Source organism: Diceros bicornis, chromosome 38 (genome assembly GCF_020826845.1).
Source record: "Diceros bicornis minor isolate mBicDic1 chromosome 38, mDicBic1.mat.cur, whole genome shotgun sequence".
NCBI lineage: Eukaryota > Metazoa > Chordata > Mammalia > Perissodactyla > Rhinocerotidae > Diceros > Diceros bicornis.
In genome coordinates this window covers 7,315,138-7,445,416 of record NC_080777.1, presented here as the reverse complement: position 1 = coordinate 7,445,416, position 130,279 = coordinate 7,315,138, and the positions used below count along the sequence as shown (strand labels likewise).

The 130,279-nt window shown below is 52.0% G+C and overlaps 1 protein-coding gene across 1 annotated transcript; it reads right to left on the bottom strand.

Annotated features, from left to right (window-relative positions):
• Window positions 1-22,006: 22,006 nt before the first annotated feature.
• Window positions 22,007-122,333, bottom strand: ITPKB (inositol-trisphosphate 3-kinase B). Its single transcript, XM_058533594.1, has 8 exons — window positions 122,020-122,333; window positions 118,572-120,686; window positions 36,740-36,839; window positions 35,220-35,433; window positions 30,801-31,005; window positions 28,578-28,679; window positions 26,865-26,936; window positions 22,007-24,684 (listed from the first exon to the last, which is right to left on the bottom strand). The coding sequence occupies exons 2-8, from the start codon at window positions 120,477-120,479 to the stop codon at window positions 24,469-24,471; spliced, it is 2,817 nt and encodes a 938-aa protein (XP_058389577.1). The 5' UTR covers window positions 120,480-120,686; window positions 122,020-122,333; the 3' UTR covers window positions 22,007-24,468.
• Window positions 122,334-130,279: the final 7,946 nt, after the last annotated feature.

Sequence of the window (130,279 nt, the reverse complement as noted above, 5' to 3'; positions counted from 1 at the left end):
AGGCCAAGAAGAGAGCAGGCTGACTGCCGGCCGCTCTCGAGGAAGCAGTGTCGAAGCACGGAGCCTCCCCTAGAATCAGATAAAACAGCTTCAGCTGAGGGAGATCACGGCCCAGCACCCCCGTCCCACAGCCCTTCACCCCAACAGCTCCCCGAGTTTGCCTGCCTCCCCAGAGTGATGACAGGCCTCAGGTGGGGGCTGCCCCAACCATCAAGAGCGGAGGATCTTCTTTTCCTGGCTTGGGCTGGGGGTGGCTGCTGAGGGGGTAGACGAGAGATGGCAATTTGTGTCGCATGTTTAGTGACACAATCCAGACACAGGTGGGATCCTCTTGAGTGGCAGGTGTCACCACGAGTCCTAGTGTGGGATGGCTTAATACAGGGGTTTGTGTGTGTGGAAGGACATCTCCCCTCCACCCACCCCCTGCCCCAGATCCCCCCACACCTGGGGGCTCCTCCTCCAAACTTGAGAAGACCTCAGCCTCGGGAGGAAACCTCTTTCCAGGTAACTGATATGTGGAAGAAACCGAGAGGACCCCTGCCTGTCTCCTGAACAATGAGTCTGTGAGGATTGCCACATGGGTGGAATCAGCTCAAAATAGCCTCCCTCTAAATTAGACGGTGGTCTCAGCATTATCATCTTCCTTAGATAAGGGCTGGGATACTACAAGTCGTCCGAGCTGGCCACTCAGGCTGTTAGATGGCCAGAGGTAATTTATTAAACACCAATCAGCTGAAAATCAGGATTCTCCTGCCAGCAAGTGCTTGATTGACACACGGCCCATTGGTGGCAGAGCTGGGCGTGCCTCGATGGGGCCACACAAGGTGATGGTCTGGAAGTCACAGGGCACGTGGCAGGTTCGGCCTGTCATCAGTCAGAATTCCCCAGGACCTTTCCTGGCCCGGGTGCTTGGGGCAGGGGTCACAGGCTCGCAGAGCACTCCGTGGTGAATGAGATACCCCGGGACCTAGTTATGACAGAGCGGGAGCCTGGAGAAAGAATGAGCCACCTGGCAGCCCGGGAGTGTCCTGTGGACAGTGGAGACTGTTGACCTGGATCTTAAGCTCTGAGGCTGATTTAGAGCCACAGATTTCAAGCCAGGAAGGCCAGGTTGGTGTGGGAGCGACAGAGGCATATGGCTCCTGGCTCTGATCGGGCCCCCCTCCTGCTGGCGGTGGTGCTGGGGGCTGGAGGCAGGATCGACCCTGCTGTGGCCCTCCCGTGGCCCCAGCCTGACAAGCAGCAGGCCTGGCCTTGGAGCCAGTCTCCAGCTGCACCTGAGGGGAGGGAAGGAAGGAGCACGGAGCCAGATGCCCTCCAGATGTTGGTCCCTTGCCCAGGCACGGTGTGGAGCATTTTATCTCCTACAATCCTTACCAACAACCTGGCGGGAGGGTATCAGTATGCTAGTTTTCAGAGGTCAGAACTGAGGCGCCAAGAGAGGAAGCCACGTGTCCCCTCATACGTGGCTCATAAGGGGTGGAGGTGACTCCACAGCCTGTCTCAAAGCCCTGCCCCCGAAGGGAAGGGGATGGCAAGGGGCCAAGAGAGGGTCCTCTGGGGGGCTTGGGCAGCTCAGAAGTAATAGGGTGACACAAAAAATCTCCTCAGAAAGAACCAGAAGGCCTCCCCCACCCCACAAGGCACCCTGTTGTCACCATCCCGGGCAACCCTCAAACCCACACTCCTCCAGGCAGGCCCAAAGCGGGGCCCTTACTGCAGTGTAGGAGAACAGTGGCTGGGGCTGGTATTAGGAGGTGCCCGGTCCTAATACGCAGGGCCAAGTCCTCACTGTCCCCCCCAGGGGCTCTGGTCACTCTGACCCCCCATGTCTCATAGGCGTGGCTGTGACTTCAGGCTCACCCAACACTGCGGGGCTGAGGAGCAGCTGGGGGATGCGTGCAGCTGGAAGTACAGAAAGGAGAGAAAGCCACATGGTCAGCGTGTGCCCTGGAGGGAAAACCAAACCAGACCCCAAACACTGAGCCCTGAGGCCAGCGCAAGGGGTGCCGACTCCCCAGGACCCCGAGAATGCTTTCCGAAAGCCTGGGGCTCCCCAGGAGGCAAGCGAGGGCAGAATCCACAGTGGTCCTTCTGGACCAACTCGGCTTTTTTAAATCCCCCCAAAACCCTAAAATGTTTTCTTTAGCGAACCCCCATCCCTACCCAGACGGGTGTTTGGGGAGTCGCTTCAGTTTGGCCTGGATCCAGCTCCGACCGTGGGAGAAAAGCTGGGGCCCCATCCTGCTCCCAGGACCCCCTCAGGCTTTAGTGACACTGGCTGTTTTTATCGTGTTAGTGATGCTGGCAAGGAAAGTGCATCTCGTAAACTGCTTGGGGCTGTATCATTTAAATGTAAATTCTCCGTTTGGTGGTTTCAGGCATTGTTTACTGTTATTATTACTCCCTCTTGCCTGTTTGGAGGGCTTTCAACAGAGGGATTGGAGGTGGATGTGCACTTTTAAAGCAGCTGTCCCTGCCCCCAGCTGCACTGACCCTCCCTAGAGACCTTGTATGAGAGGGAGCAAGTTTGAAGCCCTCACAGACCATCTGCTGACACACACTCCGTCACGGAACCCCGCATGAGGCTGAACAGAGACGATTTCCTTCCTCTCTCTGGTCCCGCGTGCTGGCCCCGCGCAGTCCTCACTAGAGGGGGCTCCCTGTTTTGCGTTTGTGCATTTAGCAAGCCCGCGGTGGGCACTGGTGGGGCCCAGCGGGTCCTGGGCGTGGCCCCGGAGAAACAGATCAGGGATGCTGCTCTCCTGGAGGGCAGCGGCCTCTCGCCACCCACCCTGCCCGTCCTCCCCATCCCTCCTCCGGTGAAATAGCAAGGTCAGCAGAGGTTGGAGAGCGGAGACCCGTTCTCCAAGGACCAGGGCCGGACCCTCTCCCTCTAGAGAGCTCTGTGTGTCTCGTAGGAGACTGAGGAGGGCGGGCTGTCCAGGGAAGGGAGGCTGAGAGCAGCCTGAGCAGGTGGGCGATGCTCGGGGTCCTGTATTTTTCACCAGTTGTCCTCCCGCTGGATTCTCGGAGCTTCAGAAAGTTCGCGGGCTCCCGGAGGCATGGAAACTCATGCCCAGACTCTCATGGAGCCTCCCTAAATCCCGCAAGGACATGAGAAGAACATGTCTGGTGACGGGTGGGGGAAGCCCTAACCAGAGTGACCCCAAATGCCCCCCAGGGCCTGGGGTGAGTTCCAGCCTCGGTGCTGCTTGTCTCTCCTGCTGCCTGCAGCCTCTGTGTAACCAGCTATAGGTTGGGAACAAGGAGGGGCCTGGGCAACCGTCATTTTCCCATTTCTGTCAGAGCAAAGGGCTGAGGACAGGCCCCATCCAGGCGAGGAAGAGGGGAGAGGCTGTTCTGCGCAGGCCCCGTGGACTCAGAGGCTGGGACTCTTTCTAGTGAAACAGAAACACTGGCCCCCCAATTCTACTCTCCCTCCTGAGCCTGTCACAGAGGGGGAGGCTGACCACACGGTCCCACTTGTGTGTGTCCTGAGTTTCCGGTACAACTTGCCTCTCGCTCTGGATTTAGCTATGAAGTCTCCATTCCAACCCCTCTCCCTCCCTGCCTGGACCTGCCAAAATGCCAACCACCTAGGCTGGTCCGGACTCCACGGTCCACTCTCGCTGTACTTCCCCCTCTGGTGGGCAGAAGCACAGACACACTCACACACACATGCGTGTGTACACAATTGCACACGTGCCTGTGCACACGCACTCTCTCACACATGCACACTCACACACATGCACACTCACAGCCCCTGTGACTGCTGGGTGAAGGCGGGACAGGGTCTGTCTGGGACTCAGATTGGGGATTGAACATCTCCAAAGGAGCCCGCACCCCCGTCTAGGAGTGTCTCATTCCAGCATGGGCTCTGGCTGGTGGCACTGTTAGCCCTCGTCACCCCCACCCTGGGCCTGGATGTGCCCACTGTCTGCTCTCTCTCCACACCCCTGGTCTCCCAGGCCTGTGGGCTCAGCTCCCCCACCCCACAAACCTGGTTGTGATCATCCCCCATGCCCTGGCTTGGCCTTCCGTGAGAGGGCGAGGTGGGTCTGCCCAGAGAAGGGAGGACAATGGCTCTTTCTGGGCTCTTGTAGGGCTGTCTTCTAAGGTCCTTTTCTGTCCGCACAACCCTCCCACCTGCCCCAGTACAGGAACCAGGGAGGAGAGAAGGGGGGCAGAGGTCATGTCCATCCCACTTTCTGGGTTAGTGCTTGACTGGGTGGCCTGAGCAGGGAGAGGGCCGTGGTGGATGGAACCAGCCTGGGCTCCCCTTGGGAACACTTGGCTGGCCCTGTTCACAGGCTAAGTTCCACGCTGTTGTACACGGTGCCAGTTTTTTTTCAAACAGCATACATAAAAACAAGACTGGTTCTGTGTGTGTCAGCTGACTTTATATATGGATGAGTGTTGTGTTGTGATTTGTGGTTTTTTGATTCCGTGATTGGCTTTCTTTGGGTCTCTCTTCTTTCCGTTAAATCAATCGCTGTACATTTCTTTGTTCTCCGACAAGACCCACTCTCTGATCTTCCAGGACTTTCTGGTCTCACTTCTATCCAGACCCATTGGGAGCCCACCCACCCCCAGGATCCAATCCAGCCAAGGGGGCTTTCCATAAAGGACTGGACCCTTCCTTGGTTCCAAGAGAGAAAGAAACTTTAATGTCTGGGACCTAGGGAAGCTTCCAGACTTGCCCTGGCCCAAAACTTGCAGCCTGGGGCCCAGGCCGGCCTGCAGCTTACTTTCCCGGAGCCCTAAGGACCAAGCCCCAAGACCTGCGGGCGTCTGCCGGGGTCTCCGCAGCGCCCTCTAGGCGCCGGGCAGGGTTCCAACTTCTGCGGAGTTCCGCCAGCTTTAAAATGCACAACTAAGCACCATTACTGTACATACAATGAAAAATACCATGGATGACAGTAAAAACCTGTGTACATATCTCCATGTACATATTTATATATATACACGTGCATTCCTACTATAAATATATAAAGCATGGCATTCTCTTTGGCATTCCATGGTTGTGTTTTTTTTAAATCCTGGGAATATGGCTTTGGAAACCTTTTCTTTTCCCTCTTTTTCTATGTAATAAACATTCATGTGACCTTTCTGGTGGCTTCTTGAATCTCTGTGTCCTCTCGTTTTCATAACTGGACAGATCTCTGACTGCTTCTTAAATGCCTTCCTCCCTCTCTCTCTGCAGCATCTGGGGTGAGTGTCCTTTCCATTATGAAGGCTGCCCTTCCCCAAGGGGGGCCTTGCCTTCTTTCAGACCTTCTTTTCCCGCATTCCCTTCTCCTGGGAGGCTTGTACAAGTTACTCCTCAAAGGCCCACATCTGTGGTCATCTGATCCCTTTGCACACTCAGTCGAGCATGGGGACCCAGACTGGGTTACCAAGAAGAAGAGTGCAGATGAAACTCATTTCCTTTTCTTGATTGCTAGACCGGTTGATGAGGGAGATGTGTGTGCTGAACATATTTGTCGCAGTCTCCTGTGTAAATGAGGAGCTGGGGAAGACTGGTTAGGAGAACTTATAACTAGCTGTTCAGCTATCACAAGGGACAGGTTGAACTGATGTTACCTGGGAGGGAATGGCGGGGCACAGTCCATGGCCCAGCCAACATTTTTTTTAGTAATTGGATGAAGACCTGGAGAGCTTATCAAATTTGTGGATGCAGGGAACTACATGTGTTCAGCAAACAAATCAGAATTCAAAAAGTTCTTGACAGGCAGAGGCAGTCTAACAAGGTGAAATCTAATAGTGTTAAACGAAAGGGCCATGCTGGGAATGAAGAAGGCTCCTTGCTTCCCCTCAGGCCCGGGGAGGGTTTGACAGGCAGCTCCGTGTTCCTCAGCGCTGTGATGTGGTTGACAGAACAGATGGTCTGATTCCAGATGCGTGAGGAGCAGCAGACTGGGCTCTGGAAGGAGGCCGCATCTCAGCACCGTGTTCAGTGTGGGGTGCTGCGGGAGGCGAGTCTCCAGGGGTCGCCCTGCTGCTCGCACCCCGAGGGAAAGGCCCCACCTCTTACCATTTCCTCTCGTCAGCCCGGGACCCTTGGGGACCGCCATCTTGGTCCTCGCATGGGGGTGTCCTGGCCTGTTAACTGAGAAATGCCGCCGTCTCAAGGGCCTCAATGCTGTCGTTGCCCAAAAGAGTGAATCCGCTTCAGAGCACCTTTTGGTGAGACTTCAGGCTCCACCGCAGTGACCCCTTCAAGGCCCCAGAAATGGCATCTGTGCCAAGGGTTGATTTTAGTGGCTGCTAAACCAAGACTCAAAGCTCAAGGCAGCATAATGACCCGAGGCACGTCAGGGTCGCCCAGACACCCCAGGGAGCATTTCTTGGTCATGCGCATCTTCCAAATATTTACTGTGCTCAGATTATGCCGGGAATGCTCTTGGCCAGAGGGTTCTTCCTGCAGAGTTGTTGCCTTCAAGGAAGCTGGTGGGAAGACACGTGGGAGACGACCTTAACACCACCCTTCAGCCCTGCCATCTGGAGGGAAGGAAGTCTCGGGGCACCGAGATCTCCTCTCCTCTCCCAGTCCCCATCCACTCATCCGCAGGAAGGGTGACGTGATTGAACCAGCCAGTGCCTCTCGTGGAGGGTAACAGTGTCCCCCACTGAGAAAATTCTCCTCAGATCCGGAGGGAAGGGGCTGTGACAAACACATAGGCATCTGCTCCCCAGAAATCCCTGCACCCGCAGACCCCAGGCTCTGAGAAAGGTCTATGCTTGCCTCTGGCAGGTCATAGGAAGGGGTGCGTGAGGCTGCACTGCGGGACAGGAGGTAGGTGGGGGCGGAAGGGTGTGGTTGGGTTTGTGGACGGGGTCCTGGATCCATTCTGCAGGTGCATGGCCTTCAGAGCAGGAGTGGGGCACAAACCTGGGGCACAGAGGGTCCTGGGAGCAAGAACGTAGCTAGGATTTGCAGTTGTTGCTAGTGAGAGATACTCAACTCGAATCAGTTTATGGAAAGGAGGAATGGAATGAAGGGAGGGAAGGACACAGGGAGGGAGGGAGGGAGAGAGGACTGCCAAGGAAGCAGTGGGCCTGGGCAGCTCCTCACGCAGGATGGTGCGTCCTGCCCATGTGGCTCCTCTCCCCCAGCCCCATGACCTGTCCCCCAACCCCCAGCTGGCCTGTGGCCTGTGAGGTGCTGGAATGGAAGACTGCCAAACTGGAAGATGGCCACCAGCTAGGTCACTGAGACCTTCTCACACAGTGACATAAACCAGGAGTTACTGAGACAGTCACTTGGCCGGTAGCAGGAGGAACGCCCCAAAAAAGAGGAGACAGAGCAATGGCTGGCCACGTGGATGGGGTATCCTTTCAGGGCTCAGGGGCAGCAGCACATCCTGGGCCCGGGGTGCCCTGGATACTTCCCATGCCCACCCACTGCCTGGCTTCTGTGAGACACACTGGTGCAGCTGCTCCTGTGGCCTGTGGCCCCGAGTGTCCTTGTGACAAACCTGGAGAGCTGAATGGCCCCTGGGTCAGTGGCTCCCCTTCCCACCGAGGTTGAGTTCAGGCCCCCAGAAGGGATCTGGCTCTGTGGAGTGTAATCAGAGGAGGAGGGGCCTGTGCTCGGAGCAGGAGCCTGCAGCTGTCTCTCCAGTCAGAGCTGTGGATATTTATATTTTCATCAAAAATAGCTATGTTTAAAAAAAAAACAACAAACTCTAGAAAGCAAAGGAACTTTTAAGACTAGGAATGTCATCGGTGGAGGAAATAAGCACTTCCAAACACTTGGAAGCTGTCCCCATCTCCTAAGGTTCCAGGCCAGGAGGAAAGCCTCTCAGAAATCAAGGGACAGAGGATTCACCTCCACTGTTGGCTTCTGGGGAAACTTGAAACATGTCCAAGGTCTTGTGAAGAAGCTGTGGTGGTAATGTACGGATTTTATTATGAAGAAATCAGTGTTGTTGCTCTGAGCATCCTGTCCCCCAGCATGGCGGTGTCCCCAGAGGCTGCACCTGCTCTCTCTCCCTGACTGGAATGCAGCCCTCCTCCCCACCCCCATTCAAGTCCTCCCTGGCTCCCCAGGCCCAGCTCAAGAATTGCGTCCACCAGGGTGAGACAAGACTGTGGTCTAGTGTGCTGTGACCGCGTGATTCTGGGGGAAGCTGTCAATCACAGAACCCACCTCCTCTCAGCCAGGCCCATAGCACGTCCCTCTTGCTGAGCTGAACTGCAACGATCAGGGTCTTTCCTGAGATCTTTATAACTGGAGTTATGGGAAAGCTATTTTTCCTCCTTTGTCCTGAGTCTACAGTTTGTAAGTCTGAAGCTACCTATGGCCAAGGTTTCCATCTCATGGAGACGTGAGGATCGAGCAAGGCACCAGCACATGGAGAAGAGCAGAGATGAGAGATGGGGGAGAATGTCTTATTCCCATCGCCCCCAAGGCCAGTACTAGCCTTGCCCATCCCACAGTTTACATGCACAAGCCACCTGCTCCTCTGTTTCTTTCTTCCTTCCATAAACTGGTTCAAGTCGAGCTTCTCCACTAATAACAAGAAAAAATCCCAACTAAATATTTGCTCCCCGAAGCCTCCTCTGACTCATTCTGTCTTCACTGTTCTCCCACCTAAGAACAATCTATTAAGCTGCCATCTATGGAGCTTCTACAACATGCCAGACACAGACTAGATCTTTGTGTACATCACACGTGCACACACACACACACGCACACGCCAGGCCTGGGCACACGTGTAATTTTTTGTTCCCAGGTGATGAGTGATGGATTGACACTTACATGTTACAAGTTTTCATCCCTTCCAGCCCTATCCTCCCAACTTCCGCTCTACCTGGCCCCTCCTGTCTCTAAGGACTGTAATGGAGAACAGTATTTAGAAGAAAAAATTGTAGGTAGGTACATGCACAGTGCTTTCAATTAAAACTTTTTTTCAATATAAAAAGTTCCAGGAAAGGTTAACATACATGCACAAACCCTTTCGTTTCCCATCAACCTGGTTATAAATGCGGACGCCCCAGGTGGATGCAGGGCCTTCTGGGCGCTTGGCAAGGCACCTGAGACACGCTGGGAGTTGCTAACTGGTTTGTGAGGGGCCAGTTAAAGAATAAGAAAGGGAGGCTGAAGTCTCAGTACCTAGGTCTAAGTCTCTCCTTTCTGAGTCCTCGTGAAAACTGAACCCAGAGGTTAGCGTTCCGTAGTCCTTGGGAATTTCCTCTTTGATTCTGGACCCTCAGCCCATGTCCTGCCATCCTGTGCCGCTAAATTCTCCACAAAGCAAGGCCTGTGGCCCATCGCTTCACAGAGGGAACCAGGTTTCTCAGACATGGAACCCTCCCCCAGATAGCACCAGCTCCTATAATATTTTTCTCTCCCTCGTGCCAACCCTGGCCCTGTTCCAGCCTCACTTTGTTGCATGGGAACGGTGGGATTAGAAGCAGTAAGTCGCTGACTGATATGAAGCACACCTGCATATGGGCCCCCTCTTCCCACCTCCCACCTTCTACCTAAAATGGAAAATATTTTATGCAAAGCGTCCTCTGTACCTAGTATAGAAGCAGGATTGGTTTCATTGGCTCCCTGCCCATCTGAGGTGTTGGTTGCTTAGCCATGCAAATAAGTACAAGCCAGCAGGCCTAGGGGCTCCAAGAATTTCATTTGGACCTGAAGGAAGAGAGCAAACATTTGGAAGACGATGAACAGCCAAACCTCAGGAAGGGGTGGTGACACTTTGGTGACCTGATGAGGATTTCCGAAATGTCTCGAAATTCCAGTGAGAGCATTTAACTTACAGGCTTTGTTCTCGCTTTGCTGTGAGACCCCAGAGGCGTTGTGAGACCCCCGTGGCCATATGGCAGCCCAGAGTTCTGGGGCCCCAGGTCATTTGGGGGTGGGTCTGGAAACGTATACGTGAGCCACACTTTGCAGAGCGGGGGAACGCTGTGTGTGTCGGGGACCACGGTGTAAGGAGAGAAGTCACTGTAGGTGGCTGGCTCAGCTTCTGCCTTGGCCTTAAGGTCTCAGCCCGCAGAAGGGCCTGGAGCCGGGAGAATTGGTCCGCCCTGCCCCAGGGAGGTGGCCTGCTCTGAGCGTGCAGTCAAGATCAAATCCTCTCTCCAGCTGACAGGAGCCTGGTTTTACGCGGTAGAGAAAGTCGAGACCATCCAGCTCAACGCTCGCCTCCTCAGACTGCTTTCCAGATCCACTTCCTGCCGATCATGCAGTTACTCCCTCCTCCTCAGGACCCAGGCAGCCTCTTCAGTTTTACAGGATTTGGTGCAATAAACTTGAGCTTTTCAATGTATCTTTTTTACTATAATAGCAATACATACTCCTTAAAACATTTTGGAAAATATTTAAAAATAATCAAAATAAAATCATATTTGTTGATTGCAAATTGCTTTCTAAATGTCAAGGAGCTCTTCGGTGGAATCATAAAATCTCAGAGTTGGGAGGGAGCTGGGAGGTCATGGTGCCCAACCTTCTATGTTTTCTATGAATCTCCTCCACAGTCTCCCAGTTAAGTGGTCATGAAGCTTCCACGTAAATTCCTCCAATGACCAGGGACTCACTATCTTATTCCTCTGTGGGACGGAAAGAATTGTTAGAGACATATTGATTGAGTTATAACCTACTTCCCTGTAACTTCCACCCTTCGGTCCCAGTGGCTCTCTCTGGAACTAAAGAATAAGATGAGAGTGCTATTATGAAGATTTGTTCACTTCTCTTGGGTATATACCTAGAGTGGAATTGCTGGGTCATATGGTAACTCTATGTTTAACCTGTTGAGGACCTGTCAGACTGATTTCCAAAGTGCACCATTTTACATTCCCACCAGCAGTGTATGAGGGTTCTAATTTCTCTGCATCCTAGCCAACACATTGAATTGTCTTGGCACTCTTGTCAAAAATCAATTGGCCAGGGCCAGCCCGGTGGCATAGCGGTTAAGTGCGCGCACTCTGCTTTGGTGGCCCAGGGTTCGAAGGTTTGGATCCCAGGCAGGCACCGATGCACCGCTTGTCAAGCCGTGCTGTGGCAGCGTCCCATATAAAGTAGAGGAAGATGGGTATGGATGTTAGCCCAGGGCCAATCTTCCTCAGCAAAAAGAGGAGGATTGGCATCGGATGTTAGCTCAGGGCTAATCTTCCTCACAAAAAAAAAAAAAAAATCACTTGGCCGTAAATGTGTGTGTTTATTTCTGGACTCTCAATTCTATTTCTTGGTCTATATGTATATCACTATGGCAGTACCACACTGTCTGGATTACTGTAGCTTTGTAGAAAGTTTTGAAATCAGGAAGTGTGAGTCCTCCAACTTTGTTCTTCTTTTTTCAAGATTGTCTTGGCTAGTCTGGGTCCCTTCATTTCCATATAAATCTTACAATAAGCTTGTCAATTTCTGCAAAGAATCCAGCTGGGATTTTGATAGGGATTGTGTTGGATTTGTAGATCAGTTTGGGATGTATTGACGTCTTAACAATATTAAGTTTTCCAATCAATGAACATGGGATGTCTCTCCATTTATTTAGGTCTTCTTTAATTTTTTCAATAATGTTATGTAGTTTTCAGAGGATAAGTTTTGCACTTCTTTTGTTAAATTTATTCCTATTTAATTCTTTTCGATGCTATTGTAAATTGAATTGTTTTCTTAAGTTTATTTTCAGATTGTTCTTTGCAAGTGTGTAGAAATACAATTGAATTTTGTATATTGATCTTGAATCCTTCAATCTTGCTGAACTCATTTATTAGTTCAAATAGATTGTTTAGTGGATTCCTTAGTGTCTTCTATTTACAAGATCATGCCATCTGTGAATAGAGATATTTCTCCTTTTTCCTTTCCAATATGGAAGGTATTTCTTTGTGAGGGAGGTCTGCTAGCAACAGATTTTCTTTTCTTTGTAACTGAGGATGTCTTTATTTCACCTTGATTTCTCAAAAATAGTTTTGCTGGATATAGGATTCTGGGTTGACAGTTTTTTTCTTCCTTTCATCTCTTTGAATATCTCATATCACTGCCTCTGGCCTCCATTGCTTCTGATGAGAAGTCAGCTCTGGTTTTATGAAGTTCCCTCATACGTGACAAGTCATTTTTCTCTAGCTGCTTTCAAAATTTTCTCTTTGTCTTTGTCTGTCTTCCAGCGTTTTTACTACGAGATATCTGGGTGTGAGTCTCTTTGTGTTTCTACTACTTAGAGTTTGTTGAGCTTTTTGGATATGTAGTTTAGTGTTTTTCATCAAGCTTTGGAAGTTGCAGCCATATATCTTCAAATGTTTTTTGTCTGCTTCTTTCTCTCTCCTCTCCTTCTGGTACTCTCATCACTATATGTTGGTGCACTTAACGGTGTCCCAAATTTCCCAGTCTGACCCAGCCCTGAGCCCCTGGCCCCCTACAGAAGCACAGGTCTTGGAAACTAAAGCCTGAACAGATCCCCAAATCACAAATCTCTAATGCATTTCTCCAAAGATGCTGGGTGTTTTGTGGCACAAGACATGGGTGAATCACAGTGCCCACCTCCAGCAGCCAGAGGTGCTGCACACCCCCTGGGCCTCAGCAGGGTGGGAGGAGGGCCTGGCAGAAGACTCCAGGTGGCTTCTAGGAGAATGTTGAGGAGCATCTCTCATTCTGTTTTATGGGGTCCAATAAAATTCCCACTTGTGAGCCTGGCCCTTCACCTTTAAGGGGCAGTCTGCCCAGCCCTCAGCCAGCATTCAGCAAAACCAGGCCCCCAGCACCTTGCCCTGGACCCCTCCTCTGCTTCTTGAGCCCACACTGTTGAAAATGTTACTTACTCTTTGGTCAGTTCCCTGGATACTGACCTCCCACTTCCCTGGAGACCTAGGTCACACTTGTTCGCTCCTATCACACCTGGGGCCACCAGCTGGCTGGTCTCCAGCACAGGCTCTCAGGGGTGGTTCCTGGGGTTCTCCAGTCTGGAACAGGATTCATAGGCCTGGGCTGTGGGCTTCAGAGGGCACCATCCACAGGAAATCCGATGGAATCATACCCTTGGGGCTGTGTGAGGGGGGCCCTGCTGGATTCCAGGGCTTCTGTCCTGCTTGGAAGGTGCAGGGGGTTCCCTCCTTTGTGGTCCTATGAGCCTGAGGATATCCCCATACCATAGAGAGGGAAACTGAAGCTCAAGACCACACAGCTCAGACTGGAGGTCCACCCTCTACACCACATCACTATACAGTTCTTCTTGTGCTGGCCAGGGAAGTGAGACGGCTCATGAACTTGGGTGGATGACAGTCAGGCGGCTTCCCCGTGACCCCCCAGTCTTCCCTCACCTTCCCATTAGCCCAGCCAGTGTCCTCAGGGGCCACCTGCAGCACCATCTGCTCCACACAGAAACACTGAGTGGTCCTCAGCTCCTCGAGTGACCCCTTCATACGACTGGCAGTGAGAAAAAGGCAGAAACGTTCGGATACGGTTACGTTCAATCTCATTAAAAAAAAAAAAAGCTAGACAAAAAAACCCAGGTTATTCATCTAACCTTCTTCAAGAGAATCTGTTGATCTACCAAGGACAGCTGTGCTGCTGTTGAGGATGAGAGAGGCTACTGCTTCTGAGTGGAACTTTATTTGAAAAGAGGAAAACAAAATAAGATTGCCGTACAGTGGTTAAAACACATTTGGCTATATAGCCTGTGACAAATTGTGCCGCACTAAAGATTTATTTAATTTATTAACTTTTTCATAAAGGGAGTACCTAAGCAGGGTATAAAACTCAAAGTAACAAAAGGACACACTGGGGCGGGAAGTACGCCCCCCTCCCACCCAACGCCACCCACAGCTCCCTTCCCCAGAAGCAAGTAATAATAACAAATACATACGGTTATCAACCTAGCTGTTTTCCAATTAACAATATATTCGGGAGCGTGTTTCTTCTCATCACTGGCAGAGCTGGTCCATTCTTTGTAACAGCTGCATTAGAATGGACGTTTTTATCTGGTCCCCATCGTGACATGTAGGGCGTTTGCAATCTTGCTGTCCTGGAAGGAATATCCTTGTACCAACGTCATTTGACATATGGGCTCTGGTAACTGTAAACACACACCTAGATAGTTTTGCTGGGTCAGCAGGTATGTGCTTTAAAAAGTTGGCATGTTTATCGCCAAGTTGTCCCCTATAAAAGTAGCATTGCTTTTTAATGAGCTGCTTTATTTATGAGTTGATATATTATTCATTACCGATCCTTATTTCATATAGTTTTAGCATTGACAAATAGTTCAATTTTCCTTTATAAACAGATTTTTCCAAGGATTGGGCGTTCCACAAGCAGCAAGTCGCTGCCCCTGCCCAAACCCAGACAGCTGTTGTGATGCTGACAAGGGCTGTGTTGGGGCTCCTGGGGGTCCTGAGGTCTCGCCTGTCCACTGAGGAACACGAGTCTAGGTGGGCCTTCTAAGTTTTATTCTTCCATTCATATAGCTAATATTTATCAGGCCACCTTTATCAGGGCCTGGGCTGGAGCCAAGGACACCGGGATGACCACAAATATGACCCTCCCACAGTTAAACGAACATTCACAGCAGTGTGCGATGAATACCCAAAGGGCAGGGCTTAGGGGTCCCGAAGGGGGCACCCACCTCTGCTGGGAGGGCTACGGACGATTTGGTCCCAAAGGTAGTGACAAAAACAAAACACACACACACGTACATATTTCTGATGATCAAAGCAAATTATGCTTGTTGGGAAAATTTCGAATAAACAGAAAACTGCAAGGAAAGAAAGAAAAACCACTGGTGGTTCCATCACTCAAAAAACCACTGTTAATAATTTGATGTTTTTCTTTTAACTCTATAAATATCAGGACTAAATTGCAATATAGTCTGAACTCTGTTTTTGTCATGTGGCGTGATCTCGTGAGTGTTCTCCCTCTCTGGCCTCCCTGGGCAAGCCTGCACTTCTACCCCGACGACTCTAGAAGTGTAGTTTCCCGCCCAGGCCTTGCTCTGGAACTCCAGGCCCGCGCGTCCCGCTGCCCCTGGACGTCTCCTTGTGGACGTCCCACAGGTGCCCCTAACTCAACGTGTCTGAACTAAACTTACTGCCTTCCCCCCCTTGCCCACCCCCAATCCTGCTTCCCCTCCTATCTGTCCCCCTCGGGAGTGCAGCCACCCTGCCCCTGTCATCCAGCCGGTCACTCTCCAGCATCCCAGGCCCAGCCCTCCCATAGCCACACGTCGAGGGGCACCTGCACCCCTTCTCTCTCATCTCTGCAGCCCACGGCCTCCATATCATTTCACAACCCCAGCACTTCTCCAGCTTATCCTTACCTCCTAACAAGTCTCCCCACGTCATCGCCCCCTCTGAGCCACAGGCAGCCAGAGCTCTCCCACCACGTGCTAATGTGACCTCGTCACGCCCTGGCATCAGAGGCTCCAAGGGCAGCCGCTTGTCATCGGGAGAAAGTCCACGCGCCTCACCGTGGCACACCAGGCCTGTGATGGGGCCCTGCCCGCTCCACCAGCCCCACCCTGGCCTGCCCCACACAGCCCCTCTGCTCCGGCCACCTGGAGCGACTGCAGGCCCAGCATCCTTGCGTCTGCCTCTGCGGCTTTGCAATTCTGTTCCCTCCACCCTCCAACCTTTCTGGATAATTCATACTCAGCCTCTAAACTGACCTTAGCTGGCACTTCCTCTGCAAAGCCTCTCTCAAGTGGCCGTCCTGTCCCTCTCCTAGGTGAGGCGCCCCCCTCTGTGCCCCCTTGGAGCCCCATGTTTACCCCAACATGGCACTCCTCACAGCGCATTGCACATGCCTGCTTACCTGTCCACCGCTAGGCCATGCCTTACACCTGGGTTTAAATCTTCGTTCTGGTATTTATCAGCGGTGCAACCTTGGTCAAATTACTTAACCTCTCTGAGCACTAGTTTCCTAATTTATACAACACGGGTAACAACACTAGCAGAACCTACCTCAGCTGGTTGTCGGAAGGATGAAAGGAGGTAATGTGTGTACAGTGCTCACCACCATCCCCCCGCACACAGTGAGCCCCCCATAACGTCGGTCGTTGGTGATTCGTCCATCATTGCCATGGCCACTGTGTGCTTGTCAAGCCAAATGTGTAGGTAGGCTGGGAGACGCCATGAAAGAAAGGGAAATTTCTTTTCCCCAGGGCATTCCTGGTGGGGGGCAAGAGAGGAGGCTGAGCATTGCCGAGCATCGCTGAGCATCTGGGCTTCGGAACCTGTGAAGTTAAACCAACTCTAGGACCCATCATCCTTTCCTCCAGGTACTTTGTAATGCACATGGCCGTCCAGAAGGGGGCAGCGTCCTCTGGCGAGGACCTCACGACTGTAGCAGCCTCTGCAAGCAGCTGTGTGGATTTCACGCCAGCACAGGTTCTCAGAAAGCATGACTAAAATTGGGCATTTTTTCCTATTCAAATGAAACAGGGCTGCTGTCGACAGCAAAAAGATGCTGTTTGTCCGTAATTTGCAGAAACTATTTTTAAAATAACCCAAATACGCGTTGTCACATTGAAAACCGTAGACATTGGCCTTGCACTTTTTCTGCCCCAAAACTGCTTTACTCATTCAGGGGTTTGGAAGGCTCAGGCTGGAAAGCAGAGTTGGAGACAGTCCGTGATGTTAGTTAGCAACAGGGGGCACTGTTAGGACTGAATTCTGTGTCCCCCCAAAATTCATATGTGGATGCCCTAACCGCCCCCCGAAAGCCACTGTATTTAGAGATGGGGCCTGTGACTTTTTTTTTTTTTTAACCAAAAGAAATCTTTATTCTCCAGCAGGTACACACACATGCCCCATCCCTGGTCCTCAGCGCCACACTCATCAGCATTCACTCCTCAGCAGCATATCTCCCTTTTTCTGACATACACATGGGAGAGCCCCAAGACCAAGATCTTTCTTCAAATACAAGTGGTCTCACACTCAGTTACTTCATAGATCCTTTAGAAATCAGGATTTCTGTGTTTCTTGTACGGCCATTAGACAGAGGCCCAGCACTGAGCTGTGTCTGTGGGAAGGCAGTCAGAGGCCGGTGGCCTCCCCGCCTTGGGTGAGATGGCTCGATAAAGGTTAAGTGGGGTTATGGGGGGGGCCCTAATCCCAGAGGGCTGGTGCTCTTATCAGAAGAGGAAGAGACTCCAGAGCTCTCTCTCTCTCTCTCGGCCATGTGAGGATGCAGTGAGATGACGGCCATCTGCAAGCCAAGAAGAGAGCCCTCACCAGAAACCAACCCCGCCAGACCTTGATCTGGGACTTCCAGCCTCCAGAACTGTGAGAAGATAACTTTCTGCCGTGGAAGCCACCCAGTCTGTGGCGTCTTGTTATGGCGGCCGGAATAGACTGAAACAGGCACCTTTCAAGGAAAGCACTTCCCTTCTTATGTTATTACCGTGGTTAGCGTTAGAGCGAACTAGTTATTTTCTTGTTAAAAAAAAAATAACTCAAGCCCTCACGTCTTGCTCAAGTGTGAAATCTCGTTCCTCGCTCTGCATTTTCCATTCCCTTCCTCTCTTCTCTGTTGAATCTGCCAGCTCAGGCCAGCGCACAGAGCACTAAATGCCAGCAGCGGGCCACAAGCCGTCACAGCAAAGAGAGAAGAACGACTTGCACGCTGTCTTTTGGTGCTTTCAAGAACTAGGATGCGTTTTCTGCTTCTCAGTGGAAGGGCATGTGAGCCAGCTGTGAGCTGGCAAGTAGACTTGGCTCTGCACAGTCTACTGGGGGGCGGGGGTGGGATGGGGGAGCAATCCGTGAACCGAATGTCTGTGTGTCACAGTGCTCTGGGGGAAGAGAGGGCTGCGTGGGCTGCACTTCCCCACAGGGTCACACAGAGCAAAGAACAAACAGTACCTCTGAGAGAACAGGGTCCCCATGCCACCCCAACTCCCCCAGGCTGTCTGGAGACCGGGGCGGCACTGTCGGTCGTGGAGGCTGGAGCCAAGGCCTGGGCTCTGCAGCTCAGCTCCCACCCCCAGGAGAGGGCCATGCTTGGGATCAGCATTCCCAGGGCCTGGTCAGGTTTATAGTCACCAAAACCAGGACTCGAGGCTTGACACAGGCTGTCCCAGCAATCGTGTGATGCAGCCTGGTGCTGGGACAAACCCTGCTGCTCGGGAGACTCAGTCATGCGGGGTCATGGAAAGATCTTGAGCTTTAGTTCAAAGCCTGGGTCTGTTGCTTACTAGCTGTGTGATCTTTGATAAGTTACTCAACCTCTTTGTGCCTCTGCTTTCTTACATACAAAATGAGGTTAACCAAGCTCATCTCATGGAATTTTTATAAGGATGAAACTACTTAGCCTTAGGTCAGCTGGCGTGGCGCCTGACAGGTAGTAATTCTTCACCAGTGGTCGCCGTTACTCACCGAGGCAGCGTCGGAGGACTTCTCTGTAAAGGGCCAGATACTGACTATTTTAGGCTTTGTGGCCGTTCAGTCTCTGGCAACTCCTCAACTCTGCTGCTTTAGTACGAAAGCAGCCACAGACAGCGCGTAAAGGAATGGGCGTGGTCGTTTCCAACAAAGCTCTGTCTACAAACAGGTGGATCAGAGACGACAATGCCTGCTTAGAAGGCTGGATGGCTAAGGGAGGGGAAAAAGCGGGGCAGAGGCCAGGCAGGTCTCTGATGCGCAGAGACGTCCCTGCAGTGAGAGGAGAGGAGGGGAACCGTGTCCATAAGGTATTATTGGAAGAGCTATTACAGGCCAAGAGTTCTTAAGCTGAGGCCCCTATACCATCTGGAGATTTATCAAGAGGCTTTGAGGGCTGTCTAGGGTCCCTGAATTTGTATATAAAATTGTTTGTGTACGTACATATGGGTATTTTCCTGGGAAGAGGGTTCATAACTTCCTCTAAATTATCTAGGGCATCTGTGATTCCCCAAAAGGTGAAACACCACTGTGTTAAGCCGAGTGATTCCCCAGACTTCAGTGAAGACCCCCCGGAGACCTTGGGGCCCTAACAGATGTGGGAGCCGAGGGCCCAGGGCTGATGGGCCACAGCTGCTGAGAGGCAGGCATGGGTCTCCCCGTCCCTCTCCCAGAGGACTTCCCCCTACATGCTGGTTCTCAAGCTGATTCAAGGAGATTGTCCTGAGGGCCCCTGGTCTAGGGACAGCCTCCTTGTTACCAAGACAGCCGAGCTCTCCCCACCGACCCACTGTGGACCCCCAGGGAGCTCCATTATTTTCAGTTCTTTCCCCTCCTGAGACCTGGCAGGATTGGGGGGCAGTTTGATATGACCCCAGCTTTCTGCCCCATTGAGTAACGGGGTGAGGCCCTCAGTCAGGGAGATGCAAGGGGCAGACTGGAGGACTGGCCAGAGGGTGGGGCCTGGATGGGTGCTGCCCCTACTGGTATTTGCTGGAAAAAGTCCTGATCAAGCTTAGTTCACGCAGCACCAGAGCAACTCAGCGATGGTTTGTGCTCCCCCATGGTCACGGAGCCACATCGCCCCACTGCCGCCACCACACTGACCCGCTAGGAGACGGGCACCTGTGCACAGGTAGCCTTTGCGTAGCCTTTATCCCTGCCTCGCTTCCCCCCACCCCCACCCGGTGGGACCGCTCTCCCCAGTGAAGTGTTAGCTCACAAGCTTTCACTGTAGGTTCTGCTGTCTGCAGACCCCAGGCTAAGGCACTTGGTGCCAGAAGTGGTCCTGGAAATCAACGGGGCGGCTGCCCTGCAGGTTTCCCAGGACGCAGGACTGCCCTGCAACAGTTGGTCACCCTAGAAAGCTGAACCTCGGGGTGGGACTTCTTAGAAGTTGGAGGGTCCACCCGTCTGAAGGCCGCAGGGGGCTCTGCTGCTGTGGGCCATCTGTTATCACACTTCCACCTGTGCTTACGTGGCACGAGGTGCAGGTGGAAGGTGAGGCATGGGGACACCTCAGCCAGTGGCCTCGGGTCTGTGAGCTGACTTAGCTCTGGAAGGACCTGCAGTTTCCCATTACAGCAGCCAATGTCGGTCTTCTGGGGTCTGCGCTGACAACGCTGCCTGAGCCCTGAAATGCCACCGTGGTCCTCTGCTAGGGAGGGGCTACAGAGTCCATGAGATAAAAGAGTTTGGGCCCAAATCCATCTCACAGTGAGTGCAGGGGGGACCAGAGCATCCTGTGGTCATTTTCCTGGTACCCAGATGTGTGACTGGGCAGGTAACCTGCAGCTGACAGAAAAGCCAAGGAGCAGAGACCTGAGCGCCGGGGTCTCCGCTCGCGCTCTTAGTGAGCGCAGCCTGAGGGGGAGGCTGAGTCGCTGCTTTGTTAGACTTCAACCCAGCGGGCGGGAGTGAGGGACAAGGCCAGGGAGCGCCAGGACAGGACAGCGACCGAGATGGCCCCTGGATCTCAGGCCCACCCGAGGAGCCAGTCAGCCTGCACCCACCAGTTGGGGCCGGTGATGAAGGAGGCAGCATCGACGGACCCGTTCTTGCCTCCCATTGCTGGAAGGTTTGTACTGTGGGGGTTAAATCCCCCCCGACTTCAAGGTTACACAGGCACAGGCCTGAGCGGATCCCAGGGCTCAGGCCGACAGGGAAGACCCGGGGCAAGAAGAGGCTCGGGCGCACCTGAGTGGACGCTGGTTGGAGCCCATAGAGTCAGTTGCTGCTGCACCAACAGGACTAAGACACAGATGGGAGACTCTGAAGTGAGCATGGTTTCCATGTGACAACCTGGGGCCGGCACCCCAGGCAGCAGGGATAGAAGGTGCAAAGGCCCTGTGGCTTTTCTGCACTTTTGTCCTGTAACTTTTCAAAATGATAAAGAAAGGATGCACCAATGCCCCCCACCCCCACCCCCACTACAGAATTCCGAGTTCTGCAAATGAAGCCCCCAGCTGTCCAGAGCTGGGAGAGGCCTGAAGAGAAAGGCATGGCAGGGGCTCCTGCTCTCTGCCCTCTTCCTCAGCCGACCCAGCCACGCAGCTGCTCATTAGTCCAACCCCTTGCTGGACAGCGACTAGGTGCCAGGCCTGGGGCTTAGCGCCTGGGACCCGCAGCAAAGACCAGACAAGCTCTCTGCCCTCCAGACGCTCCTCGGGAAAGAGGAAGACAGAATCAGTTTTGCAACCAGGCAAACTCTGTATCCGAATCCCTGCTCCCTACTTATTACCCAGGTCAAGGTGTTTGATCTCTCTCAGCCTCAGTTTCCCCATCTGTAAAATGGAGACTATACAGCCTTATTCATGGAGTTGATACGGGGATCAAAGGGGAGTAGGCTCCATAGGCAACAGCTGCACGGGGCTCCCCCAGCCCGGGATGCAGGGGGGCACTTTTTTGTTGCTGTTCTATGTCTTAGGCATCTACGTAAAGGCTTTGTGGAGAGGGTAGAAAAGACCAGTTTTGAAGAGCATTTTAAATCCTTTGCAGATTAAAATGTTATCCAATCTGACTGCCATTCCTTGGGGTTGCCACAGCCCCTAGGCAATCCTCCAGCTTCCCAAGAGCCCCCACCTCCATCCCTCAGACCCTCCTCGAGGGCGGGGGTTGGTCAGAAGGAGCACACTTCAGACAACACTGTGGTTTCCAGGGCCTTTATTCAGGAAGGTACAGAGCGTCTGCAGTCGGCGTGACAGGCACTGTGCGGGGTTTGTAACAGTTCGGTTTCCCCAAGGTGTCGCGGGAGAGGGGCGCAGAGGGAAGGAGGACCCTCTGGGGAGTCCTCTCCTCCAGAAAAAGGCACTGGCAGGGGCTAGCACCCTGCTTCTTCCCAAGCAAGGGGCCTGGGTTCTGTACACACGGGGGGACCGGATGCAGAGGACCTCAAAGCTAAATACAGCTGAGGGCGGAGAGAGTCCATGGGGGGGGGGGCGGTGACCAGGGCTGCGTCCAGGCTCTCTCCACCAAGCGGGACAGGCGGCTCAGAAAGAAAGCAAAGCTTGAAAGGAGAAACAGCATCCAGCCTCTCAGTCGTAGTGTTTTGTGCAATTTAAAAAACCAACAAAATAAATATAACTTAAAAACTTCTTACATGACACTAAAAAGGCAAGTCACGGACAAGCAGTTGAGAAACCTTCCTTGAGTGCTAAGCAGTGCTGAAGCACCAAGAACCCCACCCCAGGGCCTGCAAGAACAGGAGGGGCGCAAAGGTGTCCCACCCTCCTGCCACCTGCACGGCCAGGACCCAGGAGTCCCTGCCTGGACCGGGGCTGGGTGGGGAAGGTCTTTCAGACCACCTGGGCAGGGGTTCTGGAAAATTCCATTCCAGGATCCATTTATGCCACTAGGACAAGGGGGTGGAAGGACAAAGGGGAGAATGGGTTGAGAGACAGAGCAGGTGCGGACGAGGAGAACCAGCATGTAAATTCCAAAACCCCCAAACCCCTACAAAATAGAATAACCCTAAGAACATGCCACTTTATACCACTTTCACTTATATAATGTAACCCAAAGCAAAGTATTGCCAATCAGAGGCCCCATGGGCCTCCTTTAATAAACAAATCACTTGCATATTAGCACATTATCTGCAAACAGCTAGTGTCTGCCTAAAGTGCTCAGAAAGTTTGTTCTCTTGAGTAGGTGACGCTGGTCCCTGTAATTTTTGTTCATAGCATTCATTTGCTTTCACAAACATTTTTCATAGATAGAATGAGGGTAATTTTTGGCCAGCCCACAGTTGTAGAATCTTTACGTCCAAATTAATGATGTCCCTTCCCCGCAGTGGCTGAAGCACGGACCACTGGGGTCCCTTCTAACCCACAAGCGACTACAGACCCCTCACCGGAGCTGGCTTTGAGGCTCTTGCCTCCCAGGATCACGTGCTGTCACAAGGTCTCTCGTGCTCAGCCGGGGTGGGGTGTGACCTTTAGCAAGTCAGCCCACACAGGAGCTCACCACTGTTTTGAACAAGAGCCAGGAAGTTTGAAAGTGATTTCCTTTTTTAAAATCTGTACTTATACATCCTCATGTGTCCCACCCTCCACCCCCACCAACCGTCACTCACCCAGCATGAAAGGGGAAACGTACATGTCACATGGGAGAGTTGACAGTTCCCCCAGAGACCCTGGGGTGATGGGGGCGTGTGGCCCAGGAAGCCCTCTCTCTGGACCTGTCCCTCCTGGCACACCCATGGGTACACACTACCTCCACTGTGTCCCTGAAGCAGCTCCCTGCAGAGCAACTGGCCTGGGGCCAGCCAGAGCCCCTCAACTCTCAGCGCTCCTGTACCTCCAACAGCAGAGGAGGGCACCTGGGGCGACAGCTCCAAATGCCCACAGAGCCAGAGTCTTGTTCTTAAAAAGTCTGAAAAACAAATTTTACATTCTTCTCAATAATTGAGACTTACTTGCTTTACAACTAAAATAAGGCTTACAACTGGTTCCCCACGAATCTTCAAGCCACCTAGAGACTCCTGGAGAAATGCCTGGAACACCCCCTGGCATCCAGCACATACCCTGGAAGCTGTCCACACCACTTTTGGGAAACATGGGTCTAAGCCCTTCAGGTCATAAGACTAATTTCAGAGGGGAAAAAAAACGATGCCAGTAAGCCAGCCTCCTGCCTCCTCCATGCCCAGTGCTGGCCTAAAGCCCTGCCCCGTAAGTACTAGGGACACTGGACCTCATAAAAGACCGCAGGCAGGGCCATAGATGGGCAGCAGGGAGGCGGGGAGGGGAGGGGACACGAGAGGCGCGTCCTCTGCAGGGTCGTCTTCCTTCCCCTAGGGGCTGCCTATGCCCTGATCAGCTCCCACCCAGCACTCTGGACCCTGCCAGAGCAAGGCGGGCAGTGGGAGACACAAGTGGCTCTGGGGGTTGGCTGGCACCCGGGGAGCCCAGGTTTGCAGCATGGCCCCCAGAATTCATGGGCCATAATCACAGACGGAAGAACACAGCTCCCGGCCGCCCCCTCTGGGGAAGGCCTGCGTCAGAGCGCACAGCCAAGTAGGATTGGCCTGCTCCTGGCTCCCGGTCTGCCCCAAAGCTGGAGGGTTTCAATACCAGATGGGTGGGGCGCCTCCCTCAGCAGGCCTACAAAGGCCGCCACGGTGTCTCTGGGAGTCCCTGCGCTGCTAAGCGAGGGTACTTTATTCATGGCTGACAGGCGGCTCCCAGTGGTTTTCTGCCCCAACTACCAGGCACCTGTTGAAACATGGGGCTCTTACAGCCCCCACCACCGGGAGGATGGTGCAGAAACCAGCAGGGCTTGGCAGCGGCGCTAACGGCACCGGCCACCAGGGGGCAGCAGGCCCCCACGGCCACCGGGGCTTCCCTCCAGGTCTGAACCCAACTGACCTCCACTGTGGGCAGCCGGGCCTGCGGTCTGGGGTCTGGGCATTTCTCTCCTAGCAGGAGATCCTGTCTACAGAGAGAAGTGGGAGCCCAGCCCCAAGCCCTCCAATCAGGAGAACAACCAGAAATCTCATTGCATCTCCTCGTCTACAAAGTGTCTCGTAGTGCAGTTCCGAGGGTCAGTTCTGGGGCACCCGGGGGAAGGGAAGGGAACATTCAGGAGGAGAGGGAAGCAAAGGGAGGGAGAAAGGCCGGGAGCGGCGGCGAGGTGGGGCGCGGGGCGGCCTCAGGGCGGTGGGGTGCCCGAGCACATTTCCGTCAGGATGTCGATGAGGTTGTTCAGGCCGGAGAGGTAGCCGTCCTCCCGGTTCCCTTCCTGCCAGGGGACGTCGTGCTGCAGGGTCTGGCCCTCGGGCAGAGGTGTGGTTTTCCCAAAGTCGATCATCCACACCTTGGCCTGTTCCTTCTTGTCGTGGATGAAGAGGAGCGAGCTGCCGATGACCTGGAGGGGGACAGGGAGGTGAGGAGGGGCCGCCGGAGCACACGCTCTGCCCTCCACACTGCAACCCGGCCCCTGAGGGGACTTGGAAAAGCTTGAGGCCTGAATGAAACGGGAAGAGGTGGCTAGGCCGGGGGCAGAGGACATGGGATTCCAGAACAATGACCGCCCTCTGCGTGGGTGGTGGCAGCAAGGAAGTCCAGGATGGCAGAGCCCCCCCAGCTCCGACCTGCACACTTCCCACTATTTCAGACCACAGCCAAACCTGGGGGCCTCACCCCTCCCCTCCCCAACCTGGACTCCTCCCCAACACCTTGAGTAACTGCTCTTATGAAAGCGGGGTGCCACGTAGACCCCACACTGTGCCCGAGGGGCAGAGGAAAGGACTCTGTGCAAATGCACACGCAGCACCCCCACAAAGGCAGGCCGTGAGGCCCAGATCTCCCCCCATCCCAGCAGCACAACCCCCTGCAAATCCTGAGCAGACAGGCCTCTGAGGCTGGTCCCTGCCTACGGCTTCCTCAGGGACAGTGCACACCAGAGCCCTCCTGCTCTGGGCCAGGTCAGAGCAATGGCATGGGGTAAGGGGCTTTCCCAAATATGAACACATCCCCCAAACCCTCCCCCAGGTCACCCGTGTGGGGCCAACAGGAGACAATGGGGTGTGGGGAGAGGCTGACGGGTCACTATAGCTCCCAAGGCCCAGGGCAGGGCAGGGAAGACCACCCCAGGAAACCCTGAGCCCAGAGAAGGGGCTGCCTACTCCCGGTAGGAAATAACAGAACCCCCGGCTGACTTAGTCTCCTTCTAGACCTGAAGTTTCCTGGTGAGACTCCAGAAAGAGGGTAGCAAAACAATTTTTCCAGAATTAATAATACAGGTGCTGAAGAAGGGAGGCCAGAGCTGTGAGATGAAGCCTGGGTCGGCCAGGTGGGCCGCAGAGGGGCCCTCTGCCCAGCACAGGAAGTCATAGGTGGCTCTGTGGCCTGAAGTCCTTCCAGGCTCGGCCTCCAGGGTCAGGCAGCCCTGTGTCCTCTGGAGGACGCAGGATGCACAAAGACCTGCATCAAGCTGGGGACACAGAGGCCCCAGGAGGAGCCCACGACCTGGGGACGCTGGGCTTCAGCGAGGCCAGGGGGACACCAGGCATTCTGAGAAGGGCTGGGCCAGCACAGCCGCTCAGGGCACAGCCAGGCCGAGTGGGTCTGCCCTCTGGATACCCCAACCCTCCCCACAGGCACCCCATTAGAGCCACCACATACAGTGGGGCAGGGGCACCCTGGCCAAGGGGCAAGTTGGAGATCAAGTCCAAGAGCAAGGACAACTATCCACCTGCAGAAAGGGCCGGCCGTGTAACCTGCGCAACGGTGCCAGCCCGCCGCCCTCTGGGGATGCCCCCCTGCCCAGAGCCCAGGACCACTGTCTCCAGTTCCTCCGGCGGGAGCCCCGGCCCTCTCTGTGGGCAGGGCTCAGGCTCCCTCCACACAAGACCTCTCGAGGGGCTGGGGGAGGGGTGTGAATGCCGAGAGGGCTGCTGCATGTGTCTGTGTGTGTGTGTACGTGCATATGCACACGGGAATGGAGGCCCTGGACTCCCCTGATGTCAGGATCCTTAAACCCCTCCAAAGAACCTGCTGACAATTCCCAAATCCTCCCTCAGCTGTCTTGGTTCCCCGTCTGCCTACTGTCTGCAGATAAAGGCAGAGCACGTGGAAAGTTCCAGCCCTGCTCTGAGACTGGTACCTAAAGACCTGCTTGCCCTACTGAAGGTCTTGGGTGGTGATGGGGGGTACCTGGCTACTCCAGCAGCTCAAGGAGCTTCCCTAAGACCCTTGGGTGTGTGGGACAGAAGTCCTGCCACAGCCCCTGGGAATGGAAGAGCCTCAGTGGCTGGGAGGGAGAGGGAGAAGAGGGGGCAATGACCACAGATCTCAGGCAGGATGGCCCCGCGTGGTCACCCCAGGGGCCTAGCATGGGTGGGTTACATCCTGGTTCCTGCATGTAGTGAGGGGGCTGATCCTGGACGGCCTGCCCCTGGCTGCGGTCATCCTGAAAACGCCCCTCGGCCTCTGGAGCAAGCAGGTCTGTTAGCGTGGGGGCCGTGTGGGCATGCCCGAAGGTCGTGGCCAACCACCCGGGGCACGCTCTCTGCCCAGAAGGACAAAAGCCCAGTCAGTATCTACCTCGTGGCACTTGAAGAAGGGAGAAACTTCTAGAGTGGCCCGGATGTCCTTCAGCCGGTCCCGGTAGGCGACCTGAAAATAGAGAGATGACCAATTTTAAATGCTTGGGGGTGAAGGGTGGATTTTAAGCCCTATTTGGCCCATTAGAATCACTGAATGTCAGAGTGGGAGGGACCTTACACCCTGATCATTTATTCCAACCTCCTCATCTAGAAATGCAGGAACTGAGGCCCAGAGGAGGTGGGGCAGCCAGGCCCCTGGTCCCACACTTTCTCCACCCCACACGGCTTCGTGAGCAGGAGGTGTCGGGAGTGACCATTCCCAAACAGCCATGCAGCCTCCAGGAGCTCCTCACACGAGGGTACAGTTTATTCTGGAATGCCAGCAGTGTAGAGGCAGCATCCACAGAGCCCAGTTGCCATGGTGTCTTCCTGAACACAAACTTCAGTCCCTGACTTTTGAAAGGACAGAGTAGGTGGGAGAGCCACAGATATCTCTGCCAGTGGCCTCTCCACAGAGCCCTTCAAACTCAGGTTGAGCTGTGCCAGCCCTGGGGGTGCCCGCCCTCCCCTGGGGCTCGCTGGGGACGTCCCACACAGGCAGACACGGCCCCTCAATGTCTGTCTGCACAGTGCCAGCCTGGAGCTCGGCACGGGAATACCCCCCTCGTCTTGGCTTTGCTGAGGAGCTCAAATCCTCGCCAGAAGTGACCCAGGAACCAGAGGCTCAGGCTACAGAAGAATCGGGGGGCATACCCCATGACTGAAGTCGCCCCAGCTGGGAAAGGAGGGGAGGGAGATCCCCTGTTCCAGCCGGTGCTGAGCCTCCTTGGAGAAAAGGCTGTCTGGATCCCCGCTCTGCAGTCCCAGGAGACTGCTTGGGAGAAGGTGCCTCTCACGGGGGCTTCAGGGCCCATGTCCCTGGTGTGCCTGGGGCTCTGACTGTCACAGGGTCCCTGTCTTGGGGTACAGTGGCTCAACACACTCTGCGTCGGCTGGGAGGGTCGGGGCCCTGATCCCAGCAGTCAGAGCATCTGTCCAGCCCTCCTGCTCCTGCAGCCACGAACATGAAATCGTTTTGTCATGAACTTGTGGCGCCCGCACCCCCAGGCTCAGAGAGCCATCAGTTCTTGCTGGGGAGAGCAATGGGCCCCCCAACGCACACTGCCCTCACTCAGATTCACAGCCTGGTAGAGGCCCGGCCAGGCCCAGGAGGTGCTGGGAGTGCACGGACCAGCGGGCTGCCGGCCCATCTGGGTGTGGATTCCAGGCCCGCCCTTTCCTAGCTGTGTGTCCTTGACTTCTCAGTGTCCTCTTCAGTAAAATTGGGACAAGAAGGTCTGCCCACCCCAGAGGGCTGCGTGAGGATTTGATGAGCACTTAGCACAATCCTCGGCAGGCAGTGGTGCCACAGAAATGCAGTGATGGAAAGAATTGCTTTTAAAGGGATGGAAGATGGTTCCGGAAGCTGCGAGGCTGATGGTGGAGGGGAAGAGGGATGAGTGTCCACCAGGCTTCCCTGTTTACCCACCGAGCGGGGCTGACAACCACGTCACCTTCCTCTTCACCTTCCAAGCAGAAGCTGGGGGCCAGGGTTTTCAGTGTGGGCGCCGTGCCGGGCTCACTGTAGGGCTGGGCAGGAGTCCCCAGAGAGGACACAGTGACCCCCGCCGGGGCGGCCGCTCGCGGGCTCCTCCGGGGGGCCCTGACTCACCAGGACATTATGGTTGCCTTTAGTGAATTCTCTGAAGGCCTCGGTGACCTGCTCCCGCGTTTTGGTCTTCTTGAAGTCCCGGTTCACGGAGCCGTCTTCCTTCTGAGAGGGAGAAGGACAGACCCGCCCGGGACGGGGTCAGCAGAAGGCCAGGGGCAGGTACCGCGCGCATCCACCCAGCGGTCTGAGATAGCTGCTCTGAGCCCAGGCCTGACCCCCAGGCAGCAGGGGCCCACGTGCTGCACGAGGAGGCCAGCGCCTGCACAGCCGGGCACAGGGCGGTTAATTGGGTGCAGCAGAGGGCAGCCTGTCCTGGGCCCTGACTGGGAGAACAGGAGAGGGGGCATCGGTGCCCCAGGCAGAGTGAAGACGGTAGGAAAGGCCTGGAGGCATGAGGGGCACTCAGGCCAAGAACAGAGGAGCGAGGCTGTGGGGCAGGCCCCCCTGAGTGTGAGCAGCAGAGGACGAAGGAGATGGACGGGCCTCAGCTGCCACTCCAGGGCCTGGCCCCAGAACCACAGTGCCCAAAGGTCCCTGCCATCCAGAGGTGCGGCCCCTGGCCAGTCTGGAGAGAGGCGCTCCCCACCCCAGGTCCGCCTCGATTCCCTCCGTACTTTAAGGTCTCTTAGCAAAAGTTCCCTAAAAGCCGAGACAGACCACTGGTCCACCCTGTGCGAGACGGCTCCGTTTTCTTAGCCCAGCACTAGGTCTGTTCCAGGCTGTTCTGGGGCAGCACATAGGGCTCGGCTCCTCTAGGAGGACTCTGTTCTTTAAGGACAAAGGTTGAGCAGGGATGGTTCCACAAGGAGCCCCCAGACGTGGTCTGTGCACCACCAGGTGGGAGGTTAGTTAAAGTGCCGTGGCAGCCTCTGAAAGAGCAAGTGCACTCTGGAGCGGAGGGAGAGGGCCGAGGGGCGGCAGGTGACACATCTCGGGCTGAGCCTTTCCCAAGGGCCTCTTGAGGGGGCGTTTCCTGGATAGGGGAGGGGAGAGGCAGGAGGAGACAGCTGGCTTCTCTCAGAGCTGCTGGCCCTCAGCCCGAGAAGATGGGCTGTTGGCTGTTCCTGCAGCTGGACTGTGGACGGGGCCAGGACACCCAGCTTAAGAGGAGAGGTAAAGGGACAGGTGGATTGTTTCAAACAGATAAAGGGGACCAATGAGCATTCAGGGGAGCAGGACAAGAGTATACCTTGCATTCAGTTTGAGGGCTGGATGCAAAAAGAGAAAAGTTCGTTTCAGAAGACAGGAAGGGGCAAATGGCTTTCTTGGCCCAGAGCTCCCGGTAGCTGTCCTGGGGGAAGGGGAAAACACTCCCCCGTGCCACCGTCGGCAGCGAGGCACTGCCAACTGCAGAAATCTACAGCGAAATGCCGCCTGCCCCAGCTTCAGCCTGCCCGTGAGTCAGGGCTCCCAGCCGCCCATCCCCGACTCTAGGGCTCCAGGGTGTGGGCAGAGAATGCACGGAGAGCGAAGACTCAAGAAGGCTGCAGGGACTGCCATGTGCCCTGGAGGGACGGCCACCTGAGACCCTGAGGGCCGGAGCCTCACAGCCCTGCTCCCTGGGGGAAGCCCTGTCTGAGCCGGCTCTTCAAATCTAACAGCAGGGACGTGTAGGAGCCTGGATATGGGAAAGCGTTCTTAGGCCCTTCTCGGGAGACCAAAGAGGACAGAAAAGAGAATGAGTGTTCCGGAAGCTGGGGGTGGCCTTGGTGCATCCTCACCAGAGATATCTGGTGACACAGGAGCGGCGCTTAGTCCTGCCTGCCTGGGCAGAGCCAGGGTCCCAGCACAGACACAAAAGGCAGCCAGCGTGCCCCCTCCCTTGCCTGCATCTCACAGCCAGGCCCCGGTTTTCCGGCCATGGGCAGAACGGGCCAGCTCCCCACACTGGCTCCTGGATGGGTTCTCAGTGTGGGCATGGTCTGGGCTAAGTGTAGAGTCCTTGGCAGAGGGCTGACCGCTGGGCAGGGCTAGAAGCCACCCCTGCTCCGAGGCCCCAGCCCCTGCATGGCCATCCCACCTGTACCCAGGCTGAGGAGTAGGCCTGTTTCCCTGCATGTCTGTCCCTGGGACTGTGAGGGGAGGGAGCTCTCAGCCTTGGAAGGGGCCTGAGAGCAGCCAGGACCCCTGGGGTGAATGCTGGCAGAGCCCGAGCCCCCACTCCTTCCCCACCCGGGAGCTGGGCGGCCCAGGCAGCCTCAGGCCACACCCGGCTGGGCTCACCTTGATGCCCTCGATCCTGAACCCGAGGGTGGCCGTGGAGCTGATGGTCTCCCTCCACTGCATGTACCGCGGCTTGGTCACGGCCCGCTGGGCTTTCTCCTCCTCGGTCGGGGCCTCGGGGTCCACCTCAATCATCTTCTGGTACATGTCCTTCCGGAGGCTGGGCTTCTTCCGGGCCTTGGTGAGCTCTTCCTCCAGGTAGGTCCTGCGTTGGAGGGAGGCAACATGAGGGCCGTTGGCTGGACCGCGGCTCCCTGGTGCCTTGCCTGCGGGCCAGAGTTGGCTTAGCCAGGGCAGGCTCATCCAGGATGGGCACACGCTCGGCTCGGGCTGGGGCTGGCTCCTGATTGAGGAGAACAGGGCGGCCTTGCTGGATGGGACCCACTTCACTCCAAGACCACCGAGGGGGTCTGACACAGCCTGAGGAGCCCCTCCTTCCGGGAGAACCTCACGGGGCCCGCAGGGGAGGGACGAAGGAGGCAGGGCAGCTCAGCGGCTTGTCCTGCTGGGGTGAGGGTGGGAGACGGGGCTGAGGGCAGGCTCTACTCAGGGCTCAGCTGTCCCCGCGTGGCAGCCTGGGACCCTTCCACAAAGTGAGGGCTTCCGAAGCCGGCACCTGTGTGGGTCGGAGAGCTCATTCTGTCCTCCCGCCCCACCCATCTCCCCAGTTCTCAGGCAGCCGGAAGGGCCAAGCCAGCCCTTAGATGTCTCTGGCTCTCTCCAAAGAGGGGAAATCTCGAGTACAACAGTCAGGCCAGAGGCGGCCTCTGAAAGAGGCACAGTGCTGGAGGGAGAGTCTGGGGGCTCCTCGGCCTCTGCTCTAAGCAGAGATGTGCCCGGCTTATCCTGCCCCGTGGACACCGGGCCTCGGACCTGACCCCCAGCCCGAAGAGCCTGAGAAAACACCACCGACTACATTGCTCCCTGCCCTGCCCTCCGCACGAGCAGGCTGGGCCTGCTGGCCCAACTGGCCGGGGTCCCCTGGAAACTGGCAAAGATAACTGGAGCAGGGACAGTGCGGGACCCGCCTGAGTAGCCCGAGGCTGAATCCCCGGCCCTGGGCTGCAGGGCTTCAGGTCCCACCCGGGGCTGCCTCCCTCACCCCCATCGCCGAGCTAGGCTGGGTGAGCGCCCCCTGCTGCACACACGCGTGTACTGCACAGCGCCAATGCCCCTCTCTTCCCTGCTCCCATTTTAAACCCCGTCCTCCCCCACACCTGCTCAGCTGCAGCCCGTGACCCTTCATGAAACAGAAATCGCAGTGTCACTTGCAGGAGAGGGAAGTCTTCGCCCTGGCGCCGCGTGTGTGGCAGCCGCCCACGAGGGCCCCACTCGCCCTGGGCCTCCCCCCACCACTTCCCACCACCCCTTCTCCAAGTGGCTGGTTTGGGACCCAGAACAGACTAACGTCAAATCCATGATGTCGTTCAAAGGCTCGCGTGTGTGCACGTGTGTGTGTGCTGTGTGGCTGGGAGAGGAGCTGGCCATCCCAAATGCTCCCAGTGCACTGCAGGAGCCTGCAGGGTGGGTGCGCGGCTGCACTTCTGCAAAGAGCTCTCAGTAGCTCCTTCAACAGGAAGCAGGCCTCGACGTCAAACCCCTTCTCACATGGGCCTTACTCCACACAGGACCCCACAGCTCCATCTGGGCAGAGTCATTCACCCCTGGGAGAGGAAAGGGGCTGGGCAGAGATGCCCACAAGGGTCACTAGCCAGATGGTGGGGCTGGGGTCCACCAGGACGTGAGCCACAGAGCCTCCCCACTGCCCTGACCAGCCGGCCCCAAGGGAAGGTCAAACCTCCATCTTACATGGTGAGGGGGCAGAGGCCTGCTGGGGGGGAAGGCAACTCAGCACTAGTAAAGGGCGTGCTCCTCTCAGGAAGGCAGCAAGCCCGTGGGGGGCCAGCGCATGACACACCAAAGCCACCCACAGCTTCCAAAAGGGCAGAGAGGCTGGAAACCAGCTCTGGTGTCCACTCGCCAGCCCCTGGTCCAGATGTCAGGAAGATGCTTCTGACTCTCAATGGCAGTTCGCATAACACACAGATTTACAGGGTCAGATCTAAGAAACTCCCCGGAGCAATGTGAGCGTATGTCCACGTGGAACCAGGGTCCCAAGACACTCCTCGGTTAGGATGCTACGGGCGCCTGCGTCCCCTTTTCCTTAGGCCCCCACGGTGGCTGAGGCTGGGTTTGCTGATCAGCCCTTTCACCACTGTGACAAGTGTGTGACAAGTCTCAACCCCTGATGCCTGGGACTTGATGTCTGTGGTGGCCCTGGGCTCCGGCCTCCTCCCTCTGGCAGGCAGGGGCCACACTCTGGGGACAGCCAAGGACTGCTGGTCTCAGGAGAGGCTCTGAGGCCAAAGGTTCCAGAACAATGCAGTTGGGAAAATGCCGGAGTCTTGGGAAGTGCAGCCAGGCTGGATTTGCAGTCAGAGGCCTGGTGCAGATGTGGGCTGTGCTGCTACCTGGCTGCACGGCCCTGATGAGTCTCTTAACCTCTGGTGTCAGAGTCCTCCTCCTCAGACTGGACCAGAGTGGCCTCTGAGCCACCCTGGAGGAGCAGCTAGCACAGCACTCGGAGCCCAGAAGGGCCCATCCTTGGGATCTGTGAGGCAGGGAAGGTGGGGCTGGGGTAGGACTGGTCCTGGGGAGACCGACCTCTTCCCCTGCACACCAGCTCCTCCCTCACCCCACTCCCTCGGCCTCCAGGCCCTGCCCAGGACCTGGGTAAGTGTGTCCCAGCCTTGCCGGTCACTCTAGGTCTCTCCTGAGAGCCCTGGGTGCAGTGAGACAGAAGCTGCAGGAATCAGGGGACAGGAGTCAGGGGGACAGGGGCAGCCTTGGGCGGGGTGGGGGGGCTCCTGTCCCCAGCAGCGCCCAGGGAACAACACGGGGTGGTTCTTCAGGAGTGACTGGCCGGCGTTCTTCCCACAGGGAGTACTTTTTTTGGCCACGGTCTGAATGAACACCAACTGGAATATTTATGCGTCTCCCCTGGAGAGGGCGCATCTTGGTGCACAGGGGAGGGCCTTCTGGGGACAGAAATGAGACTCTGGGGAAGAGCAGCGGCCAAGAGGTGGCTGGAGGGACGTTCTGTCTCCTCCCTGTGGGCTGGAGAGGGTGGGCCCTGGAGGGAGGCCAGTGGCAGCGCAAAGAGCAAGAGGGGACCTGTACTTCCCATCCCCCACGTCTCTGCCCTGGGGCAACGCCAAGGGTCACAGCTCCCGGAGGAGTGAGGGGAGAGAGCGGGAAAGGAGAACGGGCTGGCTCGGCCCACTTCTCTCCTGGCCTCTGTCTCTCTTCGGCACACATGCGTACATGTACACCCCTCTTTCTCAACCTCCTCTCTTAAGAAATACAACTGCTTAAACCAGCCAAAGCAAACACAGGCTCCAGCTCTGAGCTCTGCTTCTGGGAGCCTGTCTCCCCGGCGAGAGTCCAGCCACCTCGTCGAGGCACCTGCCGCCGGGCGGCTCTCCAGGGTGAGCACAGAACCCTGGACACCACGTGGCCCGCAGCCTCAGAGGACCTCACCCCCCCTGCCCCGCAGGGAAGGAGCCATGCGATGATTCCTGGGATTGAACGGTCAGAGTTTGAGAGGCGATGAGAAAACCGTGCAGCCCAGACAGGGCCCAGAGCTCAGGGTGGCAGGGTCTCAGGCCCTCCCGGCTCTGCTCGCAGCCCCATCTCCTCTGCCCACTCTTCTCGTCTCCTTCCCTCCTGGTCCTCTCCCGGCTTATCCCTCTGGGCAGACGTCAGCCAATTCCACACACAGGCCCCAAGTACCACCCCCCCCGGGCCCTGGAGCACCTGCCATTGGGCTGGGGCCACCCTCAGCCCCAGTCCACCACGTGGGCAAGCTGGTGCGTGTTGTCAGGGCCCCTCGAGCTCCTGGGCTCCTCCCACATTGCACTCTCACGGCAGGCACACGTCTTTTTCGGCAAACCACATGATCTACTAACCAGCTCTCTTCCCACTCACAGGCATGGGGTGGGGGGGAGAAGAGCCTCTACTGCAGCCTCCTTCTAGTATCTCATGCAACAGGAAGCCACCATCTTGCTACCCCCACAGCAAACCCACCAGACCAGATGGGTGGTTCTCCCTGCCCTCTCCCTGGGGAGGTTCAGCACCAAGCCAGGCCCCTTTCTGGCCCCACCAGCTATTGGCTCCTGCCCTACCCCAGCTCAGCAGAGAAGGGAAAAGGCCATCAGGGACAAGGCCACGGTCCCTGTCCCCCCCTCTGCACATAATGTGAGACGACTGGGGCGGGGATGGGGTTCCAGGAGTCCAACCAGACCCTAGGCCTGCCCTTGCACACGGGAGGCCTTGGGGACAGCCCAGAACGCCCTGGTCCCCCAGAAGCCCTGGACGGTGTTCTCGGCGAGCGAGCGCGCTCCCAGGAGGCTGGCTCACCTGATGCCCATCTTGCAGTCCATGACGCAAGGCGAGTCGAAGTCGGCCAGCAGGTCGTCCATCTGGTTGTAGCGCTCGCCGTCCTTCACCACGTCCCCGTGGTAGGCGGGGACAAAGGGCTTCAGCACGTCGGCCATCAGCCGGTCCAGGCAGCGCTGCTCTGATTCACAGTGCTTCTTCAGGATCCTGCCGTTGGCAGCCGCCTTGAAACTCCCTGCAGAGCAAGGTGGGAGGAGGCCCTGGGTCCCCAGCCATGGCCGGCAGAGGTGCCCTCCCTGCTCTGACTCACCCACCCGACAGCCCCCTCCATCACAGTGCCTGGGCCTCTGCAGGACGCTGCAGCGCTTGCTGAGCCTAGGGCTGAAGGTGTGCCCAGGTCCCCCGAGCGCTGTAAGGGGAGTGGGCGCAAGTTCCAGTCTGCCCCCACTCACGGACTGCAACCCTGGCTGGTTCCCTAACTTCCCTGACCCCGGGCTCTTCCTCTGAAGATGGAGGGACACCAGTGTTCCCTGCTGGAGGGTTAGCAGGGCTAAGTGAGAGGTCTGTGCCAAGACCGGTCCCCTCCTCCTTGTACTACTATTACCGTCCCCACCCCGTCCTCAATTCTGCTTCTCCAGCCGGGCAATGAAGGTGTTTTCCGGTCTCAGTGGAGGGGAGGCCCCGGCAGGACAGGATTCAGTGCCGGGAAGGGAGACTGGCTGAGACATGGGGTCCTTCCCAGCGATACCCTCAGGTAAGTCTTTAGGAAGGGTGTCCATCCAGATGCCTTGGGCTAGGCCAGTGGGTTGGGGATATAAAAGAAATGGCAGACGACGTGCTGGCCTAGAGTCATTTGGGCCAAGTGCCCGGGTAGCCACTGAAATGCATGCCCAAGGGCCCCTACCCCAGGCGTGGGCTGGACGGCTCTGGGGCTTTGGCTTTGGATGTCCCTCTTCCTCTGCGGCTGATGGGCCACCTAGAGACCATACAGCTGGCCCAGCGCCCTGGCCACCGCACCCAACCCTCCACACTGTCTGCTGCTCCTGGAATGACCTGCCTGAATCTTCTACCAGCTACAAGCTCCTCAGGGGCAGACAGTCTGTTTCCACCAACATGGTCAGGGCAATGCTGGCATACAGTAGGCGCTCAACGAAGTGCTTAGCACTGCCTTTTTGTCCAAGATGACAAATGGCAGGCAAGCTATAAGACTGATGATTTCATCTGTTTTATTGAGTTAAATTGCAAGAGAGACTGAGAGAGAGAAAGAGACTGAAAGAGACAGAGACTGAGGAAGGGGGACGTGTGTGTTTTGGGGAGGGGTGGCACAGACTGTGGAGAGGGCGGTTGTCCGTGGGCATTTTCAAGGCCACATCTCGCAAGTGTAGCTGCAGCTGCAGACAACAAAGCCTCTCGGGGAGAACCTGTGTGGGACGCTGTCATCCCGGGAGCATCCAGGGCCAGGCCCCCCCCACCCACACGTGCTGGATGCCCCCCCAGAGAGCCGATCGTCCTGTTGGGAAATCCGGGAGTGCTGCGGCTACCTGCGTGTCCCGCCAGCTGGATCCAGGGGTACTTCTTCTTGAAGGACATGACGAAGGGAGACCAGTGCACCATGTTTTTTATTTTTCTCCATGACTTGCTCTAGAAACAAGCAAAGGAAAAGCTCTACATTAGAAAGAGGCTGGCTACTTTCTGGTTAGGATGAATTCACAGTGAGGCAACTCGCTGCCTGTGGCCACAGGATGAGAAGAGCCACGCCCACACAAAGGTGCCCTTGGTGGCTCCTAGGACCTCACCTCTGTCATCCACGTCCAATCCGAGGCTGACCCCATCCCACGCCACCTCCCCGTCACGGAACAACTAAACCCACATGGCCCTTCCCTTCTTCATGCCCCTCTTGGGGCCTCAGTTTCCCCATCTGCCTAGCGAGGGATGGAAGGCTCCTTGGACCGATGGACGCTCTAGGACTCTGGAAAATGACCTCCTGCATCCCAACAGCAGTGGCCTCTCAGAGGAGAACTAGAGAGGGCCACCACCATTGCCCAGCTGCAACGTGTCACCTCACATTTTCTGTAGATGTGGTGGCAACAGACATCCCTCTTGCCTGTGAGCTGTTTGAGGAGAGACTCTGATGGGAATTCCCCGGGGACAGCACCCCCCCACAACCCCCATGGCTTCGGTGCACAGAGGGGTAAGCCAGCCTGCAAAAACTGTGTGTGTGTGTGTGTGTGTGTGTGTGCGTGTGTGTGTGTGTGTGTGTAGGAGGGGCTCCCTGGGCAGAAAGGAAAACTAACATTTATTGAGTGCTTTCTTATTTTATTTTCACAAGCCTGCAAGGCAATTATTGTTATTTCCATCTGTAGAGCCTGGGCCTCAGAGAAGTAAGTGACAAAGCTGGCATCTAAACCCTCATCTATAGGACTACTTGAAAAAGAATCCTTTTTATCCCCAGCAATAAACATTTCTCTAGCAACAAATATCCCCAAGTTAACTTGAAAAAGATTGGGATGTCGAGGTGAAGATCAAGGGTCCCCAAACACGTGAGGCCCCCGAAGGGGGTGATGAGAACCTGAACTGAGAAGCATTTCAAGTTCCTGAGAAGGTGGCTCCCTGCCCAGCAAAACCACAGACAGTGAAAACCACACAGCTCTGCGCCGGGAGGGAGAAGCTGGGAATTCTGCAGAAGAGGGAGATGAGGAGGGTTCCTGCTCTGCAGGGGCCCCCCTGAAGATGCAGCTCCTCGTTCCCCATCCCGCAGCACCCAGCGGCCACCCTGAAGAGCGTGGACGGACTCAGACTGCTGGAGCCCAGGGTCAAACCAAAGTTAAATTAGCTTCCTTTGTTTTATTCTCTCTTTGCTGAGACTCAGCTGCTTCTGCCATCAAGTTTTCAAGTCAAAATGTGTTTAAGGAGAAGAATCCTTCCCTACTGAACCCGGTGATGTTTATCCCCATCCCAGAACCCCTCACTCTCCCGCCAAGACCTAGTCTGTTCTTAAGTGAGGGTAGTGTTCTGGCAGCGCTCTGCCAGGCCATGTGACAAAAGGGCCGGGCCTTTACTGACGAGGGTGTTGTTCCTAGATCCTTCTGATGGAGATCTACAAAGAAGGCTAAGGAAGGCCGAGGCATTTCTTATCTAAGCACCCAGAAGGCTGCATAAACAATCAGAGCGTACAATGCACGAGGGCAACAATGGGAAAATCTCATTATGCGAGATGAGCCAGGCTCGTCCGCCTCCTGGGGAAGACATTAGGGTTGCTCCAGAGGAAAGTGCATGGCCGGTCACCACCTGCTGGTCACGTCCCTGCAACAGGGCTCAGAGGGGATGAGGGTCTGACAGGTTCAGGGTAGAGGGGTCAGAGTGTCCCCAATCCGGGGCTGACCCCATCCCACGCCTCTTCCCCGTCAGGGAACAACTAAACCCACACGGCCTTTCTTCATGCCCCTCTCAGGGCCTCAGTTTCCCCATCTGTCTAGTGAGGCATGGACAGCTGGTCCACCAGGCTCCTTGGACTGACGGACACTCCAGCATCCCAGCAGCAGTGGCTCCTCAGAGGAGGACTAGAGAGGGCCACCATCGCCCAGCTGCAACGTGTCACTTTACATTTTCTTGTAGATGCGGTGGGGACCCTGGACCCAGGGAGGACGTGTCCCATGGCCAGGGAGGGGTCACCAAAGACTGGTGACTGCTGGGAAGGAAGGACCTCATGGAGGCTGCACCCAACAGAGGCAGGCTGGGGACTGAGGGCAGGAAAGGAGACTACTGCAGGCAGGGGGGCCCATGGGAGCAGAGGTCGGGGACTGAGATTTGGAGCAGCTGGGCCCAGACTTGCTGGGAATGGAGCTGGAAGCAGAGGGAGATGAGGGTGAGAAGGGAGGCCGGCTCTGGACGCCGGGCGGGAAGCCTGGGCTCAGGGGCGTGCCGTGCGGGGGAGGCAGGCCGGCCTCCATCCACTCCTCACTAACTGAACCTCAAACAAGTTCCTGACCCTCTGTGGGACCCTATTATCTTATCTGTAAAATGGGAATAACACGCAAATTCTCTTGATCTCAGGAGGTAAAGCTGTGAGATTGTGGGCACAGGGGCATCTGTGGAAGCGACAGTTCTCTGGGTTCAAAGAGGGGGTACCCCGAAGTTACCCCGGGAGTGGTCAGTCCAAGCTAAGCAGGGGTGTTGCCGTGGTTACTAAAGAATAAAGACCACAGAGTCTTGGCAGGATGCAGCTCTCTGGAGACCCGCGGGGACACACTGGGCAGTGGGCCTGTGACCCTGGAAGGCAGAGGGAACAGGTGCTAAAGAAGAAGAGCAAGGCTCGGGCCCAGCAGGGCATTTGAAGCTGGGAAAACTCTAGTTCTTGGACCTCTCTTCAGAGTTTGAAGACCAGGGGTCCAGAAAGGAGCAGGGGGCTCCAGGGTGGGGGTCTTCAGACAGCGCACGGGATCCAAGAGTCTCCCACCATTGCCAAGCTCTGAGTACACGGGGCATTTTTCCGTCGAGCTTCCCCGTCCTCACACCTCCTCCAGGAGGAAGCATTTCTTCCACATGAGAACGGGCCACACAAGACAAAGGCCACGAGAGTCCTCTATCCCAAGGCTCCCTGCGTGGTCAAGGCAGTGGAATATTCCACTCGTGTCCGTTTGCACACCAGGGACTTCTCACCTCTCTGCTGGCAGCAGCACACCGGGGATTCTCCGTGGTTTTTAAATAGCAGTGCCTGGGCGGTGCCTAACGTCCCTGCCAAACATTAAACAGAAAAAGCACGTCCAGGTCCAGGCCCCGGCCTGGGAAAGGAGGCTGCAGGGCGACCCCCTCCCCATCACTCTCTCCAGCCCACAGGAGCAGAGAAAACGAAAGGGCGGGAGGAGATGACAGATGATCATTGCCTTCCGATGGCCCGGAGACCACAGCACCCATTCAGGAACCACCTGCTCTGGGCAGAAGCTGCTTTCCAGGCGGGGGGACAGGTCAGACTGACAGTCTCCCTCCAGGCCCCTCGCGGGAGACCCATGGTCCTCAGAAATGGATGCTGTGCCTCTTCCCCCAGCTAAGACAGGTGAGAAGGCAAGGAAGGAGGGCAGCCGGACAACCCGGAAGAATGCCATCCAGAGGAATTTATCACTCTCAGCCCTGGCTCTCTACCTTTCCTCTCCCGGGAGATTCTCAATGGCCTCAGTCACTTCTTTGAAATCAGACCCCAGACCCACGTCTCCAACTTCTCCAGCCAACCTCTGTGAAATCCAAAAGCAGCCCTCAAATACTTTGAAGGTGGGTGGCAAAGAGCACTGGTCCCCTCCCCCGGGGCAGCGCTGGCTGTCTACTGACTTCACTGGCCCTGTTCCTTCCTCACCTCCCAATCATCGGGGCATCTGGACACCCTCAGCTGACCCTTCCTGGAATGCCCCCAAAGCTCCACAGGCCTGACAGGTCCCCGCTGGCCTCTCGGAACTGCCAGGTCCGCATATGTGAATCTGAGGAGTCAGCTAGCTGACTTCGGCGAGCTTGACTCTGACACATCGCTTACTCACACACGGCTCTGGGGACCAGCGATCCAATGGATAAGCTGGGGTGTCCTTCCTAGTCTGCCGGGCTTTACAGGGCACAGGGAACGGCTCTCGGAAACTCACTGCCAGCTGGCATCGCTTTTGCCATCCCCCGGGAGCTGGGAGGGCTCGCTTCCCCAGATGTGCCCCGCGTGCCAGCCCGCCCGCCAGCACGGGGCCCGGCACGTGCACTCACGACTCTCCTCATCTGTGGAGCTCTTACTAGTGACGGGCGGTGGCCTGGGCACTCTACGGCCTCATTTCTGGCCTTCACAACCACCTGAGGACAGACGAGAGCATCTTCTCTGGAAGATGAAGACCCCGAGGCTCAGCAGGTTAAGTTGCTTCCCCAAAGTCATTCCTACCTCCATCCAGGCCGGTCAGTGCCAGCTCACACTGGGACCCTCAAACCAATTCAACAATTCACCAATATCAACAAGCGAGGGTCCCCACCTAGGAATGCTCCTTCCGGCCCTGAGAACGCTGGGCAAGGGGACGGGAGACAGAAGATTGGGCAGGAAGGACAACAGGATTTCTTCAAGGCGGTTCCCCTAGGCAGCCAGGCTGCTCTGCTCCGGGGGGTCTTCTGGCTGCTCCTTTAGCAGAGGAGCCCAGAGCGTTTGGGAGCCTGCCATCAAAACCCCAGATCTGACCCATTCTGGGGCTGGGCAGGTACCATTTCCAGTATAGCTCCCAGGTAACACAAGGCTCTCCCACGAGTCACATCAGACCAGCCAAACGCTTCCAGACTGTGGCTGGAATTCTGCACGTGGCATGTTCTTGGGAGCACTTCGAGGGAAAGGAAAGCACCGCAAAGCTGATTACCTGCTGGGCAGGTGAGGGCCCACGAGGTGGGCTGGAGACACCCGGCTCTCATTTTGATTCTGTGCTAGGAGGTTAAGCTAATTGAAGACCAGACGTGAGGTTTTTCAGGCAACATGTCGGGTCGATGGGCTTGGAGGAGAGCCACTACACAAATCCCTAGGGACTGCACTCCTGGGTTAAATAAGCCCATTCTGGCTTTGCTCTGTGTTCTTTTTGTGTGTGTGTGTGTGTGTGTGTGTGTGTGTGAGGAAGATCAGCCCTGAGCTAACATCCACGCTAATCCCCCTCTTTTTGCTGAGGAAGACGGGCTCTGAACTAACATCCACTGCCAATCCTCCTCCTTTTTTTCCCCAAAGCCCCAGTAGATAGTTATACGTCATAGTTGCACATCCTTCTAGTTGCTGTATGTGGGACGCGGCCTCACCATGGCCGGAGAAGCGGTGCGTCGGTGCGCGCCCAGGGTTCCAACCCCGGCCGCCAGTAGCAGAGTGCATGCACTTAACCACGAAGCCACGGGGCCGGCCCCTGCCCTGTGTTCTATCTGAACGCAAGGCACTGCCTTTTGCTGACTTCTGTTACAGCCCTGACCTCGCTCTGTAAGAGGTGGGGTCTCGTGGCTGCACGGGGAAAGGTGGGACCCCCATTCACTCAGAGCAGTTTAGAAAGAAAGGATCAGAAGACAGACAGACAGGGCTGTGGTCCTTTAAGACTCAGAGAGGCCTGGAGGTGCCTGGTGTTCCGGAGTGCAGTCCCCTCCCCTTGTACCTGACTTGACAGGAGCGAAAATATTCAGAGAATGTGGATAGAGAGTTGTAGTGGGGGAAAAAAATCTGATAATAAAACCCCAGCCCTCTTCATGCTTGAGGTGACAGAAGTCACAGCGAAAGGGAGTTTCAGAACTGGGCAAACACCAGCTGAGCCTTCTCCAGCTCCAACCAGCCAACCCATCCCAGAAGCTGTGAGTCCACCCGCGTAGGAAGGTGGACGTAGAAAGCCACACGTAGGAAGCTGCATCTGTGGGAGGCGCAGGGCATAACACATTCTGTCTCATCTTCTCCTCCTCCTCTTTGCCCAAAGACTTCTGGTCTCACAGTGGAGGTGATCTACTCCCTAGAGGCCAGCGTCTACCGGGGGTGAACCCCTTCGTGCGACACATGGATCCTCAGAGCACACAGGCCTCCTTGGCAGAGAAGCCCTCCCAGGCCCCTGGCTCTTCACCCCACCCATGGCCCTAGACTCGGAGTGGCCCAGAGCCCTCGAGAGCCCAGGGCAGAAGCGACCCACTGGCCAGCCCAGGCTGAGCCGGAGGGAGGAAGGCTGGGCAGCTTCTCTGATTCTGTTTATCCAGAACAGGCTTTATCCAAGCCTCTCTGTGATGCTAATGGCTCCTGGGTAAATGCCATCCTCAGCCGGTTCTCCCAGTTGGTCATCCCCACTCATGCTACGGGGAGATGCTGCCTTAAACAAATAAAGGGCTAACTGGGATGACCTCCAAGTCTGGCCTTTGTCTTCCACACGACAGGCAACTAGGCCTGGGGGAGAGGAGCAGGAGCGGGAGGAGGAGGAAGGAGGGAAGCAGGGATCAGAGCCGAGGCTGGGGATGCTTTAACTACGGCCAGGATCAGCTACAGGCCCCAGCGCAAAATGAAAATGCGGGCCCCTTGTCCAAAACACGGTAAGAATGTCAAGATGGAGACGGCACCCCATGAACCAAGCGAGGGGCCCCTTCAAGGGCCCTCTATGACTGCACAGCTCTCAGGCTCAGGAACCCAGCCCTGCCTCCCGGGCTGGAAAACGGCCCCGCTGTTAGGTGGTGGCAGGTGGCTCTGGGCCTACAGGGCCTTCTGGGTCCTGACCCGCTCGGTCTCTGCCGATGACCACAGGCTGCTCCACTGCTCTTCAATGCTGGGGGAGGGGAGGGCTCAAGGCCACAGGCGCTTGAGGCTGTCCTGGGGGGGCTCACATCAGCCCCCCAAAAAGGCCTGGCAGGAGGGAGGAGGACGGTCTCCAGTCTCAGCCCTTCCCTCATTCATCATCCACACGCTCTTCAGGGTCTGGCCTTGCTCTCTCCTCCCTCGTGGCCTCCTTCTCAGCTGCTGAGAGCTGAGTTCCCCCCACAGTGGTGCCGGAGCCCAGTGCCAGCCCGGCCTCCCCGAGGCGGGTGAGCCGCCCAGGGCCAGCGCTGTGTCTCCTCAGCTCGGCACACAGCGCCCCTCGGGGCCCGCTTCCTGTCTGCTTTCTAGCCATCGCCTGCCCCTCCAAACCCATGTTGTGCCTCTCCATGTAATTTGGGGTGGGGAGGGAGAAAGGGTAGTGACACCGGGGGCAGACGCTCCTCTGCCTCACAGGTTGCAGGCTGTTTAGCGGGCCTAGTGCCCGCCCCCCACCCCAACCACACATGGAAATATCTGCAGCTCCCTAAACACATCCTCTCTCGGGTCTGTGGGCAACTCTGGCTCCACGTTCCTCTCCCCACCCGCCTGCAGACACCTGCAAGGCTGTCAGCTTCTGCCATCGGGGATTTTTCACAAGAATGGCTACAGACGCCCCAGACTCAGCTGACCCCTACGCAGCTCTGAGGCCCCCTTTTCAGGAAGCCCTTCCTCTGCTTTAGCTGCACCCCCTGGGCATTCCCAAAGTGCCCTGGGCAGACCCAAACCCCAGCTCTTATCTGGGTGACTGTAAGCCTCCCAAGGCACCTGGCCCCACCATGCACTCAGCAAATGGTGGGGGGATCCCTGAGTGGCCACCCCGGCCAGCCAGGCCTGCAGGCAGAGCCAAGCCTCACACGGGTCAGAAGGAGGGAGAACACATCCGACAGGCGAGCGAGGGGCTGCGTTTGCCCCTCGGGAACCTGAGCCTCTCGAAGCAAGGTGAAGTTTCCAGGCAGGTGCGGGCTCTGCCCCCTTTCTTATCAGGGCCCCTGCGCTCCTCTCCCGTCAGACACAGCAGTGCCTGGACCGGCTCAGAGAAGCAGGCGTCCTTAAGACAGCTACCTACAGTCCCAGTGTTCACCCCAAGACAGCGGCCTTCCTCCAGCTTCCCTTCCCTTCCTGCTGACTTGGTCAGGCCGGCCGCTGATACACAGCCCCGCAAATTAAGGCTGAAGTGACGTGCCCTCCCCTTCCATCTGGGTTCTAACAACCTCTGTCTCTGAGCTGGAAAGGCAGGGCGCAGCCTTTGGATGTTGTTTCCAGAAGGCAGCACAACGAAACACAGCACAGTCCAGGTTTTGGAGGCAGAATGATCCCTTGCTCTGCTACCTCCCAGCTGCAGCTTCGAGCAAGCCTTCGAACCTCTCCCAACCTCAGTGTTCTCATCTGTGAACTGGGCACGATACCACGGCACAAGCCCTGCCCACCCCACAGGTTACGGTGAGAACCGACGAGGCGATACATACACACAGGTGCTCCGTGTACTGTCACGGAACAGGCGAACATTGGATGCTCGCTTTGTTTTTATTTCTGTGCCTCTTTTTTTTAAGTTGAAATCGTTTTCTCCTCCAAGGCTTGGTAGGCTGGCAAGAATCCAACTGGGCACGTCCAGAGGGTCCAATCCTTGCCAGGCAGCAATAAGATGAGCTAACTGTGTGATTAATTGCTCACAAAGCTTCCCCTCCGATGCTCGTGGCAGCTCCCGGGGCCTACAAGCTCCGTGACTCAGGGAGAGTCAGAGCCCAGGGGCCTCGACACCAGTTTCTGGTTCAGGAGGTCAGAAAAGCTGTCAAGACGAAGAAGAAGAGTTTCCCCAGTTTCCCCAGTTCACAGATGTGGCACTCTGCCAGGCACCCCTGAAGAACAGTATTTTGGGGTAAATAGTGTGATTGCTGAACAAACTTAATAAACACTTTTTTTTTCATAAATACTCTTTCTTCATCCCTTTCTCACCTGAGTTGTTCCTCAATTTTCTACTTTTTCCTCCAGGACTTCCCTTTTTATTCAAACTGTTTGGTCACTTCGCTAACTTCTATTTTTAGATAGAGAGTATCCTTTTTTTTTTTTTGAGTAAAAGAAATCAGGGGAAATCTCTAAAATATCAGAAAAGTGAAATTATCTCTGGACCCTGTGACTCTCCGAAACAATATTGCCAGAATTCTTTGCTCTGTTGCACGTGTGTGCATGCGTGTATGTGTGTGTGTGTGTGTGTGTGTGTGTGTGTGTGTTGGTTAGTGGTGATAACCTGATTTGTCGGGCCAAAGAGGCAAAGAAATCACGTTATTAAATGTCTAACGTATTGTTAGGCACTATGCTAATATCTCACGTAATCTTCACTCACAACAGTGATACATTATCTCCATTCTGCAAATGATGAAACATGTTCAGAGAGGTTAAGTAACTTGCCCAAGGTCACCCAGCTGCCTGGTTTGCGCCATTTAATTCCGAGGATTTTGTTTCGTTCCAGGCAACAGGGTAACTGGACCCTCATCGCCTCTCCCTGTCCGGGGGCTATCTGCCTCTCTCCCAATTAAAAAACAGTCCCAGATAAACAGCGAGTGTTTTGTCAGAAGAGTGACCTTTCAGATGGGATGGCCTGAATAAACACCAGCCCTCCTTCCAAGTCCGTTCCCAGGACAGCCTCACAGACACCAGCCTGGGGAAGGCACATTTAACAAAGTGCTGAGAGTGGAGGAAAGACACCCCTGCCCAGAAAAGGTTCGAAGGTTCGTTGTGTCGGTGCTTTTGTTTTGTTCTTGCAGAAGTCTGAGCAAAAGTCATTGCGTTGTCCATGTTTGGAAAAAATGCTTTTTTCTTCCTTCTCTTTCTTTCCGTCTTTATAAAAAAGCAGCGAGGGCTTCCCTGGTGAGCAGCATTCTTTCCTTCGCTGGGGAAAAGCCTGTGCTGCTCCCGGGCGGCAGAGCCAGGCCGGGCCAACTTTGTTCATTGTACTCGCCCTGGCAGAGCCTCCCGTGAGGGCAGCCGCGTGCGCGCCCGGGCAGGTAGGGGCCCTGGCTCAACCCTCCCGGAGCCCTGGGTAGAAACCTGGCCGGGCACGAGAGCGAAACCCACCCCTGCCAAAAGTAAGCCGTGAGCTCGAGGGAGGAGGGAAGGCCTTTCAAAACCAACACACCGAGGATCGGAAAAATCAGGCCCAAGGACTTGGCAGGGCAGGTAGCTTGGCTAAAAATAAGTCTGGATTTTAAGACCAACCACCTTCCCCCAAACAAGAAAACTCCCCTAAAAAGCAAATGCAAAAACACTTTTTGACAAAGACCAGAGTAATGTTATATTTAATTCCCAGCCCGCCCCACTCCATCACGTGATGTTCCCACATGCTCAGTGGTTGAGAACTCCCGTCCCCGAGTTTATGGCTGGGCACGGGCTTCGGCTCACCTGTCCTTCAGAGAGCCCACTAGCGGAGGGTGGGAATTAGCGAGAGTGGGAGCGGGGGAGCACCTCCCTCAGAATCAACGGCTGCTCGGCCCTCCCCAGCCCTGCAGGCTGGGACCCCGAGAGGCAGGAACTGGCTCTTGTTCCCAGGGTGAGCGCATCCTCTCCCCTCCTAAGACGGCCAAGAAGGCTGCTATGCTCTGGGTTCGGAGTGTAGGAGTCGGTCAGGACCTACAGCTCCTGTTTTAAGACGGGAGCTCCTGCTGCAAGTGTTCGGCCTGGGCTGACCCCTTCCGAGGGACACCACGCTGGCCAGTCTACTCCCAGCAGCACATTCTGGCCAACGCCAGGAAAACTCTGCGCGGCTGCCCAGCATCCTCTCCCGATGAGCTGCCTTCTGCCTGTTGCAACTCGAGGACCGGGTTCTAGCCCAAAGGCAGCACCCAGACGGGCACACAGGGTCCTCCATCATGGCCACCCTCCCTCCACCACTATCATCCAGAATCCCTGCCAGAGGAGGCTGCCCCAGGCCCAGCAAGCGAGGGCAGCCTCTCGCCACCCTCAGTGCTCCCTGGCCACCCACAGGAGGGAGCAAGGTCCCCCAGGGACACAGGGCCGCCCCGGACACCCTTCCACCCCCACTCCCCACACTCACTCTCTCAGGCGCTGTCTCCGGTCCAGTGGGGCCAGCCATCTGTTTGTCCCACGCCTGCCCCACCTCTAGGTCTCTGCTCACGCAGGTGCTCAGCCTGCCCTGTTCTCCCTTCTCCCTTCTGTTGATCCACATCCTTCCTCTCCCCCAAACTGACCCCACTGGAATTCGTGAGCGGGCCCTACCTTCTCCATAAAGCTTCTCAGACCACTCCAGCCACATGCCATTCCTGGAATCCTCCCCAGAGCAGGAGAGGGTTTGAGTGCCTCGTGACTCCTACACACTGTATTGTGTCTCCCCACAGAGGCGAAGCTCCTGGAGAACGGGGAACTGGTCCTAACCCTGCTGTATGCCTCCCAGGCTGGACACACAGTGGGAGCACAATGCTACCAGCCGTCTGAGTGAGAAGAAAACTTGACAGGCCCAGCACACAGCAAAGGCTCAGGTCCTGCCACAGCCCATCTCCTAGAGGATGAAATGCACCAGCTCACACTGCTTGATGCCCATCTGCTCAAGCCTGGATCTTTCCAGAGACATCTCCAAGGAGCAGGAGGACATACTTACGGGGGCTCCCTGGTTCCATCTGCCTGAGGTCCTCTCCACGCCCCATGGCTCCAGGACAGCTGGCAGCCTGGCTGGCCGCGGCTGTCTTTTCACATGCACACACGAGGGTTCTGAGGACCCTTTCACTCAGGTTAGTCAACCCAGCAAATAAAGCACTTCCACCAGAGACTCTCTGCTCCAGAGCCACCCTCCTTCCCTCTTCCTAACATTACAGGAACAGGCATCACAGGGGCCCACAATCTCTCCAAATCCACCTTTTCTTGGGTACTCAAGAATGGAGGCATCCTTCACCCCAAATGGAAATGCTCGTAACACTCCGGACCAGACAGGGCCCTCAAACGCTCCCTCTCTGGTCTAGAAGGTCATTAACTTGGCTCCTCCTTCCTCCTCCCTCCTGGAGCCCATCCTCTTAAGAACTAAAAATAATGGAAGGCTAGAGGAAAGAGGCAAGGGAGAGGAAGCAGTGGCAGGCCTAGGAAATGCTTTGATGCACACAGGGGCCCCATGTACCTCACACCAGGAGCCTGTCAGGCCTCAAAGGCTGCTGGGATCAGAGGCTGGGGGGAACCAACAATAGGAGGAAACAGGGAGGGCCCGGGGGCCAGGGAAGAGCCTGGGGGTGGGGGCTGCCTCCAGCAGCTCACTTCCTAATGGACAAAGCTCACAGGACAGCCAGGCTCGGTCTTTCCTCTGGGAAAGGGCGTCCGGGGCTCTGCCAGCTGGTCAGGGCCACCCCTGCAACACACACCCAGTCCCTTCCCTCCCTCCGCCTCGTCCACCCCTCCCCGGAGATTTTATTTTTACTTTGGTCAAATGCAAAAAACAAGGCCAAGTTACAGAGGGTGGAAATTTACTGACGGTCCTCACTGGGTGGCAGACAATCAGCAGTGACCTTCCGGGACCACTCAGTACCCTGCTGTGCCCCGCCTGGGCCAGTTCCTCCAAGGGCCCCCCCCACACACACACCTCCTCCCGCTTCCCTGGCCTGGGGGGCTGGAGGCGCTCGATTCCTCCTCCTCAGCTCTCGGAGATGGAAGAAGGCCAGGCAGGCAGTGGAGCCAACACCATGTGGGATGTTCCAGTAACAATAATAAATAGCTCATATGCATTGGGTGCTTACTTGAGCCTGACACAGTGCTAAGTGCTTGATAAGATCATGCATGTATACTATGAGCATCTCACCCTGTCACATAGGGACTCTCATTATCCCATGTTACAGACGGGGACACTGAGGCACGGAGAGATTAAACAACTTGCCCTACAGAAGGTTCTATAGATGGGAAGCCAAGATTTGAACACAGGCAGTCTGGCTCCGGGGTCCAAGCTCTTCATTACTTAGCTAGGGGGTCCCCGGGGTCCCTCTGGGGGTTGCCTCATTTCTTATCATTTCAGTAGACTGCCTCATTTCTTATCATTTGTAACATGTACCCTTATAGCCAGAGAAACTCAGGTTTAGATCCTGTTATTCCTGGTGGGTGGCATTAGACAGTTACCAAGTCTCTCTGAGCTTCAGTTTCCTCCTTGTCTGTAAACTGGGAACACCACCAATCCTGCGGGCTTGTTTTCAGGGTTAGATTCTCTCTGTGCCATGCCTGCTACACAGACAGAAGCACTCAGAAAGGTGAGCGAGTCTTGCATATCTCTCCTGCGGCCTGTCTGCTCTGTGAGCCCCTGAGGGCAAGAGCCTGGATGTGAGTGGGAACACGTGGTCGGGGGCTCTGTGTTGGCTCAGCAGATGGCAGCAGCAGGGTCTCATGCCTCCTCCTCCATCCCCAGCCCCGGGCTGCGAGGCCCACCTTTCCAGGAGGACAGTGCAGAGGATGGAAGCGGGTCTCCAACAACCATGCTATTCCTCGCCATGAAATGAACCGTGGAGGAGCTCGGGGTTTAACCCGAGTCTCTCTGGCAGTCTGAAATGCCCTGGAGCCACGTTCAGGCCCGGCGTCAGAGGCAGTGCGTGAGGAGGCAGCCGTGCACAGAAGCCACCAGCCGCTCTTCTGTTTCCTGCGGACTCCGCCCTCCCACCCAATCCTCCCCCAGGGACCCACGGTCTGAAAGAAGTCACTGCTTGTTCCCAGGGAGGCTGGCCCAGGCCACAGGACGCAGGCTGCTCTGCTCGGTGGCCCACGTGCAGACTTCTTTATCCCATGCTGGAAGATGACATTTAAGAAAGCCAGGAATCTCCAAGGAAGTTTCCTGCAAAATGTGGAAGACTCTAAAATGTCATCTTCTCTCCCCCAGCTCTCACAAGCACAGCCCTGCTTACAGAGACAAACTTGTGTTCGCAGCCTTTGAATACTTGTTTACATTTTCTCTGAGACTCCCTGAGACTGAGAACCGTCCAGTTATAAATTTAAAAACCTAAAGATCCCACTGGACATAAAAGAGACAAGATGTCCTCAACCTCCAGCTTGCTAAAAGTTTGTTTCTCCAGGCCAAGAATACTATCAGACAAAATACTGCCTTTTAAGTAGCTTCCGAGCACCCAGAAAATAAGAGATTTGGGAAGAGGGTTACTCGGGGCTAACTCCAAAGCCAGATTTTTGGGAACTCCCACGTAAGGAATTTCTAACAAGGAAACTTTTCAGGAAGAGCTTGACTACCACATGAGAACTTAAAAGCAGGATCAAGTATCTAGCTATATTTAGAAACTATTTCCAAGCAAGATACGTTGGTGCCATTCGTATTTCTGACAGATCACAGCGATTGGCCTGTGGCTAAATGGCGGCTCAGCAAACGAGGATGTAGACGCGGAGAGAGAATCAAACACTCCGAGTGGCTTTTACCGAAGAAGCTTAGAATCAAACACTCCGAGTGGCTTTTACCGAAGAAGCTTCTGCAGCCCTGCCTGCCAGAGGCTGATGCACAGCTCCGAATTCTGCTATGAGTCACCCAGCCTCCCTCTCCTGACCAGAGCTGCTCAGGGCAGGGGCCTGTCTCAGTTAAGCAGCCAAGCATCTGTTCACGTGTAGACCGCTGGAGGCACAGGAAACAGGTTGCCAGAAAGACACACCAGTGAATCCCCAAGTACGAGCAAGACTCGTCTGCTCTCAGAACGCGGCTGTCCTCCGGGTCATATTGATGTCGGTGTCAGTATGTGTAATTTTCATAAACACATTGACTCATCGCCCTTCCCCGGGCATCGCTGTCAGCCAGGGCCCTGAGTGCTTACTTAGCACTTTCCCATGTAGCATGAGCCTCCAGGGGCCCCTGAGAGAAGGCCGCAGACTCACCTCCCATCCCCAGAGAAGCAGACAGCGGGGAAGGGACTCACCCGAGCTTGTGTCCCAAGCAGGGGACACACCTGTGGGTCCTGCCCCAGCTTCTACCCCTGGAGCCTGCATGCCCAGCTGCAGTGGGGAGCAGGGGCGTCCCACTTCTGGAAGCAGAGACACCCCATGACTGTTTCCTTCACTTTTTGCTTAAGGCTACAATGAATCAACATTTATTTTATATTGAGATATTTTACAGCAGCTCTTGGGATAATTACAGACAGGATGGGCTTTTAGAAAACTGCGGTGGGGATCTCCTGTGTTAGAGACAGGTGTGAAGAAGAGTTTCACCCCAGTCCCTCCTGTCTTCTCCCTGAGATTGACAGAGAAGCTAACCAACAACACAGCATCAGCATCTGTACGTGGCAGCCAGGTTTTCTATCGAAGGTACATCACCCTCTACCTCAAAGCTTGACCTCCACAAAAGACCCCCCTGCCTGCACTGCCAACAGAATGGTTCTGGTCCTCTTAGACTCATTTCCATGTCCTTCCTTCTGAGTTAGGGCAAATGAAACGTTATTGAGAGATGCCAGTGGGTTATCTGAAAAATGTAGTCTGGAATGGTAGAGGCTCAAGAATGGGCTTAATGACCTCAGAGAGTCACTCCAGCCAGTGGTCCTGAAACAAAGGAACTAGAGAGACACCTGCAGGACTGGGCTGCTCAAGGCACACAGGGTTTAGGTCTCACCAAGCTCTGGGCCTCTGGGCACAAGGAAAAAGCAGGAGTTGAGTGGGTGCCTCTGCGTGCCAACCTATGAAGAGAGCAAACCTCCTTTGCGATGCCCACCTGCCTCGTGCTGGGCAATATGCATATCCTGGTGGCAGTCAGAGAGTGGCTGCTAAGCTGGGAGTCTGGATGAGGTCTGACAGCTGCCCTCCCAGGTGACCCAAGAGCCTTGGGGACTCCGGAGTCTCACGGTGACCACAGCCTTCTCACAGGCTCAGCCCCTGGAGGTCTCTGGGGACAGCCCACATGTAGGAACTGTAACATCACTTCTAGGGAAAGGAACCAGCTGGCCGATTTATTCCCCTTAACTTTCGCTGCTATTCTTAGTGCACATCTGTCTCTCAGTGAAGTCACCAAGGAAAAACCCAGCTGAAGAACATATTTTCAAGCGGTCGTCATTTCAATCTTTGGAAAAGGAAGCAAGGCAACAAACTGCCAAAGAACCCCAGAATTCGGGGCGACCCGGGAGGAAAATGGAAAGTATTTGCCCTGGGAACGCAGGCGGCTGAGCTATTTCCATGGTGCTCCGCCAGCAGGATGCGAACGGACCAGCAGCTCCTTGAACTGTTTCCTCTTCCTTTCCCCAAACTCAGTCCCCTCCACAGGAGAGTCAGTCGGGGAAGCCTCCCCCCAAGCCTGAATCACAGACCCCGCGTACAGCCACTTAGTGACAAGTGGCCAGGTGACGTGGGGCAGATTCCAGCCAGTGCGGGGCAGACTTATTTTGTTTGGCTACAATTTTTTTTTCTGAATTAGTTGCCAACATGTAAAAATCCAGACAGTTCACACCAAAAAATCCAGATTTCCAACTTTCTTTGAAATACTGGGCCCGCATTCTCGGGTGGCATCCACCTGTGGGGTGGAGCTGAGCAGCACACCTGAGATGGGCCTTCCCCTCCCCTGTCACTGGGCCCTGTTCACACGGATCACCTGCCTGGCCCCAGAGAGCATCTATCTTGAACGGGGACAAGTCACACCTACTTCACTGACTTCTGCTTGTCCACCTGCAGAGAGGGGAACGCACAGCCAGGCCCGGGCCTCTAAGGCCAGAAGGAGGATTCCACAGGAAGGCAAGAAGGGGCTCTGCACACCTGCCCACACCATATGCAAGGGAAGACATGGCCATTCACATCTAAAGGATAAAACAAAATGCCCAAAGAAAGTTGGCTTCTCTGATTAGATTAGTAGCCAGATGGGGGGAACGGAAGCACAAGAAATGGCCCAGTGGTCACCTACCTGCAAAGGCTGAAATAGAAGCCAGGATTTCTGAACCACCCACCGTGCCACCCCGGCCCTGTCTGCTCCATCGTCTGCCCCCCGGAGAAGAGGAACGTCACCCGGTCATGGCTGAGCAGAGCGGGCTCTCACTGGTCTCGCCCTCTAATGAGCTAGAGCAGAATTTAGAACTGGGGGCACCCAATGGGACTGCCAGCTGTGGCCCAGCCTGGGCGAGGAAACACTCACGATGGCGTCTAAGGTGGGACAGGAGGAAGCCTAACACATTTTGGCCATAAACTCAACCCTCAAACTGCAAGAGGAAACACCAGAGGGTACCGTGGCCTCTGAGTATTTCACAGTGCAGCCCCCAGCTGTACTCGGAGTGTTGACACACCAGACCCAAAGGCCCCTGGACATCCTCTCTCTTCCCCCAGAGCCTGCCGAAAACAAGAAAGAAATGACAGAAGTGACAGCGGAGGGCTGGCTACCAACGGGCTTCTCACAGACAAGGAGAAGTTAAAGCATCAATGTCTCCGTCCCACGTCGCCCTAACGTCCCCTCGAAGGTGAGGTATCAGGGCACAGGCTTTCTGCAGGGAAGGCCGGGTAGAGGGCAGCTGTAACAGAAGAGAAGGGAGCGTGGGATCTGGTACCTGTGGCCCGGGGCTGGGGAGGCAGCGAGGACTCGGCCACCCAATCAGGGCGCCTCCCACAGGGCCAGAGGAGCTCAGAGGGTGGACTGTAAGTGGGCACTGCTCTCAGGAGCAGGCGGTGGTCTGTCTCCTTATCAGCGCCTTAGCAGAGCATCACGGATGGCCGGAGCTCCACTAATCGTCATCACACCCAACTGTGGTTTCCTGGTGGCCAGGAGCTCCAGGGGCTCTGGGCAGAGAAAGCGTGTGCAGAGTCCAGACCCGTGGTCCCCGCCCGGCAGGTCTGACAGGACCGTGCTGCACCAATGAGGGTCACAAACTATGTGGGAGACCCTGACATCTGCTCTAGGAGAGCTAAGGGGACCCTGGCACAGTGTCTCCAGGACATCCAGTAGATCACCAAAGGCTCCAACGTTACCACCCTGACAACCCTCTCGGCCCTATCAGCACCACATCTTGCTCTTCTGTCTCTCCTGGATTACAACAGCCTTCCCTGTCTCCAGGCGTGCCCTCCTGCCGCCCCATCTCTACACCTCAGCCTTGGAGATCTTTCTAAGATGTAAATCTCAGCTGGCTCAGTGGCGTAGTGGTTAAGTTTGCCCGCTCGGCTTCAGCAGCCCGGGGTTTGCAGGTCCAGATCCCAGGCGCGGACCCATGCACTGCTCATCAAGCCATGCTGTGGCGGCGTCCCATATAAAGTAGAGGAAGATGGGCACAGATGTTAGCCCAGGGCCAGTCTTCCTCAGCAAAAAGAGGAGGATTGGCAGCGCATGTTAGCTCAGGACTGATCTTCCTCACCAAAAAAGTAAAAAAAATGTAAACCTCATCATGTCAATTCCAGCAGGTCCCTCCCTGCCTGAAACCTTCAGCAGCTTCCCCAAAGCCTTCGGCACAAAGAGCAGATGGACCCTCATGGGCTCTTGCCCGGCCACACCCCTTCACTCCTATGCTCAAGACACATCATGCAGCCTCACTCCGCTGGGCCTTTTGTGCCGGTCCCTCTGGCTGGATCCCCTCCCCTAACCTCCAGGGGGACTCTTCTTCATTCTTTAAAACCACGCTCACTTATCACCTCCTCTATCACCTCCTCGCTGCACTTGCCCCAGACCCCGGTTCTCCTTGCCCAATGCACGAAGAAAGCTCGTTGCTTCCTCCTCTGCAGTCCTGCTCCTCCATCCTTGCACACTCATCCGCTGCCTGCTTACAGCCTATTCAAACGAGCCAGCTGCACCACAAGCGTCACTCCCACTACAGGGAGCGTTCCTTAAGGGCAGCAAATGGCTACTGCCTTGCTGAATCCCTAGGCCCAGCACTACTTTCCCAGGGTCAGGAATCAATAAATTCCTGTTAAATGAAAAGGCTGGGAGCCCCCCAAGACTCAGAGGCTGGTTGAGAAGGCAGAAGAAGAGACTCACCCAGAATCCCCAGCCCCACCTGTGGGGTCTAGCTGATGGGTGGGGCTCCTGAACCAGGAAGGGAAGCCTCACACATGCCCAGAGGTCAAGAACCAGAGGCAGCGGCCACCGAGGCTCTGTGTGAGGCCCCACCCCCAGGGCCAGCCCCGCAGGGAGAGCCCCAGAGCCAGGACCCAGGCAGGCAACCCTGGGCCTCCTCCCCCAGTCAGGCCGCCCATTCTTTCTGACATCAATGCTGGCCCTGGCTGCACACACCACACTCTGGGTCTGCTTTCTCCTGCAGACCTGCAGTAGGGCTGGCTGGGGCTTGGGCACAGGACGAAGTCAGAGTCCCCAAAGGTAACTTGGGTGATACTCTGAGCAAGAAGCAGCTGGAGTTCAGATTCCCCTGCCCAGGTCCATTGTTGTAGACAATGCCCAGAGAAGGACGGGACTGACCCAGATCTCAGCTCAGCAGAGAAGAATCCAGATTTCCTCACACCAGGCCAATGCTGGTTCCACACACACACCACCTCCCCCTGGACGGCCCTGCCCTCCAGAAGGGTCTATCTTTATGGAAAGCAAACCAGTCCTGTTGTGCTCTCTCCAGGCCCCAGGCCTTTTTCTGACTGAAACAGCCTCCACTCATCCCCCCTGCCCATGGAATCCGAAATCCGGTGGCCCTTGCTGCCCATCTCTCCCTCCTTTTCTACTTTACCATCTATGATAATTTGTACCCATTCAAACCCAGCAGCACGTACCGGATACCTATCCTAGGTACTAGGTTCAGGGCTGGGCCTGGGGAGCCCACAGGCCATTAGGGGGATAAGCAGGGGCCTGAACAACTGTAATGAAGGGCAGCAAATGTCAGTGACTTTATAGGGGCAGGTACTGGGCCACAGGAAGTTAGTTTCTTTAGGAGACGGGGATAAATTAAGGAAGCTTCATGGAAAAGGTGATATTTAAGCTAAATCTTGAAAAATGAGGAAGATGTTTAGAGTGTGTGCGTGTGTGTCTGTGTGTGTGTGTGTCTGTGTGTGTTTGAGAGTTGGGGTAGGATTTCAGGCCTGGGAGAAACACGAGCAAAAGCAGAGAAACACAAAAAAAAGCACACACGGAACCCCACGGGCCAGGCGATGGCAGCAGTCTATCTCAGAGGCGAGCAATTAAGAGGGTAAACCGTCTGCAGGGAATTTAAAACAATAATAAAACGGATCTGCTTTTTACGATCACCACATGCTGGCAATTCTGATTGAACATATTCCTACCACCCTTGCCCCAAACCTTCTGTCTAATTCTAGACAATCGCTGCGTTACTGTTTAATAATATATGAAAGCTTCAAGTTCACAGACTTATTACTTATTTATCCTACAATAAATATTGCATTCTACATGGCAGTGAACTCAGAAAGCTCTCAGTTATTAACTCAGCCCCACACACACAGAGACTCAGCTGCACGTGTCTCAAGAGCAAGTTCACAGGATCCAGAATCATTCGAGCCCAATTCGGGGTACCATTTGTGCTCCCACATCCCGTGCTTCTACATGTTCCTGAACTCAAGGAGCAGAGCAGAAATAAAATGATGGCAGTACAATAAAAAGGCAAAAAAATAGAACCTGGGCTACTTCCATCCTGTCATTCTATGACAGTTTTGATTTATGTTTAAAAGTTTTCAACAGCAGAGACATTGAATCAATCCCAAAGAAATAAAGACAGTATTGCCATTTGTGGGATTTACTGTGAAATGAGAAATTTGTGAATTTCTGCCAAATTTCTCTTTATATTTAAGATTTTTTCCAATTTGCATATGTGTTGCTTCAGGTGAAAGAAACTTTTCAAAATTAAAACTAATAAAAAGTGCTCTGCAACCAACTATAAGGGAAGATGGATGGACCAACTTGGTTCTCTCTACTGAACATGAATATACAAAGGAGATCGGTTCTTATGAAGTCTGACAAATTTATAGAAGACTCAAGAAACCATAGGGGCCGGCGTAGTGGTGTAGTGCTTGAGTTCACGTGCTCCACTTCAGCAGCTCAGGGTTCGTGGGTTCAGATCCTGGGTGTGGACTTACACATGGCTCGTCAAGCCATGTTGTGGTGGCGTCCCACATACAAAATAGAGGAAGACTGGCACAGATGTTAGCTCAGGGCCGATCTTCCTCACCAAAAAAAATAAATAAATAACAATAGGAACTATAATGCTATTATTCATCACGGCTACAGTATATAATTTTCCCTTTTTCCAAAACATGCATCAATGTACTTAACAAGTATTAAATCCACGACTTACTCCCCTCCCCTCTTTTTAACTGGCATGATCATATACACAAAATTCAATAGCAGAGAAGTTTCACTGTCTGCAATTCTTTTCTGGCCATTTTCATTAGTTAGTTCTTATTTCTTAATTATTACTGAAAATAATTTTGTCATACAGAAGGGAGGACTGTTAAAAAAATTATCCACACCAAGAGCCAAATATGCTGGATACGCCACTGGTTCAGCTTCCTGACAAGATGGTTTCAAGAGGAGAACAGAGGTGAGGCTTCTGGAAAGGAGACCAAACCAAAAGCACCAAAGGCCTTGACGGTCCGGCTAACGAACTTGAACTACAGTCTCTAGGTTAATGGGTAGAAAGGACAGAGGAAATTACCAAGAACTTTGACTATCCAAAATGTAAAATTTCTAAGTATCAAAGGCAAAGAAACCCCCAAAACAAAGTACAAGTTCAATTAACTGGAGAACATATTTTACAAAATATATCATGGTCAAAGGGTTAATATATTTTGTACATAAAGAACTCAAGTGGGTAAAAAAACCTCTAAGACGGCAATAGAGAACTTAGCAACATACATAGAATTCAACATACACATAAGGAAAATAACAGTCTATTATTTCCCTATTAAATTAGCAAAAAAACAGAAAAATAATCAATGCAAGTGCTCGTGAGGAGGACCTGGTGGAACACAGGCCCGTACGCTGCTGGAGGCATCCTGAATGCACACGACCCTCTGGGGAGCAGCCCAGGAATCCGTTTCAAGGGCCGTGAAATGTCTGAACCTTTCACTAGTTATCTTACCTCTGGAAATCTACTTCAGGAAACACTCTAAAACATGGAAAAAGTTACAAGCACAAAGATGTTAATTATGCCATTGTTTATTTAACAATAACATTGAAAATAACCCAACATCTCACCATAGAGGGATGATTAAATACATGAGGGGTACATCCTTGGGGTTGAGCATTCAGTCCTGAACAATAGTTAGAAAGAAACATGGAAAATTTCGCATAATATTAAGTGGGAGGTGGGGGTAGGGGAGGCGATAAAGAATGTACATACTAAAAGGCTGGGAGGAAATATAGCAATTTATTTAAGAATAGTTGTATTAGTACGTAGTTCTGCATACTAAGTTTATACTGACTTCGATAAAACTGTTTGACCCTTTGCTCTGATTTCTTAGCTATTTATTATATTCTATTGTACCACGCATGAGCTTCTAAGCACCCCCAAAACCTTTCTGAATTAAGATGATGGTAGGGTTATTATGATATACTTCCTTTTTCTTTATTTTCAAAATGTCTGTCGTATGGTTAGTTTGCTTTCACAATTTAAATAACATACAGGTCACCAAATAAACCAGTAACATGAAGAAATTGGTGCCGTATCTCACCGAGCACCTGCGCTGCTTCCCTCTGCATTTGATCTGAGAACGCAACCCCCTCCAAAATGTCCCTCCATCTGAGGGAGAAATAGGGCTGCCTTACCCTCTGGGCAGGTCGCGTGAGGGCAAGACTGAACACCACTCCTTGAATGGAACTCCGGGGGACTCCGGGAGCCCGGGAACATGAGCAGAGGGCCATTTTGATAACAAACATCTGGAATTGCACGGTGAGGGGCCTTCCCAATATTCAGACAGCAATGGCAAGAACAGGCGTGGTGAGGAGAATTACGTGGCCGACTCTTCCACAGAGAGGAGAGCAGAACTGTGAGGTCCTCGGGAGCAGGGCCCCTTAGATGCATCTTTGCACCCCTGACTACAATAAAGAGCTGAGGAGCTGCTGCTGCTAATGGATTCATTCGTTCGTTCCCTGTTGGACTAGTATTTATGGAGTGCCTACATGTGCCACCGTCCTGGGCGCAGAGGATGCAGCTACGAACCCAGCAAAGGACTCGCCCTTAAAGGAGCTTGCGTGCTAAGTGGAAGGAGGCAGACGGTAAACAAATAAATATACAGAACCTCAGACGGCAGTAAGTGTCTTAAAGAAAAAGCAAACCAGGTGGAGAAAAGAGAGTGGCTGAGGGCAGGGCGAAGGGCGTGCTACCCCAGCTGGGCTGCTCAGGGAAGGCCTTTCTGCAGGAGGTGAGGGGCTGAGCCATACTCACGTCAAGCGGACAGCCAAGTCAGAGGCCTGAGACCAGGCGTGCTGGTAGGATAGAAGGCCAGCGAAAACAACAAAGTGGCTGGAATGGAGGGAGCAAAGGGGAGCGTGGACTGAAACAACGATCTCACACAGAGCTTTTTAGGCCTTGGTAGTTAGGACTGTGGATTTTATGGGAGTGAGACGGGAAGGCACTGGAGGGTTTTGAGGGAGGAGTGTCATGATCTGGCTTATGTTTTAAAAGGATCACTCCGCCTGTGTAGGAAGCAGCCCTGGGGAATAGAAAGCAGACCAGAAAAGGTAACTACAAGACAGATCAGTTTTGAGGCCGCTGTAATTGTCCAGATAAGAGAGCAGGATGGATTTAAAAATACCTCTCTGCTTTGGACCATGACTGTCTTTGGGTGTGAGAGCGTGGCTCCTTCACATTCCCACCCTAACCTGGAGGCTTGATACCTGTTGGAAGAAGGGGCCTTCCAAAGGCCTCAGGATCCTCACAACAGGGAGGTGGGAAGGAATCCGGCGCCGGAGACAAAGGGCCTGTCCGGACCCGGGTGGGGTGCTGCCTTAGGTGTGTCTCCATGGGAAGTGGTGTCATGGAATGAATTCCAGGCTGATCAGGTGGTGTAGCCAACTCACTCATTTCAGACTGCAGCTCCTGAAAGCGGTGTGAACTCCGGCAGACAAAGAGGAAGAAGGGGCCAGGTACAGAGCCTGCACGTGGTGTCTGTACCCCAATTCCAGTGATTACAAAAGCCTACCACACCCAGAACAATGCCCCTTCCTCACCAGAATCCTGATTCTGACAAGTGGAGAACACGCTTTAAACTGTGCCAAGTGTATGACAAGGACATTCTTCTAGATGTTCCCATTTAAAACAGGGAGGCACTGGAGACACTGTGGAAACGTAGGTTCTGTCTTGCTTAGGAGCGGGGATGATTTGAGGAAGATCGACACAAAGGCCTTGGTCGGTCTAAAGAGAATCACGGCAACCATGGTGGAACCAGCAAGCAGTTCGGCCAAGTCCCAGCTTGCAGCCAGAGTCTCAGCCCTCACCCATCAAGGGATCCTCCTAAATTCTCCGGGTGTATGGAAATCTTGGCTAGGTCTTGTGAGCCTACAGATATAGATAAGGATGTAGCGTAGATATAGGTTGATACATAACACGCATCATATACATTAGGTGTATGTTATATATTGATATTTCTTGGCCTGTCAGCTTTACTAGCCATTTGCACAAATTAGGAAACGCGACAAGCCCATTTGCAATTTAAGTTTCATTTCTGGACTGTCTGGCAAATCTGCCAGAGTTGCAGGAAGCTCCTGTGTATTCTGCTGAGAGATCTCTGCCGGATAGGCTGAGAGACCTGCTCTTTTATTGTTCTATTTAATAACGCATAAAGGTTAAGGCACAAACACAAAGAGTGGCTGTACTTTTTCCCTTTTTTGGCTCAGGCACAGCACGGCTGGAGGACGGAGCCCAGCGGTTTTACAGCCCATACACACCTCAGCCTCCTCCACTTCCCACTCGGTCCCAGGTACCACCCTACAAAGTCAGGGGTGATCAGCTCGACATCGCAGTCATTTTCTGGCGACGGAATTCCATGGTCTCCAAGGCTCTAAGAAAAACTGAGGCGGACTCAGAAGTTCTTGTAACCCAAACCCAGCAATTACAAATATTGGGAAAAAAAAGTATTAAAGTATTTTTAAAATATCTAAAATTAACACCTCTCTTGAAACTTTTTACTCACCCTTACTGACCCTTTCCTTATATTCCTGCAACCTTTCAATTTCATTAGGCTCCCTGTTTGCTTCCTTTTCCTCATTAGTACCTAACCACCAAGTCCTGCTCTGTCCCCTTGCCACTTGCAGAGTAACTACTGCAGTGTCCATTCCGTATCATCCTAATGGCCCACTGGGTCTGTGACCATGAGGTCACCCACATGCCTCAGGCTGATCCAGTGGGCCCCCCCAGATAATTAAGGACTCTGCATTCACTCCTACTAAGTTGACTCTAACCCAGTTCCCTCCAAAATGAACCAAGACAACAAAGGACCTCGGTGAGAACTGCATCTGACCCGTGTTTGGGTCTCTGTTTCCAAGGCCACTGCAGGGTGCTCTGAAAACTCTAAACCCCAGGGCAAGGAGACCCATCCTTCAGACCCTGCTTGTGTGCATCTAAAGACCAGAGAAAAAAAGGAAGCCACTGCAGCTCTCAGAAGGGAATACTCTGCTGTAACCGGTGTTTACCACGTTCCACTGGGTGCTGAGGAGGAAGTGGTTACCATGACCCCAAGGGGGAAATGCTCGCTTGAAACAGGAAAATGGAACTCTTACGACTTTCCACTAGCAGCGTGCAAGAAGCCAGCCACACTTGGAAACGCTCACACAAGCACCCTCCAGAGCTGGGCGTCTAAGACTCAGTCCTATTACCACAAACCCTAAAGCACAGATTAGGACGGAGATACAGGTCCATTTTTTTCCAGAAACATCTCAGCACTGGAAAAATTCTTCTCACTTCCCTGACCTCTAGGCTTACTGACCACCAGGAGGCCCTGGGGAGCAGAGGGGAGGAGGACAGAAGGGGAAGAAGCCTGGATGGCGAAGTGGAGAGAACACCAAAGCAAGAAAGGGTCAGAAGACTTGGGCTCGAGTCCCAGCTCCGCCATTTACTCTCTGTGGAACTTTGGGCAAATTACTCAACCTTCCTGCTTCTCAGTGTCTACTTCCTCCCTAACATGGGGATATTATTAACTGCTCTGCTTGCGTCCTTGGTGGTTGTTAGATTCATATGGAATAAGCACAAAGATGAAGGTTCTCTGGAAACTCAGAGGAGCTGTACAAACACAGGCTGTCAGCAACAACAAGACTCAAGTCTTCATGAAGCTTTCTTGAGTGCTGACCTCTGCCTCCTCAAACTCATCACCCTCTGCTGCATTTCCACTGGAGTACCCCAACTCACCCTCTGAGGCTTATTTATGATTCTGCCCCCATTTCTGCAGGATATCCTACAGGCTTGGGGGGAGGAGTACTAGCAAGACCAAATAGAAGTGGGGAGAAATAAAGGAAACCGCCTGCACCCAGCCCCCTGCTCCCACACGCTCTACAATCCAAAGACAAAGACTTCATCCTCAATGGCTCATTTGCCTGCCTGGAGGATCAGATTGGCCCCATTTCTGAGTCATATTTTCCATTTATTAAAATGAACATCTGGCTGCTCCCTGACACCTTTTGTGTACAGTCTTTTAACTCCTGATTACCTGCGAGGTAATTCTGATGTTTAAAGCAATGCAGAGAGAATACATAATCATGGACACCCCCATGCTAATCCACGCCACAACGGCCTGGCGCAAACATGGGCCAGGTCTGGGACACGCAAGTCGCCATCTTGGTTTCAATCTTACATGCAAATTCTAACGAAGAGAAGACCTTCAGTTCAGAAAAGCCACAACCAGCAGGTCCACACACACTCATAAAGAACAGGGGAATTAATTTAATCCAAGAGTTCAAAGGGATCTTGGGTCCCAGGAACCATCTTGCTGTTTCATCTTAGTGGGAGGCAAGACAGTTAAGGAAATTCTGAGCTTCAGCGCCCTTTCCACCCCCCAGTGACCTTGAGCAGGACACTCAACCTTCCAAAACCTTGGCTTCTTCATCTGTAAAATAGGGATAATAATACGACATGCCCTGCCCAGCTCCCAAGGTCATTGTGACAACCAAGTGAGAAAACAGATGTGAAAGTCCTTTGCAAACCACAAAACATCGTCCAAGTGCAAAGTATTAACTAGCAATAGTGCCTTGAGGATAACCCCCAAATCTGGAAGTGTTTTGTTTTAGTCCATCAATGGACGCGTATCCTACCTTGATTTGAAAAGAATTTAAGGTAGCGGCCGGAGGTATTCTTAAACCATTTCTAAATAAGTTTATCCACGGAAGTTATAAAAACAACCCACTGAATGGGGTAGGAGGCTTTTGGATTTTTTTCTTTTTGTCAAGAGGAAAACTGAAGATCTTTCACTTTCCTTCTTTCACTCTTATTTCTGCGTTAGAGTCTCAAAAAGGCCTGATATAAGCGTAGTGTGCTGCCTTTCAGGTAGAACTAAAGGCAGTCTCCTCACGCTTACCACCCTCCTTCCTCTCCACTCCCACTTCTTCCCCAGAGCATCTCGGCAGCTCCTTTGCCAAACCTGCAAACCCGCCCCTCCTAGCCCCCAGGCGGGTTTGGAAGCCTAAAGCTGTTTGAAACTATGTTTTCCTAAGATCCCGAGGCCAAAGGCATCCCCATCGTCCTTCTAAGGAGGGTGTTACCCTCGGGGAGGGACAGCAGGAGTTTCCAGGACACACAAAGGCTTCTTCTGCTCACAAAGGGTATTTACTAAGTCAGCCCCGCACAGAGGCTGCCAGGATCACAGTGAAAGAGTCGAGCGGGGACAGCCTTCTGATTCACCGCTGGCAGATTTGCCCTTCTCTATTATTAGCACGGCAGGCAAGAAGCCACCAAGCTGAGGACAGACCTGTGTGTCAAGGTAGAGAAGGCAGGAAGAGGTGTGTGCTGGAGAGAAGCAGGAGGAGCTATTTGAGGTTTCCTCCAGAGACAGAGAGAGAGAGGGAGGGAGAGAGGGAGAGGGAGAGAGGGAGAGAGGGAGGGAGGGAGGGGGGGGGAGAGAGAGAGAGAGGGAGAGAGAGGGAAAGAGGGAGAGAGAGCGAGTGAGAGAGTGAGTGAGAGAGGGAGGGAGAGAGGGAGGGAGGGAGGGAGGGAGGGAGAGAGGGGGAGGGAGGGAGGGAGGGAGGGAGGGGTGGAGTTTTAAGTAGTCTCTCCTCCCTCCTCAGTTCTCTAACCTCATTTGAACCTCAGACAAGCCCAGCCCCAGGATCAGAAGGCCTGGAACTCAGTCCCACCCAGGCTGGGGCTCGAGCTGGGGGAGGCGTGCTCCCACGGCGCCCCCCGGGCCTGGCTGGGAGTCATGAGGCAGCATGCCAGGACTCCACTGAGCTCTGGGCTGTGCCAGAGGCTGCAGGATGGAGGAGCCCAGAGGAACAGTGAGTGGGAAAGTTGGAGAACCCCTCCTTCCATACAAAAATGCAACTGACTGCAGCCCTAATGCACATACGCCCCCTCCACATAACACTTGACACTTAAAGAGCACCTGCTACATACATCCTCCTCAGCCCTACACAAAGCGAGGTGTCATCCTCACCTTACGGACAAGAAAACAACCCGGGAGAGGCGAAGGGAACTGCCCAGGAGAAGAGCGTGGCCAACGCTGATGAAGAGGGGCAGGGTTGAAGAGGCAGATGTTCAGCTTTACCTGTACACATTTTGTAACGTATTATTCCACTTGTACAGGTATTTCGCTTGTCATATTATTTCACTTGCTATATCAAGCTTGTCCAGGCATTACTTGAATACTTTGAAAAACATCAAATGAAGGAATTAAAAAAAAAAATGTTGCCAGTCAGTGATGGACTGTATATTTAAACAGATTTGTCCAATTCCAGAATATGCTCTCTGCCCACACCTCCACACTTGTCCAAACCCAAACCAGGACATGGAAACTAATCAATATTATTTTTCTAACTTACTCATGTGAAAATGTTTACAGAAGAACCAGTAACTAAACGACAATTAGCTATTAAACGTGACAAAAAATGGCCTACGGAAAAATAAAATTAAATGACACAAAATGAAAACTGGCTGCCATGCAAAGTTAGGACAGGGCATAGGAACCAAGGCTACCACCCAGTGTTGCAAGACCCTAGGCTCCCACTCAAGAGGGAAGAAAATAAAATCTCTCTGCAGATGGCTGCAGACTTCTTATGGTATGCTGCCACACAGGGAAAGGGCTGAGCCCCTGCAGGAAACCAGCTACTCCAGTCTAGGGGTTAGAAACACCATCTCTGGAGCCCAGCTAAGTGTGAATTCTGGCTCTGCCATTTACAAGCTGTGTGACTTCAGACAAGCTTGTTTGTGCCCCATCTGTTTCCTCATCTGGAAAATGAGCTTGGGACACTGTGAGATCCCATTAAACGCTCTCTAGGTGTTCATTTTTTTTTTTTTTTTTTTGTGAGGAGATCAGCCCTGAGCTAACATCCGCCAATCCTCCTCTTTTTTTGCTGAGGAAGACGGCCCTGGGCTAACATCTGTGCCCATCTTCCTCCACTTTATATGGGACGCCGCCACAGCATGGCTTACCAAGCAGTGCGTCGGTGCGCGCCCGGGATCCGAACCAACGAACCCCGGGCCGCCGCAGCGGAGCGCGCGCACTTAACCGCTTGCGCCACCGGGCCGGCCCCTCTAGGTGTTCATTTTTATTATCAGTCTCAGAGAGAAAAAAGGGTGAATTATCTATTCCAGAAGGAGCAAGGCTGGACTAAGGCTTTGGTCAGGGTTTTACACTGTCTTGACAACGATGTTCACAAGAGGCTTATTCTGGGCTGCTCTCAGGAAGGAGGTTTTCCTGTGTGATGAGCAAGGCCTCCCAGAAAGTTAGAACTGAGGAACCGATTAATACTCCCCAGCAAGAGAAACACAGCAGGCATAGCGTGGATGCCATGAAGAGGGGCATCCCCAGGGGACAGGCCCCATGAGAGGTGCTACTGATGGAGGAAGAGAGAATGAGGGCTGCCCAGGGTCCAGGCCAGCAGAAGAAGGCACACAGCTGTCAGGATTCGGACTAGGGGAGTCTGGGAGCCAATTTCTTCAGGGATTGGTTCATGTGTCCCAAAGAACTGGGTGCCCCTCTAAGAGAGAGCCCTCTGCCTCTGGATGTTATCTCCTTGCTGGTGTTTTCTTCCAATGGGGACAGCAGCCTTTAGTACTTTAGAAAATGTCACTGTTTCCATTTGTAAAAAGAAATCAGAATGTATCAAAATCCCAAAGAAAACTGTCCCTTTCTGATGTGACTGCCCATCTCCCCTCTTCCCTTCTCTGCTTTTCTTATTTTAAATCTCCAACCTGAAAATGAGCTGTCCTATTCAGTGCTCATGGAGTTTGGGAGGAGCCTGACTTTGGAGGCAGAACACCTGGGTTCTTCCTGTCCCAGGTCTGCAGCTCAGTGGGCAACCCCAGGCAAGTCGTGTCACTTCTGAGGCTCAGTCCACAAAACGGAAGGATTAACCACATAAACTCAAAAATAACAGCTGGCTCTGAAATTCCGTGGTCTTGGGATAATCTCAAAAAAAGGTAAGCTGTGGGGACTGACCTATGTTAATATTCTGCTTCCCTTTTGAAGTGGTTTTCAAGGGAGAAAGCATGTAAGAGAATGGAAATTTTCTTCCTCATCACAGTAACCCAAAAGAGTATACTTAAAATTGCATTTTGAAGTATGAAAGCAATTTTTTTAAATGCTTAGAAAAGAGTCTAACAGGGTGAGTATAGGTGATTTTCATTTCTTTATAGTTTTCTGGATTTATCCAATTATCTACAATGGATATATAACGTTTTAAATGAACTTAAAACATATTGTTTTAAATTATATTTTGCTGGAGAGAGGCTTCAGAAAGGGTCTGACTTCTGATATCCCCCATTTCACCAGAGTTAACTGCCCTCACCCCCCACCAGGCAGACCCCTGAGCAGAGCTAAAGCGAGGCCAGGCGTGGGAGACAGGAAACTGCGAAAAGCCCCCAAGAACTTGTTTTCCTACTGATAGTGACACCTCGGCCCGCGTGTGCGCCTCTGACCTGCTTACGGAGCCCAGCTCCCAGCCTAACAGATCGCCGGGAGCAGGCGGTCACCTCTTGGGCCGCCTCGGACCGAGCTGAGGGACGAATTCTCAATCCTGAAGGCGCAGAGCCGAGACGGGACCACGTGAACGCGGCGCCCCCGCCACCACTTTCCACGACGTGGGGCGGGGCGGAGCGCGGAGGGCGGGGCGGGGCGCCAGGGGCGGAGCGTGGAGGGCGGGGCGGAGCGCCAGGGGCGGGGCGTGGAGGGCGGGGCGGGGCGTGGAGGGGCCGGGCGGAGCGTGGAGGGCGGGGCGGAGCGCCAGGGGCGGAGCGTGGAGGGGCGGGGCGGGCGTGGAGGGGCGGGGCGGGGCGGGGCGGAGCGTGGAGGGGCGGGGCGGGCGTGGAGGGGCGGGGCGGGGCGTGGAGGGGCGGGGCGGGGCGTGGAGGGCTGACCCGAGGACCTGGGCCCGGGCACTGGCCGTACCGCGCAGCCCAAATCAGCGTGACCCCCCAAAAGCGGGCCCCGGTTCTTCAAATTTCGTATTCCTTTAGATTTGCAAGGCAGCATCGAGGTTCTAAATCCGTTTTGGTAGCGAAGTAGAAGGGCAACCGAATACTCGCAGTAGGCACAGAAACTCGCTCCCTAAAGAGAGAGAGGCTGGATGTTTTAGGGTCCTTAGATAATCTAGAAACAGCTGCTGAACGAGCACTCCATGGACAGTCGTCTTTACCATGATTAATTGTATTGTTACCCACGATTCTTATGAAAAAGGAAAGCAAAATCTCAGTTTGGGGAGGAAGCAAAAAGAGGGCCCAGGCCTTTCAGCTTAGTTGGGATGCAATTCAAGGCAAAGACAAGTCAGGTCAAGGGAACTAAGCCAAGGACCTGTTGTCCAAGAGACATTTTAAATGCCTTCGCTCACCAGAAGGATCCATGCTGTGCTTTTGACTTGAAGCCCACTGAGCACAAGAAAGCAGGCCTGTTCCTGGGATAAACAGAGGGGAAAATGTTCCACCTCATGCTGGGTGAATGCAAGGCCGCACCCCACCCCCAACACATGCACATACCTTCTGAATAAGCTAAGTGGGTGTGTTTCTTCATATTGCTAAGAAAAAGTCCCCAAATAGGAAACAGTCAGCCTGTGAGGTGGAGTCATTGCACCTGACAGGTCTTCGAGAGGCACTGCCCTCTGAAACCAGAATTCACCAGGGGTGGTGAAATTATTCACGCCACCCTGGGCGGCCTTTCAGCAGAGCACCTTGGTCAGAAGATTAACCATCCGCTTCCTCTCACCATGTCAAACCCAGTGGTCTGACACAGAAGATCTAACATGGGGCACTTCTCAGCCCAGCTGGCTGCTGCCCGTTCCCAGGGAGAAGCCAGATGGCTCCTTTCTTCCAGCCCGTGGATGACACTCGCCTAGCCCAGCCCTTCTGCTCTTGAGGGGTTGTACTTCCTTTACCATTGGGATGACTGGCAAGTGTACTATTGCAGAGCAGCAGATATCCCATCTGTGAAATGGGGCAGAGCAGGAAGGGAGAAAAATTCATATGTGCTGGGTGTGCACTCTGTGCCTGACACTATGCAGAGATATTATCCATCCTCTCAGTCAGTCTTCACAGCCACCCTGGCAAGCGCACAGAGCTGATAAGTGTAGAAACTCTGATAAACCCAGAGCCCAGATCCAACCCAGGCCTGCCAGATGTCAGGCTGCCTTCCTGCAACTGCCTGGGGCAAAAGGAGGGACACCTATATCAAGGTAAAAGATTTGATTTAAAAATTAAATATAGTCTTTTATTTTAAAACCCAGTTTGCATATGTTTGCATCGTGCAGATTTGGATCTGTGCTTTTATCCTTTCCCCCCTGCGACAACATGTAAATGCGTCAACCCCAGCACTGAGAAAGGGAGCGAATGCAGGTCTGCTTGCTGGCCACCTTTTCGGAAACCTGCAGAACACAATTCTCCTGACGATACCCCACCTCCCCCTTCAAAACAAATGCCTGTGTTCCAGCATCTGTCTCTGAGAAGCCCAGACCACGCATTCAGATGCTGCTTGTAAGCTTAAAGGCTGAATGACATCATCAAATAAAAAGTCACTCGCAGAGCTGTCTGGAAACAGTGTAGCAGCCATGGAGGTGGGCTGCCTAAAGGGCTGGCTGGAGAATTTCTCCGCCTCCTGCAGGATCCCAAGCAGCCGCCACCATCTCAGCTCCATTACTCAAAGGAGCACCACCAGCTGAAGACCTGGCGGGCGAGTACAGTGGTCCTTATCCTTGACTGCACATCAGCATCACCAGGGAGATTTACAGCCACTGTTACCTGGCTCTCACTCCCAGAGACTGACTTAACTGGTTTGGACTGCAGTCTGTATGGGGATTGGTTAAAGCTCCCCCGTGTCTCCAATGTGCAGCTTTGTAGGAACCGCTGGCTGGTGTTTGGTCACAGTGGCCCAAGAGAGCTAGGAAAACGTTAAGTCACATTCAGCCAGCCATTCAGGGTTCTTGAGGACTCTGCTGATGGGCGGCGAAAGGCGAGATGGCAAGGCAGAGCAAAGGTTTTGGAGCCAAGCAAACAGAAATCTGAATCCTAGCTCCAGCCCTTTGCCCACTGTGTGACCTCGGCCAAGCCACTTAATGGTTCTGAGCCTTAGTTTCCTCGTCTGTAAAATGGGGATGATGATAATACTGCCCACCCAGGGCTGTTTCAAGAACTAGCTGGACTAGGACCCTGCCTGACACAGATAGGTCCTCACTGGATCATGCCTAGGACTGTTCACAAACAAACTGCACCTGGGACTCGCTGGCATTTGGTATGAAGAGCAGAGATGCTATGGGATGGCAGCACCCTTCCGAGGGGACGCTGTGAGGGAGTGAGATTCCTACCTCCTTGGGGAGGAGCTGTGGAAGCTACACGAAGCTAAAAGTGGTGTGGGAGACAGGCAGGGCAGGGCTCCAGTCCCCAGGACACCTCAGCTTTTGTTCCCCACCCCAGTCCCTTTCTCACTTCCAAGTTCAGCCTCAGGTGGAGGTGTATATTTAAAGGGAGAGTCCAAATGCATTTGGCCACAGCTCTGCCTCCCAAAGTGGGTGGCAGTCAGACTGGATTGTGTCACCCCAAGCAGCTCTGCCCAAGACAGGCCTGTCTACCCAAGGGCCCATGCCTACCCTCTCCCTCCCACTTTATACCATGACGCTCTGAGAGCAGCCAGGCCCCAGGGGGGCAGGCAGCACTGCCACCTGTCACCTGATCTGTACAAATGTGCGTAAGCCCGGGTGGAAGAGACAGAACTTGGAAATCGGTGACAAATGTCCCAAGGCAGAGAGGATGGGGGAATCCCAACTCTGGGACAACAGTTCCCCCTTCATGCTCTGAGCAGCCCAGCATAAAAGACGCTGCTGTGCTACCAACACGATTACTTCTCCTTTTCCTCCTCTCTCCTTTCTCTATGTCTGTGGAGTTGATGGAGCTCTTTTGCATACATTATTTCTTATGATGCTCAAAACAGCCCTGTGAGGCAGGTGATGGCAGAGCACCCCGATTCGCCTGTAAGAAAACAGAAGCTTAGCAGATCCCATGACTTGCTCAAGGTCACAGAACTCATCAGAGGCAGAACTAGAACTTGAATCCATGTCTGTGTACCAAGGACCCCCTTCTGTCCACCAGGCTATGCCCCGCTCCCACCCCCTACCCATTTCAAAAGCCCTCATGCTTGCTGTGTAGCATAAGCCAACTATGAAATAGGAGGTGGCTGTTTGATTCGCAGTTCTAAAGCTGTAAGTTTGGGCAGCACATCATTCCCTCTTTTCTATGCCTCTCTCCCATCCTCATCTGAGAAATGGCGAAGCTACCTGCCCAAGGCCAGGCTGACTAGAAAACCAACCACCAAGCACCTTACAACGTCCGTGCCCCAGAGTACAGCCTCCATCTTACCAAACTTCATTTTAAAAATCTAAAGAAATGGGGGTAGCACAAGGTATTTTGCAAAGAGAGTTTATTAGTTGCTGGTCCAAAGTGGGAAATGTTAAATTCCAGCCAAAGAAGGCCCGGATATCCTGCTAATTCCTCAAGGCATGCCTCAAACTGACAAACCATCTGGCTTTCTGGGTCTCAGGGAAATTTCCAATACAAAGAATAAACGAACCTGAAACTAGTAGCAAAATTGCCCCTCTCCAGCACCCAGTTCTCATCAGCTGAGGATTCTCTCTCACCCTTGGCGTGAAGTCCTGGTGTTGGGCCATTAGGAACAAAACCAAGGGGAATGAAATGGAACCAGCCCGAGTGTTACAAGAAGGGAATGTGGAAGTAGGTGCAGAATCACCCCCAAAGAACTCCTGGCAGGAGAAACTCTTGCTCATCTGTTACCAGGCGCTCTCCAGCTCGCCTGCCTGGCACAAGGCTTCCAGAAGGAGACGAGCACCAGCCAGGGAGCAGAGCAGCCAGCCCACAGACCCCACCGTCCTCTCTCAAAATCCTGTTGGAATGCCTGCATTTGGATTCACAGAGCAGCCCTTCTGTCAGTGAGCAGGGGACCGGAGGACAAAAGGTAGCCCTTTTTTTTTTAACCAGGGAGGGACTCCCACAGGCACAGTCTGTACAAACCCAAAATCATACTTGTCCCAGTACCGGGATCTCTAAGAGCCCTTCGCCTCAGGCAGAAAGTCCTTTCCACAATAGAAGAGGCTGATGAACAAGCCCTTGGGAGGGGATACAAATGAATGCACGCAGGGATATGAGGCCTCACGTTTTTAAAATGATATTCTTGTACAGTATTTCATTTGCTCTTCATGGGGACTCCAGCAGGTAGGCAGGCAGTCACTTCTCACTATAGATAAGAAAACCAGGTGTGGAGGGCCCAAACGACTTGCCTGGAGGCACACAGGGGGATCAGAGTCCAGAGGCATGGAGGCCACTGTGCTGTTCTGTCCATCATGGCACCCTGCCTCCCACCCTCCACCATTCACACCCCTGGGTCAGCATTCCCAGGGCAGCAGAATATGGAAATCAGAATCAGGCTGATTCACAGGTCCCACACGGGACAGTAGAATGGAAGCAGGAAAAACTATTGGTTTCTGTTTCCCTTTTAAAGCCTGAGCAGACATCAAAACCAAGGTGGGGAATGAAGGATGCAGCCTTCCATGCACCAGGAGGGAAACAGTCCTACCACAAAGTAAGATATGCATCCACAAGTCCCTGTCGTCAGGTACCTCTCTATGCCTACATTTGTTGAGGTCACTTTTAAAGCTCAACACGTCCTCGTCACCCACAGGGTATTTTAATTTCCTGAGAGTGCAGCACTTCACAATTCAGCTCAGTATTCAGTACACTTGGTACACACGCCCCAGCTCTTCCCCACCCCTGTCCCTAGTCCTGGGGACACCAGCCACTCACCATTTCCCCGTCCTGCCACTTTCTCTCCGGTCTCTTGGTTGTTGAATCTTTCAACTTGGACTCTTACTTCCCTCCCTGTCCAGCCACTGAAGTCCAGCTCAACAGTGAAGACCTGGTTTGAGCCTCCCCACTTCTGGGAACCTGTCACAGACAGTTCTGGAGGCTTCCCAGCACGCCCCGGGGCAGAAGTCATCCCTCCCCGGCTGTGCCACCTGCCCTGCTCCTGTCGCTCCGTGATCTGATTGCGTGTCTCTGGGACCACGACACCTCCAACTCCTCCAGGGCAGGCACTGGGTCTCACTCAGCTGAAACGTTTAGCATGTAACAGGTGTTTAGTTCAATGTTTATCAAATGAACTAATGAAAAGCCCAAACACACTGTAAAAGGGAAAAAAATCCCCTCTTTGTCAGGGAGCTCTAGATCTGGAGAAGTGAAGCGGCTTGCTTCTGAGAGCTAGGAGTCCAGGGGCTGATGGGCAGTGTTCAGAAGGGGGCTCTCCCTGTGTAGATAAACGTGCAGCAACACTGGATCCGATGACGGGTGCAGGCAGTGGGGAGAAGGGTGGGGGGAGGACGAAGATACCGACCCCAGATTAACAGGGCAAGCTGCTACAGGAAGACAACAGCCCATCCAGCAGGTAGATAAGGCCCACGCACGCGCATGGCTCACCAGGGAACTTCAGAAGAAGCCAAGGGAAAGCCATGCGGGCCAGCAGGCTTCCGGACCGGTTCTGTCTGCTGTGATGAGGCGATGGAGGTGGGTGGGCAGGGGGCAGGTCACAGAAGCTCTGTTCTTGAATCAACAGCGAGGTCTCCAATGCCCTAGCCACTCAGTGGGCCTAATTTCATTTCTGGGCATGTCTGGTATTGATTGGAAAGGAGGTTGTGGTTAGTTACCAAAGGAAGTGCAAAAACTCCCTTGGGTTCACAGAGATGCCGTTATTGGACTCGTGTCCCCTGGAGCATTTCGCAGGCCAGAGCTGGGGATCCACTTCAGGCTTTGGGGAAATGGGGAAAATTCCAAAGGATCAGACCGTTCATGTCTCCTTAAGCTCGTGGGAAACTGTAAAGCTCCCGCACTGCCCCTCCCCACCCTCCGAGAGGCCTGGACCTCTGAGAGCTAGGTGTGGACTTGCCACCCGCCCTCGGGGCTACGTGCAGCTGACTTAAATGGTGATGGGAGGGGCTGGAGCAGAGTTCGAGGTGCAGAGGGCTTATAGGGGAAGGGGAGCTGCTACTGAAGTGGATTTGACTCTGTGCAACAACAGGTCCCTGGGGCGGTGGGGGGGGTGCCCGAGTGTGAGCCTCCAGGGCGTGTTGAAACCTTGGACCAACTCCCGCCTCACTGATGTGGCTCAGTGGGTTTCTGCCTTGGGTTTCTAGTATTGTAGTCAGTGAGCAAAAGGAATACCTAAAAAAGCAATCTTTCTATAGCGTCATTTACACTCGGATGAAATGCTTCAGAATGGAGCAAAATAAACTCCGGTCAGGAAGAGAAGGCAGAAAGAGGGCAGAGTGGTGCCAACTATTTAGACCACGAGATACAGAAGTGTAAATTATTCCGTGAAGGGAGCTCTTTCAGAGCCATGCGTCTCTGACTCCCATCCTTGGATGCAGACAGAAATCTCACCCCCTGCCCACACTGAGCCTCCAAAAGTGGGCCAAAAAAGGGACCGTAGGGCCCGGGGTCTTGTCTGCCGCCTGCCGTGGGCCCGTGTCACACCCAGCTCCCTTGTTTCTGTTCTCCAGCCCAGGGGCCAGACTTTGCCTTTCGTCCTAGGAACAGCTTTCCCCACGGAGACCACGGGTGCCATCCACTGCAAAGGAACGTGAGTGGGCTCTGAAAATCCGCTTCTGAACTCGCCAACACGAAGGCAGCAAAACCGAGGAGATCCTTGAAATCCCATACCACCAGCTCCACTCACCTGGAGACACGGCGCCTCCAGCCCTCCAGCGGCCCTGCCTGGCACAAAGGGGGCCACACAGACGCCCGTGGGGGCCTGGGCAACACCACAATCGCTCCTCACTTTCTAGGGCCCCTTATGTGTGGCCCTCTGCCCGAGGCAACGGAGACTGAGGTCAAAAGATGCCATCCCCACCCCTCCTCGAGGAGCTCCCCAACTCCCACAGTCACCTAGGGAGGGAAGAGCTGCTCCTACAAACCAGGGGTCTGCCAGGACCAGCCAAGGGGCTCTCTGCAACAACCTTTTTTTAACAAGAAACAGGAGAAAGCCTCCAATCTCCCTAAGTTTTCCTTAAGATCAATAGACCCAAAGTGGAAACCCATACCAAGTCTGGCCCAAGTCCAAGGCAAGGAAAAAACTGGGCTTAACCCTCTGACAGGGCTAAGCAACGATTCTGAGTCTCTCTGAAATGACAAATCAGGCTAGCGACATTACTGTAAAGATCCCCGCAGCCCTTGCAGGTCCCAGAGAAGAAGAGCGCCCCTTTATGACTGCAGCCCCTCGACGTGACAGGTATGTGCTTTACAGAGCTGTTCCTGGAGACCCGGAATGTCATCCCCCAGGCTCTGCCAGGACGGCCCCATCTGTTTAGGGTCTTGTGTGAGACAGAGAGTCACCCCCATTCTGCTGTATTTGGCACGAGGAGAGAGAAGCCACCCTGACAGCACCAGGAGCCCAGGCCCAGTGCTCATGGAGGCCCTCCCGACCAGCCCGGACCACAGTGCTGCTGCAACCTTGCTGTGTGCTGGAGCAGCCTGTCCAGTCCAGGGCAGAGCTTTTTTTTTTTTTTTTTTTTTTTTTTGCTGAGGAAGATTCGCCCTGAGCTAACATCTGTGCCAGTTTTCCTCTATTTTATATGTGGGTCACTGCCACAGCATGGCTGATGAGTGGTGTAGGTCCACCCCAGGATGTGAACCTGAGAACCTGGGTGGCTGAAGCAGAGTGCTGTGTAACGCCATGGGGCCTGCCCCCAGGGCAGAGTTTTTATGCTAGAACTTTCTCCTCTGCCTTCACCTGGCATTTGGAAGCCCACCAACAATCCCTGTAGCCTTCTCTCTGCCCCAGCCACAAACTACCCATGGGGGTTGGTATGATTCATGGGTCAAACCACAGACAGAAACCTGGGGTGGGGGTGGGGGTGGCAATGGGGGTCCAAAAAGAGTGATTTGAGCTCTCTTTGCTCCCATCACCAACCATTCAATCCTCCCTCCAACACACAAGTCCTCCCCACTTTACTGCCATCTGGATTCCACGCCTGTTGCTTGGGACTGATGAGTTCGTTCTCCGACCTCCTCAGGGTATTCAGTGACTCTGGATCAAAACAGCTCTCTCCAAGGAGAGATGTTTAGCTTTATGAAAATTCCTAAAGCCACTGGGATATGTTTTCTTGCCAGGACATCTGACAACTGGCCTATTTTTAAAGTTCCAACCAATAATGTTTGAAAAGCACTCTACCCACGCACAAGGAGGTGATGACCAAAAAAGTAATCAGGCCAGTGTCAGGTTTTTGTCTTTCAAACGAGCCAGAATCTACCCATCCAAATAAATAAGACTTTCTTCCAAGTGGTCCCCTCAGGAGGCTCTGCCTTCATTCCGCTGGTGCTGTGTTTGTTGAGAACATTTTTGGGAAGTCCGGTTCTAGAATACCCTTTGTTTCACATATAGCGTCCAGAGTAATGTAAATAAGCATTTAGCTGGCAGCCGCCAGGCTCTGTTTAGGCCCTGGGGGCCATACAGGTAAATAAAAACGAGGTGCTCACTATCGGTGGAGAAGGGAGGAGAAAAGGAACAAAGGGTTTTTTTGGAATGCATACCATAAGCCAGGTACTGGGCTAACAGCTTTTGATATGTTGCATTTACTAAGCAGACACAAAAAATCCGCTTAAATGCAAGGACTGAGATGAGAGCCGTTAAGAGATTTAGCCAAAGACACACAATCCGGAAATGACAGGACTGGGGCTGGCCCCGGGCTGTCAGGCTCCCAGGCTGGACCAACCACCACTGCGGCGCCCTGCAGTAAACAGGTCATCCTGGTACAGGAGGCAAGGCGAGCCTACTCAGGCTGCTCCGGGCAGGCTGCTCGGAGCAGTGAAACTCGAGCTGGGTCGTCCAGGACCCAGGGGAGGAGCGTGCCACGTGTCTTCTCTGCCGTCAAGAGCTGGCCTCACACGCGCCCGCTGTTTACCCTTTCATCAAGAGGCCCTGACAAGCCAGGTGGGCAGGGAGAGTGTCTCCCGATATGAAACAGGACTTTTCTACCCTAACTATTTACATAAAATCAGACACACAGGGACATTCAGACACATTCGCACATACCTCCCTCACTCACTCAGAGTACAGTCTATTCTACTTGTCTACTTCATAAGGAGGCAGGAGAAGCAGGCCTTCTTCTCAACACGAAAAAACTAGTTTCTTACAGAAGCCAAAAGGTGGAAACAACCCAAGGATCCCTTGACGGATGAATGGATGCACAAAATGTGCTATGCACATACAATGGAATATTATTCACCCCTAAAAAGGAAGGAAATTCTGACACGTGCTACAACGTGAATAAACCTTGAGAATATCATGCTAAGTGAAATAAGCCAGCTATAAAAAGACAAATACTATATGATTCCACTTATATGAGGCACCTAGAGTAGTCAAATTCATAGAGACAGAAAGTGGAATGGTGGTTGCCAGGGGCTGGGGGTGTTGAGCGAAAGGAGAGTTATTGTTTAATGGGGACAGAGTTTCAGCTGGGGAAGATGAAAAAGTTCTGGAGATGGATGGTGGTGATGGCTGCACAACAATGTGAATGTACTTGATGCCACAGAAATACACACCTAAAAATAGTAAAAATGGTAAATTTTACATTATGTATACTTTAACACAGTTTAAAAAAACTAGTTTATTCTCTTTGGGGATAAGGATGCATATTCTTTTCCTCAAACTAACTGTAGACACGTTTGTAAGATCAATTTCTTCTGTTCTCTTCCCAACCTCAGGCCATAAGGGTTCCCATGACAGCGGCAGGAGGTAGGCTGTGGCCGAGCACGTCTGCACGCCCAGTAAGCAGGCATTCTAAAATCAGCCCCAGAAAATCCCCCAAATGTATATGAATGCCTTAGCCGAGCCTGAATCAACAGCAGGAAGGGGAGGACCTAGAATTAGCAGACACCCGCCCCCCTCCACTGCTGCAATTTGCAAAACAGTATTTTGGTTAGTGCCTTTGGCCCAATATAGGGCAGAGCAAATAATTTTAATGAAGGGACCATGAAGAGAGACTGCTGGTCCTAAGATGGACGTCTTAAGGGAAACTTTGTTCTCTGACCAATTTCAGCTTTCCCTAATAAGAACTAGTGCTGCTGTGCCAAGCAGTCTGTGGCGCCCCTCAGCCGCTGTGTGCTCCACTTCCCCATGTTCCGCTTACACTGCCTCCGGCTCTCCCCGTCTTGTCACTGTACTCGATGGGTTCAATTTTAACCACTCACACCGAAAAACAAGCACGGAAGAGCTCCGGGAGCAGCCCTCGACTGCATGGGCCCTAATCCTGAAGGCAGGTTTCAGGGGGGCCCCAGAGGCAGCACTGCAGCACTCTTTGTTCTGGGCTCCCAGGTACCTGCTAATAAGCCCAAAGGGGGGACCTCCTAAGGGCCAATGATGAAAGATAACAGCCCTGGGAAGACAGGATAAAAGGCCTGGGAGGGAATCGGTATGTATCAAGGGCCTACTATGTGCAGGGTATCATATCTTTTTCATTGAGCCTTCACAACCCCATGACTGTCAAGTTCTATAAAGGAGAAGAAATTCAGCAATATGCCTAAGGAGCAGAGCTAGAATTCAAGTCTAAGTCATCTGACTCCAAAGTCCACACTCTTTCCATTACACTAGGCTGCCTCTCAGAATAATTTAAAAAAAAAAAAAAATCCTGCTTGCCTGACTTCTAAACTTCTCCAAGTTTTCCTTAAGCCCCAGCCCAGCCCGACTTTCCATTTGAGTAAAAAAGAACATCATCCCAGCTGCTGTGTCCCAAGTCACATGAAACAGCGGGAAGAGATTTCATAAACACACGTCCAAACGCCTCTTTAAATAAATAGGAGAGTGGAAATCATTTTTAAAGGGGTAAGCTTCTGAGGAAAGCAATCCTGTTCTGCAGCCCTGGGATCCTCAACATAAACCCGTGCGGATCCTTGCCCCACCCTGCCATGGAGCAGCTGAGGCTGAACTTGGCCTCCAACCCCTGTGTCCTCCTCCAGAGAGCCTGGGGTCTGGGCAATCAGTGTGCTGGCTATGTCTGAGCCGGCCACTGTAAGGAAAGTCACGTCAAACAGCCACCTGAGTTACTCCCGAGGAAGAGAGCTGGAGGGCGCATGTCATTCAAGAGATGTATCCTTCAAATGTATAAGTGTTAATGCCCAAAATATCAGAGAAATACTAGGGTTTGAGGAACATGACAAATTCTTTAAAAAGAAGAAGGGATGGAAGGAGGGAAGGTGAGTAGGAAGGAGGGAGGGAGGGAGGATGGAGAGGGGAGGGGAGGGGAGGGGAGGGGAGGGGAGGGGGAGGGGAAGGGAAGGGAAGGGAAGACAGACAGGCTCCCCATGCAGCAACACTGCTTTGTCTAAGTATATTTTTGTGTGTGAGGAAGATCAGCCCTGAGCTAACATCCACGCCAACCCTCCTGTTTTTGCTGAGGAAGACTGGCCCTGACCTAACATCTATTGCCAATCCTCCTCCTTTTTTTTTCCCCCCTTTCTCCCCAAAGCCCCAGTAGACAGTTGTATGTCATAGTTGCACATCCCTCTAGCTGCTGTATGTGGGACGCGTCCTCAGCATGGCCGGAGAAGCGGTGCGTTGGAGATCCGAACCCGGGCCACCAGCAGTGGAGCGCGAGCACTTAACCGCTAAGCCACGGGGCCGGCCCCTGTGTAAGTATTTTTGCCAATGTGAATACTGTCTCTCATTTCTCCTTTTCCTTTTTTTCCTAACAAGCACCAACAATCAGCAGACAATAAAATCCCAACATCTGGCTCCTAAATCCACGGCTTCAGTCTTCTCCTGGCCCGGGGGCTCTTGCCTCAGCTGAAATCCCTGACAGCTGCCCCAGGCCCGACTGTAACCCAGCTCGGCTGGTCAGGGAACAAAGCAGACATCTGGTCCTGCCTTAGGTGCTGCTTTCACCCAGGGACCCAGGAGCCCTCAAGGCAGCACTGTTACAACAGATCCTTCTCACCAACTTGTGTGAGCAGACAGCACAAGCGCAGCTTTCTCAGAAGCTGCACTAAAATTACCTATGGAATAACGCGGAGGGCCGGAGGCCAAAAGCAGAGCCCAGAAGACACCAGCTAAGATTGCCCTGGGCTTCTGGAAGTAGTCAGGCCCCTCCATCACCCCGTTCATCCCCTCCAGCCTTTTCCCAGCTGGTCTAAACTGAACACTGTCAGGCAATGCTGAGACCCTCTTCACACACAGAGATTAGGGAAACCTTTGTCTAAGAGTCATGGTTTTAGCATTTAATTTCTAGACTTGAGAACCACTTCCTATGTGAGTCTGGAGAACACTGCCCACTCCTCACCCAGCCTTTTTAACTGGGACCCATGGTAAGCAATAGAATTTCAGCACACCCCAGTCTACTCCTCACATACACACACGTGAAACCGAAAACAGACGTTTCTCAAAACAGTACTTACAGCAATGCACTCTGATATTTCTATCCTACTCTATTCTACTCTATTTCATTAAGATCCATTGGTTGTGACCATCTATACTGACCCCCATTGGAGAGTCAATTTTCAAAACTGCTGTGGTTCGTAGGAGCCAGTCCTGCCTTCCTGAGTTAACATCATGTGCTGACATCATGGGTCAACAGAAGGCATACTCCAGGGGGCCGGTTTGTAGCTCATTCCCCTTTCCTGGATAACTCATGTTTCCCCATAAAGCCCCACACTGGAGCTTTTAAGATAATTCAAATTATCCCATGGCCCCACCACAGTGGGTTCTTACCTCGCTTACTATCTTTGTCTTCAAGCATAGCCCTACAAGAACTCAACTATGCGTTCACAGAACCACTGCTAGTAACCTGTAAGACAGCACCGAGAATATGAGAAGGGTCAGAGGACTAAAGACGGGTAAATATTTGCCCAATGTTTTGCCAAATTGAATTCTGGAAGCTTCTGACTGGCAAACGTAGGGTTGGGTTACAGAACAAGTGATTTGAGAGCATTTGCAGGGAAAAGTAGACATCACTAAGAGTCTAAATGGGTTCAGTGGGCAAAGTCTCAACAAATCAATCTCATCTCTTCTTTTGACGTAGGCTATAAAACCAGGAGGCAGGCGATGGAGAACGTGTTTAGATCTCATCAACCTGCATGAAAAGACAGAGAAGTAAAATCTGCATCAGAGTGTGGTTGAATAGTTTTGAAGCCATTTGAACTGAACCCTGGAGGCTATTGATAATGGACCCTTAGGAACTTGAGGAATGCTGCTCATGAAGACCCCAGAGCGTTCCCTCCCGAGACCAATTCTAGTTAACCTATTCATCAACGACTTCTTTAATTTGTGAGTAGCAACAGTACTCTGGAGCGCCCTCAGTCCTAAATGATAAAGGGATGAACTGGACACCCACATGGCACTTTACAGTTTTATCAAGTACTTTCACAAAACCTTACCTCATCTGAGCCCCCCAAGTCAGGGAACCAGACAGCATTACTATACTCATTTTGCAGTTGAAGAAACTCAGGCTCAGACATCAGGGTTTCTCGCCCTCAGCCATACTGACATTTTGGACAGAGCAATTCTTTGCTCTCCTGTGCACTGTAGATGTTTAGCAGGATCCCCAACCTCTACCCACAAGATGCCAGCAGCACCCACCTCACAGCTGTGACAGAGAAAAGTGTCTCCAGACGTTGCCAAATGTCCCCTGGGGGCCAAAATCACCCCTGGTTGAAAACCACTGGGTTCAGTGGCTTGATCAAAGTCCAGAGTGAAAAAGTTGCCAGGACAGTGTTTGAATTCAAGTCTCCTCCTCCTTCCAACTCTCTCAAAATGCTGGGAGGGACAGCGAATATGATAAATCACAGAAGTCAGGAGTCAGAATTATCTTGATTGAAATGCTAGGCCAAAATCAATAAGAAAGGAGCATGAAGGTCCATATTTTGGTTTTGAAGATATCCACTGTGCAAAATGAGGCTGGTGCTGGGTTAACAGCACTTATATATGGCAGACTGGGGGCGGGGGCGGCGGGTCAACCTCGAGCTCATGAGCAGCAGTCCAGACATCTCCCACCCTCCAACCCAGCCCAGTGGCCCCAGCATCACATTGCCATCCTCTCTCCCCTGCTCACCCCTGCTGCCGACCCTGGGCACCTGCAGAGCCTCCCACCTCCCCTAAGAACTTGCCTCGGCGCCATCGTCACCCCGCACGCCTGAGGAGTCCGGCAGTAAAACTGGCAGATAGATGGCAAGAAAGAGGAGAGGAGAAGGAAGGGATGTGGGGGAAAGGGAGGAGGAGAAGAGATGAGGGGAGTGCAGAAACCTTGGCAGGGTCCACAACACCACTGTGAAACCTCCCAAACCCAGAGGCATCACAGTAGACGAGGATGAAAAGAGGGAGGAGAGGGACATAGCACCAGGACCAGAATGAGGATGAGGAGAAAAGAAGGCAGAGCAGGAGAAAGAAGACTGCCGTCTCCCAGGCCTCCTCCTCAGCCTCCAAGACGCATCCCACTCTCATTCCTCCTCTTCCGCCCGGCTCCTTCCTGCTCCTTACCCAGGGCACCCAGCTTGGCCCATACCCACCGTTAATGCCCCCACCTGGGAGTCTTGGGAATTCTATATACTTGGTTAAAATCCTGGCTCTACCGATTACTGTGATTTGGGGCCAATTATTTAATCTCTCTAAACCTTAGTTTCCACATCTGTGAAATGGGGATGGTAATACTGACTTCATAGTTTTGCTATGGGATTAAATGAGAATTAAACTGGCACCTAGAAAGTGCTCACTGGTAGCTAGCGTTAGTTATAACGGACAACCCTGGCAGGGAGATAGTAACCATACTCAACTACCCCGAAGGTCTGACGAGGCCAAGGCTTGGAAAGGAAACGGCCGTAGGCCTGGCCCTGTGCTTTCTCCTCTGTTTCCTGAGGAAACCATTTTCTAGCTGGAGCATTAGCTGCCACCATTTCTCAGGGTCCCTTTGGAGACAATGTGACCACTAAGATGACTGACTTTCTCCGGAGAATTCACTGCTGGCATTAGCAACGAGAAAACACAACACAATGCCTTAACATCCGGTGAGGGCTCTGGGTATTCTCTAAGTGTTTCATCACACTTACTAAGGTCACAGAACCTCGGAGCTGAGACACTGCAGAGGTGGTCCGAGCCCCCTCAGGCCTGAGGCCCCCTGCAGCCCCTGGCCAGGGGTCAGGAGGGCTCCACACGACCTGTCCCCACTCCCAGGCATACATCCCAGGCATGGATCACACTCAATGATGCCCGTGTTTCCTACAGGAAGGACAGGTACGCTGTCCCTAATTAAAAAGAGGACACAACACTGAAGTTCCTTCAACCAGGCATCTTGGGAACAAATCACACCAGCAACCACTAAATAAACTGGTGCACTTGAATTTGGAGGTGTTATTGTCTGAGAGTAACATAATATAGCTCATCGAACCAGAAACCATGAGCAAACAGCGCTGAAAAGCTGGTAGGTCCAGGAAGAAATCCACTGATTCAGGCTACGTGCCTGTCACAACCTGGTTAACCTTTCTGAATCTGTTTCCTTGTCTGACTGATGACGGCAATAATCGTGGTGAGGCGTGATTAAGGCACGATGCATTTAAGGGCACGGTACAGTGTTTGCCGAATACTCAACAAACGTTAAGTTTCTTTCCCCTTTCTCCACCAATAAGCAAACCTGAAAATATCACAAATACACAGTGCAGAAAACATGAGAAATAGAATTTCCCCCTCTTAGATAAGCGAGTGTTGCACAGTAGACACAGCCCTGGCATGTGAACAATGAAGGGAACTATTTCCTCTTCTCGTCACCCCGCTGCCTGGAAGTCAGGTGGGGGGGGATCTCTTTGTGCCTGATTCTCCAACTCTGCAGACTTCAGCTGGTCATTTCCACCCTGAGGGAGAAGCTGAAATCACACAACTTACAAGAAAACTGGGCTTATGCAGTTCCCAGCACTCTGATCAGCACTGAAGTCACTCCTCCTCACCACGGACGGTGGGAGCTGGAGAGGGGAGGGCTTACAGGCAAAGACACTGGCGACCTGCTCCACGTGGCATTAGCCAAAGAGAGAGAACTCTCCGGGTTCCTCTGCACAGAACCCAGAACTCTCCTACTAAGAGCTGCCCCAGGAATGCCACGGGTCTCTGGCCTTGCCTGGCACTTTGGGCACCAGCCATGCCCCATGCCAGGGACTCAACTAGGGTTGGCTGGTGTCTCCTGGGAGGTGTCACAGAGGTGGCCACAGGTCCAAGGGGTTAGGACAGAGGGGCGACAGGCTCCCAAGTCTTCCCTCCCCAAGCCGAGCACTCAAGGGGAACAGTAACCACCAAAACTGAGCTGGAAAGGGAGGGCAGAGTTTGGTGATGTCGCCAGTCCTCTGCCACACGTTATCCTCAGAAAGTGCCTTTCGCACGTAAACCAAAGCTGAGGTGTCCCCTCATTCCGGGGAAGGTTTCTCTGAGGCGCTGCCAGAGCAGGGAAGAACAGCCAGCAAAACAGATACGCCTTCACATCTGGATGTTAAGGGGTCCCAGAGAGGAACGAAAACCCTCCCGGGGCAGCCCTGGTCACAGCCACCAGACCCGGAGGCAGGGGCTCATACACTATGCTCTCCAGACAGCCAGAGTGTGACACCACCCAGGGCAGGACAGCACTGCAGGCTGAAAGGCGGCGTTGGGTTCATCCACCCAACCGGTTCAAATCTTGTTTTCTGTCCCCGAAAGGTCACAAGTGGAACTGTCAAGGAGCCAAGGGGATCCCCGACACTGGACAGTTCCTTAAGAGCAGAAGCTCTGTTTGATCTCTTGTTTCCGCAGCACCGAGCATGGTGCCTGGCACAGGGTGGATGTTCGGGAAATCTCTATTGATGCGGAAGATGAGAAAGGTCATTGACTCCTTAAGGCCCCTAAAGCGGCAGTTACAGCTCCTTTCTGGGCTGATCACAGCTGACCTCAAGACAGAAGGGCAGAGCTGGAGACGCTGAATGCACACGGGACAAGAAGCCTCTCTTAAGTGAGCGTAGGGATGCTCCGAGCCTATCAGAGGAGGGTCTCCCTTTCAGAATCCTAAGGTGGGAAAGCATGTGCCTTTTCATTTCATTTTGCCTCTCCCCAGATTCAAAGCAGGCCTCAGCTAAGCCACACCTGGAGAAGACAGAGGCCCGGGGGACAGGCATTGTTCACTCGCATTTGAATGTTCACTCACATTACTACTTCACCAGCAGCTGGAGAAGACTAGAAAACAAAGACTTCCTCTGGGGGGCCAACCCAAAGCTAGGGAGCTGCTGAGTGAGGTCAGAGGAGGAAGAGGAAAGGCATCATCCAGGGAGGTGATGGAAAGCCGCATCCTCCACGGGGCCACCCTCTCCCGGCCAGGCCCCTGAGCTAGAGCTCGGCGCTGGACCCGGCTTCTCGTCCCGTCCCGCTGGCTCAGTACTCACAGATCTGCGCACGGTCCCCAGTGAGAGCCGTGAGCAGCGCCGGCTCTGCTACTCTGGCCATATCTCAGGCTGGTGCCCTCTCCAACCTGTTGCACTTACTTGCTTAAAATTAGGAAGGCTGAGCTTGGCAGCTCCGGGAAGAGCTGGAAAACCAACAGCAAACCAGAGTCATGTGGAAACTCTAACAATTGCTGGGGGGGCGGGGGGGGGGGTGGGAACCCAGGGAAGAGCTGATGGGCAAGGAACAATGCCTTAAGCTTTCCTTGGGCTCCTTGAACTTGCCATGGCCCTCTGGCCTCCTCTCACCCCCACCGTCTCCCACAAGGAACAGCTTTGGCCTTCTGACAGGTTGACAATAAGGACCTGAGGGAGAGAAAGGTCTCAGCCAAAAGGAAAGCACCCACTGGACCGTTTGTCCAGCAGGAGAGTGAAGACGAAGCAGCCTCCTGGTCTCGGCAGCGCTGTGACAGAGTGAAGAGAGGTGCAAGGGCAGGACGCCTGGAGGATGACCTCTGAGGGTCTCAGCATGGCCAGGCACCTCGCACACTGCTGACAACACTGACTTCCCAATCTAACAGCCTCTACTGACAGGCAGGGTAGAGCACAGCAGCTAAGAGCCCAGACGCTGGAGCCAGGCTGCCTGTGTCCACATTCTAGAATTGTCTCTGACACTGAAAAGTTACTTAACCTCTGTGTGTCTGTTTCCTCATCTGCAAAATAGATATATTAATAGCACTGACCTCACAGGGCCATTATGAGGATTAAATAAGCTAAAATAGTTAAAGCACTCAGAACAATGCCTGGCACATATTAAACACTCCATGATTAGCCATTATCATCTTTACTGTCAGCTTTCTGAGAGCAGTCCATACCCAGACATTCTCCATAGCACGCAGTCTAGCAGAACCTCATTAACTTAAAAACAGAAACAATTAGTACCATTTACCATGTATGCAAGGCCCTTTACCTACATCACTCAGGACCCACATAAACCCAAGATAGGAAGTATTTTCACAGAAGATAAGTATCTCGCCTAAAATGATATTAGTAATTGGCCAGGCTGGGATTGAAACTCAGCCTCTGACTCCAGAGCCTGCTTCTTCCTCCCATGGGCTACACTGGCTGACTGCTGAACACCACCTACCCTGTAGAGATCAAGAAGGGAGGATGAGGAGGAACCCAAACAGAAGTCATTTAAGACAGGAACAGAATACAGAGACACTGGGGACCTCAGAAGGAATCCACTGTATTGAAAAGGCCTGTGTCTTTTTCCAGATCTGGGTTTGTCATCATTTGCTTTCCCTCTGACTCTGGATGTTAGGTTACACAGGGCATTCCATGGCAGCTCACAGCACCTTCAATGAGAAACCAGCAACGGGCAGTCGGAAGCTGTTTTTGTGGACATAGATGGGGACAACACTTCTCGCCACGTCCCAGCTGCCCGACAACACTGATTCTCCATGTGAACGCACCTCCAAGAACTGGAGAGGCTCCTGGCACTCTGATCAGAAGCCATGTGGGGTCTGTGTGAGTTGCAGGCGAGGCTCCCTGCTATAGGAGCCCAAAATTCTTGCTTTTGGAAGAAGTACCACTTCTACAGAACAGAAAGTACAATCCCAACAGGAGAATTCCTGCAAGACTCTGCGAGCGCTACCATCTTGCTAACATCAGCCCTACTTCAAAATCTTGACTCTCCCCATTTTCTCCAAGGACCTCCTTTTAAGCTCCACAGAGACACAGAGACCTCAGTAAACTGTGCCCATGGCAGGGAGTAGGAGGGGTGGGGAGTCTTCCCAAAGCCCCTGCTGACCCGGCCTGAAATAAGCACACTTCAGGGGGACTCACTAACCCCCTGGTTGTGATGAGAGGGCTGAATGTCATGATCACTGAATCTTTCTGACCTCACAGCATCAGCAGCATAAACACTCTCTCATTCTGCAGAACAATCAGTACCAAATAGCCATTTCCTGCTCACCAAGTGCTCCCTTATCAGAAATCTTCCTCCTCTAACACCCATGCACACACAAAGAGGGGATCAGAAAAGGCAGGAAATGCTTGCCTAAGACCAGAGAAAATACCAGAAAACAGAGAGACAAGAAAACTGCATCGGGCACTTGTTGAGCTGGGCAACTATTTCCCCAACAGAAAGATCAACTTGATAGCTCCTCCTATTTCATCACGATGAAGTACCCAAAAAGAATGACCTTCATCACGATGAGGTACCCAGAAAGAATGACCTTCTGCTGGGCTGCCTCTGCTCTTCCTAGGGCCTCGGTGTATCTATCTGCTAAAAAGGCAGGAAAAAACCGGCACTGTGCCTAGAGAGATGAGGGGAGTTGATTACACTTGCACGGTAAAGGGGGCATAGATTTAACTCACTCATTCGGCTCCAAGAAACCCACGAAACACAACTCGTCAGCCTCTTCACTGGGCGGGTAGTAATGAAGATCCATTAACAGTGCCTCCTCCACTTTGTCAGTCTAGAACCCTCTAAGACTACTGCGGAGTACGAAGTGCGAAACCTGGGGCGCCGCGCTAAGAACAAGCAAGTCAATTTAAGGCAAGTCCATCACCAGCAGCCAACACATACTGCATTTCAACAGTGGTTTCTTTGGCCCCTGGTATTTTTTGTACTTATCTGTAACTGTTCCTTGCCCCCAGCTCCCTCCACCCTCAAGAAACCAGGAACTAAACTAATTTTATCCCTTTCTCATTAAACATTTTCTCCTCCCGTAGATAATCTACATTGACCCTATTGAGGAAAAATCTGAGCTGGTGTAACTGCAGGAGACGGTTTATTTTCACAACAGTGAAAGATCTAAACCAAATGTGCCCCGTGTTTTAAACACTGAGGTCTGACAAGGACCCGAGATTCCACTTCGCCTGCCAAGGGCGAAGTGTGTATGTTTACTAAGAGAAAGTGAGTGTGGGGGGAAATGGGAAACGTCTGAGTAGGTGAAGGGGAAAAAGGTGCAGACATGGCTAGAAAAATGAGACTGCACACAAAGTCCTAGCACCTAAGCAGGAGAAAAACCGAGTGGAGCACCCCTGCGTGTGAAGGGCCGAGCCTCTCGTGAAAGCAGCCGACCCCGGGGACCAGGGGACCCCCCCCCCCCGACTCCGTTTCTCGCTCGACTTGTTTACAGTCAACCGACAGCGCAGCCGTCCTTCCGCCCCCGGCTCGGCCCGGTTCGCACCGCCCGGGGGCTCGGAAGAGAGGCTGCTCCCGGAGGGACTTTTCCGCCCCGCGGTTTCTACCCCCGGCCCGGACGCCCCCCGCGAGCGCCTCCCGCCCGCCTGCCACCCACGCGCGGAAGCCTGCGGCCCCGGGAGGGGGCGCCGCCTCCCGGCATGCTCCGCGGCAGGGGAACGTCAGCCGGCGGCGGGGCGCGCAGCCGCGCCGGTCACGTGACAGGGGAGCGTTCCCGGCGGCGGGGCGTGCGGCCGCGCCGGTCACGTGATGGGGGAGCTTCTCCCGCGCGCAGCCGCGCCGGTCACGTGACAGGGGAGCTTCTGCCGGCGGCGTGGGCGGGGGTGCCCAGGAGGCGCAGGCTGCACGAGCCAGCGCCAGGGGGGCTGGAAACTCCTCTGCGTTTGCTTTGTTCCCTCCAGGTGGGAACCTGGAGGACCGCCACTGCGTCTCGTTCCGGAAAGAATCCCAGCGCTGCTCCTTTGCCAGCTCCGTGTCTTGGGACAATGTACCTAAGTCTCGATGTTCTCATTTGTAAAATGGGTAGAAGAGCTCTTTTGTAGAGATTTTGTGAGAACTGGGACAATCTAGGCCTGCTGACCTAATTTATTGAGTTAGCAGTAATTTGTCATTGGTATTTTAGGGCATGCTAAACAGACTTCTCTGAAGTGTTTGTACTGTGTTTGTACTGTGAATGTTTATACATTCATTCGTTCATCAGCCCCCATTTTTCATCCTGCAAAGTACGTGGCATTCAGCCTAAAATGGAATTAGCAAAATTATCAACTCGTAAGTCTTCCTCCATCCCTCTCACCCCCAGGAGCAACAACTTTTGGTTCCACTGTTAGATGACTTTGTGCAAAGACTGATAACGAAAACAAAACACAAAAAAACTTTGTTTCTTGAGACAACACTGTGCCCCACTCCACAGACAGACTGGAAAGGGTAGCTGTTTTGCATCCCAAACTGTTAGCCTTAAGCTTTTATTTCCCTAGACCTCAAAGAGTGAGGGGGTCAGGCGCTAATCCTGTTTGTTCAGACCCCAGAGAACTTCTGACAATTCAATCCTAGGCTGAATTCAACATACTTTGCAGTATGAAAAAAGGGGGCTGCTACACGAATGACTAGCATAAACATTAACAGTACCAGCACTTCAGAAAAATCTGTTTAGCATGCCATACAGATGAACGACAAATTGTTAACTCTTATTAAATTAGACCAATTTAATTGTACATCAAAGAAACCAAAGGACCAAGAAAGTAATAAACCGACTAAACAACTTCTCTTTTAAAAATTATTGTGTCATCTAAGCTAGTCATACTCAACAGCCACCATAACTGGTCAGAGTTGTAAGAATTTCCTGTATAAAACTTCTTGTGTGTGCTGACAAAGATGTACGAGGCTCCAGAAAAACCCAGCTAGTTTCTTTCCTGGGTCATTATGAAAAATTGAATTGAGAAGCAACAATGGAAACTGTCTTTCTGGGAGATGTTCTGGGGAATGCAACATTTTCTCACTCTGGAGAAACAAACAGAAAGGCTGTGACAAAAGCACTGGAGATAAAAAGGACTTGAGGCAAGAGAGTTTACAGTGGCTTGAAACAAAGCAGTGCATCATTTTGGCAACTTTACAGCCAGGCTTTTCTCAGAGATCACTGGCTACTTAAACAGTAAGTGATGGACGTTCAACAATGCAGTGACCAATCTAGAGTGAGTCTTTCGCCTCCACAGCTTATAGGGGAAAACCTGTGACTTCACATACCTTGAATGTCATTTGAAATCTTGAGCTGGAATAAACTTTCTTAAAGTGGTAGGCTCCTTTTGCACTGTGAAACAAACTCCTCACAAAACTTAGAATTGGAAGGGAGAACTATTGGCAAAATTATTTGTGTGCTTTTAAAAAGAATCACAGCATTGCTCTGGCTTGGTCAAAGGTGTTAAATGTTCAGAGAACCGAGAACAGCACCACAGTAACTATGGTAACCACAGTAACTATGGTAGAACCATATCTCCATAGCTTCCCCACAATCCGGTCCCTCTCCTGGAACACAGCAAAAGCAGCCTAAAATTTCGTAAAATGTTTAGGAGCTAATTCCTTTATCACTTGCCCCACGTTTTACATTCTGGTGGCAAGAGGGAGGGAAGAGATTTCCAGAAACATAAAATTGGGGCTGACGATTCTGATTCTCTCCCTCCTGCCCAGAGTCCTGTCAATTTCCTGGGTTGAATCCAAGTATTCAGAAGCACCTGCACACACATACATGCACGCATACCTTCAACCTCCAACCAGAAAGACTTGTCTCTGTGACTGCCTCCACCTCATTCCAGGAGGCTGGGCTGGCCTCCAGGCTGTGGGCATCTCCCCTCCAGCTAATATCAAATTACACTGGGAGTTTTCTCCTGACCCTGAGAACAGATCTTTGAGGCTGGAATCATTCCTTACAACTCCCTCTCAGGCAGGTCATTTGAAGGATTAGAAAAGTCCTTGGGAACTGAAGCAAAGCTTCTTAACCAAGCAAGCCCAGTGGTGCTGGGAAAGCACTGATCAAGAAGAAATTTTTCTCCCTCTCTTCCAATTCCCGAACACCCGTTTGCTCACAAAAACATCAGCCCCAAGAGACTGTTCTCTCATGTTCCGAGCTGCTACAGGCTAAGAGTCAGCAGGCAAAGGCTACATCTGGGCAGATGTTCCCCTTCCCGCTTCCTGGGATGTGAGGGTCAAGAAGCATTCGGAACCCATTTCCACCCCACAAACCTGCCAGATTTCAATAGTCTCAGTCAGAAGTACAAATCTTTTTTTTTTTTTTTTTGTGAGGAGGATCAGCCCTGAGTTAACATCCATGCTAATCCTCCTCTTTTTGCTGAGGAAGACCGGCTCTGAGCTAACATCTATTGCCAATCCTCCTCCTTTTTTTTTTCCCCCAAAGCCCCAGTAGATAGTTCTATGTCGTAGTTGCACATCCTTCTAGTTGCTGTATGTGGGACGCGGCCTCAGCATGGCCCGAGAAGCGGTGCGTAGGTGCGTGCCGGGATCCGAACCTGGGCCGCCAGTAGCGGAGCGCGTGCACTTAACCGCTAAGCCACGGGGCTGGCCCAGAAGTACAAATCTTTAAAAAAATAAGATGAAGGGAAAGAACAAGGTATCACAAAGTTGAATGAACCCTGAAAAATAACAAATAATAAAAAACAAAAAAAAGTATCTAACAGTGAAACCCTTTGGGCTGGACAGTTGTTTCCCCCAAGTAAGCAAAAGCAGCTCTCTTTTGCCCACCTCCATCCTTAGCTTCCTTAACCAGAAACTTCTAGAACTTGGGCTTTCTGAGCTGAAAGGACCTGAGAGATCAACAAGACTTTGAGTTCTAAACCTGCAGACTGTGGACTGAAGTTGAGACCGGCTTCTAGCCATCTATGTCCTGAAAGAGCAAAATGGTTTGCAGAACATGCATTTCTCCCGGGAGAGGGTGCACCATGCCACTGTCAACCACTTTCCAAAATGGCACAAGTCCCAAAAGGGGTTAAAAACCACTGATCTGGTCCGGGCCCTGGATTTCACAGAGAAGCCCCAGAAAACTCAGTTGAGTGCTCCAGGTGACAGAGCAAATTATATGTCACCTTCTAAAGCTGGCTGGGGCCCGTGGAAGGAGGAGGGCACCACATGAGCTAACAGGCCTCTTCCCTTTCTAATTACAAGGATTCCGTGAAGTCTCCAGCCGCCACTCTGTCTGGCTTTCTGCGCCTGGGTGTGTTGGTCGCCACACTGTTGCCAAGGTGTACAGATGGCCAGGGGACTGGGGGCAGATGGATATGGCCAGTGGCCAGCTAGCTAGCACCCAGGCACCAGCTCTTAGCCGAATAGCTTCCTAGGGGGTTCAAAAAGGGGTTTTCAAAAAACCTAGTCTTCATAGAGTGAAGCACAGTGCAGTCCTCTAAGGACCCATCACAAAGGTTGGCTGCATAAGAAAAATAAGTCAAAACCATGGCCCTCTAGTACCAGATGGTCCCTGTTTCGAGGCCAGGGCAATTAAGAACAATTTCACAATGGGAAAAAAAGGATCTATTAGAATAAGTCGGAATGAAAACACTTGCAAAATAAAGCACGATTTTAAGAGAAAACCACAGAATAGAAAAATAGTTGTAAATAACAACAGATCACTTACTACATAAAAATGCTAGAAACAAGTGCCATCATTACTGCATTCCATGACACGGTTGCTCAATGGGGATAAGCAGGCAGTCACACAGGAGTATGTAAAGGCCATCATCACAAGGAAACATGTACAGTCCCGCTGGAAAACTAAAGAATTACAAATTAAAACTTTAAGGGACAATTAGACAAAGAAAACCGAATGGTGGTAGAGAAACCGGACCATTCAGACTTTCGAATGACCCATCATTGGCTCAGTCTTTCCAAAGAGTAAGGTGGGAAGATGACACAGCAGTCCATTCTTCTTGGGCTTTGACCAAAAATGCCACTGAGAGGAACATTTCCCAAAGAAGTAACTAAAAGGAGAAAAGAAAGGGTAATTTTTACGAAAATGCTCATTGCTGCATATAGCAACAACTCCAACTACAGGAAAAGCATGGTGATGTAAATGATGGCATGGTTCGAAGCTCAGGCTCAGGAATAAGACGGCAGAATGTTTCCAGATACTCCATGCCTCATCTGAAAATGGGCTGCTATGAGGATTAAGTAAAATAATCCATGGAAAACACTTAGAACTGTGCCTGGGACATAATAAGGACTTGATCAAAGTTAGGTCAAGTTGATCAAGTAAATATATTATCATTATATATGCCCTTAAAGTGACGAGCAGATGACCTACGTCAATTCATGAAAATGGAAATGTGAGATGACATTAAAATGATAAAAATGGAAAGATAAAACTAGTCCAATCAGATTACAATCATGTAAAACAAAATTATGCAGCTTATCAAAGACCGAAGTACACTTAGAATGAGTTAAATCATTTGTTTGGTCGTGGTTATCATTAGAGCCTTTCTCTGTAATGTTAAAGTTTACATTAAAAATCAAAAAGAACAAAGAAAAAGATCAACACTGCCTCAAACCCTTTATAGGATGATGTGGGGAAAGAGCGAGGGAGCTGATACTGTTTGGGGGGCTATGTCTCCCCTCAAGGGACTCAGCAAATCGTGTGCTCTGTGGGGCTATTCCAGGAGTAAATACTCATTGTTTTAAGTCACTCCTGTGCCTGAGGCTGACTTGGGCACACGCATGAGACACATTCTAGTCAATGAGACACAGGGCATATCTGCTGGGGGTCTTCTGAGAACGATGCCTTAGACACAAGGAAGAGCCAGCCCCTCTTTTTCCTCCACAGGACATAATGCTGGTGTCCACACGGCACACCTGGACCTGCAGCAGCCGTCCTGCCACCCAGAGAAGAGATGAGTCAACATGCTGTGGGGACAGGGCAGATCAGTGCAAAGGACGCAGGCCCTGGCGTGACTTTGTTGTACTATGCATTACCCAACGCTGGAGCTGCCTGTGCAGGGACTTATCAGTTACGGTGAAAAATACATTTTCTTTATCGTTCAAGCCAGTAGAGTTGCAGTTTTCTGTTAGCTGCAGCTGAGGGCGTCTTAACTAAACAGGCAGGGAGGCCAAGCAGCCTCTGATGGAGCCCTGGCAGGCCCCTCAAACCCCTGGGCCTTATGGAAAGGGCCTAGGGGAGGTAGAAGAAAGGGCACTGGCTTTTCCATCCCCATTGTACAAAAGAGTGCTACCCAGGCTGAGGACAACTCCAGGTGGCACAGCGAGCAAGTGACAGCACTGGGCAGAGGAGCCCAGACCCCCCTTTAATAGGGGACCTCCGGATGAGCCTCTGGAGTCACATATTCCACAAAGGCTGTGACAAAACTGCCCTCTGGAGTCGGGCTGCCAGAAAAAGTACAAGACACCCAGTCAAGTTTGAATTTCAGATAAACAACGAGTAACTTTTGAGTATAAGCATGCCCCATATGGGAGGCTTCTGTGCCACCACTCCAGCTGTCTCCCCTCTCTGCCAGGCACCAGACTAGGGACAAAGACCTCTGCGTGCACAGTGGACATGGAGATGGCCTCCCTGCCCCCTCGTTGTCTGGGCTGCCCTGGGTGTGTCTGGGCCAGAGGTCAGAGGGTGGCCAGTGCCTGGCCTCACAAGGTCTCTGATGAGTCTAGGAAGGTCTGATGTGCATTTTATAGTAACAGACAAGAAGTGGCTGACGCTTAAAATGCCAGGGTGGGGCGGGCGTCACTGTGGTCCTGCGAGTTTGGAAACTATGCAGCAGGCTGTGGGAGGAGGCTGGGGCAGCGGGGGGGGGGGGGGGGGGGGACAACACAGTAGCTCCTGACATCCAACTCCCCCCAACAAGAACTTCTTAGATGAAGCAAAAGAATGATATTTCCCTGACCCGACCCTCTAAATACAAAACTCCCATGACTGCGGACAAGCGTTGAAAAGCGGCCGTGGGCAGGGCCCCGGCCCTCGCCTGTCCACTGTCTACAGACTCACCTTCTCTGGGGTCACAGTGGGCTCACAGCCTTTCTCCAGCAGGCCATGTCTTACAGCACAGTCCCCCGGGGCCAAGGATAAGGTCTGTTTAACTTGCTTGGTGTGGCACTATCTTCCTGCTCGCAAACAACCCCTTAATAAAGCTTGCCGAGGAGAGCGGAGCCTCATTTCCTGGAACCTGGCTTTATGGTTCTGTCTGGGATCCCTACCGGGTCCTGCCCAGGGCCAGCACTAGCCCAGATCTGGCTCATGTTAAGTGCTGGTGAAGATACAGCTCACTGACCAAGGAAGAGTCAAGACCCACTGGCCAAAAGATTCACCCAGGGCCCAGTGACCGACAGACAGATTTCCCTTCCACCTCTCCCCCCGAGTTTGCTGCCTCCCACAGAAGGTGCTGGGCCAAGAGGTACCACTGGAAAAGGGCTTTGGGATGTGGTAGAGACCGTGCCCTTCAGAAGAACAGAGGGGAGGAAGCACATGGACTCTCCTGTGTTCACGGTGGTGCCTTTCAGTTACTTGTCTTTTTCCTTTCTGGAGACGGGAAGGAACACTGCACGAAGCTGCAGGCGAGAGTGAGGTAAGCAGGGCCTGCTACCTAACTCGAGGGGCTCAGCGCAAAGTGAAAACGCAGCACCTCTAGTTCAAAAAGCAGTAAGGAAAAAAACAGCAGGAAAAGGGGCCATGAAAGGTAGTAAAATAGAACTCTTTTTCCTTTCCTTTGCAGTCTCTCTGTCAACCTGCGGTAGTGTTGCTTCTCTGCTATTTAATGTCTCTGGGCTAGTGCAGACCCTCAGGGACCCAGGGGCCTCACCCCATGACTCTGGCCACTCATGGGGCCTGCGGGTTCCCTTCCTGCCAGCCGCCAGCCGACAGGTCAGGGGCAGGGAGGCTCCTCTTCCCACGGTGCTTGGAACCTGGGTCTGGAATGAGCTTGAGGCTCGTCCCCACACAGGTGCCTGCTCTGTGTGGCCCTGCCAGCCTGGGGTGGGGGTGCCCGCCACACCCCACCTTCCAACACAAGGGGCACGGACCCTGGCCCTCCCCGAGCCCCCAGGACGCTGATGGGGCATCAGCAGATGCTGGGAGGAGGGAGGCCAGGTGGAGCTCCAGCCCAGGGGACTCACGCTCCATTGTCCCATTGGACTTCATTTACAAGACACAAACTCACAGCTAGAATTATTAAGAATTTCAAGACGATGACTGCAAAGCACTACACCCCAAGGGTGGGGCCCTCAGAGGGAGGGGCCTGTGCAGTTGCACTGATCACACACCCATGAAGCTGGCCCTAAGATAACAGTACTCATTAAGAGAGAAGAAAGAATGAAACGAAATGCAACAAACACAGAAGATTCCCCAATTAACTGAGGGTGCCCAATGCTCATAAATAGGATGAAAAATTAAACTTTATCACTTAAAAAAAATTGGGCCAAGGGGCCGGCCCTGTGGCGTAGCGGTTAAGTGCGCACGCTCCGCTGCTGGCGGCCTGGGTTCGGATCCCGGGTGCGCACCAATGCGCAGCTTGTCAGGCCATGCTGTGGCGGCGTCCCATATAAAGTGAAGGAAGACGGGCACGGATGTTAGCCCAGGGCCAGTCTTCCTCAGCAAAAAGTGGAGGACTGGCATGGATGTTAGCTCAGGGCTGGTCTTCCTCACAAAAAAAAAAAAAAAAAAAAAAAATGGGCCAAGACCCCGTCCAAGCTCACAGGACGTTTCTCAGTCTAACATCCCCGCCTCCTCTCCACCACCCCAAAAAATCTTTTGACTCTTCTTGATACCCCCTTGAGATTTTGCCAAAGTAAATAAAACCTTGCAGTGGTTCCTAACCAGAAATAGTAGCTGCCCTGGCCCTAGAGGGTGTTCGGAAATGGCGGGGGGTGTGCACAGTGGCTGAGGGGGTTACCACCGACAAACGGGCCCAAGGGCCAGAGAGACTAAGTGACCCGCAGCGTGCTGGACAGTCCCAGACGATGAGAGCTGTCCTACCCAAAACGCCAGGGACGCCCCACTGGAAAAACTGCCCAGGGAACTGAGAGGAACCGGAGCTGGAATGGAAACCACCCATCTGGACCTCTTCTCATTTGTCACCGAGGCGACAAGTGCCAGCAGACATCCCTCCAGAGTATTGCCCATCGTCTCCCCGAGGTTTGAGCTGAACCCACTAGGGTGTCTGCCACACCTCCATTTCCATCGCCAACCCCGAGGCCCCATGTTAAGAGGCAAGGAGGGGAAGAAACAGGGCCCACTGCAGGCAGGGACCATGTGGGTCCCCCAAATCAGTTAGTGGGAGCCTCCCAGTGTGAGGTCGGTCATTTTTCTAGACACCCTTAGTTCCCCTCCCTCTTCCCAAGGGAGCCCTGCCCCAGGCCTCGCTGGGGGGACGTTCAGTTTCTTTCTCACAGCAAGTGTCCCTGGGCTGGCCCCCAGGGGTCCGGGAGAAGGGCTCCAGGAAATCTCCCCTGCGGTGGGTACAGTAAGCCGCCAGGGTGGAAACTTAGCAAGAATGAGATAATCGTCTTGGTTTTATATATAGCACCTGCGTCTTCCGGAGACCTCAAAGCACAGGGTGAGAGCAGGGTTTAACCACCTTCCTACCAGCCCGAGGGGTGGGCACGCTCGCTTGGAAGCGGCCCTCCTCGGAGCCCCGCTACTCCTCCGGCCCCCGCGGCCAGAGCCTCTGCCTGGGGACTGTCAGGCCCTTGTGAAGTCCACGGCAGTCTGGGTCCCCTGGCCTCCTGGTCACTGTGGGCACAGTCCCAATCCTAGGATGAGCGAGGGGTAAGAAAGCGTTCACAGCCTCCCCACGTGAAGTGGGCCATTGGGAAAGAAGGCGAAGAAAGCTGAGCTCCAAGGGCCACTGCCACAGGCCTCCTTCACCGACACGAATTCCCAGAGCCGGTACGTTTGCAAACACTTCCTGCTCAGCTGAATGCAACACACCCATTTCACAGCCGAGAAAACAAAGGTTGAAGGGACAGTGGTCACGGTGGAGGGAGCACTGGACTGGGAGGAGGGGGAGCTGGCCTTGCCCCGGCCCTGCACACAGCAGCCTGTGACCTTCAGGCCCGCCTGTCTGTTCAGGCTCACGAGCTCTAAGGCTCCTTCCACTCGCGTTATCTGGTCCTGCAGAGCCTGCTGAAGCTTCTAGAAGGGCAGCGTCACCTTTGCTGCCCTCAGAGTGAGAAAGGAACAGTACGGGCTGGGGGTGTGAAAAATGTTAGAAAGCCACCACAGTGCATCGCGGAGTGCCCTGGGGTGCCCGAGGCAGGAGGGAGGAAGCACATGCAACCGGGTCCAGGCAGCTATCAGCAAACCACAGGATGGTCAGCAACGCTCACCCATCTGCACACCCTTCATGGCAGCCCTCCCCTCAGGGGCAAACACATGCACGCATATACACACCCTATACACGCACGCGCACACACACACACTCCAGCAAGACCCTGGAGGTGAGGAGACTCTGGCCTTTTCGGGCTCTTTTGTCTCTGGAATGCCCCTACCTCCGAGTTCCCCGACTGTTACTAATTCTGTGTCCCCCGCATGCCCCCATTTCTGTCCGCCTGACTTGCCCTGGCTCCTTACACACCACGGTGAGAAACAGTTCAGAAATAGAGTGGAAACCAGGTTTGGAGAGAGCACTTCACTGGGGAGGGAAGTGGCCAACGACTGCTATTTTTATTTCTATTTTCCTAAGGCCTCTGTGCCCGCTCTGTCGAGGGGTGACAAGGACTGCGTCCTCCCACAGGTTTCCGGTTTTATCCCGTTTTAGATCCATTGCAGCCAGGCCCTGTCTCTATCTCCTCACCCCAGGGCCTGGGACAGAGTCGCGGTCTGAATGAGTTTCTAACGAGGGAAGTGCTCCTGGGTTTATAGGGAATTTTTTGAGGCTTTCTAAAATCATCCCGAATGTCCTCGGTCGCTACTGCTCGCATCTGGTACTATTTTCTATCTCAGAACAGCCCCATAAATTTATAGTTCACTAAGGACACCGTCTTGCTGCCCTTGGCTTGGGCTTTAAAACTGTTCTGTATACTAGAGTAACAGCCAGAGAAAGCATCCTGGGTGTTCAGAAAACTACCAGTGTCCTAAACAATGGCTCCCACCTCCTTAGAACAATCTACCGCATCCATATTTACTTGAGTAACAACTCCCACTCCCACTCTCAATGTCCTAACTCTAAAAATGCAAGCCCCTGACCTGGTCCCAACCCACAAGGACCTCTTTGACTTACTCAGAGAATTAAAATGTTTTGGAATCTTGATAGTCTAATTTTCTCTTTTTGCTCACCAATTTCTCACTGAGTTTGGCAACAGGCCATTCTTGGTTTTTTTTTTTTTTTTTTTTTGGTGAGGAAGATCAGCCCTGAGCTAACATCCATGCCAATCCTCCTCTTTTTGCTGAGGAAGACGGGCCCTGGGCTAACATCTGCCCATCTTTCTCCACTTTATATGGGACACCACCACAGCATGGCCTAACAAGCGGTGCATCGGTGCGCGCCCGGGATCTGAACCCGGGCTGCCAGCAGCAGAGCGCGTGCACTTAACTGCTGCGCCACGGGGCTGGCCCCAACAACAGGCCATTCTTTAAAGCCAAGCCAGGAGGCCCTCAAAGAGGTGGCGAGTTGTCCATGCTTGTGCATCCCAGGTATGGGCCTCTGACATCTGTGGTGGACGTTAGTGCTGTCCCCAAATCTTTCCAGTTCTTCTCCTGGGCACATGGTAGGACTCGACTCCTCTGCCCCCATAAAGTTAGGTGAGGACCTGAGACTTGCCTGGTCTGTTAATTACGAGCTAAAGTGATATGTGCTACTTCTCTGGGCTGAAGCTTTATGAGCCAGTATGTGATTTGCCATATTCCTGTTCCCTCTGCCATGGTGACAGTGATCAGCAACGCTCCAGATAATGGCTGTGCCACCAGCCAGGGTCACAGAGTGAGGACAACATGTAGCGGAGCCCATGGCTGACCCAGATCAGATATGTAGCATAAGCAAGAAATAAACTTTGTTCTAAGCCACTGATTGTGGGGTTGTTTGTTACTGCAACGTCACCTGGCCCATCCTGACTAATACAACACCTTTGACTGAAAGTAAAAATTATATAGCTGCTGTGAACCTGGCTCACTGCTTGAAAGAAGGAAACAAGACAACAGCAATAGAGAGGGAAGTGAACCGCCCACAGCAAATTATCTGTCATCCTTACACCGGGCTTGCTTTCTCATGCTATTGTGCATGTGGGTCCTTCTACTCCGAACACCCCTCTCCTTTTTCTTAGTTGAATTCCTTCAAAACTCAACTCTGACAGCCCCATCTCTGAGATTTCCCTTCCCGACAACCCCAGGGAGAGTGGCATCTGCCTCTGCCTCCAGCAGGACTCTGGAGGGACTTGCCACTGTAAACACACGGACACTGTCCCCCAGTGCTTACTACCTGGGAGGCAGTATAGAGCTGTGGTTACTAGGACAAGCTCTAGAGCAGCAGTTTCCAGCCAGGGCGATTTGCCCCTCAGGGGACATTTGACAAAGTCTGAAGACGTTTTTGGCCTGTGCTACTGGTCAGGCATGCTGCTAAACGTCCTACAGAGCACAGAACAGCCCCCCAAACCAAAAAATTATCTGGCCACAAATACCAATAGTGCCAAAGTTGAGAAACCCTATTCTAGAGTAAGAATGCCTGGATTCATATCCTGACTCTTCTATTACTAGGATTTTAGGCATGTCACTTAACTCCCCATTCAGTGCCTACCACATCATAAATGCGTCATAGATGTTAGTTATTGCAATGTGCCTCCTCTGTTGAACTAAAATTCCTAGAAGGTAGGGACTAAGCTTCACTTACATGCAGATCCTTACCTGCCAGCGTGACTTTTATGCAGTCAGCACACAATAAATGTTTGTGGACTGTATGAATGAAGAGTTCACCCTTTCCTGAAAGCTAGCTAGTTGCAGAGAGTAGATCAAATCGTCTGCCTGATCCCCAAAAGACAAAGTCTGTGCATTTAGCCAAACTTCTGCTGGTTTAAGGGTAAAATACTTTATTACTTCTAGTTCATTGCCCAGTTCGAATACAAGTATAGTAACTCTCAGTTAAAAGAATATTTAAGAAACGAGATCAACACACACACACCATCCTGGAAGAATGCAAGTTCATGGAAAATAAATTTTATAACAGTGATGTTATCTGGAAAAGAGACTGGAATCACAATGAACTACTCACCAAGAGCCACAATACATTTTATTTATTCAACCTCAAACCAAGCACAAATATCAAATTTTAATTTGAACAAGGAACGTGACAAGAGTTTTTTTTCCTTAACTCGAATGAACAAGTTCGAACCAGAATCAAAACCTAGGTTTTCAAAAAGTACCAAACCAGAAAAATATTCTGAACCAGACCGTCATGTGATTCAGCTACACCTTTGGTCTTGGGCCCAATCAAATGACCACTGAAATGTGCTGGAATATTCTAATGGGCCACAGGGACTGTGTGGAAAGCCTGTGATCATCTGTCTCTGCTCCCCGGGCTCAGGGGACACATGTAAAAATCCTCTGCTCATTTTCCAAAAATCCTCTAAGCCCACATAGGAAACAAGTCCTTCTTTGTGATAGAGTGTTTGTACAAAAGGGAGATTTTGCAAATATTATACTTTATTATACCAGGGAAGAACAACCCTGCCTTTTCATGTCCTATGACTTGCTGAAGTAAAGACTAAGGATGCTTATTTCACACACTGTGAAGTGCCATATACATCATTAGGCAGAAAAACACAAAGAAATACATTCTTAAGCAGATAACATCCACCTTGCTTCCCAGTGAAGACCAAACCCTCCAGCAGGCCCTCAGACTGGTAGCAATCCCAGTCACACTCAAGACCACTGCTCGCTGCCCGCCCCTCCTGAGTCAGGAGCCAAAAGGCAAAAAATCGACAATACTGCCAAGCAGCTTCGAGTGAAAGAGTGCAATTCAGTGCTGGTTTTAAAGAGAACAATGACTTCAGTCACCACTGTTCTTAGCAGTTTTAAATTATATCCACACTTTTTCTTTTTTGTTTAATTAACATAAAAAGGGAAGCATTTCTGGGACCTTCTGCACAACCGTGTTGCAAAACTTAACCCGAAGCACAGGCCCAGCTGAAGAGACACAAAGGGAAGGGCCAGTGGCGGGAAGGGGGCTGCTCCCTGGCCAAGGTCCTCAGGAAGGCCCAGTGGGAGGCCAAGTGAGGTGGCATGGAGACGCTCCACATTTGTTCCTTTGTTTTTATTTCCAGGCCCAACAATCAATAGACAACGTTCCTTAAATACAGCACCTGTGAGTCAGCCTCGGCGGGATCCCGTGGAGACAGAGCTGGGAGGGCGATGGTGTGTGGGCAGGGCAGGGCCGCGCCTGGGCTTCCTGCACACAAGGGGGGCTGCTCTGGGTCACAAATCTATATTGGAGTCAGAGAAGGTTGGGCAGGAAGGGACCTCAGAGACGACCAAGCACCCCCACCTGAAGAGGGGAACTCACACTGGAGGGCAGCGAGAGGGATTGATGCCCCAAAACCTTTTTTTCACAGCACCTCTGTGGAATCGTTTCTTTTTTTTTAAAGCCAGATCATTTCACCGAAGAGGATATACAGATGGCAAACAAGCACAAGAAAAGATGTTCGACACTATTAGGAAAGAAAATTAAAACCACAAGGGACAGCCCTGTATAACTATCAGAGTGGCTAAAACGAAAAATAGTACCACCACCACGCGCTGGCAAGGATGCAGAGACACTGGACCACTCATATGCTGCTGGCGGGAATGCACAATGGTGCGGTCACTCTGGAAAACCGGTCGGCAGTTTCTTAAAAAATTAGACAAATATGTTACTGCCATATGACCCGGAGATTGCACTCCTGACATCTGTCACAGAGAAATGAAAGCTTATGGTCACACAAAAACCTGTACATGAATGTTCACGGCAGCTTTATTCGTAATAGCCAAACACTGGACAGAACACAGATGTCCCCTCCTAAAAGGGACAGTTTAATCAGAATCTCAGATGAAGGCAAGGCCTTCATACCGAGGCTCAGTAACCCAACTTCCAACTAAGGAATCCCCGAGAGCATGGCGGTCACTCTACCTCTGACAGGCTTCACCTCGTGGCAGGTGGCTCCCCGCCCCACGTGGCACCTTCACGGTGCTCACACGGAGACCACCTTCATGTGGTGACACTGCTGTGCTCTCTCTAAGGAGGCGCCACAGCATCCTCCGAGTTCACACCCTCCAGTCTCAGCCCTGCCCGCTGAAGCGATGCAGAGAAAATCTCTTGTAGGTGAAGAACCCCGAGACGGCCATCTACGGACAGCTGGGGCGTCCCGTCCTCCTGCCCCTTTGGAATCGACTTCACCCCTTTGCTCGTCCAGTGTCTCCTAATATAACTGAAGCCTGTAGGCAGGTAATGCAACTTGATGCACTCAATTCCAATTTAGGTGCTAATGGTATGTCTGAAATATAAACCCACACCAGGCTTTACCTGTGTCATTTAGAAGGGTCCAGGATGCCTGGAGTCTGGTATCACCTTATCCTGCGAGCCCCATGAAATGAAGAGGCCCATGATGCTCTCTCTGGGTGGCCAGAGGACATCGGACATGTACAGATCTGTGCTGCATACCTGCTGAGAGCCCCCGTCCCACAGACAGCACTGCCCTCCCTCCCTCGCCCTAGAGGAGGCGGCAGGCCGAGGGCCCAGGGCCCAGGGCTGCAGAACAAATGGCTGGATGCCCTCCCCTTTCCCCGCTGTCAGGGGCTCACTGCCCAGCTCTGTCTGCAGCAGTGAGGAGCTCTAACTCTTTACTGCCCTTTCGGGTTAAGAGTTTTCCACTTTCCCCCCACCAGGCCTGGGGGCTTCAAGCTCCAGCAGCTCACGTTTGCTGCCTTTCCATCTACGAGCCTGTGTTTTTGTACAAAGGCCCATTCATTTAGAAGGAAAAGAATCATCTCTTAGTTCCACCTCTGTGAATAGAAAGTTGATCTTGAACCAGACTAAAATGCTACTCCGGGGCAACTACATGAAGACAACTCTCTTGCCCCCCGGATGTAACATGTCCAAGGCGACAACAACCCTAAACCCCTCAGCCAGCTCCGAGGCCTGTGCTTCAGACCCCTCATCAGCCCACCCATCTTCCTCTGCACTCAACACAATTAGTCCCCGTCCTCTGAAAGCACGGGGCCCAGAACTAACTCAGCACTCCCTCTGCACGGCACTCCACCATCCTTCTCTGTGCTCCAGATGACAAACGGAGGATTAATGGAAGGGGCAGGGACTCGGGGGCATTGAACCGATGAGTTCAAATCCAGCCCTGCCACTGGCCAGCCGTGCTCCTGGGATTGGCCACCTCATCTGTCTGATCCTCAGTCGGCTCTCTGTAAAAGGAGGAAAATAATATATCTCTTGCAAAAATTAAATGAAATAATGTATGGAACATGCCTGGCACATAGCAGATACTTCAGCAATCATAGCTGCTATTATTTTATTATTATTGTGCAGCCTAAGACTGCTCAGCATTTTTAACAGCTGCCCCACACAGGTAATGCATACTGAATTTTTGGTAACATCATAACTCTCAGTGACTTGCATAAGAAATATTGATGGGCCAGGTCCCTTTCCTTCCCATCCTTCGTGCAATGGACTTTTTAAAACCTCTCTCTTTTATAATACCTGGTCATGGGGTCATACTGAACTATTTTCTGAAGTTCTTGAAATCTTCCTTCCAAAGTCAGTGTCACACGTCCACAAACCACAATCGGAGGCCAGGGTAATGATGGGCAGCAACAGGCCACGTGGGACATTCAGGGCGCTTCCCTCCAGGCTGACCCACATGGACACTTAGGGCCGGCTCCCTGCCGCTGCGACTCTGGGTGAGACTCTCCCGCCTTCTCCTGGGGATGTGGTATTTGAGGCCAATGGTGACAGACCAGAAAATCCAGGCCAGTCCAGAATGCCAAAGAGAGAATGCCAGCAAGAGCCCCTGGACGTGCTGGACTCAGATCAGCTTCTCGGTGAGAAGCAGCAGCCTGCGGTGAGGCGGGAGGCAGCTCCCGGGAGGGAGCAGGCTGATCTTTAACGTACAGTGTGATACCACAATGTAAACAGCGTCCCAACGCCGCTCCATATGGCTTTAGCCTGGGATAGAAATTAATTACCGTCCTGTGTACATTTCCAGGTCAGGGCAATAAGGGAGACACTGTCCACCGCACTCACCATTCAGACCGCTGCTGAGGTCAAGGCTGCCACATACTAACAAGTTCTTTTCGTGGTTTCATTCCTCCCAGACACCAGCCCCTCCGTCCCTGCAAAGGCAGAAGGAGACTGGGGCCTGGGGCAGATGTCAGCGCAGACCAGGCCTGAGACCGTCTCTCCAGAAGGATGCATGGCCCCGAAAGTTCACGTTATGGAGACAACAGTTCAGTGCCTGCAAACTCTGCCTGATGCCTGACAGCCTTCTTGGGGCGTGAGAAGGCTCGCATGGACCAGCGGCCGGCAGGAAAGATGCAAACCCCACGGGTTAACACCGCAGGCTGCCCTCTCCATATTACAGCCAAGAAGGAGAGAGGGGTTTCCACATCACACATCACATGTGTAGCAAAGTAGAAGCCCGTGTTGGGCAGGCAGGGTGCTCAAGACTGTGGTGATGTCCGGCGGAGGAACAGTCTGTGCTGCTCTGGCGAGGCTCGTCTCCACACAGCCCAGCTCCTGCCAGCATCTGCACAGCTTCCCAGGGCCTTCCTGGGACCCTGAAGTGAGCTGGTATGCCCAGGGTCAGCCACCTGGCCGGGTTTTCCCTCCACACCACCACCCAGCATCCCGGCCCTGAGGGTCAGTCCAGCAGGCCTGATCAGCCAGGACAATGGCAAAGAGCAGCCGTGTGACTCGGCAAGTGCTGGGCAGGCTCTCCTCTGCTCACGTCAGAGAGGAGGCAGGGGTGGTGCAAAGTGGGCTGCAGAGACCCGCCAGCCTGGTCGTCAAGGCCTCATTGGGTGTGCAGTGAAAGAAAGCACCTCTTTAATCTAAGAAAGATCCTGTTTTAACAAGCATGTGCCCAGCCTGCCGCCAGTTAGGGCACAGGGAAGCGATGAAGGCCAGTTAAATCACACACATCTTCAGAGACGTCCCTGGTGAGAAGAGCCACTGTTATACAAAGTGGTGGTGTTTTTTATATATGCATATATACATATATATATTTCATTCTCTCTCTTATGAGTTATAGTGACTCTAAAGATGCACCTAGAAAGCAGAGGAGCAAGAGGAGGGGAGAGAAGGAATGGAGCCTTCTAGACCCCAAAATGCTGGGCCTTCGGTGCCTGGATGACCTCAGCCAGTTTCCACCTCCCCAGCAGAATCAAGAGGCTGGTCTCAGGTGAGTAACCTGACACCCCTTGCCAGCAGCTGAATACAGTGGATTGTTTTTTCAACTTCAAGTTCTGAGCCCTGGTAACACAATGAGGCCTCTCTGGCAACCGAGAAACCTCCGTGGAAAAATAAATCCTGCTGCCTATTTTGTCATCATCCTCGACAACGAGCTGCACTTGAGATGAGGTGACTCGGGCCACTCAGTGAAGGCAGGTTAGCGTGACAACCAGGGAGGAGGGGCTGGAAGACGGGGCTACCTCTATCCACGCCTGTTCTGTGCCAGGAACCTGAGCAGCATAATCTCCTCTCAGCTTCACAAAAGTGAGAGAGGGCCATTATCCTTACGTTAGAGACGAGGAAACTGAGGCTCAGAGAAGTCACTTCCCTGCCAAGGTCTGGGACAGCGTGAGGGTGTGAATTCAGGTCTGGCTGCCCTGAGCTGCACCCCCTCACATACTCCCCCCAGACCCCACACCCGTCTCCAGCAGACCATGTGACTCTTTGCTCATCAGAGCCACCCTCCTCCAGCACACACCTCCTACAAACCTCAGCATCAGAGAGCCCCCAGACCCCACTTTTCCAGCAAGCAATACCCCCTCGGGCATCCCGCTCCACTTTCACCTAAACAAAGAGAATGTGCAAACCGCAGGTTCAGCGTCAGATGCTGAGGAATGACGCCACGGCTGCCTCTGAAGTCCACGATGGTTTATCCAGCATTTAGTATGTCCAGTCACTGTACTAGTCACTTCAGATTACCTCCTCTAAGGCTCACAACCTTAAAATAGGTATTATCAGTCCCATTTTACAGATGTTGAAACTGAGGGGCAGAAAGCTAAGACATTTCTCCAGGGTCCCACAGTCAGGAAGTGGAGGAGCTCAGATTCAAACCCAGGACCGTCCTGACTCCATACCGGGCTCTCTACCAGCACTGTGCCACCTAACCCTCCCCCCCACGGCTCTTCCACAGGTTCAGGCTCAGCCAACGCTTACTGAGCAGAAGTCCCCCTCGAGTTTTCCTGAGCGTGTCTCTCTGGTCAGTTGGGGTGGGGGTTGCCCGAGGCCCCATTTCAGCCCATTCAACAAGAGCACGTTCACAGCACAGCTGTCCAAGCACCCCACCTTTTATCAGTTGAGCATCCATTTGGGTGGAGGTCAATCATGGCATTAAGGCTGGGGTCGGGGGGGGGTCTCTTTCTTTCCAACCTCCCAGAGCCTTTGGATCCAGAACAGTCCCTCTGCTTGACCACTTCTAACAGGGACAGCAAACCCCTCAAGGCCTTTCCCCAGACTCCTTCTCCAGTGGCTGCTGCCCAATTCAATTTCTCTACTCCCTTCTCCACAGCACGCACGGAAGCCTCCTGCCAATACCATGCCAACACCAATTCATTCTTGATTAACTCATATTTAATGAATGGGCTTGTTTAACGGCTATACAGCTTGTTCTTGAGTTCCAAAAATCTCAAGTATGTCTGTTGGCATCAGCTTTGCTGTAGAGGGCAGCTCCCCAAGAACAGGGATGGCATCAATTAAGCCATTCTCTGCAGCACAGGTATCTGCAGACAGACGTGGTAGATAAAGGACAGACACTGGGTGCAACATCCACTTCTCCACGTGGGCGACCACCAGGAGGTCGGTCCAGCTCCAGGAAGAGGCTTCCGGATCTAGCCCAGGGCCCGGCCATACGTAGGAATCGCCGGGTATATACCTGCTGAATGTAATGTCTGCTTTCAGACTTTGCTGAACCCCTCTCTCTCACCTTCCAGGACACAGAAGAGAAAACCACTACGTGGTATTGGAAAAATCAACGCTCCCATTAAGTATCCTCAAATCCGAGACGGAGTGAAGTCTCCTGTCAGTTATTCAGGAGCTGACGGCCCTGTTGCAGGAACCTCAGACCCCTGCTTGGTGGCCCCCTCCTCGCTCACTCCAGCCTTCCCTCACGTCTATCACATCGCATCCTCACCTACGAGTTAGCAAACCGCAGGGGCAGGAAGCTGCAGTCAAGTCCGCACTGGCCTAGACGGTCACTCAGGCAGGAGGACGCTACACGAGCAGCTGAAGTGGAACCAGCACATAATCCAGAAGGTCCACTCAGCCTCGCTCTCCTGCGCACACCGCAGCGTCCACGTCAGACCCGGCTCTGCGGTGGACATAGATCATTCTCGACACAGTCCTTAGCAATTTCTCTTCCAGCAACACAGACGTGGGGATATCTTGCATTAATACAGTGTTTGCCCTCATCCATCCTCTTTTTGGAAAGCTTTAAAAGCAACATCATCACACTCATAATTATAACTAATTTAGGCAGGAAAGAATACACACTTTCTCCAACGACCCTACAAACACCATTGCATTTGAGACTCACAAAGACCAAGTGAAGTAGGGAGACTTGATCAACATACCCATTTTACAGATGAGGATACCAAAGCCCAAGAAGGCCAAGTGCCAAATCTGAGAGTCACTACTCTTTCCAGCACCCTGCACTCCTGGAGTACGCCCAGTAAAGTTCTCCAGAAGGCCCTGAGTCTCCTAAATTACTTGGAATTAGCAAGATGCCCAATACCAATGAGTACTTAATGCTGTGATGATGATGATGGTGAAAAGGAGGAAAAGGTTTCAGTGACCTCATGTAGATTAAATGACGCATTCAAAATACCCCCTACATTAGCAAATTTTGTATCTGTAAGGATTTTGCAGTAGTTTCTCACACCCTAACAGTATCTTCCTAACCTCCTAGCTTTAACACACAGCAACCAATTATCCTCCCCTTGGCTCAGCAATCTGGGTCTCAGGATTTGCTGTCCCAACAAAACCTTCTGGCTGTTTCTTAAGCTATTGGCTGCGGTTGGATTTTCCACTTGACATTGTTAAGAGATTAAACTGTTTATCTCATTGTCATGCACAGGCCTTTTCAGTTTCCTGCTAATAGATTCTGGTCAGATAAGGATTACAGAAGTGATACTCCCAAATTCCTCTCCATACCCCAGCCGGTATCCTTTCCCCAGAGTTAAGAGGTATATTTTATTAAATTTACTCTTCAGATAGCTAACTTGCAAAAAGAAAACATTACACACCCACGCACAGCGGAGGATTAGATGAACGCCAGCTCCTATACAATTGCGGAAGGAGCGCTTCACGGGAGATCCTGCTGAATTATACGTTTTACGACTCCGTCATCAATTGCCATAGAGAAGAAGAAAACAAATTGAGCTGAGCCTGGAAAGAATGTCAGCGAAACTGGAAAAACACATGCTGGGAACTGCCTGGGGGGGGTGCAGTGACCTCGCCTGCAATTGCTTAGGTCCCACCAACTCGCAGCATACCAAGAGAGACTGCAGACTGAGCCGGTGGATGGCCAGTCACCAGGGAACCAAATCCCTCCGTCCCGCGGTAGGCTGAAGACTCCCCGTAGGGTATGAAAATATCAAGCGCTGGTACTATAAAATGTATTGCAGCTTCTTCTTGGAAAACAGTACAATCAGTTTATTCATTCTGATTAAATGGATGATGGGGAGCGGGCAGAATGCAGAGAACCCTTTAAGAGCGATAAAGAAAGAACACTGCTGTCAATGCCCCAAAAGCCAAAGGCCTCATTCCTGCCCTCCGATGCAGTAAGACCAACTTGATAAACGTGAGCAAGTGGACCACTCTTTCAGAAGAGTTCTACTTGGCCAAGGACGGGGCCTTACACTGCATCATTAATACATATTATCATCTCTGGGTTAGGCAAACCCTAATCTTAGTCACCAGGTCAACGGAAATAATCTCAATGCCTATGTTTGAGATGCTGTATCATTTCATTTTCCCTTTCCACCCAGAATCTCACCACAAAAGTAAAATGCTAGATTAACAGGATAACAGCAAACTTTATGAGGGACGATCCTCTTTAGTTGAAAATTCACCACCGCCACCCTAGGTTGAGTGAGAAGTTTTTCAACTTATTCAGAGATGGGGAAGTAAAAACATATCCTCTCCCTCCCCCTAAATGAAATCATACATAAGTATGAATTGCAGAGGTTCATTCTGCTTGCTTACTGCCTGTAGCTCCTACTTTTTGGTTACTTATAAAACTTATTGGCTGGTTTAGAGCAAAATAAAAGTAAAAATTTCAGGAAATAAAAAATGTAGTATTGACCGCTGCCTGAGGAGATATCTTTTGTTGCATGGGTTTATATTAAGTGATATCAAGTCAATAAAATGCCCAAGTAAAGCTCAACGGAGGGGAAAGATCAGATTTCTAACAGTGAATTCTTAACGGAATTGTTGAGAGACACGCCAGACAAGTTAGTCAAAAGCCTGTGTGATTATCACAAGTCATTCCTCATCAGAGAAAGCTTGAAAGGCCCTGCTTTCAAGTAACAAGCATCCGAGTGGTCTTCCCTGCACAAACATTGTGCAAAAAGGTGTCATCATGGACCTTGTCACTTGAGGCCTATACAGTGTGCATTTCTGCTGCCAAGCTATTCACCTGTGTGTCTCTCTGATTCTCAGCCTGAAAGTAATCCCCAACCCCAAATTTTTCTTTTTTTTTGGTGAGGAAGATTGGCCTTGAGCTAACATCTGTTTCCAATCTTCCTCTTTTTGCTGAGGAAGATTGGCTCTAAGCTAACATCTGTGCCCCTCTTCCTCTATTTTGTATGTAGGACACCACCACAGCAAGGCTTGATGAGCGGTGCATCGGTCCGTGCCCGGGATTCAAACCTGCAAACCCTGGGCTGCCGAAGCAGAGCATGTGAACTTAACCACTACACCACCGGGCCAGCCCTGACCCAACCCCACAATGTAACAAAAAGAAAGTACACTAGGACACAGAGATAGAAGGTAAGACCAACCTTATTCTCAATGTTCCATGAAATACACTTCAGGAAAACTGTATGGTTCTACGATAGCCTGTGAATTCACAGGTAGCCTATGAATACTGGTCTTTGAGAAATTAATTTCATTCCAGTCTTTTGGCCATGGCAGAATCATTTTCCAAGATTGTATGGGGATGAAAATGGAACTTAAAATCCCACGATTGCCACAGGGCATTTCTTCCAAGGGGCCCAACGAATTTTCCAAACAGAACTGCCTCACCAGTACTCCAGATGTCTCCCAGCTCCCCCTGGACTAACATTTATTGAGCCTCCACCAGGCGCCAGGTGTGGGCCCGGGCACTTTCATCAACACTGCATCACCGCATTCTCTCTACCCCGTGAGGTCATGCCTTCTCCCCCATTTTCCAGAAGGCTTAGATGGAGACTGGGATTTCACCCCAGGTCTCCTAAACCTCAGCCCAGCACCCTTACCCCATGATGAGGTCGCAGGAATAAGCCATGAGCCCACCTTCGTTGTTCTTTTTTTCCTTTCTTTGTTCTTCATCTTCCAGATGGTTCCACATTTCTTTTATGGGTAGATAACGCAGCAGAGATATTGTCTCTCATTCATTCACCCAATCCTTTAACAAATGTTTTAAAAACATGTACTGTGTTTAAAGCCACCGTGGATCTCCCAAGATAAGTAAATAGCTTATCCACTAATGAAGTTTTTTAAGTGAAAAGAAAAATGTATACATGGATCTGTAACTATATTGAATATGCTCTGGCCTTGCTTTCCTCATCTGTGAAATGTGGATATTGGAGGAAATGAGCTCTAAAGCCTCTCCCAGACCCAAAACTATATTACGTTAGCTATGTAAGTTATAGAAAAGTTTTTGTTATTTTTTTAATAGCAGAACAGAGGCGTAACTGCCTAATGAGATTATATTTATTTATGGTGTCTTTCAGCCAAGGAGGCTTGAATTGTCTTTACAATAATGGTTCACCCCTGGAAAAATGAATGGCCAGCTGTCTGCCAGGACCGCAGCGAGGCTCAAGGTTGGTGGCAGAACTACAGCAGTCGAGTTTGACTCTAGGGCCATGGCACCAGGTTGGTGGATTCTTCCAGACCACCAAGATGGCCTCCACAGTCAGGTAGACTGGACCCATGGGTCTGAGGGAAAGCTACAATGCTGGGTGTTTCTGCTGCACGTTGTTGAGACCGCCTATAGCACCACCGTCCTCGGTTCACTAGGTTAATAGTTAATGCAGTCCAGGAAGGGCACACAGTCTCCGAAGAACTGGACATACCAAGTCCCAACATCCAGATGAGAACATGGCAGCTGGCACTCTAACAGAATCTTCATATCACCAAGGAGTGCACAGTTGGGTTTGGTGTGATTTCGTAAACAAGAACTCCTCCCCTAATTCACAAAAAATACATCATTCACAGTACCAATTCTACCTGGGTCAGGAAAAAAATCACTTCAAAGCATACTTGTCACAGATTTGAGGGCACAATGTGCATAACCTACAAGACCAAGGTCTCATCTCCTATCAAAACCCATAGAACTCTCTACTCCGAAGGTGTGACCACACAGGATTTAGAAGAGTTCCTGAGTTAATTACGAATCACCTGATAATTACAAAGTTTTTTCTACCAAGATATATATTTCTTTCCATTAAATACTTCAGAATTCTACCTTTAGATAACTTATGTCGAAACCTGACAAAATAAAATAAGCCTAAACAATGTTATCAATGCTCCTAGGAATATAAATAAACTACAGAGAACTAATCTAATCTGTAACTACATTTATCAGGTATGTGCCAACAAAATCAGAAGAGTGGCTGGGTAGCAATTCAGCGCTTAAAAACAAAAGTTCTGAAAATGATTTATGAAACACTTGAAGTACATTTCTCTAAAAGCAGCAACCAACTGGTTCAATGCATTTTTCTTGTAAAACCTAGAGGCTAGGTGAATCTTGAGCTGTGTTTTTGCACTGCCTAAACATCAATCTCTCTTTCTCTCTCTACTCTACCTTTATTTGAAGGGATTTTAAGTTGGCTGAATCACTTTTATCTTTGATAAAACAAAGTCTTTTGAAGTGATGTTTTGGCTCTGTGTAGGCAAAGCCTCAGTTTTTTAAACTTACATGTCTGAGGAGGCCAAAGCCCTCAGATAACAGAATGCATCTTTTACTTTTCAGGTTAATGTTCTGGCATTCTCCCAGCACAGCCTCTAATATCAGTCTAATTATTAATGAGAATCTTGGGTACTGTACTGATGATTTATTCTGATGATGCTTTTTCAATGTGAAATAACAAAGAACCATTCTTCCGGTAAAGAGAGAGAAGAGAGGCAAATCAATCAATGGGTCTTAGTAAAAGCACAAAATTAAATGTGCCCAGTTTCAGCCTCAGGGCCTGAGGTCCAGACCAAAGAAATCTTGTCACACTTCCGGACACTCTGAAGTGTGACATACTTCACACACGTCAGGGTTTGAATCAGATGTCTAGAATTATATAGTCACAGTGAGTTAGAACTAGACAAACTCTCATGGGATCATCCTCATGCGATATGCACATTTTAAAAGGAGGAAATTGAGCCGAGAGGCAGGGCCCACGAGTGCGTCCTTGGGTCCCTCTGCTTCCCTGAGTCCTGGTTTCCTCATCCCTAAACAGACCAGAGTAACACTGGGAACCTCACATAAATGACTCAGGGTCCTCCCAGATCTGAAAGGTGCTGAGGCCTTGCTGGCAAGATCCTCTCCACATACCTGAGAGAGAAGAAGGCCGCCGCATCTCAAGAAAACAGCATATGCAAGCTGACCTGATAACCCCACAAACCAGGGCCTTCAATATTCTCATCCAGAAAAGAATTTTCTACTTAAAAGTACTCACCACTAGATTCGTTTTTTAAAAATATCCCTCTAAGGTTTTTAAATTTTAATTTGGTTTACCCCCAAATAAAAATTTTACCGTTTTCAAAACCACATAAAACCATTTTAAACTCTTTGAATTTTTTAGTACGTGTATGAGTTAGTTTTTAGTTTTTCATTAAAAAAAGACAACAAAACAAGTCAATACACAAAAAAAAAGGCAAAGGAAACAAAATTCTAATGGCCCTTAAAAAACAGTAAGCACCAAGATGCCAAGGATTTTGTATTACACTTCTTTATATATTCACCCAGGTAACTAGGCCAACGTTTTGTTTTGTTTTGTTTTTTGTACACACAATTGATAGTACAATTTTGGAATAAACCAATAAAATCTGCTTTTTAAAGTAAGATGCATGCATATTTTAATAGTACTTTAAGCCTGATGTTTCAACGCCCCAGATACTCTTGAATGGAATAACAGAGAAAAGTAAAGAAGTCCTGATTAATTTTTAGTTGTCTTAAAGAACAAAAGAGAGAACACCATCCTTGTTCAGTGCAATTGACTTGTGTTCAGATCACAGAGAACAGTGAGTGTGAATATGCCTAATTTAAGCCACTGAACACAAGGCAGGTAAGATAATTACTTCCGAGCAAATTTCAAGTGTCTGATGCTTTATAAACAGACAGGCAGATGTAAAAGCTTGGAACATTCTATTTCGGGGACAGGCATATCTGTCAGGCTCAGCCGAAGACGTAGGAAAGGCCTGAAGCACTTTGCATATTTCTGAGGATGTCCTTACAGCTCCTACCCATGGAAGCAAATGACGAGAGCTGGCCTTCTCATCACATTCCCGACCCGGCAAAAGGCCTTTGCTAATTTGCATAATCTAAACGGTTAAGTAATTTTCAAAGTGCATTTCCAAACAACTTGCTTTTCACTTTATTTTTAACTATATATAGGGAGGCCTTCTGAATTCCCTGTGTACTGCCTCTGGGACCTCCCACAGGGAGACCAGACAGCAGGAGAGGTAACAAAGCAGCCAGGCTACAGGCTTCTCTAGGCTGTCACCTCCGCCTGCACACAGCATCACACACAGTCATGCCTCCCCAGAGCTAAAGAATGTGCCCCACGAGGCCTGAAAGGTTTAATTCTGTGGAAAGGCAGAGCAGCAGAAAAAAATTCTCAGTGTTGGTCTCAGGGCCAGGGCTTGGTTGTGTGACTGGAGGCTGAACATGCAATTTCAAACCTGTGTGTCTGAGTGTGTGTGAGAGTGTGTGAGCATGGGTGAGGGTGAGCATGGGTGAGGGTGAGCATGTGTCAGGGTGTGTGAGTTAATGTGAGCAAGTGTAAGGGTGTCTGTGAGCGTGTGTAAGTGTGTGTGAGTGAGGGTGAGCATGTGTGAAGGTGAGTGTGTGTTGGGGTGTGTGAGTTAATGTGAGCATGTGCGAGGGTATGTGTGAGCATGTGTGAGGGTGTGTGTGAGTGTGAGCATGTGTGAAGGTGAGCATGTGAGCGTGAGCATTGTGAGGGTGTGTGTGAGCACGTGTGAGGGTGAGCGTGTATAGTGTGAGCATGTGTGAAGGTGAGTGTGTGAGTGTGAGCATGTGTGAGGGTGAGGGTAAGCATGTGTGAGGATGTGTATGAGCATGTGTGAGGGAGGGTTAGCGTGTATGAGTGTGAGCATGTGTGAAGGTGAGCATGCGAGTGTGTGCGTGTTTGAGGCTGTGTGTGAGCATGTGTGAGGGAGGGCGAGCATGTATGAGTGTGAGCATATGTGAAGGTAAGGGTGAGCATGTATGAGTGTGAGCGTGTGAGAGCAACTGTGTGAGCACAGGTGAGGGTGAGCATGGGTGAGGGTGAGCATGTGTGAGGATGTGTGCACCTGGAGCGCAACGCAGCAGTATAAACAGAAGCAGCAAAGTGCAGAGAGGAGAACAGAGTGTTGGTACTGTAGCACCTCAGACAGCAGGGGCTCAGGTTTTATCTATAAAACACAGAAAAAACCAGCCAAAAGGCCCAATCAAGATGTTTGGCCTTCTGTAGATAAAATATCAGTATCAGGTAATCAAGTGATTTTTGACCCAATGAGTAGAAGTTTTGGTGTCACAGATAAGGCTCCACCATAACAATCTGTACAAGAGAAAGAAAACTTAGCTTATGGTGCAAGCAGTCAACCAAAAGTTCAAAAGTCCCTAGGATCCCATAATTTCCAGTTGATTACCCACCCTCCCCCCACACACTCTCCCAATCAGTGTCACGTGATTCAGAGAGCGAAGCTGGCAGGGGATGTCTCCCTGGCTTTACTCCGTGGGTGTCTGAAAACCTATTTAAAGGTGTGAGGTAGGCTGGACAACAGACAGGCTCATTTCTGCTTCTGGACCTGTTAGCTAACTTGAGAATACCACTCATCCCTCTGGTTGATGGCATCGCTCGAGCAAATGAAACAAAATTATCACCTGTCAAGATTTATCTCCCCTTTAACTCCCTTCCGGACAAGAGCCCTTTTCAAACATCAGGACAGACAAACTGTTTTGAGAAGCAGCCAATAGGAGCTGCTAATCCACCACTAGAAAAGGCGAATGGAAAGTTGGAGAACAAGTTGAAGTAACTTGAGCTGTACCGGCTATGTTTCAGGGTTTAAAAAGCAAATGAAGGGGCCGGCCCCGTGGCATAGCAGTTAAGTTCCCTTGCTCTGCTTTGGTGGCCCAGAGTTCGCAGGTTCAGATCCCAGGCACGGACCCACACATCGCTTATGAAGCCATGCTGTGCTGATGTCCCATATAAAGTAAAGGAAGACGGGCACAGATGTTAGCCTAGGGCCAGGACCAATCTTCCTCAGCAAAAAGAGGAGGATTGGCAACGGATGTTAGCTCAGGGCTAATCTTCCTCACCAAAAAAAAAAAAAAGCAAATGGGAGGAGTGGAACAGAGGACCATCTCATTCCCTAGGCCTTCAACTGTAGCCAAGAAGGCAGAATAATCTGGGCCATGCCTTCAGTGAGAAGCATCTTCCACCTGCCCTTTACCACCATCCCCTTCCAGGTGGACCCTCCCTCCTCCAAAGGTGATGTGCCCATGTCCTGGCCACAAAATGCCAGGCTAAGTGGGGCCAGATTTTGTATTCACATTTGCCTCCCGATCATCAGCAGAGTTTCATGAAAAGAAATGCCTGGTCTTCAAAAATTCAGACTGTGATTTCTGAAATGGGAGTCAGAGAGAAACATGCCTTTAAGGTCCAAAAATACCTTAGAGAAGGATGTTGAGCAGAAATATGAAGTTCTCAGTTGCTGTGGTTTAAGTTCTTGAGGTACAATGAATAGCATCTGCTCCTCAAGATGAGATTGGAAGGCTACCTACTACAATAAGACACAGACTCTCCCACGAGGTAGCACAGGAACCCGTGCGCGCTGAACTAGGAAATTCCCCATGCTCTGGAAAAGCTGAGAGAAAGTCCAGACCTTTTCAGAAGTGCTAGCTTCAACTCTTACGTCTTCTGTAAGATATGATCCTCCCCAAAGTGAAAACAGCCAAGGACTGAGATTAACTATGTCACAGAAATAAACTCCTGTCCACTGCCATAGCCAGAGCAAGATGTTAGTACGGTGAATCCAAAAAGATGAACTTGAAAACATCCCGAAAATGTACCTGTCCCAGCCAACAAGTATATCCGTTAGGAGTTACCACCCGGGTGCCTATCTCAGGCAATTCAACCTACTATAACATTCTGTTATTAAAGAAACCGGCGGCTTAGCTGAAAGCATGGTTTTCATTTTAATTCATACATCAAACTGTGTCTTACTCACTCTGGCGCCACAAACATTGCAATGTCCTGACTTAACTTACTGAGGCCAGGTGGTTGTTCACCTAACAGATCAGCCACAACCACATCCACAGGTTTCAGGGCCCTGTCACAGAATCACATCACTCATGTTCCCGGCCTGTTAGTCCAGGCTGACTTAATTCAATGAGGTCTCCTTGTCAGTTTTCCTCTGCCTAAATCAATCACAGAATTAAGTGTTTCATCTGATCAGACAAAAACTACACTTAGCAGCTCTGTTCACTATCTTTGGGGATTAATCAGGAAATTTTTCGTAACACTCGTGAATATTATCTTCCCAGGAAGTGAGTGGTGCTAGAGGCACCTTAAAAAACTGTTTCTTAAGGTGTACATGGAAATAGCAACAGAAGTGACTTGGATTCACTGTCCAAGCTACCAAGTGCGTGGTCAGCGCCTAGGCACCTCCCCAGCAAACACACCTGAAGAGAATCATAGGTTGTGACTGCCCCAGGGCCCTGGTCAGAGTCTTCAGGACTCAGCAGAAAGTAAGAAAAACAGGGGACACATGGGGCATGAAAGCAGACAAGGTCTAGACAAATCTCAAGGCAAGACTCACCACTCTGGGCTTCTGCTGGTCCAGGGTATGCAGGAAGGCGGAGTTGGGGTCCAGGCAGCGCTCAGGGTCACTGGAGATGTCCTCCTCCGAGTCCTCATAGGAGGAGGAGAAGCCGGTGGAGGAGGCAGAGGAAGAGGACAGTTTCCTCAGGGGCAGGCTGCCCCGAGGGCTTCCCTGCGCCTCCTCCAAGGTCCCGTCCTCCTGGGCACCCATGTCTGTGATGATGACGGCAGGAATATTGCCCGGGCTGCAGGCCTCTCTCAGGGAAGTCTTGTCCTTCTGCTCTGTGGAGAGCAACTCTGGGCTGGGGTGGGCGTCTCTGTCCTGCGGCTGGCTTCCCCAAGTCCCCTCGGGTTGTACCCCTGTGCCACACGTCCAGGCCAGACTGGTTTCCTCCATGGGGCCCAGCCAAGCCCTGGAGCTCCCAGGCTGCACACCAGCCCTGTCCCCAGGAAGGCACGGAGGTTCTTTCAGATCTTTTGTCGATGGCCAACAGGGCAAAGGCTCCAGCTTTCCGCCACAGAGTATTCCTGCCTCCACCTCCCGGATCCCTGGCTGTGCTGAGCTGCTGCCCCCACGCAAGCCCAGCATGGGAGACCCTTCATCCACTCTGTTAGAGCGCTGCCGAGGCTCCCTGACCACCAGGGCCCCACTCGGGGCTACCTCGGGGCCTACCAAGCCCAGGTCTCCGGGTGGCCTGAACCAGGTCGGGGCCTCCGACGGCTCCGACATTTGCGCGTTCACAGTCCTCTCCTCTGGCCTCTCGTCCGCTTCAGACGCCCCGGAGCCTGGCACGCCACGGGGCAGTTTTCCTTTCTCCACTTTTCCAGGGGGCTCTCCACTGCGGGGACCGCCCCTCTCTGGGGCCAGGCTTGTCTCACTGCCCAGAGACTGCGTCTCCACCAAGGCCTCCCCGGGGTGCACACCCCCAAGCGCGCGGGCCCTCTCAGACCGCTCAATGAGGGCAGGGTCGTGTGGACGGTGTGGTCCAGTGGATGTGGCTCTCGCTGCCACTTCTGTGGTCATCACTAAGTTCTTTCCCACCAGTTCCAAAGGTGGGGCTTGACAGCTCCGAGTTCCCAAAGGAGGCGAGACCCTCTTGTCAATTTCCATAGCTACGGGTGAGCCACAGTGGAGTCTGGCAGGGACTCCCTTCTCCATTCTCGCCGAAGCGGCTGGACCCTGAGCCCCTGATCCCGACCGGGCAGCCGGGCCGGGGACAGGTGCCACTCCTTCCTTGTCCTTCGAAAGGCATGGGCTGGGCGCCCCTCCGCTCCTCCCGGAGTCGGCCTCTGAAGTCTCTAGACATTGCTCCCCCCAGGACTTTGTCCTTCGTTCCTCGCTCTGAGCTAGGACCCTTCCTGGGGGCTGACTGCTGCTGCGGAAGGGGCACGGGGAGGGCGAACGAGCCCTGCCCAAACGCGGGCTGCGGGGCGCTTGGATGGCGGAGCTCTGTGCCTGGATGTGCGCCTCGAACATGCCCACCTTCTGGTTCACCTGCACGTTCTGCAACTCGCGCTGCAGGATTCGCAGCTTCCTCTTGGCTTCCTCCGGCCCCGGAGGGGAGAGGGTACCGGCGGTCACCACCTGCTGCCCGTCCTCTCTCAGGCGACCCGCCCAACTAGGGCTGCCCACGCTGCTGCCGCTGCCGCTGCTACTATTCAGCCTGCGCCGGCCGCTCCGCCAGCCCCCGGGGCTCCCGGGCTCCTCAGGCGACAACGACTCGGCTGGGGGGAAGAGGAAAGAGGCGCCTCTCCCGGGGCTGAAAACGCTGCCGGGGCTCAACGCGGCCCTCCCCGGCGGCGGGGGCGTCTCGGTGCCGCTGGGCCGGGGGCCGCCGCCGCTCTTCACCTGGTTGGCGCTATTCATGATCACCAGGCTGTTGAGTGCATAGCAGTACATAGCCATAGTACTGGGTCCGCCGCGCTGCCCGCCGCCGCGGCTCCCGCTCCGGCTCCGCCACCGGCGCCTCCTCCTCCCGCGGCTCCCGGCTCAGCCTCGCAGGCCCGGCGGCCGCGGCTCCGCGCGCAGATGGAGTGGCATGGCCAGGGCGGCGGGCGGGGGGCAAGACCGCGGGCTCAGCCCCCGCCCAAAGGGCCGTAAACAACAGCGCCGCTGTGGAGACACAAAGAGAAAAGTCAGGACCCCATAGGGCGAGCGTGGGGGACGGGTAGGGGATCCCCAATCTGTCGGGGATCGGGTGCCGTTGGACGTCTCACCTACAGGGGTTGTGCGGCTCGGCGAGGACACAGCCCCGGGGGCCTCAGTCGCCAGCGCGGTTGGGGGTGTGCGTTTCCCGACTGCGCTCCCACCCTCACCCCAGGTGGTGATGCGCTTGGAGGTCCCTTCCAATTCCAAATTCTAAGATTCGTCTCCAGAGCCACACGCACGGGCGGGGGACGAGTACAACTACTTGGCTCCTAAGTGTACAGTGTGCGGGGAGCGGAGTCAGCCGGAGGACACCCCATCCACCGTCTCCGGGTCTCCTCGGCCTGAGCAAACTTTGGTGACATCGGGTCTAACGGGGCAGCCCCCGCCCTCGGACTTCAGGATCTCCCCGCTCCACCCTCTCTGGCCATCAGGGACCGACTCGGAGGGAACCTGCGCGGGACCTGCCTTCCCCCAGCCGCTGCCTGCGCCGGGGGCTGGAAGGGCGCCTGCGTGCCTGCCTTTTACCTTCTGACCCTGGCCTTGGGGCTGCGGCCCTCGGCCTAGGAAAGCCTGGGCGCGCGGGGGGCCAGGGCCGGGGCATTCTTCAGCCCTGGCCTTGTCCCCAGTCCCTAAACAAGTGTGTTTTGTGAGTGTGGGCGCGCCTGCGCGCGCTGGGGACCGAGACGCTGCACGTCCCCTGTACCGGAACCAATAGTCGCCGCCCGCTGTGGTCGCCCCCCGCGCTCGCCCCCCGTGGAGGGGTGTGTGTGTGCGCGCGCGCGCGCGGTAGAGCGAGTCAGCCCTCCGCACGCCGGGTGCCCCAGGACGCGGCTGCCCCTGCGGGCTCTGGGACCCGCGCCCACTCGGGGGAACTCCAGGGAGTGAGAGGCTGCAGCCCGGCGGGAGCCCCGGCCCCGCAAACCTCCGGGGGCCCGCGCTCTGACTCCCGGGGCGGCGCGGCCGAGTGCAGGGCTTCTCCGCATCCTGAGCAGCCTCGCCCGGCGCCAGCGGAGCTGCCCGGCGGCCCGAGCCGGCGGACGCCTGGAGCGCCCCGGGGGAGGCGGCGCGGAGCCAGCAGCCCGGAAGGCGAGCGGGGGAAACGCCGACAACTCGTCTCTCCCTCCTCTCCCCGCACCCCTACTCCACGCCACCCCCCAGATCAAACCCCCTTCCCCGGCTCCTCAGCCCACCTCTCTGTGCTTTTTCAGAACCTGGAACGCTCCGATTCGCTGCAGCGCAGAGGGCGAGGGGAAAGAGGGTTCAGAGGCGAGAGCCATTAAAAAGCCGCCAAACTTACCTGCAATTTCTCGGATTCCCGGGTCCTGTGCAGACTACATGGCCCAGGCACGCAGACCTAGTAGGAACAAGATGGCTTTAAAAGCAAAAAAGTTCAGAAATGATTTCCTCACCAAGCAATGGAAGACAAAAAAAGGGGAGTTCGAAAGAATGGAAAATGCTCCTCGGCAGGGGCCGGGCGATCCGGGCGGTGGCGACTCCGGGCCGGCCCTGCACGCCCTTCTCAGCGGTGGAGATACTGTCCCTGTCAGTGTCTGCTCCGAGCTACTTCAGTGTTTGTTCAATGTGCGATTAAAAAAAAAAAAAAGTTGGGGTGGGGGGAGAAGGTTGGTGGGGAGGAGGGAGGCGGGAGGAGGGAGAAAGGCGGGGGCTTGGGGGAGGAAAGCAGGAAGGAAGTTGTGAGCCTGTCTGGGGTTGAACTCAGCGGAACAAGTTTTTCTTTTCTTCTTTTTTTTCTATTGCTTGGCAAGACCGAGGGAGGGAAACACTTAAAAAAAAAAGTTTCCATTGTTAGCTAACAAAAAAAAAAGCCTTTTAACTTCTGCGGGTTAAAGATATACGATCCATTTTCCACCCCTCCATCAAGCCTTGCTGATGTCTAGCTTTATGAAACTATTTTTGAAAAATGTTTTTAATAAAGTTTTGCTTGTGCATTTTAAGCAAAGCAGATCGTGGGGACTTTTTTAGCATGTAAAACGGGCTAAAATTCTATACAAACGGTTTGTGTTCTTGTACACAAATATGCAAATTCAGAGAAGGTGCTTTGTGGGCACCTCGGTGCAAAGTTGCAGATTTTAAATGCATCGCGGTGGTATTTTGGAAGACTGCTTGGGCTGAGAGCTGTTGACGGTTTTGCAGTGCGATTGCTGGTTGTATAAACACGCCTTTACGTTGCACATTTATCTGTTACTAAATGCACACAGCAAATGTGACTGGCATATTTTTGCACTTAATGGTCAAAGTTACTTTAGAAAAAGAATAGTCCTGAAAAGAAGAAGTCCTGAGACCCCTTGCTCAGTTTCCTGTACCTGGATCATTTTCAAGAGCCTTTTCCCCCTACCATCAGCAAAAAAGGAGGAAGGTGCATGGCTAATATTCCTGGTGGGGGGAATCCTGCTAACTTTAAGCTCTGTGTTTTGCATTATTCACTAAATCCTAAACTACAGCATGTAGTGGAAAGAGGGAAATCACAACTACCAGGCTCAGGAGATTTAAAAATCTAAAGCCTGAATTAGTCCTTATATTCCTATTAGCTAAAATTTAGATGGAAATTTTTACTTTGCTTGTAGCAAACCCATTTCTTTTTGCTTGTAGCAAACAACATCATTGTTTAAATGAGCAAAGCAATGTGCTGCTCAATCAGGAAAAGATCTTCTAGCTCAGAATTCCTGGGAAGCAGACACTGTTGAGTTCTTTCTAATTTTTTTTAAACATGCCATGGAAGAATTGAGCCTAATTCCTCTCCCACCCACAATGGGGCTGAATGAAAAGAGCCCAGAGTTTATTCAGGTGTGGACTCAGGATCTGGGCAGTTGCTAAGGCAGAGAAGTCAGCCCTATCCTTGCCCCTAATTCGCTTCCCTAGTGGCAAGAAAGAGGAGCTGCCAGGTCCCAGGAGACCCACTCTTTGGAGTTTATTTCTGACTGTTCTAGGAGATGTAAACACTCATGTCATGTGTCATGGTGGGAGCAACTGGAGGAACCTAGCAATGCATACAGTGAACACGGAAACTTCGCTTCCCAGCCCCTAGGAGATCTGTCACCTCACAGCCAGACATCATCGGCCTTCCCCCAAATTAAGAAATTCAGGCTTCCTGAATGTACAGTCAGCCTGAAGAATTCTTGCTAGGAAGGCAGCCAGCAGCTGATCAGGTGTGGCTTGCAAAAGGGATTCATTCCTGCCTTGGGCTGGAGGTATAACTAGATGAGAATTCTACCAGTCTAAAATTTTATCCTTGCCACCAAGAGCAGCAGGGCTTGGGGAAAAGATGGAGCAAAAACCCATATCTGGAAGCCAGCGTGGTTGGCTTGCATCCTGAAGCAGAATCTAGCTGCCTTTCATGACTTTAAATGACATGAGAAAAAAAATTATATAGCACTTATTAGCCAGGCACTGTTCTAAGCACATTATCAATATTTATACATTTTATTCCTCATAACAACCCTATGTGGTAGATACTATTATTTTCCTCATTTTACAGATGAAGAAATTAAAGCACAAAGCAGTGAGAAATTTGCCCCCAAATCCCACAGCCAGTAAGTGGTAAGGCTAGGATTTGAATCTGTGCAGTCTGGGTCCAGAAGCCATGCTTATTACTGTTTCTCCATATTCTATACTACTTATCTACAACTGTAGGGAAAGTTAGGAAAAGTTTGCCTAACTTTGCAGCATTCTCATTTTCCCACTTTTGCAATGGAATTTTAAAAATCATAGCTATGAAACTAAGGACAGAAGGGAACTTCCTCAACTTGATAAAGGGCATCTATGAAAAAACCTACAGCTAACATCGTACTTAATGGTGAAGGACTGAACACCAGCCCCCTAAGATCAAGAACAAAGTAAAGGTGTCTGCTCTTGCCACTTCTGTTCAATATTGTACTGGAAGTCCTAGTCAGAGCAATTAGACGAGAAAAAGAAATAAAAGGCATCCAGATTGGAAAGGAAGAAGTAAAACTATATTTACAGATGATATGATTGTTTTGTAGAAAATCCTATGAAGCCTAAAAAAAGCTACTAGCACTAATAAGTGAGTTTAGCAAGTGTACTAGTTTGCTAGGGCTACTGTAACAAAGTACCACTGACTGGGTGACTTAAACAACAGAACTTTATTTTCTCACAATTCTGGAGGCAAGAAGTCTGAGATCAAGGTGTTGGCAGGTTTGGTTTCTTCTGAGGCCTCTCTCATTGGCCTGTGGATGGCCATCTTCTCCCCGTGTCTTCACATGGTCTTCTCTCTGTGTGTGTCTGTGTCCTAATCTCCTCCTATAAGGATATCGGTCATATTTATTAGGGCCCACCTAATTTTAACCTTATTACCTCTTTAAAGACCCTATCTCCAAAGTACAGTCACATTCTGAGGTACTGGGGATTAGGACTTTGACACATAAATTTTGGGGATACGCTATTTAGCCCGTAACAGCAAGGTTGCAGGATACAAGATCAATATAATAAAATCAACTGCGTTTCTATATATTAGCAATGAACAATCAGAAAGAAAAATTTTAAAAATAATGTTTATAATAGCATCAAAAACTATGAAATACGTAGGGATAAACATGACAAAAGATGTGTAAGACCATAAAGTGAAAACTACAAAACATTACTAAGAAAAATTAAAGAAGACCTAAATAAATGGAGAGATATACCATGTTCATGAATTGGAGGACTCAATATTGTTAAGATGTCAGTTCTCCCCAAAGTGATCTACAGCTTCAATGCAATCACAATCAGTATCCTTGCAGGTTTTTATTTTTGTGGAATTGACAAGCTGGTTCTAAACTTCATAGGTAAAAACAAAGGATATAGAATAGCCAAAACAGCTTTGAAAAAGGACAAAGTGGGAGGACTAACACTATCTGACTTCAAGACTTATTATAAAGCTACAATAATCAAGACGATGTGGTACTGGCATAAAGTTAGACAAACAGATCAATGTGACAGAATATAGAGTCCAGAAATAGACTAATATATATATGGACAATTGATTTTTGACACAGGTGCAAAAAAGTGGAGAAAGGAATCTTTTGACAAATAGTGCTGTGATAACTGGATATTCATAAGCAAAAAAAAAAAAAAACCCAAAAACTTCAATACATATTTTGCACCATATACAAAAATTAACTCAAAATGGCTCACGGATCTAAGTGCAAAACCTAAAACCATAAAACTTTTATAAGAAGACATAAGAGAAAATCTTTGGAACTTTCAGTTAAGCAAGTATTTCTTAGATATAAACCAAAAGCATAATCCACAAAGAAAAATTTTGGCAAATTGGGCCACATTAAAATTAAAAACTTCTGCTCTTATGAAAAGAATGAAAAGACAAGCAATAGACTGGGAAAAAATATATGAAAAGTGTATATTTGTATAAGGCCTTGTATCTAGAATACATAAGGAACTCTTAATAATAAGAGAACAACTCAATAAAAAAATGGGCAGAAGATTTGAGCAGACATTTCATCAAAGGAGATATAAGAGTGGCAAATAGGCATATGAAAAGATGCTCAACATCATCACTCAGCAAGAAAATGCAAATTAAACCACAATTAAACACCATTACATACCTATTCGAATGGTTAAAGTTTTTAAAACTTACTTGGTGAGGATGTGGGGAACTGCACTCTCACACACAGCTAGTAAGAACATAAAATGATATAACCACTTTGGAAAACCGTTGGACAGTTTCTTAAAAAGTTAAATGTATACCTACTGTATGACCCAACCATTCCACTCCTAGGTATTGACTCTAGAGAAATGAAAGCACATGTTCATACAAAGATTTGTACACAAATGTTCATAGCAGCTTTATTTGAATTAGCCAAAAACAGGAAACAAGCCAAACATCCATCAACATGTGAATGGATAAACAAATTGTGGTATATTTATACAAAGGAATACTACTTGTCAACAAAAAGAAATGAACTATTGATATATACACAACATGGATGAAGCTCAACATAATTATGCTGAATGAAAGAAGCTAGACACAAAAGAGTGTCTACTGTATGATTCCATTGATAGAAAATTCTAGAAAACACAAACTCACCTATAATAACAGAAAGCGCATTGGTGGTTCCCTGAAAATAGGGGGCTGTGGGAGGGTCAGGAGATAGGGAAGGCAAAGGAGCATGAAGAAACTTCTGGAGGTGATAGATACGTTCACTACCTTGATTGTAAGGATGATTTCACCAGTGTATACATAGGCGAAAACTTACCAAATTATAAATGTTAAATATGTACAATTTACTGTATTTCAATTATAACTTAATAAATACGTTTTTTTAAAAAATAGCTATGGATGGATACAGCCTTTAATGAGGATGTTATGGGCCCCTGTTCTAGTGCCTAGGGGCCCTGTGCCCCTTTCCCATCATATATAACTGTTAATTTATTTGCTGCACTGTGTAATAATCTTCACTCTTCCTGTCTTTGTTTGTTCCCTACTAGATAGTGAGCTCTTTGAGGGAAGGACCCTGATTTATTTATCTTTCTAGCCTTAGGTTTTAGCCCTACCCGGAATGGACCTATACATGTCTATTAAATCGAAAAAATAGACAGATGAATCAAGCCATAAATCAAATCACTATGCAAAAGGACCAAGGAATTGGCACCATCGGGAAAGCTGCCCCTCCTATTTCCCAGAGAGTAGGAAGTACTTCCCGCCACCATGCTTGGCTGCTGTGAGCAGGCAGTGGAGGGGGTGGGTGATGGAGGTTTCCATCAGTCTTCTCCTCATTCTTACTCCTTGCTTGACATCTTTGTTCTAAAGTTCCCAAGACATCATTAGCCCAAGGCATGGCTGAAGCCGAGGCATGTCTCTAAGGGAGGTCACCCCACTCTCTCCTGTCCAGCACAGACCAAGGCCACAAACAAGCAAGCAGCTTGGAAGCGCCCTCCCCTGGACTCTTCTTCACGGGTCTCCCTCACCTTCCCCTTGATCTGGGTAAAGCAGTAAATTATTCATTCCTTCCTTCATGTGTTGGTCTACTGAGCGTGAATCGTGCGTCCGGCTTTTGGTGGCTACTGAGGATAGGGTGGCGAAGACCATCCCTGCCCCTCAGTCTATGGGGAGACCAATGAGGGTATCAAGACCAGGCTGTCTTGGAGGAGGAGGGTGAGAGGGAGACACAGCTTAGTTAGATGTGAGGTTCTTGTAGGCCCCTTCATTTACGATAGCTATGTGTCCTTGGGCAAGTACTGAAACTCCCTGAGCCTCAGTTTTGAGCACTGCAAAATGGCAAGCATTATAATACCCTCCTCCACAGTGTTCTTATGAGGATCTATTAGATAATGCACAGTTAAGCACTCCAAAGGATATACTTTCTTAAAAAGTAGCTCTCAACCCCCTAGCATCTTATACCAAAAAGATCCAAGACTTAGTGGATCTAAGTAAGACTCTGCCTCACACGTAGCAGGTACTCAATAAATAGTTGCTTCTAGAATGATCTTCAACACACAGAGACCCTTCCTTCCTATGCTGCTCTGATCTCCTGGGGCAGCACCAACGATGTGGAGCATTCTGGGGTCTGGGGTCCCGCTGAGCAGTTTCTCCCTGCTCTATCTCAGAAACTCTGAAGTCTAATGACATCTAGATGGCTATGCCCACATTCAGGCATGTAAAACCACATGAGAGATGCCTGTTCACAGCCCCCATTGGCCCTTCCCAGTGAATCTTCCTGCCCTGTTCCCTGATTAGACATTCTGGATATCAAAGGACCACTCTGGGCCCAGAGCTAATTAGACCAACGTGGACAGCTAATCCACTGGCTGGCTAATGACTTAGCATGGAAACATGAGGCAGTCACTCAGATTCCTCTCACGGGACGCTGGGCTCCTCATTACAGGAACTGAACAGAAAGATCCTGAGATGAACTTGGGCTCCTGAAACATGTTTGAGAGCTGGAAGGAGAATCCAGGGAGGAGCAAAGGATTTCTGGGTAAGTAGAGTGGGGAGTGCAGAACAGATGTGTCCAGGCAGGAGAAACCACAGCGCCTGAGGCAAGCCGTGGAGAGAGAAAGGCAGGGAGTCGCCTCGCTGGCTAGTGGCTTCCCAGATCCCATTCCCATGAAGCTAGTAGGTTCCGTGTCTGCCCTTAGATTATGTGAGCAGCTATGGCATTTCTCTGAACAACTCCGCCCTCCCCCTTGCCTTATACCTAAATATTTATTCATGATTAATTCCTTAATCTTTAAAAATTACTATTTAAAAGAAGACAGCGTTATTTATTTTAAACACACACACACACAGTCTTGCTGTCCTCTGCCACTACTAATAGGTGACAGAATCTGGAAAAGCAAAATGCAAATAGCAAATGTTATGATTTTGGGTTGATATGAAGAAGAAAAAGTTCATCTTGAGACCTAGCGGCCCCCCATCCTAGTTAAATGTCGTCCTGGGCACACCCCATAGTATTGGGATTTCCCTGTATTATAATAGCTTATTCTTTATTTATTCATTCAGTCATCAGACATTTACTAAACACCCCCTACTTTACCATCCATTGTAATCTGCTAGCTTTTGTCTCCTTATCTTTGAGGCAGGGAATAATAATGCCTTATTCCCATCTGCTTCTGCAGTGCCTGATGTAGAGATGGTACTTGATAAATGTTTATTGAATGATCAGTGTCGCCAACTCAGGGAGGCAACAAGCAGAAGGATCGTCTACATCTCCTAAATCCAGAGTATGTTGAGGCGATGCCAGAAAGGGAAAACCAAGCTGATTGGAAATATTCCCACAGCAAAGCGTGAGATACTTACAGGTATCCCCCATTTCCATGCGGACACTGAAATGATCGTCTAGTTTCGAACTGACTTTTCAGCCACTTGAATAACACGTTTCTGCACAGTTGGATTGGCTCTGTTGCAAATCTGACTCTAACACCAAGACCAAAAGCTGCGGATCAGCTATTATCTGAGCTAGTGGTTTTATATTTTTTTCATTGTCTGGAAACAAGCATGAACTGATAAGAGATGGATTGAAAAGATGTGATCCTGCTTCTCATATCTAAAGGTGAACTGAGCTAACTTACACACACTTGTTGAACTTGGTGTCAAGACTTCATTTAAATTTAAACTGAGTCGTTTGCTGTCAGTTTAAGATATTGATTCTATGGTTTTGCATCACAGACACCGCTTCTCCAGGGATCCCCTCCCCCACGCTGGGCCTGTTGGTGATTGAAAAGGGAGCTCCTGTTGTAAAGTTTAAACTGTAAAAGAGTGAGGAACAGCCTCAGCATCTACACGCCTTCCATGCCCCCTTCTCTGGATAACTGGATTTGTGTGACATCTGCTGACCCCCAGGAAAAAAAACAAGTGGTGAGAAATGGCATCAAGGACATGTAAGTTACATGAAATTTACAAGACATTTTCTTTGAGGTTTGGACATAGTGGGCCTTGGGTTTGAACCGTCTTAATCAGCAAGTCCAGGAGAGCCAGAGAGAGCCTTTGAGTCAAACTTACCCGATCATCTAATATTTTAGGAACAGGAAGGAAATGTGAAGTTTACATACTGGGTCTTTAAGGGCAAAGTCTCAGAAAAGGT

Coding starts and splice junctions, on each gene's coding strand:
- ITPKB (XM_058533594.1), bottom strand. CDS start 120,479: ATGGCTATGTACTGCTATGCACTCAACAGCCTGGTGATCATGAATAGC. Junction 28,680..30,800: donor TCAGGATCGAGGGCATCAAG/GTGAGCCCAGCC, acceptor TCTCCCTCTCAG/AAGGAAGACGGCTCCGTGAA. Junction 24,685..26,864: donor CCTTCTTCAAGTGCCACGAG/GTAGATACTGAC, acceptor GTCCCCCTCCAG/GTCATCGGCAGCTCGCTCCT.